The sequence below is a fragment of the Zingiber officinale genome, chromosome 5B (genome assembly GCF_018446385.1).
Source record: "Zingiber officinale cultivar Zhangliang chromosome 5B, Zo_v1.1, whole genome shotgun sequence".
NCBI classification, from domain to species: Eukaryota; Viridiplantae; Streptophyta; class Magnoliopsida; order Zingiberales; family Zingiberaceae; genus Zingiber; species Zingiber officinale.
Window position 1 is genome coordinate 92,147,235 of NC_055995.1, and position 143,791 is coordinate 92,291,025.

Here is a 143,791-nt window from a genome sequence, read left to right on the forward strand (position 1 = left end):
TTAACAAAAGATTGCTGCAAATTAGAAAATGAAAATAAAAATTTTAAAGTAATTCTAGCTAAGTCCTATCCCTTAGAAGAATTAGACAAATCAAAATTAGAAAATGAGAAATTGAAATCTGAAAATTCAAGTAGATAATTTGAAAAACCATGTATGCTCATCTAATTTTAGAAAATTTAAAAATTTGAATTGGTATTATAGATATCACCAAGGACAAATTAGGAATATCTCTAGAAAATATGTCCCTTAAGAAATTTTTAATCAATCCAGTAGGTTGGAACCTATATTGGGTTCCTAAGTCCTGTTTAAATTAAACTATTGATTAGACTTAGAGCTTTTCAGCGAGAAAATTAAACATTGAAATTCTTTATAAGGTTTTGTCTAAGGAAGTGGTTGTTGTTCCAATAACCAAGAAGGCCTAGTGCCTCACCACGACCTGGAAGCTAAAATATTGAAATAAAAATGTTTAATTAACTTTCTGATAAAAACATTAAGGTAGAAATTTAATAATGCTTTAAAAAGTCTTTTAAACATTTTTCTTTCAAATTTTTTTACTTAGAACTTCTTTTAGAAAATTTTCTTACTTAAATTTTTTTAAGTTAGATTTTTTTTCAAAAAATATCTTTTTACTTAGGAAAAAATTTCGTGTGTAAATTTTTTTTGAAAAATTCAAAATTTAAGTTAGAATTTTTTTTGCAAATTCTCTATCTTAGCCTATAAATATAGCCTTGGTTGGGGTGACCGGAACCCTCAGGGCGCCCTAACCAAGGCTATAAATATAGCCTAGATCCAGAAGTTTTTCAACAATTCAGAACTCAAGAATCCTTTCTACACTTGTGAGCTTTTTCTGTAGTTTAGCTTCTGTTGTGCGCTTCATTGCTGTAAAAGGCTTCTCCGCCTGAAGGAGATACTAGTGCTACACTTTCCTTGGATTAACAACCTCCCCGGTTGTAACCAAGTAAATCTCGGTGTGCCTTTTACTTTTCTGAGTTATTTTCTATTTATCTATTTATGCAAGTATTAGTTTAAGAGTTTGAGAAAGGTTGGTTTTTGTTTTTGTATTTACAGGGCTATCCAACCCCCCCCCCCCTTCTAGCCGGCCGCAACGACCCTACATTAACAACCACCTAGGTTGTAACCAAGTAATTCCTTTGTGACTTATTTAATTATTTATCAAATTTCTTTTTATAAGTGTGCTACTAATCTAAGTTGAACGGTCGAGAAATGTGTTGTTTTACTTTTTGACAGATAAACTCAACCCCCTCTTGTCGGCCCCGCTGCGCCAGCAGGTGGTATCAGAGCTCAACCACCTCAGAAGGACTAACTGCCGACTGAAGTACCGAAACGATGGTCGAACCGACAATCTACCCACTAAAATTCGAGGGAGAATTTACGTCATGGAAAAAACGCATGGAAGTATTTTTTAAAATCGATTTTGAGTTATTGTTAATATTAAAATATGAATTTATAGCACTGAAAGATAAAGAGGAGTGTCAATGGACCAAAAAGAAGCAAGCAAATTTCGTGGCAAATGGATGAGCCGAATTCCATCTACTAAGCGTGCTACCTCCGTGAGAAGTCAACAGAATTTGCGGCTACGAATCAACAAAGGAACTTTGGGAGAAGTTCCTAGAATTACACGAAGGTACGTCTGAAGCCAAACTCATAAGACGGGATCTGCTCTAGAACCAAATCAGCAATCTCTGAATGGAAGAAGGTGAATCGGTTGCTCAACTACATGAAAGAATCAAGGAGCTAATCAACAAACCTCGGAGAAACGGTAACCAATCGGGACACTCTAAGGTATGCTTTAAATGCATTCCCGAGAACACCAAAATGGGCATCTATAGTAGACTCTTACTATATCTCCAAAGATCTCGATGTGAGTACTTTAGAAAATCTTTTCTCCACTTTCGAATTGCATGAATCTCGATGTGCAAGAAAAGGAAAATGACAAAGTAAGAACATTGACCTAACGGCAAGAACAGGCGATCCAAACTCTGAAGAGTCAATTGATGAAGATGAAGCAGTTCTAATGGTAAGAAAATTTAGTAAATACATTAAATCTAATAAATTTAATAAGTCACAGGCAAAGAAGCACTTTCGTAGTAAAAGAAAGGTCTGATACTACTGATACTACAATTGCCAAGGGGAATGACACATCAAAGATGAGTGCCCTAAACTAAAGAAGAAGGAGAAAGACAAGGGCAACATACCAAAGCACAAGAACTTGAAGGTCACATGGGATAAATCATCATCCTCTGAGTCCGAGATCAAGGCCTTCTCCGGACTAGCCCTACTGGCGGACCACCAAAAAGAATATGAAAGTAGCTCAGAAAAAAGCATTGATGAAGGGGGAGGATCATCGTAAAAAAGTTGCGATGAAGAGAGAGCATCAGAACATGATGTAAGTAAGGTACATGCATTATCTCCCAAGTAGTCTTTTAATTTTATTAAGATACTTTTCAAAGATTTAGTAAAATTAGAAAAAGAAAATGCTAATTTAAAATTAGACTTAGCATAAATATGTCCCGTAGATTTCTTTGATAATTTAAAATTAGAAAATGATAAATTGAAAATATAAATAAAAAATTTGGAAAATGAACATGCATATTTGAAACTAAGTAATTTTCAAAATAAAAAATTAGAAATTATAGTAGGCTAAATTTGTACATTAGAAAACACTAGGGACAACTTAGAAAAATCACTAGAAGGTATATACCCCCCAAATTTTTAATTAACCCAGTAGATAGGAACCTATATCGGGTTCCAAAATCATGCTTAGTCTAAAATTCTTTTAATTTTTAAAAGGGTTAAAATGTCAGAAAAGAAAATTAAATGTTTAATTTCTTTAAGAGACTTTGTCTAGAAAGTGGTTGTTGCTCCAATAACCAAGAAGGACTAGTGTCTCGCCACAACCTGGAAGCTGATTATTGAAATAAATGTTTAATTGACAAACTGATAAGCATGTTGATATTAATTAAATAATGCTTTCAATATTTGTCAAAAAAATAATAAGAACTCAATTTTTTAGTACACTATTTTTTTGTGTGATCAAAAGGGGAGAAATAGGTACAAGTAAAGGGGAAGTTAGACTTAATGTTTTTAATCACTTTGGTATTGCAAAAAAAAAAATTCTACTCAAGTTATTATGCAATTTTTTTATTTTATTTTTACCTAACTTGAACTTAGGTTGATGCACATCAAGAAGAAGGAGATTGTTGAAATCCCGTGGTGGTTTTTGTAACGCCCAAAAATTCTCAAATTATTTTTAGAAATATTCTATGATTTTTCTGGAATTATTAGATATTTTTCCGAAATTTTCCGAGTAGCGGAAGTAGCAAAAATTATTAGAAAAGTAAAATGGCTTAAGCGGGAATCGAACCCGGGACCTCTCGGGTCCGCTAAACCTTTAGTTAGCCTTAGTAACCGGTGAACCCAGCAGGGCCGTGCTGAAAGAGAAGGGAAACATTTATATTTATATTTGAGTTGGGCCTAGTTACCCACTTAATATAAATTAAAAACTTAAGTTGGTTTGGGTTATTTTTAGTTTAGTTCGGCAACATCTCTTTCTCAAAAACCCTCACCGCCGAACACCCTCTCCTTCTTCTCTTCCTTCTCTCGGCGCCCAAACAAGCCAAAGCCAACCCTAGGGTTCCCTCCCTAGGGCCCTAAGAGCACCTTCCGGCAGCGATTCCAACACAAGAACGTTCCCCTCCGCGAGAAGGACGCGTTGGAGCGAGGAGATTATCGAAAGGATCGTCTCCACCGGAATTCTAACGATTAGATTTGTAAGAAATCTAGCACACAAGGTAAGAAACCCCTCACCTGCAGTATAAGTAGCTCCGTTTGGTTTTATACGCACTAGTTTAGCTATATGCAATTTTTATCGACGCATAGGGTGAATTTGACCCTCCTCGCAGATTTAGGGATTTAGTGAGTACTTCTAGATGGGCCGGACACGTATTCCCTCTTCAGTGGGGGGTTCCTAGACGTTGTCGAGTGTCTAGAAGTGGTCTCCCTAATAGAGGGGAGAGTTGGGGCACACTAGGTGTTCGATAAAATAGCTAGTTAAGTTAAAATGCAAATTAGGCATTTTAATAGCTCAGTTAAATGTATTAGAAGCATTTAAATCAGTAAATCAGTTTATTTTAGCTTATATGGGACTACGGTCTGATGGGTGGGCTCACACAGTCGCCTCTAGGTTCAGACAACCTAGCTCTAGGTTCAGATAACCTAGAAACAGCAAGTTAAACCAGTTAGCTATATTCAGTATTTTATTTTCAGTGGCACTGTACTGGATCAGATATCCATTGGGTTGGACTCCCACAGTCGTCCCTAGGTTTAGATAACCTAGTTAACCCTACTAAATTCGGGACTTGCAAACCCGGGTCTAGTTAGGGATGCGCGCACAGCAAGTACAGTTGCCGGGCTCAAACAGCATGATTATGTATTTTCACTTATTATGAATTAGTTTTCAAAGCTCAAATTAGTTATGTTAGTTGAGTTGGAATTCAGTATCAGTTTAGCTGCAGTTTAGCTTATTATATGTTCAATTCAGTTATCTTTATTGATTCATATGATTAGTTGCCATGTCATGATTGTATGCTTATATGTCATGCCATGTTTAGTTTATTCAGTATACTTAGCATATCTTTTCAAACAGCATGATTTAAAATCATAATTGCATCGTATGCATGTTTTAGTGAGGTAGATGGTTTCTTACTAAGCTTTTTAGCTTACAGATACTATTTTCCTTATACTGCAGATACAGGTAAAAGGAAGATGGACTAGCAGTGGAGGCTGGAGGTCAATGCAGATCGAGATGGTGTGTGTGGCAGGAACATGGAATAAAAGATCCTTAGGGGATCTAGCAAGCTTAAACAATTGAACTTTTAGTATTTCTATTTTCACGCACTTTTAATTGTTAAATGCTACGAACTAGTAAACCATGCTTTATATCCAGTTTAGAATGCTAGCTTTATGTCATTAGAATATATTCTATGGATTGTATAAGTGAAATGTGAGATTTTGGCACGAACAAGTGCTGAAATCAGAGCTTAACTGCAAAATCAGAAACCCCAATCGATCGGTGGATCGATTGGGGGGTCCCAATCGATCAGCTAATCGATCGGGCAAATTGCTCCACGAACAGTAGGTTTCTGGATCGATCAGCCAATCGATCCAGCAATTTCTGTCGCGAACAGAAGGTTCAGGGATCGATCACTGGATCGATTGGTCAGTCTGGATCGATCAGCCGATCGATCCAGAATATCGTCCCGAGCACAGTAGCGTGCTGGATCGATCACTGGATCGATCCAACCTATGTCCCGCGTACAGTAGCTGGCTGAATCGATCCCTGGATCGATCCGACGTTCCAATCGATCAATGGATCGATTGGGAGGTCGGATAACAGCTGGAAAACATTTATTTCAGTTCCTTGACCATAGGGGATGTAGTATATGCTAGGTATATTTTAGATTACACCCTTTAGCATGTATAGAATCAAGAAGTGTTAGCAGCTTAGAAAATTTCAAATTAGTACAGCTTCCGCATCTAGATTTTATGATGGTCTGGAGTAGTTAGCACAGCTTAATGTGATGATCGGCCTTACAGCCTAGTTAGTAGAAGGCGGGTCGTTACAGAGTTGTATCAGAGCAGTGTTCCATACTTCCTACACACACATCAGCATTGAACCTACAGCTTCCAAGTAAGAATACCTCTACTTTATTTATGCTTTCCGTTTCCTTGTTATAGATCATGTTTATAGATAAACTGATGCATGTTAGTATGTGATAGTATATAACATGATAGCAATAGTTATACAATTATGATTGTAATAGTTATTCATATTCTGTCCTCTATGTCTTTAGCAATGGCACGAGGACGCCCAGCTAGAAGGGCACTAGCTACTGAGCCCCAGCAAGAGGCAGGCAGTTCAGTGCCTCCTCCTGACCTTACAGCATTAGTAGCTCAGTTACAGCAGCAGCTAGCCACCTTAAAGGCTAATCAGCAGAGTACCCCCACAGTCACTCCGGAATCGAACCTGACGACTCCAGAAGTCTTAGAGGTTCCACCAGCCCAGCCTACAGCGCCAGCGACAGCACCAGTACCAGCACCAGCAGTCTCAGCAGTTGAGCCAAGAAAGGAAGCCTATCTGATCCAGTGGCAGCGAGTCAAGCCAGAGAACTTCTCAGGCACTAGTGAACCATGGGATGCACAAGCCTGGTTCAAAACACTGGAGAGCATGATGGAACTTCTGGACTGGCCAGAACACGAGAAGGTGAAGTGTGCCTCCTTCTGCCTGACAGGAGACGCACGAGAGAATCAGAACGAAGCACCCAGTGAACCAGATGTCATGGGCTGACTTCGAGAAGGAGTTCTTCGAGGAGTTCTTCCACATACGGGTTACGAACCGCCACTACGACGAGTTCACTGAGTTTCGTCAGGGCAACCTTTCAGTTGAGGAAGCCGTGATGGAATTCAACAGGTTGGCTCGTCTATGCCCAGAGCTAGTCAGCACAGAGAAGGAACGAATCCGGTTGATGCTCAAGATGCTGAGGCCAGAGATAGCAGTGAACGTGGCTGGTGGCATACATAGGCCACAAACCACAGAGGAGTTAGTGAGCAGTGCCTTGACCACAGAGCATTACCAGAACAATATAAAGCAGCAGAAGCAAGTCTCCTCAGAGTCCAAAGGCCAAGGAAACTCTCACACTCAAAAACAGCAAGGTCACAGCTCTAACTGGAAAGGGAACTCCAACAGCAAGCGCAAATCAGGGAGTGACCCAAAAGGAGGACCATCTAGCAAGCGACCCAATTATCCAAAGTGTGCTACTTGTGGGAAATTCCACCCAGGGGTTTGTCGCAAGGGCACACGAGGATGCTTTGAATGTGGACAAGAAGGGCACATGGGCAAGCAGTGCCCGAACAAAACCAGTCTTCCTCAGCCACAACAGATTCAGTATGCAAGCCAACCAGCTCAGTTATATCATATGCAGGCCGCTCTAGAAGGTCCACTTATCAGCCAGGGCAGATTAGAAGCCCCTCCAGCTACGGCGAATGCGAGGATCTACTCACTCACCAGAGAGGACGTAGCCAATGCCTCGACAGTTGTCACAGGTCAGATTAGCATTTTACAGTATAGTGCTACTGTTCTGTTTGATACTGGGGCAACCCATTCATATATAGCCAGGATGTTCTCCGAAAAATTAGAAATACCCTCAGAGGTACTCAGTGGTCAGTTTTTGACGGCACTACCTTGAGGAGAGATCATGGCATCCACGCACTGGCTCAGAGCAGTGCCGGTCATTATAGCAGACAGAGAGCTCTTTTGTGATCTGATAGTGCTAGAGATGACCGACTATGACGTTATCTTTGGAATGAACTTTCTGATCAGATACGGTGCTACCATAGAGTGCCGTAAACAGAAAGTCATCTTCCAAACTGAAGCGGCAGTGCAATTTGAATACAGTGGGGAACCAAAGAGAAAGGCCAAGAAGGTTCTCTCAGCTATGAAAGCACAGAAGCTACTGGATTCAGGATATACAGGATTCCTAGCACACATAGTCAACGCCAGCCAGGACAAGAACCAACAGCTAGCAGAGGTTCGAGTCGTATGTGACTACCCAGCAGTCTTCCCTGAAGAGTTACCAGGCTTAGCACCAGACAGGGAGATTGACTTTGAGATAGAGCTCATTCCCGGTACAAATCCTATCTCCAAAGCGCATTATCGCATGGCTCCAGCAGAACTGAAGGAACTTCAGGAGCAACCACAGGAGCTGCTTGACAAGGGTTTCATACGCCCGAGTCATTCACCATGGGGAGCGCCTGTATTGTTCGTGAAGAAGAAGGATGGAAGCATGCGACTGTGCATAGACTATAGATCACTGAACCAAGTCACGATCAAGAACAGGTATCCCCTTCCCAGAATCGATGACCTGTTCGACCATCTGAAGGGAGCAGCAGTGTTCTCTAAGATAGATCTCAGATCAGGTTATCATCAGGTAAGATTAAAGAAGGGGATATACCCAAGACAGCATTCAGAACCATATACGGACACTACGAGTTCGTAGTCATGCCCTTTGGCGTGACCAATGCTCCAGCTTCATGGATCTCATGAACAGAGTATTCAGAGAGTATTTAAATAAGTTTGTTATTGTGTTTATCGATGACATTCTTATCTACTCAAGAACTCAGGAAGAACACTCGGAGCACCTGAAACTAGTATTGCAGACCCTTCAGCAGAACCAGCTATACGCCAAGTTCACGAAATGTGAATTTTGGCTAGATCAGGTGTCCTTCCTGGGTCACATCATCTCAAAGGATGGTATTATGGTAGATCCCAGCAAGATAGAAGCAGTAAGTAACTGGAAGAGACCTAAAAACGCCAGCGAAATCAGGAGCTTTCTAGGATTAGCAGGATATTACAGAAAGTTTGTAGAGGACTTCTCCAGGATAGCCTTCCCAGCTCTTACGGAAAAGAAGCAGGAAATTTCGGTGGGGATGAGGATCGTGAGAACAATGAGCTAAAAGGAGATTGACCGGTGCTCCCATTTTGGCTCTACCGAACAACACAACTTTGACATCTATAGTGATGCCTCTAAGTTGGGACTAGGAGCAGTACTGATGCAAAACGGTAAGGTGATCGCCTATGCCTCCAGACAACTCAAGGATTATGAGAAGAATTACCCTACTCATGACCTTGAGCTTGCAGCAGTAGTGTTCGCTCTCAAAATTTGGAGACATTACTTATATGGAGCTCAGTGCAGAGTGTATACAGATCATCAGAGTCTGAAGTACTTCTTCACTCAGAAGGATCTGAACATGCGACAGCGCAGATGGCTTGAGCTGGTCAAAGACTACGATATAGACATCCTCTACCATCCAGGGAAAGCCAATAAGGTAGCCGACGCACTTAGCAGAAAATCCAGTGCTACCTTATTATCTCTTACAGCCATGTCACCGCCCCTACAGAAGGAGATCGTAGATTTCGATCTCGAACTCATCGTTGGACAGCTCTCTACTATGACCTTAGAGTCTACCTTGCTTGGTGATATTCAGTCAGCTCAGGAGCAGGACCCTGAAATTCAGAAAATCAAGCAAGGGCTAGCAGAATCAGAAAGTAGAGAATTCAGAGTGTCCGATAGCGGGGTGTTGTATTTTGGTGACAGACTCTGTGTTCCAGATCAGGAGGAGCTACGGAGACAGATTTTAGATGAGGCTCACAAGACTCCCTATGCGATACATCCAGGTTCCACCAAAATGTATCAAGACCTGAAGAACCAGTTTTGGTGGCCTGGGATGAAGCGAGACATCGCCAGATATGTTAGCATCTGCCTCACCTGTCAGAGGGTCAAGGCAGAACATCAGCGACCAGGAGAAGTCCTACAGCCTATATAGATTCCAGAATGGAAGTGGGAGGATATCTCTATGGATTTCATAGTGGGACTGCCCAGAACCACGAATGGTTTTGACGCCATCTGGGTAATAGTCGACAGGTTGACTAAATCAGCCCACTTCTTAGCTATCAAGATATCCTACTCCATGGAGAAGCTAGCTCAGTTGTATCTCCAGGAGATCGTCAGACTACATGGAGTTAGACCTGACCACGGTTCGGAACCGACGGTTCGACGATTCGACGGTTCGGAACCGCCGGTTCGATGGTTCCAGGCAGGTCGACCCTTAACCTTAACCGCCCAAGACGGTTACGGTTCACGGTTCAGAACCGCCGGTTCACGGTTCGGTTCACGGTTCGTCACGGTTCGCCACGGTTCAAGATTAATATGTTAAAAAAAAATTAAAAATTAAAAATTAAACAAAACATTAAAAATTAGAAATTAAAATTTATTGAAAAAAGGGCTTGCACTTATTTAAGTTGCCTACGTATCCCTTTAGGGGAATCAAAGCCCACGTAGTTCTTTTACATTTTTATCCTTTTACATTTTCATTCACTTCCATTTCCTGTTCCTGTCGTATTTGTTCCTTCAGTATCAAAATCTTCAACTTCGTCATCTGAAAGTTGCATTCCTTGGATTCTTTTCTCCGCTCTGGTCCAATCGTCCAGTAATGCTTGGGCTTCCAATGAGTCGGGAGACAAAGTTGATCGTCGTTCATCTAATATGTTGCCGCCAGCACTGAACGTCTGCTCCACAGCAACAGTTGACACTGGACAAGCTAAAATTTCTTTTGCGATCACGGAGAGAACGTGAAAGCTTTGAGCCTTCTGTGACCACCACTTTAAGATATCGAAGTTTTCGCTATCTGCTTCATTAAAATCAAAAGAAGATGTAAAATAATTCTCAAGTTCTGTGTGGAACTTGAGGATCCTCGGGACGTTTTGTCCGTTCTTTTAATAAGAGTTGTGCTTTTGTAAGTTTTAAATTACTACTAGTAGTTTGTTGAATTTCAGAAATATTAATTTGTGTTCCATATTTTGCATAATATTGATTATAAATATCATATAAATAAATTCTAACATTATATATAATATTAACTGGATCAGGGGAAGAAGAATCTTTAATTGGAATTAAAGCGTCATAATATAAAGTTAACATTTCTTGTAAAACTTCTAATTTAAATCTAGGATCTAAAGCAAATGCAATTAAATAAATTTCAGAAATAAATTATTTTCCCATTTAGTTTTCATAGCTAAGATGCAAGGAGATAAAGATTCATTATTAATATGTTCATTTAAAACTAATACTATATTAGAAAATTTTTCTAAAACTAATTGAGCAGTGGGATAATAAACACCGGAAAGTTGTTCGGTTACATCATTAAATACTTTTAAAATTTCACAAATACTACTACAAATATTCCATTGTTGTGAAAATAAATATATATTAGTATTAGTATTTTGTGCAAAAAATGAACATAATAATTCTTTATATTGAAATGAATCTTGTAATAATTGGTATGTTGAATTCCAACGTGTTGGTACATCACGTGAAATTTTTTAGGTCTCATTCCATTAATTTTAAAAAACCTACCCCATTGTTTCATTATAGATGGATGAGACCATAAATAAGAAATTACAATTCTAATTGGTTTAATATAACTTTCTAAAATTTTTAAACCATCTTGAACACATAAATTTAAAACATGGCATACACAACGAATATGAAAAAATAAACCTCCAATAATAGGTTGACAAACAAATTTTAGATCATCTATACAAGCGGTATTAGAACTAGCATTATCTAATGATATTGAAAATATTTTATGAGTTAAACCATATTCTTCTAAAATTAAACATAATAATTGTGCGATATTATGAGCATTATGTGATTCATCAAAAACTCTATAAGCTAATAATCTTTTTTGGAGGTTCCAAGAGTTATCGATCCAATGGCAAGTCACACCCATATACGAATGTGTTTGCCAATGATCACTCCAAATATCGGAACATAAAGAAACTTTATTATCTAATTTACTAAATTCATCAATTAAATTCTTTTTCCTTGTTTTACTAATTTTTTAATTGTACGAGTAAGTGTAGTCCTAGGAACACGTTTAGCACATGGATTAAGAGATTCTTTACAAAAATCTTCAAATGTACATTTAGATCCAAAACTAAAAGAAAGATGTTCTACGGAAACAAATTTAGCTAATGATTCTCTTAATTTATTATCCGAATATAAAAATAAACCGGAATCGGTACTACCGCTAGTTGAAGAAAATCTTGATAATTGTGTTTGAGAATGGTCGAGTCCATATTCCGTCGGGTGCTTCGTTTCTACATGTCGTTTCAACGACCCATAGCCTCCGCCGGCTTGGAATTTGTAGGAAGCATTGCAGTGCTTACATTTTGCACGCATTTCTCCTGACGGAAGAGTAACCTTCTCAAAATGTTTAGTAAAAATAGAAGACTTTAGAGGAGGAAGTTCCCGAACCTTAGAAGTAATTGCATCGGTACTTCCTTGTGTTTCGGGTGTCGAATTCGGAAGATGCTCGATCTCATCATCGGTGGATTGAATGTTGGGGTCCTCCTCCCGCGGATTCATTATTTGTTTTCCCTTCCGAGCTCGAGATGATGCACCTCCGCGACCTCCTTCCATTGTAATTGAAAATTGAAAACGAAAGCGTGTAGAGATTAGAGAATACGAAAATGAGATTAAGAGTAGAGAAGATGTGTGTGAAAAATGATGAAATGAGCTCTCTATTTATAGAGTTTTGATAGTAACGGACACTAAATCATAACCATTGATCAAAAAACGGCCAAATGATCCTAACCGTTGAAAAAAAATAACCAAAAAACCCTCCCAACGGCTATGTTACTCAATGTAACATTTTGAATCACGGTTAAAGCTATTCAAGTAAAAAATTTGTTTTGGTGAACTTCATGTCACTCTTTTATTGATATCTGAATTGATTCTGACCTGTACTCCGGCCGGTTCCAGTTTGACCCGGCGAACCGGGTCAACGGGCAACCGGCCCGTTGACCCGGTTACGGGCCCGGGCCAGACCCGGCCCGGGGTCGGGTCTACATGGAGTCCCACGAACCATCATTTCAGACAGAGATGGCAGATTCACATAACACTTCTGGGAGTGTGTACAGTCAGCGTTGGGCACTAAGTTAAAGTTCAGCACAGCATTCCATCCTCAGACAGATGGTCAGACGGAGCGAGTGAATCAGGTACTCGAAGATATGCTCCGAGCGTGTGCCCTAGACTTCAAGGAAAGTTGGTGCAAATATCTGAGCTTAGCAGAGTTTGCATACAACAACAGCTATCAGGCCACTATCGGTATGGCACATTACGAGGCTCTCTACGGGCGGAGGTGTAGATCTCCAATTTGCTGGTATGAGAGTGGTGAACAGAAGGAACTAGAGCTTCAGACAGATCTAGTAGCAGATACCACAGCAGCTATACAGCAGATCCGCCAGAGGATAGAGACAGCTCAGAGCCGCCAGAAAATCTATGCTGATACACGGCGCAGACCCTTAGAGTTTTCAGTCGGGGATACAGTGTTCCTCAGAGTAGCTCCCATGAAGGGAGTGATGCGTTTTGGGAAGAAGGGCAAACTTAGTCACAGATATGTGGGACCATACCTCATCAGCAGAAGAGTGGCCAAGGTAGCATATAAGCTAGAGCTACCCCAGGAAATGTCATCTGTCCACAACGTATTTCATGTCTCTATGCTGAAGAAACATACCCAAGATGCCACCCAGGTGATTGAGCCCCAGTCGGTAAAGATCCGCGAAGACCTCAGCTATGATAGTCGGCCTATTCAGATAATAGACCGAGCAGTTAAGAAATTGCGAAACAAGGAAGTACCATTAGTCAAAGTCATTTGGCACAGTCACACAGCAGAAGAGGCAACTTGGGAGACAGAAGTCAGCATGAGACAGAAGTACCCAGAGTTATTCTAAGTTCGAGGACGAACTTTTTATAAGGTATGGGGAGTTGTAACGCCCGAAAATTCTTAAATTATTTTTAGAAATATTCTATGATTTTTCTGTAATTATTAGATATTTTTCCGGAATTTTTCGAGTAGCGGAAGTAGCAAAAATTATTAGAAAAGTAAAATGGCTTAAGTGGGAATCGAACCCGGGACCTCTCGGGTCCGCTAAACCTTTAGTTAGCCTTAGTAACCGGTGAACCCAGCAGGGTCGTGCTGAAAGAGAAGGGAAACATTTATATTTATATTTGAGTTGGGCCTAGTTACCCACTTAATATAAATTAAAAACATAAGTTGGTTTGGGTTATTTTTAGTTTGGTTCGGCAACATCTCTTTCTCAAAAACCCTCACCGACACCAACTCCTTCTCCTCTTCCTTCTCTCGGCGCCCAAACAAGCCAAAGCCAACCCTAGGGTTCCCTCCCTAGGGCCCTAAGAGCACCTTCCGGCAGCGATTTCAACACAAGAACGTTCCCCTCCGCGAGAAGGACGCGTTGGAGCGAGGAGATTATCGAAAGGATCGTCTCCACCGGAATTCTAACGATTAGATTTGTAAGAAATCTAGCACACAAGGTAAGAAACCCCTCACCTGCAGTATAAGTAGCTCCGTTTGGTTTTATACGCACTAGTTTAGCTATATGCAGTTTTTATCGACGCATAGGGTGAATTTGACCCTCCTCGCAGATTTAGGGATTTAGTGAGTACTTCTAGATGGGCCGGACACGTATTCCCTCTTTAGTGGGGGGTTCCTAGACGTTGTCGAGTGCCTAGAAGTGGTCTCCCTAATAGAGGGGAGAGTTGGGGCACACTAGGTGTTCGATAAAATAGCTAGTTAAGTTAAAATGCAAATTAGGCATTTTAATAGCTCAGTTAAATGTATTAGAAGCATTTAAATCAGTAAATCAGTTTATTTTAGCTTATATGGGACTACGGTCTGATAGGTGGGCTCCCACAGTCGCCTCTAGGTTCAGACAACCTAGCTCTAGGTTCAGATAACCTAGAAACAGCAAGTTAAACCAGTTAGCTATATTCAGTATTTTATTTTCAGTGGTACTGTACTGGATCAAATATCCATTGGGTTGGACTCCCACAGTCGTCTCTAGGTTTAGATAACCTAGTTAACCCTACTAAATTCGGGACTTGTAAACCCGGGTCTAGTTAGGGATGCGCGCACAGCAAGTACAGTTGTCGGGCCCAAACAGCATGATTATGTATTTTCACTTATTATGAATTAGTTTTCAAAGCTCAAATTAGTTATGTTAGTTGAGTTGGAATTCAGTATCAGTTTAGCTTATTATATGTTCAGTTCAGTTATCTTTATTGATTCATATGATTAGTTGCCATGCCATGATTGTATGCTTATATGCCATGCCATATTTAGTTTATTCAGTATACTTAGCATATCTTTTCAAACAGCATGATTTAAAATCATAATTGCATCGTATGCATGTTTTAGTGAGGTAGATGGTTTCTTACTAAGCTTTTTAGCTTACAGATACTATTTTCCTTATACTGCAGATACAGGTAAAAGAAAGATGGACTAGCAGTGGAGGCTGGAGGTCAATGCAGATCGAGATGGTGTGTGTGGCAGGAACATGGAATAAAAGATCCTTAGGGGATCTAGCAAGCTTAAACAATTGAACTTTTAGTATTTCTATTTTCACGCACTTTTAATTGTTAAATGCTACGAACTAGTAAACCATGCTTTATATCCAGTTTAGAATGCTAGCTTTATGTCATTAGAATATATTCTATGGATTGTATAAGTGAAATGTGAGATTTTGGCACGAACAAGTGCTGAAATCAGAGCTTAACTGCAAAATCAGAAACCCCAATCGATCGGTGGATCGATTGGGGGGTCCCAATCGATCAGCTGATCGATCGGGCAAATTACTCCGCGAACAGTAGATTTCTGGATCGATCAGCCGATCGATCCAGCAATTTCTGTCGCGAACAGAAGGTTCGAGGATCGATCACTGGATCGATTGGTCAGTCTGGATCGATCCAACCTATGTCCCGAGTACAGTAGCCGGCTGAATCGATCCCTAGATCGATCCGACGTTCCAATCGATCAATGGATCGATTGGGAGGTCGGATATCAGCTGGAAAACATTTATTTCAGTTCCTTGACCATAGGGGATGTAGTATATGCTAGGTATACTTTAGATTACACCCTTTAGCATGTATAGAATCAAGAAGTGTTAGCAGCTTAGAAAACTTCAAATTAGTACAGCTTCCGCATCTAGATTTTATGATGGTCTGGAGTAGTTAGGACAGCTTAAAGTGATGATCGGCCTTACAGCCTAGTTAGTAGAAGGCGGGTCGTTACAGTTTTGATGTCATCAACCATGTTAAGTTTGGTCCTGTTGTGTTTGATCCTTGTGTCTAAGTGTGCAGGAGCTTAGGAACACAAGAAGTTGAGCAGAAGACGCAACTAGAGAGAAGAATGGCACACGAAAGGAACTGATGGGCTTGGTGCATCCAAGGGACGAGGTGTTGCGGAAGAGTACACCTGTGGATGAGAAAGACATGCGCGATGTTCCGAGGGACGAGAAGCCGGAGTGGAAGCTTGCTCGAGGAGAAGACAGGGAAATAGGTTCGAGTGAGCCCTATCCTGGATGGCCGCGATCACCCAGGCAATCAAAGCAGTAGAAGAGCAAAAAGAAGGCTAGAAATACTACTAGAGGCGCCTTCAAAGAGAGTTGAAGGTGCTTCCGCGCGCCTCCGCACCTTCTGTTGGTTGCTACTCGAAAAACCTAGAGGTTCCACTGTACAAAAATTTTGTACAAAGGTCTGAACCTTTTCCTAGCTACCATGTGTTCTTTTAAATTAAATTTTGGATTGCCTGCGGAACTTAACACGTTTGATCCAAAACTTAAATTATTTATTCTTTTAGGTTTTGACTTGGGTCTCCTGCGGAACTTAACACGTTCGACCCAAATCACCTTAAGTTATTAATTCCATTAAATATTAATTTCCATAATTGGTTCCCAGTACTGACGTGGCGAGGCACACGGCCTTCTTGGATATGGGAGCAACCACCACCGACTAGACAAAACCTTTTATGGAAAGCTAATATTTAATTTCCTAAAATAACTTTAGGTTAATCGAAAAGAACAATCAAATCACAAGGAAAAGAAAAACAAAAGAACACTATATCGAAAACAATTCGAAACTCTAGAATCGTATGCCTCTTGTATTTAGTATTATTTCCAAAAATAACTAGTATGATGCGGAAAGAAAAAAATACTAGTTATACCTTTTAGAAAAACCTCTTGATCTTCTACCGTATTCCTCTTCTAACCTCGGACGTTGTGTGGGCAACGATCTTCCGAGATGAGAACCACCAAGCACCTTCTTCTTCCTTGCAAGTTTCGGCCATCAAAACTTCTTCTAGGATGAAGAGGTTCGACCACCACCACCATGCTCCAAGGGATGCTAGAAACAAAGCTTTCTTTCTCTCCTTCTTCTTCTTCTTCTCTAAACTTGATCCGGCCACCATATGAGTCTCCACAAGAAGGATGAGGTTCGGCCATCAAAGAGAAGAAAGGAGGAGAGGATGGCCGGCCACACCAAGGAAGAAAAAGAGAGAGGAAAAATAATAGAGTTGTTCACCATGAAGGTACCTCTACCCTCTCTTTTATAATCCTTGGCCTTGGCAAATAAGGAAATTTAAATAAAAATTTCCTTAATTCTTTTGCCATTGATAAGGAAAATTTATTTAATTAAAAATAATTTTTTCTCATCAACAATGTGGCCGGCCACTTTAAACCAAGCAAAGGAAATTTAATTCAATCAAGAATTAAAACTTTCCTAATTTGTTTCCGGAAATTTTATAAAAAATTTCTCTAATAATTTTTCCCTTCATGATGGTCAATAAAAAGGAAATTTTATAAATTAAAATATTTCTTTTAAACATGTGGATAAAAAGAAAGTTATCTTTAAAAATTAAAATATCTTCCAATCTACAAATAAGGAAAGATATCTAATCTTTTCTTAATCTTTGTAGAAGCTTTATACTTGAGTCTTCCACTACTTCTATTATCCAAAGAAATTTAAGTCGGACATTTTTATCTTCCAAGCCCGAGTGGATGCAGTATTTTTTCGATAAAATGACCTCCTCTAATAAAGGATAGAAGTCTCACTACTTCTATCGCCGACTAGCCCATCCAGTGACCTTCCCAATCGGGTGACAAATGGAATTATCCAACCCTCTCGAGCTAAGCAAGTATCAATGGGACTCAGTCTATCTCACAACCTCCGCTCAACTATCTGGTTTGAAGTATCATATTCATAAGTTTTTGACTGAGATAATGTACATGTTTGGATTGACTCTCATCCGAGCCTGACTGCCCGACAGTTTCGATGAGAAATTCATCCTCCTGTTGTTGTTGGATCTAACTAATTCCTTTTTTTGTTTAGCAGCTAAAACTATGTTGAAGACTTTACTGAGTTTATCCACAAAGTTAGCCAATGAAGAAATGGATGCTCGTGGAGAAGCCGAGTTAGAGAGTCATGAATTGTTGTTGATCGGCCCATTCAAGGAGACGGTTGATGAAGACGAAATGAGTCAAGATGTCAGGAGTGACGAGGCCGCCGATACTAAGGAGTTGCCTCCTCCACGACCCTAATTGTTGTCGGTAGCTATACCCTCAGAGTCCACAATCTCCGTCGAACCCCTGATCCATCGTCAATGTCGTAAAAGACATTGATCGATCACACTAGTGCACTCGACCACTCCCCTTCAACAAATATCTGCCAAAGCATCAGCCACGCGAGCCCCATCTGAACAAAAGGAGAGCTCAACCTTCGCGGTTCCTATAATTACAGCTAGTCAGCATACCCCAGCTTCATCCGATCAAACACCTTCACTCTCCGAATTGTCAATTGGAGCTATCTCAACACCGTTTGTTTCCTTTTTTATGACACCTCCGATTGAACCAGTGTGCCACTTCATTCAATAATACATTCTGTCACCCTTTCCAAGTCCAAGACTAAATCTAAATCCAATTCACTAGAAACAAGCGAACAAGGCAAACCTAAGCGGGTCAGGGATACACTCAGGCTACCTTCGCATGAATGGCGTTGCACCCACCTGACCGAGTTGTGTGCCTCAGAGCATATGATAAAGATACAATGCCCTTTGGCCCAATCTTGGGAAGATTCTAGAGCTCGAGAGACGTCGAGCTTACCCGAGGAGCTAGTTGACCGTTTTAGCTAAGACATCACTGGGGTAAACTTACTTTACACTCATGCATTTGTCTTTCTCGTATGCTTCAACTAATCTTCTCTTTTTTGGAACCCCAAGGTTATTTTGATGTGATCAATAAGTTAAGTTAGGTCTTGTGATGTTTTAACCCTATGTCTAAGTGTGCAGGAATTTAAGAGCACAGGAAGTTGAGCGGAAGATGTGGCTAGTGAGAAGGACGGCACGGGGAGAGAGTCTACAGGCTCGATGCATCCGAGGGATGAGGTGTCGTGGAAGAGTACCTCGGCGGATGGGAAGGAAGCGTGTACTGGTTCCGAGGGATGAGAAGCCGGAATGGAAGATTGCTCGGGGAACAAGAGACGCAGCTAGCGAGAAGGTCGACACGGGAGAGAGTCGACGGGCTCGGTGCGACCTAGGGACGAAGAGATGCTGATGAGTACATTAGCGGACGAGAAGGAAGCACGCGACGATTCTGAGGGATGAGAAGCCGGAGTGGAAGCCTGCTCGAGAAGGCCGAAAGTTGGGTTTGGGTGAGCCCTATTCCAGATGGCCGAGATCACCCAAGCAAGCGGAACCGGAGCAGAAGACCCGGACCGAAGCGAGCTAAACCGGAGCAAGGCCCAGACCAGGAAAAGTCAACTCTGTTGACTTTCCTGGTCTAGGGCGCCCGGAACCCTTCCGGGCGCCCGGACCTGGATGATTATCCAGATCGCGATCAACGCGATCTACGCGAGTAGGGATAAAGTTTTATCCCCTCCCAGGCGCCTGGAACCCTTCCAAGCGCTCCGACCAAGGCTATAAATATAGCCTTGGTCCAAGAAGCTGATATAGACAAGTAATTAGCATTTTCAACACTTATGCACTTCATTTGTAGTTTAACTTCTTTATTTTTTGTGCTTAAATATTGTAAGAGGCTTCTCTGTCTGAAGGAGATAGTTAGTGCGCTTCAACTTCCTTGGATTAACAACCTTCCCGGTTGTAACCAAGTAAAACCACTTTGCCTCTTCTTTCCTATTTTATTTGTTTACTTTATTTATGCAAGTGTTTATTTGAAAGATCGAGAACGGTTGTTTTTTATTTTTACAAGGCTATTCAACCCCCCTTCTAGCCGACCAATGCAGTTCAACAAGTGGTATCAGAGCAAGGACGCCTCAGCAGGACTAACCGCCGACTGAAACAATGAGATGGCCGAAGCTAACATCTACCCACCTACATTCGAGGGGGAGTTCGCTTTTTGGAAGTGACGAATGTAGGTTTATTTTAAAACCGATTTTAATATGTTACTAACAATGAAATATGATTTTGAAATGCCCAAAAGCAAAGAAGGAGAAGAACTTGAGGAGCATCAGTGGACTGACTAGCAACGTAACGAGGTTATGGCAAATGGTAAGGCCGAGTCCAGTCTTTTGAGCATACTACCTGCCAAGGATCTCGACAGAATCAGACAATACAAAAGCGCAAAAGAACTTTGGGAAAAGTTCTTGAAGCTCTACAAAGAACCAGTTGAGGTCAAATCCAACTCCTTGATGGGCACCAAGTCGCCGTCAGAAGAGTCCGAGACCGAGGTAACTACCGAGGCAGCCCTAACAGTCGAATTCCATCCTGAGGGCACAGAAAGCTCATCCCAGATGAGCACCGATGAAGGGGGAGAGTCTTTAATTTGGAAAAAACAACTCAACAGGGGGAGAATCAAAAGCCGACAAGGTAAGTCAGGTATGATCTTCACCTGCTGACCAATTAATTAAGTCAATCAAAACGTTGTCGGAAGATTTTTTGCGAATTAGAAATTTTGTCGAAAGATTTTTGTAAATTAGAAATTATCTTGTCGAAAGAATTTTGTAAATTAAAATATAAAAAATTATTTACTAAGAATAGTGAGTTAAAAGAAACTCAAGCAACAGCTTGTCGATTAAAAATCTCGACAAACTAACAATAGATAATAACATGATAAAGGAAACAATACAATTTTATGCATGCTCAATATTTTCTGCTTCAAATTTGAAAAATTGTGATTTGAAAAATTATGATAGACTAAAATAGAAATTTAGATATCATAATGATATTAAAGAAATGATAATAACTTAAGAACAAATTTTGTTTAAATAAAAATAATAATAATAATAATAATAAGCTAGTATTATTATTTTTTACAAATTGTTAAACTATGAAAATTCCGTTTGAGTTATTCCTGCCTACAGAAGAATAATTTTTTTAATTTTTTGTTTGCTTATCTAAAATGCAATTTATGATAAATCTTGAAAATGCATGCTCTATTTTTCAAGATCTCAAAAATTGAATTAAAAAAGGCTATCAGAAAATTCTTTTGGTTTTTATCTTTCAAAGTATTTCATATAAATATACTTTGCTTATTTCAAAGGATTAACACTTAGATTTTTTTTGAACCCCATTTTTTATGTGATCAATGGGGGAGAAGGTAATATTAAGTTTAGGGGGAAGTAGCATCAAAATTAAAATTTTTATCATTTTACACTTTCATTGCAAAATTTAATTGCTTTTAAATTATGCTAGTTACCCTAGCTTAACTTGGATTGCTCACATCAAAAATGGGAGATTGTTGAAACCCCAAGGTTATTTTGATGTGATCAACAAGTTAAGTTAGATCATGCGGTGTTTAAACCATGTGTCTAAGTGTGCAGGAACTTAGGAGCACAGGAAGTCGAGTGAAAGACGTGGCTAGCGAGAAGGACGACACGGGGAGAGAGACGACGAGCTCGGTGCGTCCGAGGGACGAAGTGCCGCGGAAGAGTACCCCGGCGGACGAGAAGGAAGCGTGCACTGGTTCCAAGGGATGAGAAGACGAAGCAGAAGATTGCTCGGGGAGCAAGAGATGTAGCTAATGAGAAGGTCGGCACGGGAGAGAGCCAACGGACTCGGTGCGACAGAGGGATGAAGAGCTGCGGATGAGTACGCTGGCGGACGAGAAGGAAGCACACGACGATTCCGAGAGACGAGAAGCCGGAGCGGACGCCTGCTCGAGAAGGTCGGATGTTGGGTTCGGGTGAGCCCTATTCCGGATGACCGAGATCACCCAAGCAAGCGGAGCCGGAGCGGAAGACCCGGACTGAGGCGAGCTGAACCGAAGCAGAGGGCCCGGACCAGAAAAAGTCAACTCTATTGACTTTCCTGGTACGAGCGCCCGGAACCATTCCGGGCGACCGGACCAGTCCGGGGTGCCCGAACCTAGATGATTATCCAGATCACGGTCAACGCGATCTACGCGAGTAGGGATAAAGTTTTATCCCCTCCCATACACCTGGAACCCTTCCAGGCGCCCCAACCAAGGTTATAAATATAGTCTTGGTCTAAGAAACTGACATAGACAAGCAATTAGAGAGTCAATCGGAGCTACTATCTTGGATTATTTTCTGTTCTTAAATGCTATAAGAGGCTTCTCCGCCTGAAGGAGATAGTTAGTGCGCTTCAACTTTCTTGGATTAACAACCTCCCCGATTGTAACCAAGTAAAACTCCTTTGCCTCTTCTTTCCTATTTTATTTGTTTACTTTATTTATGCAAGTGTTTATTTGAAAGATCGAGAAGGGTTATTTTTTATTTTTACAGGGTTATTCAACCCCCCTTCTAGCCAGCCAACGCGATCCAACACTCTTTACTTTGATAATTTTTGATAGATGAACTAGCTCTATGCCAAAAATTGGCCAAGTTGAGACATGAGCACAAAATGCTACAAGGCTCGCCAAGGGGACCGAGCACCTCCCAAGGCTCAGCCGAGCAGTTATCAATAGAAGTGGCCTTAATGAAGAAAGAGCTAGAGAGTCAATCGGAGCTACTGTCAGGGATCGAGCAGACTCTCACAATGGAAAAAGATAAAATCCATGACCATGTTGTTCAACTCGAGAGGCTCCAAAAACAAGTGCAAACTTTTGATTCTTGCCTCCAATCGGCCAACGCTCGGAAACTTAGATCTATAGATGACTTGGACCTCAAGAACAAGGAGGCTTGAGCCCTTGCTAAGAAGCTGGAGGAGGTAGAGTCCACCCTTTTCTCCGAGTAGGCCAGCAGAACGACCAAGCAAGCTGTCAAAGAACTTAACTTGAGGAGAAACAACAGTCTCTCGATGCAAAAGAAGTTGAGCTGGAGGCTTTGAAGGCCGAGCTGGAGTCCTCGAAGGCCGAATTTGCTAGCTACAAGGAAGGGGAGCCCGATCGGCTAGAGGCTTTTAGAGTAGAGTATTTGGGCTCAAAGGACTTCAATCAAATGCTCACCGATAGGACCACCAAAATATTCGGCTATAGAGCAGAGAGAACCATCAAACAACTATGAGAGGGAGGCTACTTGATAGTAAATATTCCTAGTTCATTCGGGTTAGAAGATCATGGAAAGTATTCCGAAGGATGCTTTTCTTAATTTTGCATGATCTGCTTTGTAAAAACTTCCCCGTAGCAATTTTCTGGCTCTGTAACAGACTTGAAATCTTGTGTTGCTTTAATGTATATTTTTTTTTTTTTGCCTTAAACACTTTCTATTCTTAGCCCTTTTCCATGCCTTTCTTTTTCTTAAAATGACCTTACTTTACTAGCTTGAATCTACTACTTCCTATGGGTACAATGACGTTTAACACTTAGATATGAGAACAAGTTCACTTATAATTCAATCAAATGACTCAAGAGTCTGGGACTTGGTCATGAGAACAAGCTCATTTATAACTTAGTCATTTGGCATGAGAGTTTGGGAGTTAATTATGAGAGAAAGCTTACTTATAACTCAGCCAAACAGCTCAAGAGTTTGAGACTTAGTCATGAGAGCAAGTTCACTTATAACTCAGTCAAATGGCGTAAGAGTCTGGGACTTAGTCATGAGATCAAGCTCACTTATAACTTGGTCTATCGGCTCTAGAATCTGGGACTTAGTCGTAAGAGCAAGCTCACTTATAACTCAACCGAATAACTCAATAGTCTAGGACTTAGTCGTGAGAACAAGCTCACTTATAACTCGGTCGAATGGCTTGAGAGTCTGAGATTTAGTCGTGTGAGCAAGCTCAATTATAACTTGGTCGAATGGCTTGAGAGTCTGAGATTTAGTAGTGTGAGCAAGCTCACTTATAACTCAACCGCTCGGCACGAGAGTCTGGGATTTAGTCACGAGAGCAAGCTCACTTATAATTCAGCCGCTCAGCATGAGAGTATGAGACTTAGTCATGAGAGGAAGTTCACTTATAACTCGACCGATTGGTTCAAGAGTCTGGGACTTAGTCGTGAGAGCAGGCTCACTTATAACTCGACCGAACAACCCGAGAGTCTGAGACTTAGTCGTGAGAGCAAGCTAACTTATAACTCGATCGAACAGCTTGAGAGTCTAGGACATAGTCATGAGAGAAATTTCACTTATAACTCGACCGATCGGCTCAAGAGTCTCGAACTTAGTCGTAAGAGCAATCTTACTTATAACTCGCCCGAATGACTTGCGAGTCCGGGACTTAGCCGTGAGAGCAAGTTCACTTATAAATCGGTCGAATGGTTCGATAGTCTAGGACTTAATCGTGAGAGCAAGCTCACTTATAACTTGACCAATCAGCTTGAGAGTTTGGAACTTAGTCTTTTGAGTTGAATTTACATGCATTCATTAAGTATAAATTCTCACAATCTACACCAATTTATTACATACGTACTTTCAAGCCCGATAGGACTGTAGATGATTCACACTCCATGGCCTATCCAAGTTCTTTCCTTCTGAGTCTTGGAGATAATAAGAACCTGAGGTGAGTTTTCGTACCACCTTGTATGACCCGCCCCACTGTAGTTTTAATTTGCTAACATCACCAATCAGCTTGATCCGCTTCTAGACCAAATCACTAATTTTTTAAAAAATATGGGGATGACTCTTTGATTGTAGTTTTGCTTCATTTGTTGTCGATATGTCATTAGTCGGGCAGCTGTTTTATCTTTGATTTCATCTATAAGATCAAGCTCCATAGGTCACCGCTCAGCATTGTCTTCATCATATAATTACCTCTGATTAGACTCTATGCCAACCTCCACTGATACAACTACTTCTCCCCCGTACACCAAATGAAAAGGGGTTGTACCTGTAGCCTCTCAGGACATAGTGCAGTAAGCCCACAACACACTAGGCAATTCATCAACCCAACTTCCCTAGGATGATCAAGTCTGATTTTGACCCCCTTGATAATTTCCCTATTAGTAACCTTCGCCTGACCGTTACTTTTAGGATAAGCCACAGAGGTAAAAGCTTACAGAATGTCATAACTGGATAATTATTCCTAAATTTTCTTCCTTGGAACTGTCTTCCATTATCCGATACAAGCTTATAAGGAATGTCTAATCGATACATGATGTTTTTCCATACAAACTTGATGACCATTTGCTTGATTATCTTAGCTAGCGCTTTGGCTTTCACCCATATGGAAAAATAATCCACTGCTACTAGGAGAAACTTTCTTTGACCAAACGTTATTGGAAAGAACCCTACAATATCCATATCTCATTGGTCGAACGGGCAGAAGACAATCGAGGTCTTCAATAGTTCGATGGTTAGTGTGAAATGTTTTGGTATTTTTGACATGATAAACAAGTGTCTACTAGCCGAGCTAAGTCCTTTTGTAGAGTGGGTCAGAAATACTTGGCTAGTAAAACCTTCTGAGTGAGTGATTGATCGCCAAATGACTTCTACATGAACCTTGATACACTTCTTGTAGAATGTATTGTATGTCATCTGACCTAATACACTTAAGGAGCAGATGAGAAAAGCTCTCTTGTATAAATGATCTCTTACTAATGTGAATCGACCAGCTCGCTTCTTTATCATACGTGACTGCTCCCACTCAGACGGTAGAATTCCTTGTTGGAGAAACAAAATTAAAGGTGCTCGCCAATCACCTTGCATCTCTACTTCAGATTATTGCTCAATGTGAGCTATCAATAATGTCTGCTCGACTGGTTTATCCAGTGTCTAGGGACTCAGGGAACTAGTAACTTGGCTAGCTCATCTGCATACTGATTTTCTGATCAGGGAACTTTTTGTAGCACCACCTTTTGAAATCCTGTTTTTAACTTCTCGAATGCTTCTGCATACGACCTCAACCACTCATTATTTATTTCAAAATTTTCTATTAATTGCTGAGTTGTTAACTAAGAATCCGAGTAGATTAGGACTTAAGAAGCTCCCATATATTTTGGTTCCTGCAGATCGACTATTAGTACCTCATATTCTACTTCATTATTGGTGATCCGATACTCTAGCTGGATAGACAGTTACATTCTATCCTCGTGTAGGGATATCATAAGGATCCCAACCCCACTACCTTGCCGAATAGATGATCCACCCACATAAATTTTCCAAGTATCCTCTGGCTCGGGGCTTTGTATCTTAGTCACAAAATTAGCTAAGCTTAAACATTGATGGTCGATCGAGGTTGATATTGTATATTGTATTCACATAGTTCTATGATCCACTTTATCAATTTCCTCGATGCCTCTAAGTTGATAAGCACCCGACCTAAGTTATTATTAGTCAATACAATTATAGGATGAGAAAGAAAATAAGGGTGTAACCTCCGAGCGACTAGGACCAACCAGTACACCAACTTCTCAAGAGCAGTATAACGACATTCAACGTCTTTTAATAAATGACTTAAGAAATATACATGTTATTGTTCATTGTAGTCCTGTCGTATCAATACCGATTAGATAATACTTTAAGTGGTAGATAAGTATACCCACAGTGGCTTGCTAGCTGTGGATTTTGCAAGTACAGGTACAGAGGATAAATAATTTTTAAACTCTTCCAGCACCTTGTCATACTTGGCATCTCACTGGAATTTTGTGGCTTGGTGAAGTATTTTAAAGAATGGTAGACTCCAATTGGACAAGCTCGAGATGAAATGAGATAAACCTGTGATTTGTCCAGTCAAGTGTTGTGCTTTCTTCAAATTGCACGGTGGGAGCATGTCATGGAGAGCCTTCACCTTGCTCGAATTGGCTTCGATTCCCCGCTCTGTCATGATATAGCCGAAGAAGCATCCGTTCTTGGCCCCAAATAAATATTTGTTAGGGTTTAGCTTAAGTCTATACCTCCTCAGGATTCGGCTCATCTCCTCTATATTTGCACAAAAATCAATAGCTCGAAGAGACTTAATTAGTATATCATCCATGTATACCTTCATGTTTCTACCTTCAGAACACCTTGTATATAAGTCGTTGGTATTTTGCTCCTACATTCTTTAGTTCAAACAACATAACATTATAACAGTATGTTTCTTCGACAGTGATAAAGCTAACATTTTCCTGATTTTCTTTAGCTAAAGGGATCTGATGGTAGCCCTGATATGCATCCAGCATGCATATCACTCACAGCTAGTAGTTGAGTACCTACCACCTAATCGATGCATGGTTGTTACGCCCCGAAAGAGTACTTGTCCGATAAAAGTCGGACAACACCTCCCCCCATAACAATGATAATTGAAACTTTGATACATGGCCACATATCATACTAACCACACAGCGAAAGCATAAAAAAATAAATGTACCAATAATAGGGTAAAGGGATTCACATAATCCCACAACAAACAATATAAAACATACACAAGGGAGGAATTTATCCAATCCACTCCACAAAATACGAAAACTAACACCACTGCATACCAGTACGACTTAACCCAACCACATATATCATAACCGAATAAATACATAACAAGACGGAAAACACAATCAAGTTAATTATTGCACAACCAAGTCTAAAAGCTAGAACAAAAATAGCAATAAAAACATGGAAAACACGATCTTGAGTGTGATGTGAGACTAGTAGCAAGAACCTCTGAGTGACACAACACATCCTCTACCTGCTAACCTGGAAATAAAGAGAAAGCAAGGGTAGTAAGTACAAATTACTCAGCGGGTATAAGAAGATAGTGCATGATATTATATATACATAAGGAGATCAAGGGATGCAGTCTCAGGAGAAACACCTACCATAAAAGTAAGAATCCCCATATAATCATCTACTAAGCAAAAGCATAACTCATAATATAACATCCACTAACCTGATCAATATGGTATAACCAATAAATCAAGAGTACCTACAATATGTCCAAACTCTGCACAAACAAATACATAACTAGCAAATGACATCTTTTGACTAGTGCAACAATATGCTACCACGAATGGGTCTTGTGGATAGACAGAATATATAATTAGTCATTGTCCGTGAGAGAATACCTTACCACGGATGGTCCCTTAGACAAACAAGATAAGGTGGTTGTATAGCACCTCAACTACTGACTAATGGGAGAAAACTCTACTACAGATGGTCTTGTGGATAGTTAGGGTATATAAACAGTCATTATCTATGAGAGAACACTCTACCACAGATGATCCCGTGAGCAGACAAGATATATAAGTGGCCACTGTCTGCGGAAGAACATACTACCATGAATAGTCCCATCGATAGACATGGTATATACAGATACCAAGTCATAATGACAAATAAGCAATAATAATCCATCTAAGGATAATGCTCTTCAAGCTACCCTAATGTCTAAAATTAATAGCGGGTAAGCATGAACCTAAATAATAACCAAGGGTCTAGTAGGATACTCATTATCTTACACTACGGTATAATCTTACCAATGCGTGGGCTTGAGCCTATATAATAAACAAAGGGTCTAGTAGGATATTCAACTATTTGCTACGGTCTACATGGGATATCTCAAGATCACTATTTGATCTAATGGACAGTTTAAATACATAGATATGCATTAAATAACAAATCTAATAATGTGTCTAGGTACCACAACATGTACAATAGAAACAATCTCAATTAAGGGGATCCTAGCAATCTAGTCATAATATCTCATAGAACTCCATGGTATCATCATATATATAATAAACAACAGGATCAAGATTAAGTAGTCATAGATGGTGATCCGAAAAGAAAAACCTAGTGGAATACGCTACCCCTCTACTAGAGAGTGATTTCTATCAAGTATAGGTAGGTATGATCTCACTAACATACATGCCCTTACATAAGTATACAACTATACTACATATGATATCAATAACCTATTGGCAAGAGCCTAAGTATATAATTATACTATAATATAAATGCACAAACATAAGCCTATAACTAGACTATGGTTTGGTAATATTTAGGGGTGTAAATGAACCAAATCGCTCATGAGATATTCGAACCTCGATTCGATAAAAGCTCGTTTGAGCTCGTTTAATGAGGCTCGTTAAGATAAACAAACCAAGCTCAAGCTTCGCAATATTCGGCTCGTTAGCTCGTGAACACGTTCGTTAAGCTCATTAAGCAACTTTTAAATTAAAAAAAATAATAGTTTTGATATTTAATTTATAAATTTTACACTCTACTTATGAAAAAGATAGACAAATATATTAAATTTATTTATTAGAATAAAATTATAAATTTTAATAATATTATTATAATTTTCTCTAAATATATAATTTAGTTTTTAATGAATATTTAAATTTATTAAGCTCGTTTAGGCTCGATAAAAGCTCAAATAAGCTCGTGGGCCATGAATATATTCGTAAATAAAGTTCAAGCTCGGCTCGATTATAAACGAGTCAAGCTCAAACATTCAAGAGTTCGGCTCAATTACACCCCTAATAATATTGTGAGTATATATAATTAATCCAATCATGAATAATAAATGAGACTACATAAATATCAAATAGATCAAAATATAAGGACAAACAATAAAGTATCAAACTCAAAAGCCGATATAGAGTAGAGTTAAGGTAAGTAAATCAGTACTGCCAAATTAATAAAATAGATCATGCATTAAAGTCAAAAATATAAAGAAATACGTCAAGAAGTACTCACCTTATATGTAGGTCACCCTGAATGTCTTCTAATTTGGGCTCCTAACTTGAATCAGAAACCTACAACTGATAACACAATCAAAATCTAGATCTTCCGTAGATCAAGTAACGAAAACAAGTCCTAAATCACTTTTAGACCCTCTATTATACGTTATGATCGTTTTCAATTAATTAATTATCAATCTCAACTAATCACCTTCAAATCTAACAACCTATGTATAAAACTCCGATTATCAAGTAAAAGCTTAATTAATCATCCACTTAATCAAACCTTCCTATTAACATGTTTCAATTATCCAAACACGATATGAATTAGCAATCCAACTTTCTATAGATCTAATCATGTTGTAAATAACTCCATTTAATTGATCCCATGAATTCAACCAATCAATGAATCTACCATCCCGTTATCCCTTATCACCTTAGTTCATCAAGCATCATAAATCAAGTAACCCAAATCAAACCTCAACAACGTTCAACTAACCAAATCAACGACTATATCTAATTGGATTAAAGAGTTTGTTACCCTACACCTCCTCCGGCAGCTATTCTCTACTCCAATAGTGGCTCATGGTGACCGATGGGGTAGCTACATCACGATGAAGTTGGTTGGCCGCGGCTCAACTCCTCTAGCGATGACTAATAACGACAATCAGCTATTGATGAAGTTGTGAGGGTGTGGAACAATGAGCTCACCTCTTCTTTTCTAGTGGTCAACGGTGGCTGTGGGATGGAAGAGAGTGGCAACGATGGTGAATCCAAGCTAGGGCATAGCCAAAGGGGAGATAGAGACTCGTGGCTAGAGAGGGGCCACGACAACAACCCATGCTTGCGAAGGAAACCAGACTGGGGCAGGCAACAAGAGGCGGTGGCAGTGATGGATCAGAAAAGAGCTCGGCATCGACGAGATCAGGAGACGGCGGTAGAGACGAGATCCACGACTCTCGCAACAAACCTGCGACATCGGTGATCAGAGCTAGGGCACGACGCGGTGAAGAATGAGAGGCGATGGATCAGTTGGCTGGGAAGGGTGTAACGGTGACTCCCACATGGTCGGTGACTGTGGCGTTGTCAGAGCGCTGATGGCAATCAACGATGAAGAGGTTAGGAGGAGAAGAGGGCAGGGCACAGGTGGAGAATCGGCAAAAATGAATAGTCGAGGGAAATAAATTTAGGTTTATTTTATATATATATGTATATAGATACACACACGTAGTTTAATCTTTATAATCTTAGGTTTATTAATCTAATCAACTCCCAACTTAATTGGGATATCTAAATAAGCTTTCACTAAGCTTGATAGATTAATCCCCTTAAACCTATCATACGGATTTCGTTTAAATTATGAAAAAATTCTAAAAATTCTGAGAAAATTCTATAAGATTATTTCTCAAATAATACTTAATATTTTATTATCATATGTAACATTATCACCTACTAATAAAAATTTGGTCCCCAAATTTCTTACATATGTGTGATACTTAAACAATAGCATACTTAATCAACTCAAGTATTGAAAGAACTAGACACTCCTTAAGTAAATAGGTGTGGGTATTGAGCTTGGATCTTTTTCCTCCAGCTCCCAAGTTGCTTCCTCGTTTGTGCGATGCTGCCATCTGACCTTGACAAGTCGGATTATTTTGTTCTACAACTGGCTCTCCTTGTGCTCTAGAATTCACATAGGAACCTCTTCATAGGTTACATTTAGCCGGAGTGAGATGAACACATCCTTCAGTATGGATACATGAAACACATTATACCCCATCAAATATCGATGGTAGCGATAACCGATAAGCTACCTTGCCTACCCTCTCTAATATCGGGAAGGGTCATGATGTGGTAAGAAGTTAATTTATCTTTCAGTCCAAACTTTTTAACTCCTGCTTAGGTTACAAACTAATGCGACTCAGTTCAGCCTACCACAAACTGGTGCGACTCAGTTCGGCCTACCAAATGTCAAGCTACATATTGACGCATCAAGTGTCAAGATACAAGATCCTTAATGCCCTTCTCCACACTGTTCCCACCCATTGACAACCAAGTTCCAAAATTACTATCTAATAGCAAATATATACATCAAGACAACTCATGTCAACAAGGTTTCTTAATAGTCGACATGTAAACATGTTAACATCAGAAAATCAAAGCCAATGGTAGAGAAATACCATCATTCTTCTACTTTTGAAATTGAAAAACCCATGAGATAGCAGGAAGAAGGAACATGCATAACAAAACCCTTGGTTTATGATGTAAAAAAAATCACCTTGTTCAAAAACTTGTTTTGTGCATCTCTGATGGCTGAAAAATACCTAATTAAGAAGTATGCTTCATCGATCTCAAACAAGTGTGACTGTATTGATTAATTTTCTTTTTAGAAGAAAACGTTCCCATTGCAGTAAAGGACACCCATATATTTGAAGTGTAACAACTATAGGCCTACAGGAACCAAGTGTTGGAGCAAGGCTCAAATAAACCCAAAAGTGGGTCGGGCAACTAAAGTCATCTGTAAAGGGTTTTGCCACGTGGCCGTACAGCATAGGATCCTAGATGACTCTCCACAACCTCACCATTGGGGCTACGCCTACAACACACACTCACGAGGGTGGATGTTCCTACTGTAGGTAGAGAGGCAAACAACAAGAACCAATTGCTATGTATCAACTTACACAAATAGCTTTCCCACTGCTAGCCCTGTTTTTTCAACTAAGCATGATGACCACCTATGCAAACCCAAGCATGCCACTATCTCAAGCATAAAATTGATAACCTCCTAGCCTCATAAACTTACTTTCAATTCCAAGAAAATTCAGTGGGTAGTCAACTTCACATATTGATATTAACAGATTGAATAAACATCAAAACAAGTTCCATTCACATAAATAATGCGTCTCAAATGCTGGGAAGCCCTCACAAATCTTCTAGTTTTGACCATAACTTCTTAGGAGTCACAATCTATACAACTATCAAAGAAAGGTCTTGCATTCCTAAGAGAAGTTTTGTGATGATGGTACATAACTGAGAGGTATGGCTTATACACTATGACCAATGGTAGGCTTTCAATAGAAATCGATGGGAGATTGTCCTAATTTTTATTTGCAAACATCTAACAGAGATGCTCCAGAGCCTTGGTTACTAGACTTTCACTGAAATAAAGTATAGATGATTAAAACAACAAGATGAAATGAATCATAAAGTTACAAACCCACTAGCTAAAATTGAGGTGATCGGGTAAACGATACTGAAAATAGAAATGTAAAGCGGAGATCAATAATAATTTCATCACATGTAGCCGAACCATGAGGTGAATATCAAATAGCTCCAAAAAAGAAGTTCATGTTTACTAGTTTGACCATCCATCTACAGTTAAATCAGTAGATTGCCATAAGACTTTTGTAGTAAGGTGCGACTACCACTAGTCATCTATTTCTGTAAGTTGAATAAGACTCCATATATGATGTAGAAGATAAAGGTCACGACATGAAATATGCAATAATTCATCAATTTCACCAAGACATTAAATTTCCTACTTTGAGAAACTCAACATAACTCCTCCACTCTTGCAAATCAGAATTGTTGGCTAAGATTTGATACTTCAAAGCTTCCAAATCCAACAAGAATAGGTTTCATGAACAAGATAATACATTAAATGGCATCACTAGTCAGGAAACTCAATTTGTCTTGATCACCGTCCCTTGCCCTCTTGTTCCTAACTCCTAGAATAAGAACCAATCATCCATTCATTGATGTTCGCAAGGCGATAGAAATGCATCATCAACTTCAAACCACCAAATCTATGAATATCACACACGTGCTACTCCCCATATCACTACCAAAGCTAAATACTTAATAATAAATCATTCAGTCAAATATCTACTAATAGATCATCATAAAGCAACATATCACAAAATCTTATGCCCCAATATCTAACAATCCCAAATCATCATCAATATTTATTAAAATTGATAGTTTCTTGAAAAATGATAAAGTAAAATATAGTCATTCACCCTTCTAGGTTGTCTAACGAGGCACAAGGAATCCAAGTAAGTTGGTCCTACTAGACCAACAAGAATAAAGCAGTCATCTACTGACCGAACCGACAAGAGTAAATTGGTCCTCTGACCGAACCAACAAAAGTAAATCGGTTCTCTATTTATCGAGCACATATGAGTATATAACTCTATCTTTCACCCGGCTAGTAGTAGCCAGAGTTGGTATGGTTTATGGTATTTCCTGAGACTGTGCTCTTTGATCTCCAATAGATTATTGACGAGCCGATTCGTCAACTTGTTGCTTTCGTGGTTGTCCTCAACCATGATTATGAGGGTGCTAACTCACCAAGTGTCATCATGCTAAACCACATTAGTGAGAACCCAATAGACATTCAACTGAATTAACAATAAATTAACCATCGTAGTGAATCCAAAAGGTATAACAACAGTAGAGATATACCTTACTACCTATAGCTCAGAGATGTCTTGTCGTTGTCTGGTCCCAAAATACAAAAATCACATTGAGGAAACAAATCACAAATTTCAAAATACAAAAATAGGCTTCACAACCTAGACTCTAATACCAATAAATTGTTACACCCCAGAAGAGTACTTGTCCGACAAAAATCGAACAACACCTCCCTTATAACAATGACAATTGAAATATGGATACATAACTTAGATCATACTAACCACATAGCGGAAACATAAAAAAAAAATAAACATATGAACAATAGGGTAAAGGGATTCACACAATCCCACAACAAACAATAGAAAACATACACAAGGGAGGGATTTACCCAATCTTCTCCACAAAATATAGAAACTAACACCACTGGGTAACGGTACGACTTAACTTAACCACATATACCATAACCGAATAAATACATCACAAGACGGAAACCACAATCAAGTTAATTATTGCACAACCAAGTCTAAAAACCAAATCGAACTAGCAATAGAAACAACATGGAAAACACAATATCGAGTGTGATATTGGCAGCCAAGACCTCTAAGTGACACGACACATCCTTTACCTGCTAACTTAGAAATAAAAGGAAAGCAAGGGTAGTGAGTACAAATTACTCAGCGGGTATAAGAAAATAGTACATGATATTATATATGTTGGGGTTGCAAGGTTGCAAACATAGTTCCATATTGAAAACACATGGGAAAGATCATGGGTTTATAAGAAAAAGATATCTCCATTGGCATGAGACCCTTTTGGGTAGAGACCAAGGGTAAAACCATGAGAGTTAGGCCCAAAGTAGATAATATCATACCATTGTGAAGATATCTAGATTCTTTTTTATCCTTTAATTGGTATCAGAGTAAGGTCACTTTTCACCAGACTAATCGTCGAAAGAAGCACGAGCCAGAGCCATGATCTAAGATCGAACCATGTGGGTGAAATCTTGAACCAAGTAGGGGAGGCCTTGAGCAGATCAAGAGTGATCCGATACTTGAGGGGAGATCCTGAGCAGGTCAAGAGTGACCCGATGCTCAAGGGTGACCCAATGCATGAGAGGAGGCCCTGAGTAAGTCAAGAGTGACCCGATCCTTGAGGGGGATCCTGTGGTCCTTTGTTTGAGAGAAGATTGTTGGGATTGCAAGGTTGCAAACATAGTCCCACATTGAAAATATATGGAAAAGAACATGTGTTTATAAGAAAAAGATATCTCCATTGGCATAAGACTTTTTGGGTAGAGTCTAAGAGCAAAATCATAAGGGTTAAACCAAAAGTGGGCAATATCATACCATTGTGGAGATATCTAAATTCTTTTCGATCCTTAAGGAGATCAAGAGATATATAATCATCTGCTAAGCAAAAGCATAACTCATAATATAACATCCAGCAACTTGTTCAACATAACTAACAAATAGCAAGTCCTAACTAATGCAACAATATGAGTCATTCTCTATGAGAGAACGCTCTGCCACAGATGGTTCTATGGACGGACAGGATAAGGTGCCACAAATAGTCCTGTGAGCAGACAGGATGTGTAAGTAACCATTGTCTGCGAGAGAACACTCTACCACAAATAGTCTCATGGGAAGACAAGGTATATACAGATACCAAGTCATAATAACAAACAAGCAGTAACAATCCATTCAAGGATAATGCACTTCAAGCTATCCTACGGTCTAAAATTAATAGAGGATAGACATGAGCCTAAATAATGATCAAGGGTCTAGTAGGATACTCGTTATCCTACACTACGGTATAATCTTATCAATGTGTAGGCTTAAGCCTATATAACAAGCAAAGGGTCTAGTAGGATATTCAACTATTCGCTACGATCTACATGCGATAGCTCAAGATGACTATTTGATCTAATGGATAGTTTAAATGCATAGACATGCATTAAATAACAAGTATAATAACATGTGTCTAGGTACCACAACATAAAGTACAATAGGAATAATCCAAGGGGATTCTAGCCATCTAGTCATAATATCTCCTCGGACTCCATTGTATCATCATTATATAATAAACAACAGAATCAAAATCAAGTAGTCTTAGATGGTGATCCGAAGAGAGTGATATACTATCCCTCTACTAGAGAGTGATTTCTATCAAGTATAGGTAGGTATGATCTCACTAACATATATACTCTTACACAAATATACAACTATACTACATTTGATATCAATAACCTGTAGGCAAGAGCCTAAGTATATAATCATACTATAATATAAATGCGCAAACATAAGCGTATAACTAGACTATGGTTTGGTAATATTGTGCATATATATAACTAACACAATCATGAATAATAAATGAGACTATATAAATATCAGATAGATTAAAATATAAAAATAAACAATAAAGTATCAAACTCAAGAACTGATATAGAGTAGAGTCAAGGTAAGTAAATCAGTACTGCCAAATCATAAAATAAATCATGCACTAAAGTTAAAAATCTAAAGAAACAAGTCAAGAAGTACCCGCCTTATATGTAGGTAGCCCTGAATGTCTTCTAATTTGGGCTCCTAAATTGAATCAGAAACCTGCAACTTATAACACAATCAAAATCTAGATCTACCATAGATCAAGTAACGAAAATAAGTCCTAAATCACTTTTAGACCATCTATTATAGTTCTAATCGTTTTCAATTAATTAATTATCAATCTCAACTAATCTCCTTCAAATCCAACAACCTATGTATCAAACTTCGATTATCAAGTAAAAGCTTAATTAATCATCCACTTAATCAAACTTTCCTATTAACATGTTCCAATTATCCAAACATGTTAGGAACTAGCAATCTAACTTTATATAGATCTAATCATGTTGTAAATAACTCATTTAATTAACCCCATTGATCCTGTCCGAAAGCTGGATCAACGGAAGCTGGGCACGTGGCGCTCTCCGAGTCGCTGACGTAGATCTCCGACTGATCGTACGAAGCTCCGGTGAACCTGCACAAAAGTCGGGCCGGGAAGGAGTTCCCGGCGGCAACCCTCCGACGCTCAAGTCAGGCAAGCGAATAATGAAGAAGTGACTCTCAAAGTTGTATATCGCGTACCTTCGGCGAAGTATAAGGCTCTTTATATAGAGCAGTGAAAGAGCTCAAGCACACATACCGAGGCAAGCACGTGTTCTTAGCCCATACCTCGGTATGTGTTTGTCAGAGAGCTTACCTGACACCATACTGCTACAGTCCAAGCATGCTCTCGATGGGATAGCAGAATACCTAGTCGCCAGATTAGGAGTATGGCCTGGTCATAGGACTTGACAACTGTCATAAGATATAAATAATCCTTCTTTCCCTACCCCATGACGAGGTGTCCGTCCGGCCGGCTGGACGGGGCGTCCGGCCGGCACTCCTCTTACACCCGGCCGGACGGCACTCATATCCCGTCCGGCTCTTCGTATGCCTCGGTATGCTAGGGAGATCCTCGGTAAGGTGCTGTGGGGACTGCTAGCAGTATGTCACCTTGTCTTCGGCCTTCTGCTCGACCCTTCGCTACTGTTCAATTGAGCGCCGGAACCCCGACTTCTGTCGGGACGCCTTTTTCCGTCGGTTATTCACTGGTCGGCCGACCGGGAGGTCGGCCCATCCTTCTCCGGTCGGCCACCTGGCCCTTTAACTTCCACGTGGCATTGACCCCTCAGAATGGGGGTCCCCTGTTCTATCCGCCGGATCACTTGCCTCCCCCTCAAGTCTAGTCGAAGGAGGCGAAGTCCGACTGACTGGACTGCTGCTCTGACTGAGTAACGGCCGGTACATTAGTCCGCTCGGCCAGGCTTAGGGATGTTCATCCGTTCGGCGGTATCTTGCCCGTGCCTTGTATTCCCTTGGAATCCATGTCGAATCCTCTTCTCTACTGCCCACCACGTGCGCTGCGTGCGGTAAGGGGCGCTCATTAAATGTAACCCGTATCCTGCTGACACGTAGCGATCTTACTTTTGTCAGGGTATGGCGGTGGCGTCACCTCCGATGGGACAGCCGCCGTTTGAAATGAACGGCTAGATGATGACCTCGTTCTTCACGACCTGAATCGGACGGCTAAGGCCGTACAGGGCTAACGTTATAAATCTCGCGTCCTCGTCTCTCCGCCGCCTTCTTCTTCATCGACCTTCGACCTCCTGCTGATCTTTCTGCTCCGGTGACCTCGTGTTTTAGCTTCCCGACGAACCCGAGGCCCCTTTCGATCATCCCTTTCGCTCGTAAGCCTTCCTTTTCCTCGCTCCCTCCATCTTTTTTTTCTGTTAATTGTCCCCTTCAAGTCTACCACCTTTTCTTTCTTGTTCGAACCCTTCTTTTTGCCTCAAATTTCTTACTGCGTTTCGCCCATGACTAGCACTTCCCAATCGACCGCCGACGCTCCTGGTCTTTGATACACGACCATGGAGAGCCGGTTTGACGAGGAGGACGCGTTGCGCCTCTCTCAGACTTATGGCATCCCTTCCGACCACCACATAGTAATAGCCACCCCAGCCGATCGGCCTCATGAACCGCCGCCCGGCACCGTTCTTTTCTTCCGAGACCAATTTTTGGCCGGGCTACGCTTTCCACCCCATAAGTTTTTCTTGCAAGTTTGCAACTACTTTCGCATCCCGCTCGGCCAGCTAGTTCCGAATTCCATTAGGCTGCTGAGCTGGGTGGTAGTTTTGTTTAAACTCAATAACATCCCGTTGGATCCCAAGGTGTTCCACTACTTTTACTACCCTAAGCAGGCCGAGTGGGGTACTTTTATTTTCCAATCTAGGATAGGTTTCGTCCTTTTTGATAATATGCCGAGCTCCAACAAACACTAGAAGGAGCATTTTTTCTATATGCGCTTTCCCGAGCCACCGGCCTTCCGAATCAAGTGGCAGACGGCGATGCCAGCGCAACCAGAGCTCGGCAAGTTTAGGGGCGATCCGGCCTACCTTCATGCAGTCGATCGGCTGGTCGGCCAACGATATCACATCGACAAGTTGCTCCTTCCGAGAGTACTGCATATATTCAGCTTGTCCTCTATCCCAGCCAATCTGCCTTGCAGCATGAGTAAGTTCTCTTATCTTCCCGTTTCTTTTGTTCTAACTGATTTATTCTTTGTTTCTGCAGCCGAAGTCATGTGGCGCGCTAAGGCTACCGAGCGGCTGAAACTGCGAACCGCTGAGATCGAAGCGGCCAAGAAAAAAGAGGTCGCCGAACTGAACTTGGCCTCAGCTGATCCGGCCGGCAGAGAAGATGAGGGGCCTCAGGATACTTCCGAAGCCTTAGACGCTTCTGCCTCTCTCGATGAGGCTGCAGGCGATGTAGAGCCTTCTACTCAAGTCGGGGTAGAGGCTCGTTCGGCCGACGACGTTCCCCTGGCCACTCGGAAGCGCAGACGGCCCGAGCCCGCATCTCAACCAACTCCATCTGAGGAACCAACTCCATCTGATGAACCGCAGCCCGAGCGGGGCGACGAAGCTCCAGTGCTATCCGGGACGGTCTCTATAGAGAGTGCCCCCACACCGCGCGGCTCTCCAAGGGCTACCTCTGAAATGCCGCCCTCCAGTCCTCCCCGAACCATGCGGCGTCTCAGGCGATTGGGCGACCGTCCTTCTTCCTCCACCGGTGAGCCGTCCGGTAAGGCCGTTGCGTCGCAGGGTGACCCGAGCGGCCCGAGATTGATAAAGACTATCCTGCGTCTTCCGTCGGAGGAATACATGGCGGCTGCTGATCGGCCAGTGGTCCCCGAGCAGCAGATTACCCTTATGGGTCCTCTTGCCAAAGCCTGGGAGGATGCTCGGCTCCGAATTGCCATGATGACTCCTGGTCAGCTCGGCGACAGCAATTTACAACAGGCGACCGGGGTATGTTCTTTTGCTTTGTTGGTTATTTTGGATCGAGTTTATAACTTGTTCATATCCGTTCGCAGAACTGGGTGGAGCAGATTGCCATCAGCAATCGACTTACCGAGCTGGAGGACGAGCTGAAAAAGCTCAAAGCCGCGGGAGAAAGCAGACAATCGACGGCCGCTCTGGAGAAGGCCAAAAAGTTGCTGGAAGCCGAACGGGGTAAGTCTTCTGGCTTGACGAGCGAAGTGGCCCGCCTCGAAGCCTTGGTCAAACAGCGGGACAAGGAAATAAAAACCGCGACCACCCGGAAACTTAAAGCCATCGAAGACATGGATATGATGAAGGTAGAGAACCGGGGGTTAGAGCAGCGGGTTAAAGAATTGGAAACCTCATTATCCGCCGAACAGGAGGGTCGTTCGGCCGACCAGGCTACAGCGGAAGGGGCTTTGAAAGATCTTCAAGCTGCCTTCGATGCTTTTAAAGCTACTTTTAAAGAATATCAGGACGGGGAACCTGGCCGATCGGCGGAGGTGCGCAAAGCATTCGTCCGTTCGGATGAATTTGGCGAAAGGTTTAGCGACAAGCTATCCTTAACTTTTGAGGAGGCGATCAAAGTGGCAGTGGAATATCTGAAGACCAAAGGCCACATACCCGCCGAGCTGTCCGTCCCCCCTGAAGATCTGGCGGCTATGATGGGCTCCATCCCCGACTCTCTCTTTAACTTTGATGATAGTGAATGAGGGGTTTATGTAATTTCTCTAAGTATGCAATCTTTTGTATGTCTGCCGTTCGGGGCGAATAAATTTTGTCGGTTCTCTGTTCTGCGCAAACAAATCCTCTTCTTTTGTTATTTATTTGTTCGACCAGCATCAAATCTTCAACTTTTGCCTCGGTCCTAATTTTCTTGCGCCAAGTATATTTTATAAGGGAGCCGCTCGGCCCCACGTTTTCCTTATTCTTGTCTCATAGGCAGGCCCGAACAAAGGTCGGCCTTTACAACCGAGCAGGACCTTGCAGAAAGTTATCCGTCCGGATGATTTTAACGTCGAACTTTAGCGTCCGCGGCTGATGACCTTCCGCTCGGCGGGTTTATAGACGCCGGCTCGTCTCTCGATATTTAACGTCGGAGCTCGACGGTCTTCCGCTCGGCGGGTTTATAGACGCCGGCTCGTCTCTCGATATTTAACATCGGAGCTCGACGGTCTTCCGCTCGGAGGCTTTATAGACGCCGGCTCGTCTCTCGATATTTAACGTCGGAGCTCGACGGTCTTCCGCTCGGAGGCTTTATAGACGCCGGCTCGTCTCTCGATATTTAACGTCGGAGCTCGACGGTCTTTCGCTCGGAGGCTTTATAGACGCCGACTCGTCTCTCGATATTTAACGTCGGAGCTCGACGGTCTTCCGCTCGGAGGCTTTATAGACGTCGACTCGTCTCTCGATATTTAACGTCGGAGCTCGACGGTCTTCCGCTCGGTGGCTTTATAGACGCCGGCTTGTCTCTCGATATTTAACGTCGGAGCTCGACGGTCTTTCGCTCGGAGGCTTTATAGACGCCACCTCGTCTCTCGATATTTAACGTCGGAGCTCGACGGTCTTCCGCTCAGAGGCTTTATAGACGCCACCTCGTCTCTCGATATTTAACGTAAGAGCTCGACGGTCTTCCGCTCGGAGGCTTTATAGACGCCGGCTCGTCTCTCGATATTTAACGTCGGAGCTCGACGGTCTTCCGCTCGGAGGCTTTATAGACGTCGGCTCGTCTCTCGATATTTAACGTCGGAGCTCGACGGTCTTCCGCTCGGAGGCTTTATAGACGCCGGCTCGTCTCTCGATATTTAACGTCGGAGCTCGATGGTCTTCCGCTCGGCAAGAGGAGCCCGCTCGGTTGGAGTTTCTTTTTTCCGGGCTGCTTGGGCTTCCTCCACGTTGATGTATTCGTTGGCCCGGTGTAGCATGTGGTCGTAGTCTCGGGGCGGCTTTCGAATGAGCGATCGGAAAAAATCCCCATCCACTAGGCCTTGTGTGGAGGCATTCATCATGGTCTCCGAGGTGGCTGTTGGAATATCCATGGCCACTCGGTTGAACCGCTGGATATAAGCTCTGAGCGGCTCTCTTGGCTCTTGCTTGATGGCGAACAAGCTGACACTCGTCTTCTGATAACGCCGACTGCTTGCAAAATGATGGAGGAAGACCGTTCGGAAGTCCTTGAAGTTTGTGATGGACCCATCCGGTAGCCTCCGAAACCATCGTTGAGCCGATCCAGAGAGGGTGGTTAGAAAAACTCGACACTTCACCCCATCCGTATATTGGTGAAGGGTAGCAGTGTTGTCGAATTTACCCAGATGATCATCCAGATCGGTGGTCCCATTGTATTCGCCGATCGTCGGGGGGCACGTAATGCTTTGGCAGAGGATCCTTCAAGATGGCTTCTGAGAATTGGCGATTAATCCGCTCGGGCGATGTATCCGCTCGGGGGGCTTTCCCTTTTATGTCGTCTCGTCTTGGCCTTTCATCCGAAAAAGATCCCCGATCTCGATTAGTTGTTGTGGCTTCAGGAGTGCGGAATAGGGCCCGATGGAATGCAACGGTGGCCTGAGGTGCTTCCGGTCGGCCTCCTGATGCTGATGTTGCTTGCTGCTCTGCCCGCTCGGCTGGTGCCTTCTGTTTCTGTTCGACGAGCTTAGCGGCCCTCAACTCGATCAGAGCATCGAGTTCCTCCGTGGAAAGCGTCACCGTGTGCTGTCGTCCAGCCTCATCTATTGTTTCCGTTCGGATGCAGGAGCGATTCCCACAGACGGCGCCAAATTGATCCTGTCCGAAAGCTGGATCAACGGAAGCTGGGCACGTGGCGCTCTCCGAGTCACTGACGTAGATCTTCGACTGATCGTACGAAGCTCCGGCGAACCTGCACAGAAGTCGGGCCGGGAAGGAGTTCCCGGCGGTGACCCTCCGACGCTCAAGTCAGGCAAGCGAATAATGAAGAAGTGGCTCTCAAAGTTGTATATCGCGTACCTTCGGCGAAGTATAAGGCTCTTTATATAGAGAAGTGAAAGAACTCAAGCACACATACCGAGGCAAGCACGTGTTTTTAACCCATACCTCGGTATGTGTTTGTCAGAGAGCTTACCTGACACCATACTGCTACAGTCCAAGCACGCTCTCGATGGGATAGCAGAACACCTAGTCGTCAGATTAGGAGTATGGCCTGGTCATAGGACTTGACAACTATCATAAGATATAAATAATCCTTCTTTCCCTACCCCATGACGAGGTGTTCGTCCGGCCGGCTGGACGGGGTGTCCGGCCGGCACTCCTCGTACACCCAGCCGGACGGCACTCATATCCCGTCCGGCTCTTCGTATGCCTCGGTATGCTAGGGAGATCCTCGGTAAGGTGCTGTGGGGACTGCTAGCAGTATGTCACCTTGTCTTCGGCCTTCTGCTCGGCCCTTCGCTACTGTTCAATTGAGCGCCGGAACCCCGACTTCTGTCGGGACGCCTTTTACCGTCGGTTATTCACTGGTCGGCCGACCGGGAGGTCGACCCATCCTTCTCCGGTCGGCCACCTGGCCCTTTGACTTCCACGTGGCATTGACCCCTCAGAATGGGGGTCCCCTGTTCTATCCGCCGGATCACCCATGAATTCAACCAATCAATGAATCTACCATCCCATTATCCCTTATCACCTTAGTTCATCAAACATCATAAATCAAGTAACCCAAATCAACCTCAACAACATTCAACTAACCAAATCAACGAATAGATCTAATTGGGTTAAAGAGTTCATTACCCTACACCTCCTCTGGCAGCTGTTCTCTGCTCCAATAGTGGCTCACAGTGACCAATGGGGCAACTACATCATGGTGAAGTTGGTTGGCGACGGCTCAGCTCCTCCAGCGATGACTAACAATGACGGTTATGGATGAAGCTATGAGGGTGTAGAACAGTGAATTCGCCTCTTCTTTTCTAGTGGTCAAGGGTAGCTGTGGGACAGAAGAGAGTGGCAACGATGGTGGATCCAAGCTAGGGAATGGCCGAAGGGGAGATAGAGACTCGTGGCCAGAGAGGGGCCACGGCAACAACCCATGCTTGCAGAGGAAACCCGACTAGGGCAAGCAACAAGAGGCGGTGGTAGTGATGGATCGGAAAAGAGCTCGACATCAGCGAGATCAGGAGACGACAGTAGAGATGATATCTGTGACTCTCGTAAGGACCTGCGGTGTCGGCGATCAAAGCTAGGGCACGATGCGATGAAGAATGAGAGGTCGTGGATCGGTCAGTTGGGCTTACCATAGCTAAAGGGTGTGATGGCGGCTCCCACATGGCCGGCGACTACGGCGTTGCGGGGCAGTGATGGTTATCAGCAATGAAGAGGTCAAGAGGAGAAGAGGCAGGGCATGGGTGGAGAATCGGCAAAGATGAATAGCCGAGGGAAATAAAACTTAGGTTTCTTTTATTTGATCAACTCTTAATTTAATTGGGATATCTAAATATGCTTTCATTAAGTTTGATAGATTAATCGTCTTAAATTTATCATACAAACTCTGTTTAAATTTAATTTTTTTAAAAAAAAATCTGAGAAAATTCTATAAGATTATTTCTCAAACAATATTTAATATTTGATTGGCGTATGTAACAATGGAAGAGAGTAGTAATCCTTCGGGCATAACTTGTTTAAATTTCTAAAATTCATGCACACTCATCATTTGTTCTCGAGCTCAGACACCAACACCACATTTACTAACCATCTTGAGAATTATACTTCATGGATATGTTTAGCTTCAAGTAGTTTATCTACCTCCTCTCAGATAATTTGGTTCTACTCGGCTCCAAAATCTCTCTTCCTTTGTTTAACTGGTAGAGTGTCTAGGCGGACGTGAAGTGCATGCTCCTTTACTCTTGGCGAGATACCCGTGAGCTCTTAAAGCGTCCAAGTGAAGACGTCATTATTGAGCGTTAAGCAGGCGATCAAATTTTCTTTATTTTCCGCGCTCAAATCAGCTGCTACTTGAGTGACGGCCTTTAGTCGGCTAGGATGGATTTGCATTTCCTCCTTTTTTTTCATAAACTAAAGTCGGGTGAGCTTTTTGAATAGCATCAATCTCTACCCGCTGAGTTTTTCGTGTTGCGCAAGCTTCGACCTTCACCACCTCCACATAGCATTTCTGTGCCACTAGCTAATCTCATTTTATCTCACCGATCGAGTCATCTACCGAGAATTTGATCTTCTGGCAAAATGTGGAGACAACGACTCAAAATTTATCCAGTGATGGTCGGCCCAAAATTACATTATAGGCCGAAGGTGTATCCTGTTGGTACCCGTGGTAGTTTTGATGTGATCAACCAAGTCAGGTTAGGTCATGTTGGTGTTTAACCATATGTCTAAGTGTGCAGGAGCTTAGGAGCACAGGAAGTCGAGCAGAAGACACGACTAGCGAGAAGGACGGCACGAGAGAGAGCCGATGGGCTCGGTACGTCTGAGGGACTAGGTACTGCAGAAGAGTACATCGGCGGACAAGAAGGACTCGCGCAGTGGTCCAAGCCAGAGCGGAAGCCTGCTCGAGGAGAAGGCTGGAAAAATGATTTGGATGAGCTTTATTCCGGTTGGCCGAAATCACCCAGGTGATTGGAGAGGCAAAAGAGAATAACGTGACTGTAAGCGCTGTTGGAGGTTCCTTTGAAGGCGCCTCCGCTCCTTCTATGAACAGTACGAAGGCGTCTTCCAGCCCTATGAAAGGCGCTTTTGTTGGAGTGTATACTGAAAGCCTAAGCTTTGTAAACATTCATTATGAATAAAGAATCACATTTGGTCTAATTATCTACATTTGTTTGTAGTTGTTCATTTAATTTATATTGTAGATAACATAGTATGTGGTGTCACATACAGAAGATGATGTTATCAGTACCTTATAAATTATAAACAGTAGCTCACGACCAGAATGGAAAGGAACAAACCATTAGAAGGTCGTAGTGTAATTAGGTATTAGTTTATCTTGACTATATAATTACACTAGTACACTCAGAGTGTATTGAGTAGGACCATTTGAGGTCGTTCCTTTTATACTGACTTTATAAAGGAACAAAGACCTCAGTTATTATGGAAGTGTGTGCTCTTAATCCTAATATAATAACAAGCACATATGTTTGATATTTATTTCTTTAATTTATCAATGGGTGAGATTTAGTTCGATGAATCAATAAACTCGATAAATTGGGAAATGGTATCACTCATAGTGTGTGTTATTGATTATAGAAGGAAACCGTGTCCTAGTGATACTAGGTTGATAATGTCCTCAAGAGGAGCTCATAAAGATTGTCATGTTAAACCTGCGGTGGACTTAGTCCGACATGATAATAAGGTTGAGTGGTACTACTCTTGGACTTAGATATTAATTAAATGAGTTGTCAGTAACTCACTTAATTAGTGGACATTCGATATCTTAAACACAGGGAGACTAACACACTCATAATAAGAAGGAGCCCAAAAATGTAATTTGGGATTGGTGCGGTAGTTCAATGATAGTTCTCTAGTGGAATGAATTATCATTGATAAAGTTAAGTTGTGTGTTCGGGGCGAACATGGGATACTTAATTTTATCGGGAGACCAAAACCAATTCCTCCTCTCGGTCCCTATCGTAGCCTCTTATTTATAGAGTACTATACCCACATATACCCACCTTCTATACCCACCTAAAGGGGGCCGGCCAAGCTAGCTTGGGAACCAAGCTAGGGCCGGCCTAAGCTTGGGTTTAAGGTGGCCGGCCCTAGCTTGAACCCAAGCTAGTAGGGCCGACCATAATTAATTAAAAAGAAAATTTAATTTTAATGTTTATTATTATGTGGAAGATTTAATTTAAAAGAGAATTAAAATTAAAATATCTCTCTTGTAAAAGATTTACAAAAGATTAAAGAAAGAGATTAGATCTCTTTCCTTATTTGTAGATTGGAGAGATGTTTTATTTTCTCTTTAAAATTATTCACATGTTAATAAAATTAAAATTATAGATATTTCCTTTTATTAACCATGAAGAGATTTTAAAGAGAAATTTTATTTTTTAAAATTTCCGGAAACAAATAAGGAAAGTTTTAATTGTTGATTGAAACTTGTCCAATTTGCTTCCTATTGATTTGGACCATCATTGTTTAATTGGGGAAACATTATTTTATTTTCTCAATTAAATCATGTCAAGAAATTAAGGAAAATTTATTGTAATTAAATTTCCTAATTTACCTAGGCCAAGAATATAAAAGAAGGGTGAGGGTGCCACAAGACACAACATCTATTATTCCTCTCCCTTTTTGTTCCTTGGTGTGGCCATCATCATCTCCTTCTCTTCCTCTTGTGGTGGCGAACCTCTCCCTCTCCCCTTGGAGTTCTTGTGGTGGCGGATACTACTCGGAGAAGAAGAAGAAGAAGGAGAAAGCTAGCATCTCTTGGAGCTTGGTTAGTATTTTGGTTTTCTCCTTGGTGAAGCTTTTCTTTTGTGGCCGAACCTTGCTTGGAGGAGAAGAAGGTGGTTGGTGGTTTCTCATCTTGGAAGATCGTTGCCCACACAACGTCCGAGGTTAGAAGAGGAATACGGTAGAAGATCAAGAGGTTTTCTACAAGGTATAACTAGTAATTTCTATTTCCGCATCATGCTAGTTATTTATGGAAATAATACCAAATACAAGAGGCTTACGTTCTAGAATTTCGAATATGTTTTTCGAAGTTATGTTCTTTTGTTTCTTTCTTTTCCTTGTGATTTGATTGTACCTTTTGGTTAACCTAAAGTTATTTTAGAAAATTAAATATTGGCTTTCTATTAAAGGTTTTGTCTAGTCGGTGGTGGTTGCTCCCATATCCAAGAAGGCCATGTGCCTCGCCACGTCAGTACTGGGAACCTTTTATGGAAATTAATATTTAATGGAATTAATAACTTAAGGTGACTTGGGTCGAACGTGTTAAGTTCCGCAGGAGATCCAAGTCAAAACCTAAAAGAACAAATAGATTAAGTTTTGGATCAAACGTGTTAAGTTCCATGAGCGATCCAAAATTTAATTTAAAAGAACACATGGTAGCTAGGAAAGGTTCGGACCTTTGTACAAAATTTTTGTACAGTGGAACCTATAGGTTTTCCGAGTAGCAACCAACAATTGGTATCGAGCTAGGGTTTTGCCTCTGTGTATTTGGTATTTAGTTTAATTATGCACATGTCATACATAATTTAGGCGGGATAATAGTAGGATGTGCTAACTTTGTGGATGCGAGGATCCAACTATTATGACTTTTAATTAATTATGTGTGTGATTGGACCCTTGGACATGTCAAGGGCAATTTATATGTGTGTGCATGATTGTATTAAAATACGGGGCTGTATTTAGTTTTATTAGGATTTTATTTTTGATCTAGATACATGTACATTCCTTTTATGGAATATAGGATCAAAATGTAAAATTCTATTTATGTCATGGATCGAATCTTGCAAGCGTGGAACCTTCTAAGGACCGAGGCGCAGTGGAACTCGGAGCAAGATGGATGCGACAGTTAGACCCGATGGCGGTGGCCAAATATGGCGGCAGCTTGGATGACAACACACGGAGGACAATTAAAGATAAAAGCCATAATAGTTGAAAATTAGTTTTTCTATTTATTGCTTTTATATTGTGTGTGCATGTTAGTTTACAAGTTTAGTAGGCTAGCATAGTTAAAATTCCTCATTTATAAATAACTAAGTGGGAGAGGATTTTTTAAGTAAATCTCATGGTCTCCATTACTGGTTTGTAAGTGATGCAAACAAACTTGCGCGTTGGCTCTGAGTGCCTTCCTCCATAACGGATGAGCTTGTTTGCGGATCACTAGAACAGACTTCCATTTTTGGATGACTATAGGAAGTTAATTAAGAGCGTGTGATCTTCCCCAGCGGAAGGGGCATAATCTTATTAATGGACTTAGTGTCAAGTAATGGTGTACACTTAGACACATCTAATAGTATCCTCCCAACGGAGTCACTGCTATTATTTGTGTGACCAAATAATACCAACTATTAATTTTATTTGTCAAAAGTTAGGTTGACAAGATAATAAAATTAATGGGTTAAAACCCTCCTTTACAAATGTTGAATTTGTATCGTCCACACTAACGTGGCATACAAAATTCACGGTGTTTTAAGGTGTTGGTTAATTTAAAATAGTATTGTTTGAGGAATCAATATTATTCTAAATTTAGAGTTCGACCAAAAGTTATTTGTGATTCTTAGGATGTCTTTCAACCCATCCATCATACTTCAACAAAATAGACTTATTGGACCTAACTACATAGATTGGAAAAGAAACACGGACATTGTTCTTCTTCTTTGAAAGCTATAAATTTATCTTGTTGAGCATTGCCCTGATGCACCCTCTTGGTGAATCTACAAGAGGAGATTGAATATCATAGGAAATGGGTAAGAGAGATGAGATGGCGCGGTGTTACATTTTGGCTTCAATGTCGAATGTATTGCAACATCGACATCAAGATTTACCAACGCCTATGATATCATGAACAATCTCAAGGAACTCTTTGGTCATCGGGATAGGGCTTCTAGGCAAGAAGCCATGAGAAAGATAATGACCGCCACCATGCAGGGTACTCCTGTGAGGGATCATATTCTAAAGATGATGGCTTATCTGAAATATGAGATCCTTGGAGGAGAAATTGATGGGAAACCCGGATCGATATGATCCTCCAAACGCTACCTAGAAGTTTTGAGCGGTTCACTTTGAACTATAATATGAATAAAAGGATTTATTCATTAGGGGAACTACTGAAGCAGAAGAAGGATTATTTCGTCACAATGCTCAAATTCACTATCTTGAAAATGGTTCTACTTCTAAACCGAAAGGAAAGAAGAAGAAGAAACAAAGTGAATAAACCTCAGAGTACGGGATTTAAAGTTGGAATGAAGAAGCCGAAGGGCAAGTGCTTCATCTGCAAGCAGGCAGGACATTGGAAGGCGGACTATCCTCGTAAGAACCAAAACAAAGGTATATCTCATACTCTAGTTGTTGAAACATGTTTAGCGGTGTTATCTACCACTACCTGGTGTATAAGGAGCCATGATCATGTCTGCAATTCCTTGCGGGGGTTCCAGGAAACCCGGGAGAGATTATAGTCTACATGGGCAATGCTACTAAAGTGGCAGCTATGGGAGACGTCTACTTGTCTTTTAGTAGAAATAGAAATTTGGTTTAAGAAATTGTCTTTATGTACCCGTTTAGAAAGAATTTAATTTCAGTTTCTAAAGTTTTTAGATGGATATTCGGTTTCTTTCGATAATGATGTAGTTATTAAAAGAAATAAAGTGATTATACATTACGGTGCATTAGTTGGCAATTTGTATATTTTAAATCAATTTCTTCCACAAAGCAAAACATGGAAATTTATAACTCATCTTCTAATTCTAATAAGAGAAAAGAACCTTGAAATGAACCAAGCATATCTTTGACATCTAAGACTTGGTCATATTAATTTAAGTAGGATTCAGAGGCTTATAGCCGATGGACTTTGAGTTCATTAGAGTTGGAAAATTTTCCAACTTGTGAATCTTGCTTAGAAGGTAAAATGACCAAGAGGTCGTTCAAGGCCAAGGGTATAGAGCCAAAGAAGTGTTAGAGTTGGTTCACTCGATTTGTATGTCTGTCCGGGCAAGAGGAGGTTTTGAATATTTTGTCTCTTTCATGGGCGATTATTCAAGATATGGATACATTTATCTAATCGCAAGTCCGAATGCTTTGACAAGTTCAAATAATAAGGCTGATGTGGAGAAGCGATTAGGTAAAGTATCAAGACACTACGATCGATCGTGGTGGCGAATACCTCTTAGGAGAGTTTAGGAATTACTTATCGGAGGTGAGATCCCAATTATGCGCACTGGAACACCCCAAAGAATGGTGTAGCGAGCGAAGGAATAGGACTCTTATGGAGATGGTTAGATCGATGATGAGTTATTGAATTACAAATTCATTTTGGGGATATGCTCTGGAAGCAGTAATGTTACGAACTTAGTACCTTCTAAATCGGTTTCTTCTACTCCCATAGAATTGTAGAATGGGCGAAAACCAGTCTAAGACATATTCGGTTGGGGTAGTCCGGCACATGTCTTGAAACGAGATCTTGATAAGTTAGAATCTCGTCTGAAGTTCGCGTGTTTGTAGGATATCCCAAAGGCGAAGGTGGTTTATTTTATAGTCCTAAAGACCGGAAGGTCATTGTTAGCACCAATGCCGGTTTTAGAAGAAGACTATATAATGGATCACAAGCCCGATAGTAAAGTCGTTTTAGAAGAACTTAGAGAGGACATGTCTACTTGATTACCAGCAATGCAAGATGAAGTACCACAAGAGACGCAACACGTGTCACACATGATACACAACTGACGATGCCTCGTCGTAGTGGGAGGGTTGTGAGGCGACTGAAAGATTCATGTTTTGGGAGAGTCTTGGACTTGATCCGGGTAAACATGAACACGATCCCGATCATATAATGAAGCACTCCAAGATATAGATGCGATCTTGGCAAAAGGCAATGAATTGAAATAGAGTCCATGTACTCTAATAAGGTCAGGAGCTTGTAGAACCACTGATGGTGTAAAAGCCGTTGGATGCAAGTGGATCTACAAAGGAAAAGAGGACGGACGGGAAGGTAGAAACCTTCAAAGCTAGGCTTGTTGCGAAAGGTACACTCGGAAAGAGGGAATCGATTATGAAACCTTTTCACGGTAGCCATGCTTAAGTCTATCCGGATACTCTTATCCATTCTTTGCTCATATGGATTATGAGATTTGGCAAATGGATGTCAAGACGACCTTCCTTAATGGAAGTCTTGAAGAGAACATCCATATGAAGCAACGAAGGATTTATTGAAAAAGGCAAAGAGCATCTAGTATGCAAGCTCAATCGGTCCATTTATGGATTGAAGCAAGCTTCAAGTCTTGGAACATCCGGTTTAATGAAGTAATCGATCATATGGATTTATTCAAAGTCCGGATGAGTCTTGTGTATATAAAAATATGGAAACATGGTGGTATTTCTTGTGCTATCGTAGATGATATTTTGTTAATTGGCAACAATGTCAAGGTATTATCAGGCGTAAGGGTATGGTTGTCCAAACAATTTGATATGAAGGACTTAGGAGAATGTGCACACATTCTTGGGATCAAAGTTATAAGGGATCGCAAGAAAAGAATGTTGTGTCTATCCCAAGCTTCATATATAGATACAATCCTTGCTCGTTTTAGCATGCAAGACTCAAGAAAGGTTTCTTACCTTTTAGACATGGAGTAGCTCTATCTAAAGAGATGTCTCCAAAGACATCAAAAGAGATAGAGGACATGAAAGCGGTTCCTTATGCTTGGTGTAGGAAGCCTAATGTATGCAATGTTATATACGAGACACGATATCATTTTCGTAGGCATGGTCAGATATCGAGTAACCTGACAAGGACATTGGTGCGGTAAAGCATATATTAAAGTACGAGAAGGACTAGGGATTATATGCTAGTTTACCAGAGATGATTTGCTCCCTATGGGTTACAGGATTTTCAATCGAGATAGGGACAATAGTAAGTCTACATCGGGCTATGTGTTTACTTTAGGAGGTGGAGTCATTTCATGGAGGTGTGTTAAGCAGTCTGGGACTCAACCATGGAAGGCGAGTATGTGGCATCTGAGGCGGCTAAAGAAGCGGTATGGCTCGGGAACTTTCTAATGGACTTAGATGTGATTCTGGTTTGCCCAAGATCATCACAATTTATTGTGATAATAGCGATGTGAATTGCAAACTCGAAGGAACCACGAGCTCATAAGGCGAGTAAACATATAAGCATAAGTACCACGTTACGAGATATCGTGGAGCGAGGAGAAGTTGTCATCGCCAAGATTGCATCGGATAACTGGCAAATCCTTTCACTAAGGCCCTTTGAAAGCTTTCGATCGGCATGTGGAGGAATGGGAATCGGATGTATGGTAGAAGATATGGCGACTTAGTCATTAGTATAAGTGGGAGATTGTTGGGTGTATCTTGAAAGCCTAAGCTTTGTAAACATTCATTATGAATAAAGAATCACATTTGGTCTAATTATCTACATTTGTTTGTAGTTGTTCATTTAATTTATATTGTAGATAACATAGTATGTGGTGTCACATACAGATGATGTTATCAGTACCTTATAAATTATAAACGGTAGCTCACGACCGAATGGAAAGGAACAAACCATTAGAAGGTCGTAGTGTAATTAGGTATTAGTTTATCTTGACTATATAATTACACTAGTACACTCAGTGTGTATTGAGTAGGACCATTTGAGGTCGTTTCTTTTATCTTGACTTTATAAAGGAACAAAGACCTCGTTATTATGGAAGTGTGTGCTCTTAATCCTAATATAATAACAAGCACATATGTTTGATATTTATTTCTTTAATTTATCAATGGGTGAGATTTAGTTCGATGAATCAATAAACTCGATAAATTGGGAAATGGTATCACTCATAGTGTGTGTTGTTGATTATAGAAGAAACGTGTCCTAGTGATACTAGGTTGATAATGTCCTCAAGAGGAGCTCATAAAGATTGTCATGTTAAACCCTGCAGTGGACTTAGTCCATGATAATAAGGTTGAGTGGTACTACTCTTGGACTTAGATATTAATTAAATGAGTTGTCGGTAACTCACTTAATTAGTGGACATTCGATATCTTAAACACAGGGAGACTAACACACTCATAATAAGAAGGAGCCCAAAATGTAATTTGGGATTGGTGCGGTAGTTCAATGATAGTTCTCTAGTGGAATGAATTATCATTGATAAAGTTAAGTTGTGTGTTCGGGAACATGGGATACTTAATTTTATCGGAGACCAAAACCAATTCCTCCTCTCGGTCCCTATCATAGCCTCTTATTTATAGAGTACTATACCCACATATACCCACCTCTATACCCACCTAAAGGGGGCCGGCCAAGCTAGCTTGGGAACCAAGCTAGGGCCTAAGCTTGGGTTTAAGGTGGCCGGCCCTAGCTTGAACCCAAGCTAGTAGGGCCGACCATAATTAATTAAAAAGAAAATTTAATTTTAATGTTTATTATTATGTGGAAGATTTAATTTAAAGAGAATTAAAATTAAAATATCTCTCTTGTAAAAGATTTACAAAAGATTAAAGAAAGAGATTAGATCTCTTTCCTTATTTATAGATTGGAGAGATGTTTTATTTTCTCTTTAAAATTATTCACATGTTAATAAAATTAAAATTATAGATATTTCCTTTTATTAACCATGAAGAGATTTTAAGAGAAATTTTATTTTTAAAATTTCCGGAAACAAATAAGGAAAGTTTTAATTGTTGATTGAAACTTGTCCAATTTGCTTCCTATTGATTTGGCCGACCATCATTGTTTAATTGGAAACATTATTTTATTTTCTCAATTAAATCATGTCAAGAAATTAAGGAAAATTTATTGTAATTAAATTTCCTAATTTACCTAAAGGAATATAAAAGAAGGGGTGAGGTGCCTTCACAAGACACAACATCTATTATTCCTCTCCCTTTTTGTTCCTTGGTGTGGCCATCATCATCTCCTTCTCTTCCTCTTGTGGTGGCGAACCTCTCTCTCCCTTGGAGTTCTTGTGGTGGCGGATACTACTCGGAGAAGAAGAAGAAGAAGGAGAAAGCTAGCATCTCTTGGAGCTTGGTTAGTATTTTGGTTTTCTCCTTGGTGAAGCTTTTCTTTTGTGGCGAACCTTGCTTGGAGGAGAAGAAGGTGGTTGGTGGTTTCTCATCTTGGAAGATCGTTGCCCACACAACGTCCGAGGTTAGAAGAGGAATACGGTAGAAGATCAAGAGGTTTTTCTACAAGGTATAACTAGTAATTTCTATTTCCGCATCATGCTAGTTATTTATGGAAATAATACCAAATACAAGAGGCTTACGTTCTAGTATTTCGAATATGTTTTTCGAAGTTGTGTTCTTTTGTTTCTTTCTTTTCCTTGTGATTTGATTGTTCTCTTTGGTTAACCTAAAGTTATTTTAGGAAATTAAATATTAGCTTTCTATTAAAGGTTTTGTCTAGTCGGTGGTGGTTGCTCCCATATCCAAGAAGGTCATGTGTCTCGCCACGTCAGTACTGGGAACCTTTTATGGAAATTAATATTTAATGGAATTAATAACTTAAGGAGACTTGGGTCGAACGTGTTAAGTTCCGCAGGAGATCCAAGTCAAAACCTAAAAGAACAAATAGATTAAGTTTTGGATCAAACGTGTTAAGTTCCGCAGGCGATCCAAAATTTAATTTAAAAGAACACATGGTAGCTAGGAAAAGGTTCAGACCTTTGTACAAAATTTTTGTACAGTGGAACCTATAGGTTTTCCGAGTAGCAACCAACAGCTTTCAACCAGGCAGATTTTGTCAATGGCAGTGGATAAACTCTTATCCACTGGCGCCTTGCTGGAGCCGCCTTCCAGCCCTATGGAAGGAGCCTTTTAGCCCAAGATAAGATTTTTTAGGAGCTATAAAATGACCTCTGGACTTAGGAAATAATACAACACTTGTGATTGATCCATCTTGAGTTCTGAGTTGTAATTAAGTGTGTCAACTACTATAAGAGGCTACTCCACCTAAAGGAGAGTTTACTGAGCTTTTATCTTTCTTGGATTAATAACCTCCCCGGTTGTAATCAAGTAATTCCTTATGTCTCTTCCTTTTAGTTTATTTACTTTGTTCATGTAAGTGTTCTATTTAATTACATTATAAATTTCAAGGAAGGTTCATTTTTTATTGCAGGGCTATTTCCCCCCCCCCCCCCCCCCTTTAGCTGGCCGCTACCGGAACCAACATATCCACCACGATGAAGTTTGAACGATGAATCCTCATGAGGGGCTCATCCCCAAGAAAGATAGCCAATCAAATTTGTTCGGTTGGCTACATCTCGTTGTTAGTGAACTCATACAGAGGCGTTGTCATTAGTTGGAGCTCGCTCTTATCTATCTGAAATTGCTCGAATGCCTTCTTGAAAATGATGTTGACCAAGCTGCCTGTGTCAACAAAAGTACGATGAATGTTATAATTGACTCGACCTTAATAATTAAAGCATTATCATGGGGTATCTCCACCCCATCCAAGTCTTTGGGGTTGAAATCGATTTTTGGTTCTTGTGACTTCTCTTAACTACATCTGACTATATGAATTTTCAGTCGATAGACGTGTGACCTTCTAACTTGATTGGAATTACCGTCGGTTGGCGTTGTTATGATTTTCTTCTTCTTACGATAACTGGCGGGGTTGTTCTGCAAAGGTCCGAGCTGGTGCTCGGTTATTTCTTTGTTGAGGTCACTGTTGGTTCCGATCAACCCTCTCAAGGCTTCATCTTGGGTATGCATTCAGTTGATGATGACTTTGATGGTTGGGGGAAGGAGATCATTAGTGAAACCCCTAATCAAGCCAAGCTGAATTGAGTTTAAAATGAACTAAGTCATTGAAATAATTATTCAAACTCAGTTTGTTTGTTTTTAGTGAGCTTTAGCTTGACTTGGTTCGAGTTTGGATTAAATTTGATTTATTTAAATGCTATCAAACTCTCAATTCAAACTTGTTTGATTATTTAAATTTTTATATTTTAAACTTGTTTAGTTAGTTATTGAGTCGATAATACAAACTTGTTTGATTACTGATGCAGTGATGATGAAGGGCCCCACCCCGCTACCACGATGGAGGTCAAAGGAGGTCAAAGTCAAGGTGATCAATGCGTATGGGGCATCGGTCGATCGGGCGAAGCAGGCCCCGACCGGGGAGAAGACTCCGACCCGCCATCGTCTTCGACATGGAGAGCATTCAAATAATCGACGCTCAAAGGAGAATCGCCGAGGAACAATGGCAGAGGGTCGCCGGAGAAGGTCGCACAGGAGCAGGGGAAGGTTGCTGCCCGAGAACTCGAACTCGAAGACGAAGTGTGTGAAGGAGGCGACGCAGCGGGCTTATAAGCCTTAGGGACGGTCGAGCGGAGCCGTCCGATCTAGGTTGCAGAAACCCAAGCCAAGATCTCATCGTCGAATTTGAACCTCCAAACGTCACATCACGCCTATCACGTCAGGCGTGCGATGGCATCAGGCACGACACATGGTGCCTCGCCAGAGGTCAGCATTTAATGACGGCATGGAAGCGCGCTCAGCCTTAATACACAGAGATTTGCACGATTTCCCATAAATTAGGGTGACATCAGCATGGCTCGCTCTCGCCCAAGACAACCCAAGGAAAGATTTCAAAAGTGCAAACCTTCATCGCGCCGATCGGATCGAGGGAGCATACCTATGTCCGAACGACAAGATTCAACATGCCGATCGACGAGGATTTGTCTTATCCTAATCGAAAACCACACAGTGTCGAAGGTCGATCAGGAGGAAACCTACTCGGACAATTGTCCAGTTAGTCAGACTACAGGCTTCTTCAACTAGACTTGAGGGGGAGGCTTGTGATGCGGTGATAATGAAGGGCCCCACCTCGCTGCTAAGGTGGAGGTTAAAGGAGGTCAAAGTCAAGGCGGTCAACGCTTAGAAGCCATTTACCGATCGGACGAGCATGTCCTGATTGGGAAGAGAAAGGCTCGGCCCGACATCACCTTTGACTTGGCCATGAGTCAAGCACCCGACGCTCAAATAAGAAGACGACAAGGGAGCAAAATGTAGAAACTGAGCCGAGCGGCTCCTCCACTCAGCCTAGTAGCAGACTCGACATCAGCCGAGCACGCGGACAGTGGACTTCCGGCTGAATGGTCATCCTGCTCGGCCCAGTAACAGAGCATACGGACAGTGGACTTCCGGCAGAGCGGCTGTTCCGCTCGACCAAGCAACATACACAACAGGCTATCTTTCGACATCCTTTTGGGAGCTAGTGCCACTAACATGCGGCATGGTCAGACAGAGGATCGTACGACGGAAGCTTCCACTATCACTGCAGATATATGCTCGACCCGTTAAGGTATTGTGTCAAGGACACTTTACTAACAAGTCTTTTCAGAAAAAATTTTGATATGCGTGCTCATCTTGGGAAGTGTGCACACACGCTACCGGAGCTCTATATAAAGGGGGGTCAAAGCATCGGCGGAGGTACGCGTTACATGTGATACACTATTTTCGCTACAGTAGTCTTCTTGTTGCTCTGCTTCATCGCCGGTGACTGACTTGAGCGTCGAAGGGCCAACGCCGGGGACCCCTTCCCTGGCTCAGCACTGACGTAGTTTGTGTTGCAAGTTCGCGCGGAGTCCACCAAAGGTCAGCATGAGCGCTACATCTCCAGCATTCCGTCTCTTCGACTTTCGGACAAGATCAATTACTTTGAAAGTTTCTAGGTTTTTTAACATGATAATAGTGTTATCGATGAACATGGTTCAAGAATATTGTTCATGAATATTATTCACGAATATTATTCATGAACATTAATAAATTGAACATATATGTGTTTAAACTTATTTGTTTAGTTCAACGAGTTATTTAAGTTTGTTCGTTTAATTGATTTTATGTGTATTGAATGAACATAAACATGCTCTTATTAAGCTGAATACCAAACTTATTCATGAACATTTGATTCACTTATAATCTTACTAAATACTATGTGAGAGAGAACTCAATGTCTTTTAGGGCACCCTTTCGACTATTGAGAGATCTCCCTTTAAAAGATTGTATGATCAGGGTGATCATTTGAATTCAAATTTAGATATTGTTATTAAGGGTGTTATTTTTTAACTTCAATTATTTGTTTGAACTTTTTTGGACCTTTTGGGGTCATGTGTAGTTGCAATTATTGATAGTAAAAGGTGAAATCGTCACTTCGGCGATCCCTTCAAGGTGACCCCTCATTATTTTAAAGGGAGGTAAATTATGGGGGGCTTCGACTATCAACAGGAGCGCATGTAAGAAGGGGTTGAGACAACTAATGAGGCATTTTGCACTCACTAAAAATCGACCGTGACCTATTAATCCTTATATAAACCAACTGTACCAACTCGTGAGGTCTATGTTATTACAATCATGAATTAATTGCAAGTTACGATGGCAGATCATCGGTATGGATTTCAGATGTTTAAATTTTATTTGATTAATCACCTATCACATAAATTCGTAGCATAATTTATACACTATCTTTAGAATATTCGGCTCTATTACAATTTAAATTTTATTATTTTTATTTATTTATTTAATTTATTTTTTTAAGTGTTACCGCTTTACCACACCTCTGAGATGCCTATATTAGGGATGATAATGGAGCAAAACTAAAGTTAATTTGTTATCCTCACCATCGAGTTATATCTTCGCCCTCATCTCCAGTTATGTCTAATCAGGAAATTCTCATCCTCGATCTAAGAGGGATAAAATCATCCCATTTTTTATTTTTTCTTCGCAAAATTCCTAAAAATAGATTTAATATTTTGATCGAATTTGTTTAAACGAGAAAAAAAATATATTTTATAAAAAAAAATGAAAAATTTACATATGCTTGGAATGTGTTCCAAATAATTGTTTTATGTCTTTGAGCTCGAAGGATCCTTTGATTAGACCTCGACGAAAATCAAGTTATTGTGAGTAACATATCAAAGCCAACTCGTTTATTTCATCATGGTTAATCTCGGGATTAGTCTCCATCTCTTTTCTCACTTTAAATGTCAATTATCTATTGACTTAGCTAAAAATATTTTAATTCTTAATATAAGAATTAATGACCTATAAATACTAATATTAATTAAGTAATATATATAATAATATTAATAATTAATGATTTAATAAAAAAAAGATTAAACTCCATATTATTATGGGCAGATTCATAAATATGGATAGTATCCCCATGTCAACCCCTTTCAACTATGGATATTTAAAAAATATCTAAATCTGAATCCATATCTGAAAAAAAATTTAAATCTGTTCTAGTTTCATGTTTTCTCCAATGGCAATCTATAGGGAAAATTATCATCCCATATTTATATTGATTTTTTTTTATACATATATATATATAGATAGATAGATAGATAGATAGAAGAAAGAAAGAAGGTAATATAATAAATTGGTCGAATTCGTTGAATTAATGATAATATTCTTTTACCTTTTAAAACCATGAAGTATAGAAATTAAATAGATGTAAGGGATAAATTAATTTATCAAAATTTGTAAAATTTAAGATAAGATCATTAAAAAAAATTTCATTATACGATTGACTTCTAATAAACTTAAATAATAAAAAAATAGCACAATCAAATATTTTTAACAACAATAAAACAAAATGATCAAAGTTCAAATGAAAAAAAAAAATCTAAACAAGGGATTAAAAAAAAGTAGAAAAAAAAACAAGAACACATCACTGTGTTACATATTTTTGTTAAATTTAAAATTTTAATTGGGCCAATTTTAATTGGGCTGAGTTAATTCATTGAAAACAAATTAATTTATCATGGTGGCTCTCAAAATATTATTAAAGAACCCAAGTGATATTCAGTCCTTTTTTCCATTTATGTAATTAAAAATATAAATATTCCTTAATTTATTTTTTAAATTCATAATACTTCTGAACATATTTGCGAAAGAAAAACAAACATTCCATTTAATTTGCCTTCCCAAAGGAGATAAGTATTTGAGGAAAAAAAAAACTAAATGGATAAATTGATTAGAGTATTAAATTATTTATTCATCAATCTTATCCTATTCCTTATCCTTCCACCCATTCTTTCCCATGGAATCCTATACCTCGCGTGAGAATCCATTTGCTCAAATAATTCCATGCAATAGAATATTGATTTGGGGGAAATTACATTTTGTGACCCAAATTATCAATTTTTGCAACATGCCCTGAGATTTAGCATTGTGTAAAATATCTCTAAAATATCAAGATCGTACTTGTTTCTTCCATATTGTAGATGTTAACTACTAAATCCTTTGATGTTCTTTTTAACAAACATTATAATTAATGGATTTTTTTTGTTCATTTGTATTCATATTTATATTAATAGAAGGGGAGCTTTGATTAAAAAGAGTAAAATTGTTATAGTAGTAGAAGTCATGAGTTTGAGTTTTAAAAATAAAACTAATGAAAACTTCATGCGCTGATTTTTATTATTACTATTATTCATATTTATAAATATTTATAGCATGCTAATGAATCTGTGAATCTCCAATTGAACACGAGATTATTATTCTTTCTCACGTGTGATCTCTCCTTCACACACGTGTGGCCGCCCCTTCCCCATCCCCCGCACGTGCTTCCTCTCCGTCCGTTAAAATTAACATCGGACGGAGGTTGGTCCGCCACGTCTCGCAGCTCGTCCGCCACCCGTCGCGTCGGCTCTTCGTTGAATTGATCCCGTCCGTCCGACTAATGCTGCCTTGTACTTGTCCGATGTGGGTTCCCCTGGCCTCACTGAGCGAGGTGGAGTTACCTCGAGTGACTGCACCTCCTTCTGGTCGAGCTATAAAGCAATCTGCCTTGCTTTGTGTTGCGATCAATTCTCTTTCTTCGCCTGCCGATCTTCTAATCCTTGATTCGAAGCGAGGGGAGCAACCTCGATCGATCGATCGATCGACTCTTCTCTTCATGTTTTGCTCTCGGTAATCCGTGATTTCTTCCGGGGAATCTTAGACTCCGGCCGATCTGTGCTCTAAATGCGGTTTGTTTCGCAGGCGATCCGAGATCGAGGAGGAATCGCTGGAGATTTGCAGCTCGCCATGGCGGAAAACCCTAGGAGATTTGCCGTAGGGTACGCGCTCGCTCCTAAGAAGCAGCAGAGCTTCATCCAGCCGTCGCTCGTCGAACTTGCGCGGCAAAAGGGCATCGATCTCGTCCCCATCGATGCGAGCCGGCCCCTCGCCGACCAGGGCCCCTTCGATTGCGTGCTCCATAAGCTTTATGGCGATGACTGGAATACGCAGCTCGAGGATTTCGTCTCGAAAAACCCTGGCGTCCCCGTCGTCGATCCTCCCCTCGCGATTGAGCGCCTCCACAATCGCATCTCCATGCTGCAGGTCGTGTCTGAGCTCGAGATCCGGCAGGAGAAGGAAACCTTCGGGATTCCTAGCCAGGTCGTGATCTATGATTCTGCCGCCCTCTCCAACTCTGGCGTTGTCGGAGCTCTTCGTTTCCCCGTCATCGCCAAGCCTCTGGTGGCCGATGGCAGCGCCAAGTCCCACAAGATGGCCCTTGTTTTCCACCGTGACGGCCTATTAAAGCTTAAACCGCCGCTCGTGCTGCAGGAGTTTGTAAACCACGGAGGGGTCATATTCAAGGTGTACGTGGTGGGGGACTACGTGCAGTGCGTGAGAAGGAAGTCCCTCCCGGATGTCTCCGAAGAGAAGCTGGAGTGTTCTGAGGGGTCCGTCACCTTCTCTCAGGTGTCCAATTTGATTGCACAAGACCCGACGGAGGTAGAGTACTACAGGCATCTGGACGAGGCAGAGATGCCTCCGTTAAGCTTTATCACCGAGATAGCTAGAGGTTTGAGGCGGGCTATGGGATTACATCTTTTCAATTTTGATGTGATCAGGGATGCGAAGGTGGGAAACCGCTACCTTGTGATCGACATCAACTACTTTCCTGGATATGCCAAAATGCCCCATTATGAGAAAGCTCTGTCTGACTTCTTCTGGGACATTGTTCATGAGAAGAATGGGAAAGACTCTGGAAACGGGGCCGTCGACGAAGAAACTAAGCTTTTGGTCAGCAATCATCACAAGATAGCAGATGATGTGGCCGTGGAGAATAATGTGACCTGAGGTTCATGGATCTTTCTTCTCATAGATCTAATTTTACTTCCAACAACTTCAAAGGTACAATTTGCACTTCATTTCAAACTAAGATGTTACTCCTCTTTGCATGCCGTCATATTAGGAAAAGTTAATTCGGTTCTTGCATTAACTTTGTACATCCTACTGCGGGCATAAGCGATCACTTTGTCGGGATATTTAAGGGAGTCAGCTTGGTCTTCATTCTAAAGGGATTTTGGTCACATGGCTAGACATTATTGCTGTTTTACTCACTTGGAATCAATGCTGTGTGAATCATGGAAGCTTTGACAGCAAAATGTGAAATACTATAGAGATTGGTTGGTTATGGAAGCATAGTGCATCCCTTAATGATAGTCCATTTTATCTTGATCAGTCAAACAACTTAGTAACTAGCCACTTGACTTAGTTGATTATACTATCATGTGGACGTTATAGCCATCTAATGGCATTATGATTCCCCTGGATATTAGGTCTAATTATTCACCAATAGATGTTACTTCTACTCTTCTAGTGATTCAATGTTAGTTCTTCGAAAGAAAGCTAACCTCCATGTGCGTGAGGAGCTATTCTGCTAAAGATTATACAATTTGTTTGCTAATCTAGTAACATTTTGCTCCAGGATTCTTCATCTCAATACTGGCAGCATTTCTTCAACATGCTTCATGATTCTGAGTAAACACTGCTGTTTGGTCTGACGACTCTTACCCTTGCTTGTTTTTTTTTTAAATCTTCAGTAGAGGAACACTAAGTAAAAAAAACGTATTTAGAACTATGATGAGGTGATGATGGGATGGCAAAAAAAATTTGCTGGAGATGAGATGTTTATTTTGATCTGTAAAATCTAGTCTTTGTTGATCACACTTTACAGAGCATGATTGTAATTGCCTAAGGCATTCAGATTTGAAAAATCATTAGGGTGCCTTAGGTTGGAGGTTATCCTTAAGATTATCCATCCAAGATTATCAACGAAAATTCTGTTTGATTTAGGTAATCGATGATTCCCGAATAATATTCTATGTCCGACACGTCAGCAAAAGGGACATGCAACCCGGAATCGGAAAATCTCAAAAAATTGAAGTTTTTTTTTATTCCGAGGTTAACGAATTTTTTTTACCCAAAATATCCTCGAATAAGAGAAAAATATGATAAAAAAATAAAATGCAAAGAAAAAAATAAAATAAAAAATGTTTAAAAAATTTTAAAAATAGAAAAACCATTAAAAAATAAAAAATAGAAAAAGTATTAAAAAAATTTAAAAATGTAAAAAAACGTAAAAAATAATAAAAAATTGTAAAAAAATTAAAAAATATATAAAAGATAGAAAAAACATAAAAAATTAAAAAATAAAAACAATTAAAAAACTTTAAAAAAATTTTTAAAAATAAAAAAACAAAAAAAAAGAAAGAAATAAAAAAATAAAAAAAATGAAAAATAAAAAATAAAAATCAACGTAGAGTTTAAAAATAATAATATATATGGTTGATTTTGTAACAAAGGGTAATATAGTAAAATATTAAACTAGGTTATTCATTAAAACCTTCCAACAAATAAATTTTTATATTACCTAGATTGAACCAAACAACATTTGGTTATGTTTTATTTCACATAACCTTGTTTATGTGATTACCAAATAATCACATAATCAAAGTTATACATGATAACTTGAACCAAACGTACTATTAGGGTGTGTTTGATTGGGCCCATCTAAGGTTATCAACGAAAATTTAATTTAGGTAATCAGCAATTTCAAAGTAATGATTCATGCTCGACATGTCAACAAAAAAAAAACATACAATCCATAATCGAAAAATCTTGAAAAAGTGAGATTTTTCTTAATTTCGATGTTACGAAATTTTTTAGTCAAAAATATCCTTTGATATATAAAAGTTAAAAAAACTAAAAATCATAAAGTAAAAAAAACATAAAATTAAAAATAATAATAATAATATATTATTGATTTGGTAACGGAGAATAATACAGTAAAATATTAAAATAGATTATACATTAAAAATTTTTAATTATCTGGTATTAGATAATTAAAATTATATATGATAATTTGAATTAAATGTATCCTTAAAATTTAAAATTTACGATGCATATCATCACCTAAGGTCGCTGAGCAATCATCCTTGTTATAGAGCCAAAACTGGCTTTCTCTGAAGTCGATTAATCCAAACACTTGATGGATTTAATTCTAAGTAGTTTCGCGTAGTTTCTATCTTGTCATATTATGGATTCTAAGTTTACATTAATTGTATTACTTTCTTCCAAAATATCTCAAGTAGCAGATTATTATTTTTTTTTTTATTATGTATGATTGATTTTGTGAGAATAATATAGTAAAATATTAAATTAGATTATTTATTAAAAAATTTAAATAAATAAATTTTTATTACATTATCTAAGTTATATTTTATTCTCCATAATCACATAATTAAAATTATGTATGATAATTTAGATCAAATATTAATTATATTACTTTATTCTAAAATAACTAATTAAGTAGCAGCTTTCCATGATATTAGGGAATAATTGTTCATAGGTTTAATGAGGGATATTATAAACGGCAGCCTCATAACCTAACACACTAATTAGAATAGAACGATTGTTTATGTTTGGAAAGTTATCGATGTTTGTTCTATGACATGTCACCAGTCCCAGCTGTTTGCGATGAGGACTTCAAGTGCAATTTGCTTCTCCCACCCTGACAGCAGCTCTTTTTTTTATCTCCCTCTCAAATGCCATTTATACCTCTCTTTTATCTTTATATATTTTTTAATTTTATTTAATTTTAGTTTTTAATCAATTTTATTTATTATTTTTTCATCAATATTTATATTTTTTTAATATTATTTAATTTTTATTTAGTTTCATTTTTTAATCAATTTTATTTATTATTTTTTTCATCAATATTTATATATTTTTTAATTTTTTTAATTTTTTTTAATTTTATTTTTTAATCGATTTTGTTTATTATTTTTCATCAATTTTTTTATTTTTTATTTTATATAATTTTTAATATAGGTTAAAATCTCTTCTTCCTTTAAATTACCTTCTTAATTTGACATTTAAATTACTTCATCTAACGTTTAACATATGTCAGAACCTCTCCTCCCTTTAAATTACTTTTATCCAATCCTTTACACATGACACATGTTAGAACCTCTCACACTCTTTAAATTATCCACTCTCTAAACCTTGACACATGTCAAAACACCCTACTCCCTTTAAATTATCTCTCTTCAACGTTTGACATATGTTAAAATCTCTCATCTCTTTAAATTATCCACCCTCCAATCTTTGACATATGTCAAAACACCACTCTCCCTTTAAACTATCCCCTCTGACCCTTGACACATGTCAAAATACCACTCTCCCTTTAAACTATCCCCTCTGACCCTTGACACATGTCAAAACCTCTCATCATTTTAAATTACGCCATTTCTAACACTTGACACATGTTAAAACCTCTCACACTTCATTTTCAGACACTCTTTAGTCACACCTCCTTCCACTGCTATCTCCCTCTCAGACTCTCCTCTCTTCCTAGAAGATATTTATCTTTTTAGTCATTACTTTTCATAATTTATAGAAGAAAATTATGAATAACTATTTGAGTTTATTTTATATAGTTGGCCAATTGAGAATAATGTTTCTAGTGGAGAGAGTATCTATTTGAGTTTATTTTATATAGTTGGCCAATTGAGAATAATATTTCTAGTAGAGAGAGTATCTCTAACAACAGTCGTGATTATACAACCGAATTTACCATAGATCAGGTTAATTATTATAGTTGTTTTATGCATATTCATTATTTATTTTATAAGTAAAGAAATTATGTTAAGATTGGATAATGTCATCTTTGTTATATTTTTTTTATATAGATATTTAAAAATAAAGAAGATATGATAAATTGGGCGAAAATAGTTGGTCTGAAAAAATGGTATTATGGTGGTTATTTAAAATTCTACTAATTTGAAAAGATGACAAGCTACCAAAGTATCATCTTATGAGTGAAAGAGGTGGAAAGTACAAATCGCCGTGATATTTAGTTGATGGGCAATCCTTAAAAAAAATATTGGGACTAAAAAATGTGAATGCACATTTGAGCTGCGAGATATACTGATACATCCAAATGATGTGATGTGGGGTTTAAGGGTTGTCTATGATTTTCATAATCATCAATCAGCAGAATATATTCATGGTCATGAGTACCCGTGTAGGTTAAAACTAATAGAAAAAGAATTTGTGTTCGACATAGCCAACAGCACCACACATCGTGAAATTCTTAGTATTTTGAAAGAAAAAAGACCCGTCAAATACTACAGGGATTAAAAGCATTTATAATACCATTTTCACAAACAAATCCACTAAACGGGGCGGTCTAAATTCTATGCAGTTTGTTTTGGAGCAATTAATCAAGAAAGAATACTTCCATAATTACGGTACAAATCTAAACACCAATGAAATTACAGATATTGTTTGGGTTCATCTAAAAAGTCTAGAGCTGTTTGTCAACTTTTCGTCTATGTTGATCATTGATGTCATAAACAAGACTAATGAGTATCAGATACCACTATTGGAGGTTGTAGGTATCACATCCACAATGCGGACTTACTCACTTATGTTCACATATCTTAGTAATAAGAGGATAGAGCAACTGACATGGACATTAGGTACCTTAAGGAAGTGGATGATTGAAAAGGAGGCATCGTTGCCATTGGTATTTGTTTCAGATCGAGATTTGGCGCTTATTAATGCCATTGAAACATGTTTTCCCAATGCACATCACATCCTTTATATTTAACACACAAAACAGTGTGTAATGAAGAAATGCACTCCTATGTTTAGTCTAAAGTGGCAATATTTTTATACGTCATGGCACACACTCATTAATTCATCGACACAGTGGTCTTACCAGCAGAAGTGGGATGTCATGCGCGAGGAGTATCAACGATTCGAAAGTGTTCTAAATTACCTTTGGGAGACATGGTTATATCCTTACAAAGAACAGTTTGTTTCAGCATAGGCATCTCGAGAGGAATTAAAATCAAAGGTATAGTCACTTTATAGTTTTAGTATTTCAATTTTGTTCGTTATTGTCCTATTTTAATTCTTTTTATTATTAAAACACAAAATATTTTTTTATTATAGGACAGAGTCTACACATGCGAGACTGAAGTTATATTTAGAAGATATTATGTCATCCTTACAAACATCTTTTGAAAAAAATATATAAGATGTTGAGAATTCAATTCGGGAATATTAAGAAGTTGTTCGAGAGATCTCTCAACATTCCACACCATCAACATTTATATGATGACATTTTCAGTCAAATGAGGTGTCGGAGTTCATTATAGGGAATAGAGTTTATTTCTAATCAGCTAAAATACATTAACGAAGCATCTCACCAAGTAGCCGGCAAATACAACTGTTCTATCAAAATTGTATACAGATTGTCATGTGAGCACGATCTTGCACATTATCGTTACTTTTTCATTCCAATTCTGCTACAGAGTATCAACGCTCATTGGAGGAGATTATTTATGCACGTGCATCTATTTAATGATGAGGGAGCACAACCTAACAAGATATCCCACGTTGTTGAGATATTAGATGGGATGGATCCACATATGCGAGAGCATATGATAGACAAATTTTTCGATATGATAGATCTATCTCAAAGTACAATTTGAGCCCCTTCGTACAACACAGAACATAGAGGATGACTTATATATAGAGCTGAGCAAAGTAGACGTCGCATACCTTCTTTTGCAGATGCATCCACTTTAGTATCTAGGGTCTCTCAACCGACTGCAACATCTCGAGGGAGAGGAAGACATGGAAGGGGTCGAAGGTTCGCAATACTAAAACGGTTCATGATCACTCTCCAGTTCCACCCATCCATGATGCTTATATTGAAAATTACCTAGGCCTCTGCAACGTTATATTTCTCACACTGTTGACGTTCAACTTGACGGTCATTGTGGATTCAAGGCAATAGCTACACTAATTGGATATGGTGAAGAAGGTTAGTTTCAAGTACGATTCGAGCTTATAGAAAGGATTCGACAAAATAAGGATTTATATGATTAACTTTATCCAGATCGAAATTTAGTAGTCAATCTATTATTTTCATTGAATTGGTTCGAGTCATGGGCTCCAGAAATGTATTGAATGAACTCTATGTCTTTAGGAATTATTTCACATCAAGGTACAATCTTGTACTACATATATTTGGTGAGAATATTGAGAGTTGTTTTACTCACGTGTCATTAAGAACTCTTCCAGTTCCAAACCAAGAATGTCGAGAAATAGATATTGCCCATGTTGACAATCACTTCGTGCAAATTTTCTTACACTCTCATTACTCTGTACCACTCATTCCGACGTGGTGGTGACAATATTCATCATACGAAACTAAAGGATTGGCCACTTGTCATTTGTGGTACGAAATAATAGATACATCACCAAGCACGTCGGAAACATAATTTGTTGGTAATATTGATTAAAATTTCTATTTCCATTTTTTTATATTATTACATATATTCTTTATTTTTTAAAAAAAAATATTTGTTCGTAAACTATAAATGTGTTTATCATTAGTTGTTAATATTTCTTTAATTTTGAATATATAATTTTTATTTTGATCCATATTTTAATATTTTTTAATTTTCTATAACTAATAACTCCTAAAATCTATAACTAAAAAAAATAAACAAAATATTACAAACATATAATTAAAAAAATTATTCAAAAAGAAAAAAATTGATAAATTTTTTTAAAAAAACTGGTTAAAAAAACAAAACCAATAAAAAAATTAAACAGAACCAAATAAAAAAGGAAACGAACATAGAAGTCAGATTGCATAAGGATATAATTATCATTATCAGTATTGTCAAGTCAAAGTTGACTCGATTATATGGACTTCATTCCTCCGAATTTCAAAATCATAATTGTTTATAATACTTAAATTTATTATATTATTTTTATTACTGATCTTGTTAATAAATTTAAATAACCTATGTTTTATTATAAATATCTTCGTTTGTCCTCACCAATTTAAATCACTCTTTTATTTATCTATTTTATTCATGAATATACTATTTTGGTTTGAACAACACGCAGTTGCAAGCGTCTATCATAATTCATAAGTTGTCACACTATTTTGTTTCTACGGTTTTTCTTTCTTAAAAAAAACCATTTTGCTCGGTTCATAAAACATTACATTCTGATGGACAAATGGTTTTTATTATTAGTTATGTGGTTTTCATTTTATTTAATTAATATAACAATTTAAATTCAATATTAACGGGCCCCCATACGATGACTCCATCGGCGTAAGGGAATTCATAAGTGTTAAGTACATGCTGGGATGTACACCAATGACTATTCCCCTATCCATTACTTACCATACGTGCCAAACCTTGTTGCTTCATCGAATGCTCCTTCAACTTGTCAGGAGTTGTAATAATGAACAAAAACAAATGTTAATATCAGAAGCTATTTTGTTTTTATTTTATAGAATATAAAAATATCCATAATAATTTTTAACTATAAAATATAAAACAAAAATAAATTAAGGATTAAAATAAATTTTTTCTCTCGGTAAAAACATTTCTATAATTGAAAATACATAATCCGGAAAGTCACTAGAACTCAGGAAGTGAAATGGAAAAGAACCGATGCAATCAGACGAACAGATTCAATCAATGCACGGTCAGCAACTTGACCATGTCAGTCGGTCAAAGCAACATCAGGCATGTAAAGTAGGAAACCGGAACAAGATCAGTTGGGCGGCCACTGCTGGTGGTGAAGTTTGGGACAACTCCGACAAAGTGGGTAAAACTACTACTTCATTTCTCATTTCATTCACTGACGCAATCAAATATAAACCAATAAAATAAATATTTTCACCCGTTGCCACAGTCAATTATTGTTCACGTTTCATTCCCTTTAATTTCACAAGTCTATTATATATACATTCAAAAATATCAATACTTTTACTTACACTAATAGTTATTTAATTAATTTCTACATATAATTATAACATTAACATTGTGCATGGTCGCACATCTAAATGCTACAAAGCTTAAGAAACTTATAATTAAGAAAAAAATATTTAAAACAAACTTATCATATACATAAAAATATTAATTTATAAATCTTCCAATTTCGTAATTTTAAAAATACATGCTCTCGTGATACCGTACCAAATCATCTAGGTCATGTTTTTGCATAATCTTAATATAAAATGTTTATAGATTGTTCAATATAATAATCAAATGGTATAATAATAATAATAATAATAATAATACAATGATTAGGCGGAGCCCCATCCTGCTATCGCGTGGCGGTCAGAGTTCAGATGATGAACGAATGAGCGACCGGATGATCGATCGGACGAGTTACACACCGATCGGGAGGCTGAGCATCAACCCATCATCTTGGGTACATGGAGTAATCAGACCGACGTTCAAGGAACGTGTAGAAGTCGAGTCTCCACCCTACTGCCATGTGGAGGTCAGAGTCCAAATGGTCAACGAATGGACAACCGGATGGTTGATCGAGCGAGTTACACGTCGATCGAGAGGCTGAACACCGACCCATCATCTTGGGTACATGGAGTAATCAGACCGACGCTCAAGGGACGTGTAGAAGCCGAACCGCTATCCCGCTCGGCCCGACAGCAAACGACACGAACAGAGGACTTTCAGTCGAGTGACTCTCTCGCTCGGCGCGACAATGGACTTTCAGCCGAGCGGCTATTCCGCTCAACCAAGCAACAAGTACAGCGGGATATCCTTCAACATCCTTTTGAGAGTTAGTACCGCTGATAGGCGGCATGGTTAGACAAAGAATCGTACGGTGGAAACATCCACTGTCATTTCAGATATATGTAGAGACACTTTACTGACATGTCCCATCAGAGAAAGTTTGGGATAGCGTGCTCACTTTAAGAAGTGTACACACACGCTACAGGAGCCCTATATAAAAGGGGTACAGGCATCGACGGAGGTATGCTTTCCTCACGATTTCTACTATTGCGCTACAATTCTCTTTACTTCTTATTGTTTCGCCGGAGACTGACTTGAGCATCGGAAGGTCATCATCGGGGATTCCTTCCCTGACTCGGCACTGACGCTGCTTGTGTTACAGGCAAAAGCAAAGTCCACCGGAGGTCGGCAAGAGCATCACATCTTTAACATCCGTCTTCCTGACTTTCAGACCAATTAAAAAATAATAATAATAATAATAACTCAGTTTTCTATAAATAAGTAAATACATTTGGCAGGCCATCTAGAAGTCTAATATCATTTCATTATCCGTTTTATTTAAGAAAATATTTATATAAATATATTATAATTAGAAATCAAATTATAAATACTTAAATAATAATTTAAATATTTTATCGTACCGTAGATCCGGACAGTACGATAACTTAATAAAATAAACAAGATGTTTACTAAATCGGGCAATTTTAAAAAAAAATCAAAAGGTCACATATTTATATCAGGGCCCAACTGGCGACCTGTCTTCAAGTAACAAGGTTCATTAATGGTAATGTGGCCAGTTGTTGCCAGCTCATTTCCGGACAACAACGGCCATTTTCCATCCGCCTCGTCGCTTCCGCTGAAGACGAGCTGGGCATCTAATCTTGGGCGCACGGTAGCATCATAGAACAACCCTATCTATGACTTCTCCCTCTCTTCCTTTCTTTTTTTCTTTTTTAATACAAAAAATTAAGCTAAATCGAGGCATGCGATCGGCGAAATGAACAAAAAGCATCTACTTACAAATCTCTCAAGAAAATATCGGAATGAAAATTAAAAGAAAAATGCTATTAACAACGACGAACTGAGAACAAGTAGCATTACAAACCTTCAAGGGGAAACCGCAGCGTTCAGCTACTCCGGTTTTCGAAGTCTTAGGTTCCTGCGGGGGAGTGTGGCCCCCATTTTCCGATTCGGCAAGACCCTGCTCCTTCTTCCTCCCACCGCCTCCGCCGCCTTCAAACCCCGGTCGCTAATGACCGCCGACGCCCGCACTACCGCCGAAACCTCTGCGGCGGACCAAGAAAATGAGTCAATCCGCACATAATTCAAAAGAAAAAAAATCCTCTCTCGTTCCGGATCCCGCAATGTACCTTTGGGTTCATCTCCCAGGGCTGCGCCTCTGCCCCGGCCACTGAAAATCTCCAAATCTGCTAAAAAAAAAAAATACGCACCGTGAAAGAAAAAAAAAAAGCGCAAGGAGACTAGCGATCGGATCGCGGACTAGAACATGCCTTTTGGGGAAGGGTTGTGGGAGATGAGGTAGAGGACGAGAAGGCAGAGGAGGGTGAGCAAAGGGATGAGGTGGATGGATCTATCTGCTCGCGGGCACCATCGAATCCGCTTCTCCTGCTCGATCTCATCGCTGCCGCCTTCTCCACCGGCCGGCTGGGGCTTGGTGGCCGGCGATCCGAGGGAGTGGCGATGCATCGTCCGGCGTCGCTGTGTCGGCGCAGCGAAAGTGTGACTCGCAAGGGAGAGGAGTGCCTTTTAAAGGAAGACCTTCGACGATTAATTAACGAGTTAACCAACGTTTAATTAATTAATTAACTAATCCTTTCTCCAGCGAGAATCAGGGCAGATTGTTCTACTCGATTCCCTACCCGTGCACTCATTCGATGAGTGGTTGGCCCGGATCATTTATTTTTAGTAGTAGATTTAATTGTCATTATCCTTTAGAGATAACAAAGGCGAGTGCATTTGGATAAGAGGCTTGCGGTTGAAGAGTTCATATCAACAAATATTTCATGTTCGTCAGCATTCAATATTATATATATATATATATAGATGCATTTAAAGATTGTATTAACGGATATTAATTATTTTTAAATAATAGAAATGTAATTTTGACACCAAAACTAAATTTCAAAAATATTATATTAACTGATATCTATGATATGGCCGAATAGAAAACCACAAACTAAATTTATATTAATATATAAGTACCCATATAATTTCAATTAATTTGGTTAATAGTTTTAGTTTGAAAATTAATTTTCCATTTAAGGATAAGAATAAAAGGGCGGTCCTTATTTTTGTTATCAATTAGGGCATTCCATATTTAAAAATCCATTTTATTTTTCATTCTAATTTTTATTTATTTAAATATTATCATAATAATTTTAACTAAAATTATATTAGAATAGTTTTGATCAAGTTGAAACAGTTTTAATAAATATTAGAATAGTTTGGATTACAATTATTGTAAAAATTAATATTTTAAATTAAATAATTTATGGATAAGAATCTTTATTTGCCTTATAGTTAAAATGTCACTTTATATTATTTTTTTTAAAATATCACATCCTATCTGTCATTCTAAAATATTTTTAGTTTAGCGATGTTATAATACATTTAGCCATAATAATAATAGAGTAGTTTTAATTAACTTGGATAAATTATAATAATTTTAACTAACATTAAAGCAGTGATTAAGCAATATTAACATAATTCTGATCGAAATTATTAATGTTGTACTATTTACTAATTAATTTTAATTAATTTGATGAAGTCTAAAATTAATTAAGTTAATATCGTTTTTCTTTTAACATTGAAAAATAATGATTTATTAATAATTTTCAAAGTATTAATGAAGGATTTAGAGTTCAAGATGGTTACAATATATTATTAAAAAGATTTCTCATTAATCAATAATGGATCTAAAGGTTGAGACTCAGTTGTAACGTATGTTTTTATCAGTAATTTTTTAAATTCTCTTTATTCTTAATCTTAATATTGATGATCCTGCCCGAAAGCTGAATTAACGGACGCTGGGCACGTGGCGCTATCCGAGTCGCTGGTGTAGATCTCCGATTGGTCGTACGAAGCTCCGGCGAACCTGCACAGAAGTCGTGTCGGGACGAGGTTCCCGGCCGCGACCCTCCGACGCTCAAGTCAGGCAAGCGAATAATGAAGAAGTGGCTCCCAAAGTTGTAGAACGCGTACCTTCGGTGAAATATAAGGCTCTTTATATAGAGCAGTGAAAGAGCTCACGCACACATACCGAGGCAAACACATGTTCTTAGCCCATACCTCGGTATGTGTTTGTCAGAGAGCTTACCTGACACCATACTGCTACAGTCCAAGCACGCTCTCGATGGGACAGCAGAACACCTCGTCGCCAGATTAGGAGTATGGCCTAGTCATAGGACTTGACAGCTGTCATAAGATATAAATAGTCCTTCTTTTCCTACCCCATGACGAGGTGTCCGTCCGGTCGGCTGGACGGGGCGTCCGGCCGGACATCATCTTACACCCGGCAGGACGGCACTCACATCCCGTCCAGCTCTTCGCATGCCTCGGTATGCTGGGGAGATCCTCGGTAAGGTGCTGTGGGGACTGCTAGCAGTATGTCACCTTGTCCTCGGCCTTCCGCTCGGCCCTTCGCTACTGTTCAATCGAGCGCCGGAACCCCGACTTCTGTCGGGGTGCCTTTTGCCATAGGTTATTCACTGGTCGACCGACCGGGAGGTTGGCCCATCCTTCTCCGGTCGGCCACCTGGCCCTTTGACTTCCACGTGGCATTGACCCCTCAGAGTGGAGATTCCCTGTTCTAACCGCCGGATCACTTGCCTCCCCCTCAAGTCTAGTCGAAGGAGGCGAAGTCCGACTTACTGGACTGCTGCTCTGACTAAGTAACGGCCGGTACATTAGTCCGCTCAGCCAGGCTTAGAGATGCTCATCCGTTCGGCGGTATCTTGCCTGTGCCTTGTATTCCCTTGGAATTCATGCCGAATCCTCTTCTCTACTGCCCACCACGTGCGCTGCGTGCGATAAGGGGCGCTCATTAAATGTAACCCGTATCCTGCTGACACGTGGCGATCTTTCTTTTGTCAGGGTATGGCGGTGGCGTCACCTCCGATGGGACAGCCGCCGTTTGAAATGAACGGCTAGATGATGACCTCGTTCTTCACGACCTGAATCGGATGCTAAGGCCGTACGGGGCTAACGTTATAAATCTCGCGGCCTCCTCTTTCCGCCGCCTTCTTCTTCATCGACCTTCGACCTCCCGCTGTTCTTTCTGCTCCGGGGACCCCATGTTTCAGCTTCCCGACGAACCCGAGGCCCCTTTCGGTCATTCCCGTTGCTCGTAAACCTTCCTTTTCCTCGCTCCCTCCTTTTTTCTGTTAGTTGTCCCCTTCAAGTCTACCACCTTTTCTTTCTTGTTCGAACCCTTCTTTTTGCCTCAAATTTCTTACTGCGTTTCGCCCATGACTAGCACTTCCCAATCGACCGCCGGTGCTCCTGGTCTTTGGTACACGACCATGGAGAGCCGGTTTGACGAGGAGGACGCGCTGCGCCTCTCTCGGACTTATGACATCCCTTCCGACCACCACATAGTAATAGCCACCCCAGCCGATCGGTCTCATGAACCGCCGCCCGACAACGTTCTTTTCTTCCAAGACCAGTTTTTGGCCGGGCTACGCTTTCCACCCCATAAGTTTTTCTTGCAAGTTTGCAACTACTTTCGCATCCCGCTCGGCCAGCTAGTTCCGAATTCCATCAGGCTGCTGAGCGGGGTGGTAGTTTTGTTTAAACTGAATAACATCCCGTTGGATCCCAAGGTGTTCCACTACTTCTACTACCCTAAGCAGGCCGAGTGGGGTACTTTTGTTTTCCAATCTATGATAGGTTTCGTCCTTTTTGATAATATGTCGAGCTCCAACAAACACGGGAAGGAGCATTTTTTCTATATGCGCTTTCCCAAGCCACCGGCCTTCCGAATCAAGTGGCAGACGGCGATGCCAGCGTAACCAGAGCTCGGCAAGTTTAGGGGCGATCCGGCCTACCTTCATGCAGCCGATCGGCTGGTCGGCCAGCGATATCACATCGACAAGCTGCTCCTTCCGGGAGTACTGTATATATTCGGCTTGTCCTCTATCCCAGCCGATCTGCCTTGCAGCATGAGTAAGTTCTCTTATCTTCCCGTTTCTTTTGTTCTAACTAATTTATTCTTTGTTTCTGCAGCCGAAGTCATGTGGCGCGCCAAGGCTACCGAGCGGCTGAAACTGCGAGCCACTGAGATCGAGGCGGCCAAGAAAAAAGAGATCGCCGAGCGGAGCTTGGACACAGATGGTCCGACCAGCGAAGAGGGTGAGGGGACTCAGACTGTCCCAGAAGCCTTAGACGCTCCTGCCTCTCTTGGCGAGGATACGGGCGATCTCGAGCCTCCTACTCAAGTAGAGGTAGAGGGCCATTCGACCGACGACGTTCCCCTGGCAACTCGGAAGCGCAGACGGCCAGAGCCAGCTTCTCAACCAACTGCATCTGATGAACCGCAGTCCGAGCGGGGCGATGAAGCTCCAGTGCTATCCGGGACGGTCTCTAAAGAGAGTACCCCCACACCGCGCGGCTCTCCAAGGGCTATCTCTGAGGTGCCGCCCTCCAGTCCTCCCCGAACCCTACGGCGTCTTAAGCGGTTGGGCGACCGTCCTTCTTCCTCCATCGATGAGCCGTCCGGTAAGGCCGCTGTGCTCGCGGGTGATCCGAGCAGCCCGAGATTGATAAAAACTATCTTGCGTCTCCCGTCCGAGGAATATATGGCGGCTGCTGATCGGCCAGTAGTCCCCGAGCAGCAGATCACCCTTACGGGTCCTCTCGCCAAAGCCTGGGAGGACGCTCGGCTCCGAATTGCAATGATGACTCCCGGCCAGCTGGGCGACAGCAATCTACAACAGGCGACCGGGGTATGTTCTTTGCCATGCTTGTTATTTGGATTTAGTTTCTAACTTGCTCCTATCCGTTTGCAGAATTGGGTGGAGCAGATTGCAATCAGCAATCGCCTAGCCGAACTGGAGGACGAGCTGAAGAAGCTCAAAGTTGCAGGAGATAGCAGACAGTCAACGACCGCTCTGGAGAAGGCCAAAAAGCTGCTGGAAGCCGAACGGGGTAAGTCCTCCGGCTTGCCGAGCGAAGTGGCTCGACTCGAAGCTTTGGTCAAGCAGCGGGACAAGGAGATAAAGACCGCTACCACCCGGAAGCTTAAAGACGACATGGATATGATGAAGGTAGAGAACCGGGGATTAGAGCAGCGGGTTAAAGAATTGGAAACCTCCTTATCCGCCGAACAGGAGGGCCGTTCGCCCGACCAGGCTAGAGCGGAAGGGGCTCTAAAAGATCTTCAAGCTGCATTCGATGCTTCTAAAGCTACTTTTAAAGAATATCAGGACGGGGAACCTGGCCGGTCGGCGGAGGTGCGCAAAGCATTCGTCCGTTCGGATGAATTTGGCGAAAGGTTTAGCGACAAGCTATCTTTAGCTTTTGAGGAGGCGATCAAAGTGGCAGTGAAATATCTGAAGACCAAAGGCCACATACCCGCCGAGCTGTCCGCCCCCCCCCCCCCCCCCCGAAGATCTGGCGGCTATGATGGGCTCCATCCCCGACTCCCTCTTTAATTTCGATGATAGTGAATGAGGAGCTTATGCAATTTCTCTCAAGTGTACAATCTTTTGTATGCCTGCCGTTAGGGGCGAATATAAGTTTTGTCTGTCCGCCGCTCGGCGTAAACGGATAATCTCCTTTTGTTATTTGTTTGTTCGAACCGCGTCCAATCTTTAACTTTCGTCTCGGTCTCAGTTTTCTCGCGTCCAAGTACATTTTATAAAGGAGCCGCTCAGCCGCACGATGTCTTCCTTCTCGCCCCTAAGGCAGGCCCGATCATGGGCAGGCCGTTACAACCGAGTAAGACCTTGCAGAAAGCTATCCGTCCGGAGGATTTAGATGATCTTCCGCTCGGAGGGTTTATAGACGTCGGCTTGTCTCTCGATTTTTAGCGTCGGAGCTCGACGGTCTTACGCTCGGTGGGTTTATAGACCTCGGCTCGTCTCTCGATTTTTAACGTCGGAGATCGACGGTCTTCCGCTCGGCGGGTTTATAGACTCCGGCTCGTCTCTCGATTTTTAACGTCGGAGCTCGACGGTCTTCCGCTCGGCGGGTTTATAGACGCCGGCTCGTCTCTCGATTTTTAACGTCGGAGCTCGACGGTCTTCCGCTCGGCGGGTTTATAGACGCTGGCTCGTCTCTCGATTTTTAACGTCGGAGCTCGACGGTCTTCTACTCGGCGGGTTTATAGACGTCGGCTCGTCTCTCGATTTTTAACGTCGGAGCTCGACGGTCTTCCGCTCGGCGGGTTTATAGACGCCGGCTCGTCTCTCGATTTTTAACGTCGGAGCTCGACGGTCTTCCGCTCGGCGGGTTTATAGACGCCGGCTCATCTCTCGATATTTAACGTCGGAGCTCGACGGTCTTCCGCTCGGCGGGTTTATAGACGCCGGCTTGTCTCTCGATTTTTAACGTCGGAGCTCGACGGTCTTCCGCTCGGCGGGTTTATAGACGCCGGCTCGTCTCTCGATTTTTCGGCGGGTTTATAGACGCCGGCTCGTCTCTCGATTTTTAACGTCGGAGCTCGACGGTCTTCCGCTCGGCGGGTTTATAGACGCCGGCTCGTCTCTCGATTTTTAACGTCGGAGATCGACGGTCTTCCGCTCGGCGGGTTTATAGACGCCGGCTCGTCTCTCGATTTTTAACGTCGGAGCTTGACGTGTTGAAACCCCAAGGTTGTTTTGATGTGATCAACAAGTTAAGTTAGGTCCTGCGTTGTTTCTAACCTTGTGTCTAAGTGTGCAGGAGCTTAGGAGCACAGGTACTCGAGCGGAAGACGCAGCTAGCGAGAAGGACGGCACGCTGTGCGTCCGAGGGACGAGGTGCTGCGGAAGAGTACACCGGCGGACGAGAAGGAAGTGCGCGCGGTGGTTCCGAGGTACGAAAGCTGGAGTGGAAGATTGCTCGGGGAGCAAGAGACGCAGCTAGCGCGAAGGTCGGCATGGGGTACGACCGAGGGACGAAGTCTGCGGATGAGTACGCTGGTGGACGAGAAGGGACACGCGGTAATTCCGAGGGACGAGAAGCCGGAGGGAAGCACGCTCGAGAAGACCGGAAGATGGGTTCGGGTGAGCCCTATTCCGGATGTCAGAGATCACCCAAGCAAGCGGAGCCGGAGCAGAAAGACCCGGACCAGAGGCGAGCTGAACCAGAGAAGAGAGCACGGACCAAAAGTCAACTGGGTTGACTTTTGGCTCCGGGGCGCCCGGAAGGGACTTTTTCACAGGATCGAGCTTTGACTCGATCCAACCGTTGGGGGATAAATTTTATCCCCCCAGGGCGCCCGGAACCCATCCAGGCGCCCCGACCAAGGCTATAAATATAGCCTTGGTCTAGAAGCTTTTCAACGATTACGATCATTCTATTTCCAAACACTTGTATGCTTTAGTTGTAGTTAAGCTTCTGTTTTTCTGTGCCTAAAACGCTGTAAGAGGCTTCTCCGCCTGAAGGAGTTTTTGAGCTTAATCTTCCTTGGATTAACAACCACATCGGTTGTAACCAAGTAAACATCTGGTGCCTCGTATTTACTTTTATGCTTTTATTTATCTGCTTAATCTATTTTACAAGTGTTAGCTTAATCGTTCGAGGAAGGGTTGTTTGTTTTTTGACAGGCTATTCAACCAACCCTTCTAAGCCGGCCCAACGGTCCTACAAGTGGTATCAGAGCCGAGTACGCCTCAGAAGGACTAACCGCCGTCTGAAGCAACAAAACAATGGCCGGAGCTAGCGACTACCCACCAGCATTCGAGGGGGAGCTTGCTTCTTGGAAGCAACAAATGACGGTATTTCTTAACTCTGATATTGGTATTTCTCTAATAATGAAAACAGGTTATGAAGCACCGAAGAACACGAACGGAGAAAGACTCGATCTACGCCTCTGGAACAAGAAGCAGCGTGACGAGTCAATGGCAAACGGTCGTGCAGAGTTTCACATTCTAACCGCAATACCAAATGAAGATTTCGATAGAGTTGGCGAATACAACAGCGCAAAAGAACTTTGGGAAAAGTTCTTAAAACTCTACGAAGAACCAACTGAAGCCCAATCCGACTCTTTGATGGACACCGAGCTGCCGACAGAACAGTCTGAGATGGAAGAAATTACCGAGACAGCCCCAACAGCCGAAGTACATCCCGAGAGTGATGAAGGGGGAGAATCTTCGAATAAAAGCAACTCGACAGGGGGAGAATCAACTACCGAAAAGGTAAGTCAGGTATGGACTCGAACCTCTGATCAATTAAATGATTCAATCGAAAAATTGCCTGAAGAGTCTTTCGAATCAGAAATTGAATCATCGAAAGAATTTTTCGAATTAGAAAATCAATTGTCAAACTTGCCTTGCAAATTATTATTAAAAGAATTTTGCAAGTTAGAAATTTTGTCGAAAAACTTTTGTAAATTGCAAAATATTTTTTCGAAAGAATTATGCAAATTAGAAATGATGTCAAAAACTCTCTTCGAATATTTATTCGAATTACAAATTACTTTCTCGAAAGAGTTTTGCAATTCAGAAAATGAGTCATCGAAAAAGTGTTTCGGATTAAGAAATCTATTATTAATAAATTCCTGCAAATTAGAATTTTTATTAAAAAATTCTTGCAAATTACAAAAAATTCTTTCAAACGAATTTTGCACATTGTCGAAAGAATTTTTTATAGCGTCGAAAAATTTTATTAAGTTAGAATCTATGCTATCGAAATATTTTTGTGAACTTGAAATTCAAAAAATAATAGAAATTAACATGATACAAATTGTTGCATGTTTAATATTTTTTGCTTTAAATCTGAAAAAGTGTGACTTAAGAATTTCTAATAAATTAAAATGAAAATTTAAACCTTCTGATTAAAGCATAAAATATATAAATAAATAAATGCATAGAAAATTTCTCTTTATGTTATTAATTCTCTGAAATTTTCTTGCATAAAGCTTTCTGTTTAGAAACTTCTTAATCTTGATGTCGAATGACTTAGAAATTTGTCTTGACTTAGAAATATTTCCCTGAAAATTATTGAAATATAATTTCAAAATTTTTAATGTCAACCCTTAGATTTCGTTTGTACCCCATTTTTATTGTGATCAAAGGGGGAGAAGGGAAAGTATAAGTCTAGGGGGAGGTAGAAAAAATTGAAAATTAAAATTTGGAATGTTTGAAATTTAATTTTTTCTATCATGTTGCATGTTATTGCAATAAACTGTTTAATTTCATATCTATTGTTGACCCTAGCTTAACTTGGGTTGATCACACCAAAAAGGGGGAGATTGTTGAAACCCCAAGGTTGTTTTGATGTGATCAACAAGTTAAGTTAGGTCCTGCGTTGTTTCTAACCTTGTGTCTAAGTGTGCAGGAGCTTAGGAGCACAGGTACTCGAGCGGAAGACGCAGCTAGCGAGAAGGACGGCACGCTGTGCGTCCGAGGGACGAGGTGCTGCGGAAGAGTACACCGGCGGACGAGAAGGAAGTGCGCGCGGTGGTTCCGAGGTATGAAAGCCGGAGCGGAAGATTGCTCGGGGAGCAAGAGACGCAGCTAGCGCGAAGGTCGGCACGGGGTACGACCGAGGGACGAAGTCTGCGGATGAGTACGCTGGTGGACGAGAAGGGACACGCGGTAATTCCGAGGGACGAGAAGCCGGAGGGAAGCACGCTCGAGAAGACCGGAAGATGGGTTCGGGTGAGCCCTATTCCGGATGTCAGAGATCACCCAAGCAAGCGGAGCCGGAGCAGAAAGACCCGGACCAGAGGCGAGCTGAACCAGAGAAGAGAGCACGGATCCAAAGTCAACTGGGTTGACTTTTGGCTCCGGGGCGCCCGGAGCTGTCCGGGGCGCCCGGAACCATCCGGGGGCCCGGAAGGGACTTTTTCACAGGATCGAGCTTTGACTCGATCCAACCGTTGGGGGATAAATTTTATCCCCCCAGGGCGCCCGGAACCCATCCAGGCGCCCCGACCAAGGCTATAAATATAGCCTTGGTCCAGAAGCTTTTCAACGATTACGATCATTCTATTTCCAAACACTTGTATGCTTTAGTTGTAGTTAAGCTTCTGTTTTTCTGTGCCTAAAACGCTGTAAGAGGCTTCTCCGCCTGAAGGAGTTTTTGAGCTTAATCTTCCTTGGATTAACAACCACATCGGTTGTAACCAAGTAAACATCTGGTGCCTCGTATTTACTTTTATGCTTTTATTTATCTGCTTAATCTATTTTACAAGTGTTAGCTTAATCGTTCGAGGAAGGGTTGTTTGTTTTTTGACAGGCTATTCAACCAACCCTTCTAAGCCGGCCCAACGGTCCTACACGACGGTCTTCCGCTCGGTCGGAGGAGCTCGCTCGGTTGGAGTTTCCTTTCTTCGGGCAGCTTGGGCTTCCTCCACATTGATGTATTCGTTGGCCCGGTGCAGCATATGATCGTAGTCTCGGGGCGGCTTCCGAACGAGCGAGCGGAAGAAGTCCTTGTCCACGAGGCCTTGTGTAAATGCGTTCATCATTGTCTCTGAGGTGGCTGTTGGAATGTCCATGGCCACCCGGTTGAACCGCTGGATATAAGCTCTGAGCGGCTCTCTTGGTTCTTGTTTGATGGCGAACAAGCTGACACTCGTCTTCTGATAACGCCGGCTGCTGGCAAAGTGGTGGAGGAAGGCCGTACGGAAGTCTTTGAAGCTTGTGATGGACCCGTCCGGCAACCTCCGAAACCACCGTTGAGCCGATCCCGAGAGAGTGGTAAGAAAAACTCGACACTTCACCCCATCGGTATATTGGTGAAGGGTAGCAATGTTGTCGAATTTACCCAAATGATCGTCTAGATTGGTGGTCCCATTGTATTCGCCGATCGTCGGAGGCACATAGTGCTTGGGCAGAGGATCTCGTAGAATTGTCTCTGAGAATTGGCGGTTGATCCGCTCGGGCGATGCGTCCGCTCGGGGGGCTTTCCCTTTTCTGCTATCCCGTCTCGGCATTTCATCCGAAGATGATCCCCGATCTCTATTAGCTGCTGTGGCTTCAGGCGTGCGGAACAGGGCCCGATGGAATGCAACGGTGGCCTGAGGTGCTTCTGCTCGGCCGCCTGATGCTGATGTTGCTTGCTGCTCTGCCCGCTCAGCTTATGACTTCTGTTTTTGTTCCACAAGCTTAGCGACCCTTAACTCGATTAAAGTATCGAGTTCCTCCGTGGAAAGCATCACCGTGTGCTGTCGTCTAGCCTCGTCCATTGCTTCCGATCGGATGCAGGAGCCTTCCCACAGACGGCGCCAATTGATCCTGTCCGAAAGCTGAATCAACGGACACTGGGCACGTGGCGCTATCCGAGTCGCTGGTGTAGATCTCCGATTGGTCATACGAAGCTCCGGCGAACCTGCACAGAAGTCGTGCCGGGACGAGGTTGCCGGCCGCGACCCTCCGACGTTCAAGTCAGGCAAGCGAATAATGAAGAAGTGGCTCCCAAAGTTGTAGAACGCGTACCTTCGACGAAGTATAAGGCTCTTTATATAGAGCAGTGAAAGAGCTCACGCACACATACCGAGGCAAACACGTGTTCTTAGCCCATACATCGGTATGTGTTTGTCAGAGAGCTTACCTGACACCATACTGCTACAGTCCAAGCACGCTCTCGATGGGACAGCAGAACACCTCGTCGCCAGATTAGGAGTATGGCCTAGTCATAGGACTTGACAGCTGTCATAAGATATAAATAGTCCTTCTTTTCCTACCCCATGACAAGGTGTCGTCTGGCCGGCTGGACGGGGCGTCCGGTTGGACATCATCTTACACCCGACAGGATGGCACTCACATCCCGTCCGGCTCTTCGCATGCCTCGGTATGCTGGGGAGATCCTCAGTAAGGTGCTGTGGGGACTGCTAGCAGTATGTTATCTTGTCCTCGGCCTTCCGCTCGGCCCTTCGCTACTGTTCAATCGAGCGCCGGAACCCCGACTTCTGTCGGGGCGCCTTTTGCCATCGGTTATTCACTGATCGGCCGACCGGGAGGTCGGCCCATCATTCTCCGGTCGGCCACCTGACCCTTTGACTTCCACGTGGCATTGACCCCTCAGAGTGGGGGTCCCCTGTTCTAACCGCCGGATCAATTGATAACACAGTAAAAAAAAACTTTTATTATTTTTCTCTAATATTTAATAATTTATTTATTTATTTTCTGATAATATTATGTGAAAAATAAAGATTTATTAATAATTTTCAAAGTATTAATGAAGGATTTAGAGTTCAAGATGGTTACAGTGTATTATTAAAAATATTTCTCATTAATCAATAATGGATCTAGAGTTCGAGACTAAGTAGTTTTTATCGATAATTTTTTTAATTCTCTTTAATTTAATCTTAATATGGATAACACAGTAAAAAAAAAAAACTTTTATTATTTTTCTCTAATATTTAATAATTTATTTATTTATTTCTGATAATATTATCCTAATTGGGCTGAAGTTAATGATACTAGGTATTGAAAGCAGTGAGTTAGTGGGCCCTTTCTCTATCTGTCTTTAACTAAGTGATTAGCCCGATAAATATTTTTAGTCTTTATTAATGGAAATTAACCAAGACCCTGCTTAAACTTGGTCAAGGCTAAACCCTAATAAAAAAAGGTTATGTTAAATCCTTTAAATTTTATTAATTTGAAAAGAAAGCGGACGATAAACAAAAAGGGGTAAAAAAACTTAAAAGGGTCATCTTTATTGGAATAGAATGACATTAATTATTTATTTATTTATTTTATAAAAAAATCTATATTTAAATATTACTTCATTATTTTTACTGTACTATTCTTATTATTATTTCTAGATTATATTTTCCATCTAAATTTCAAATTGGGATACATTATAGCAGCTATAAATTCATAATACTTATAATATGAATATTATATAAGTTTTGAAAATTCATAACTGTTGATTCGGATTGAATATTAGATAAGTTTTGAGAGCCCATAACTAAATAAATGGGGGCTAATTTTTCCATTTGATTGACTTGGGCTACTTGACTCACTTTAGTCGGCCGTTTGATTATTTTAAAAAAAAGGTTTTTTTTTAAAAAAATTATTAAGTAAAACGATAACATTTTTATCAAAACGATATCGTTTTACTAAAATAAGAAAAAGGAGGTTGAGTTGCGTCATTAACTCAACTTTAATTTCTTCTTCGGTAATCTTGCTGTCAGAGAATGAGCTGTGCGACCTGTGTTATAGGTTGGAGGAGCCTGAAGCCTCCCTCAACTTCTTAAGTGCATCCGTCTCGATTTGTAACGGTCTAGTCTTAGATTCAAAAAATATTATTTAAATTTTTCTTCAAAGATTCCAAAAAATTTTAGTCTCTTTCATTAAAGTTATTTTTTATATTGTAGGAATAATAAAATTATAACTGTTACAATTAAAAATTACAATGGTTATAGTTGTACGTAATTGTTATAATATGTGTATTAGTTACAGTTTTATAATTACTATAATATATTCGAATATTTCAGGATTTAAATAGGATAATAATGAGAATAGTATTGAAAGATAATTTTATGATTTTACATGGGATGAAATGTTTTTTTTAATAAAAAAATAAAAGTGTGACACTTTAACAATTTAGCAAAAAAAAAGAGGACGTCTTTGATTTTCTCACAAAAATATATATATATATATATATAATAATAATAAAACAATAGAAGTGTCATTTTTGTAGTTGTCTGAGGAAAGAAATTTTTCAGGAATTAACTTTATTTACATTTGAAAGGTTTGACAACAACAACTCCACTGCAAAACTTGACTGTTCACAGATTGCAGGAGCATCAACCGTGAAGACAACTCAGCTAAATGCACTGGATGAAGATGGAACATGAACATATTTAATTTCCAAACAAATAAATATTTGAAGAAGAAAATGGAAATAAGAAAAAGTATTACGTTTCTTCCTTTCAGTTTATGGTCAAAAATCCCCCGCCCGTGACTGATATTGACGGCCGGGGGCAGAGAATCACAAGCCAAACAATAAAATAATAATAAAAATAATAATAACCTAGATTTTATCAAAAAGTTCAAAAAAAAAAAAAAGAAATGTAAAAATTGTGATTAGATTGTCTTAATTGTGCTTATGCTCCAGACTAATTTGTTTTACATCCTAATCATCTTTTGCTTTTGGGAATGGTCTTGCCTCCCCACTCCACAAGGTCTAGTACAGACAAGATGACCCCATGTTATGTCCCAACAAAGTGAAAAAAATTATGCTCCCACGAGCGCGTCGTACATTAATCAAACTTTGAATTTCAAATATAATAAATATATTAAAGATTGCCGTCTATATTTAAAATTAATCGGATGTGAAACTTGAACACCTGAATTAAAGAAAAATAAAAGAATATATTAATTTGATGGAAAGAAAAAAAATTAGGACCCCCTCTTAAAATTCACTTACTTTTCGCCTAACATGAAATATCTAAGTTTGGACATTGTTGGAGCCTAAACATTATATTCCCAAATGATTAGCTTATACTCATCTAAGCGCGACTAATGAGCACGACAAACTATCGTGCCTAGCCCAACTCGATCGACCGAGCGAAAGCCAAACCCATCGACATCTCTACCATCCATTCCTAATTACGTTTTGCTTGCAGCACTCCTCTGTCATAAACCCCCCTGGAGGCCCCCCTTAAACACAAATTAATTATGAAACTAATCATCCCTTTTTTTGCTTGGAAAGAGTGATTAATTAGTTGGCTGATGTGATCAAAAAGTCTTAAGAAAAGAGAACCACTTACCTAAACCATGTTCATCGTTCATCATTGCTCCTGCTGACAAATCACTGCCCAGCCAAAAAGGCCTCCAAACCTTAACAAAGGATCTCTGTTCCATCACTAATGAAACTAAACCCAGATAGCTTACACCATAATTAAGGGCAAAAAAGGGACACAAAACTACTGTCTGCAATAATCAAGGACCACAAAATCTAAATCTTTGTTCACTCGGACTTTCCGATCATGACGTGTCTCCTCGGTTCATATCAACTTAACATCTTAATTAGTCCCTTTTACCAACTAAAGCTAATAGACTTTGTTCATTGACTCCTATAATCTTATTAATTAATACTAATTCACTACAGTTAAACGCGCATTGCCGACAGTACCAATACTACTTATCGATTTAACTGACCAGTCTGATACGGTTTCGATAAAAAGTAGTGATCATACAATGTTTTTAGATGATCTTCATGGTACCTGTAGTTTGGTAGAAGAAAGTGTTTTATTATTATTATTATTATTAGTGTTGTCATCGTCGTTGTTGTTGGACCACTACTCACTGATCGACTCATCTATATTTATATAAACCCTAATATGGATCCCTGGTTAATTAATTTGCTTTGCAGCTAGCTGCTTAATTTTAATTGAGGAGGACCGGAAGAGTTCGATCGACATGGGACGAGCACCGTGCTGTGAGAAGGTGGGGCTTAACAAGGGAACGTGGACTGAAGAAGAAGACCTGAAGCTGATTTCCTACATTCACAAGCATGGCCACCCTAATTGGCGAGCTCTCCCTAAACTTGCAGGTTCGGCGTCCGTAGTACTGTCTGTTTTTAGCTACTAGCTAGAGACTGCTGTGTTTCGAGCTTTGAGATGTGTCTTTAATTCGAACGAGAAGGTCTGCTTCGATGCGGGAAGAGCTGTCGCTTGAGGTGGATCAACTACCTTCGTCCCGATATAAAGCGCGGGAACTTCACCGAGGAAGAAGAAGAAACCATCATCAAGTTGCATTCCGTTCTAGGAAACAAGTACGTACTACTGTTTATTTTGTTATGTATATATATATATATATACACACACACATAGAGCTCAATGGAGTTGCGACTGGTTTGATGAATGATCAGGTGGTCGAAGATCGCGTCTTGCTTGCCGGGGAGGACGGACAACGAGATCAAGAACGTGTGGAACACACACCTGAAGAAGCGAGTGGAGGAGGGGCGGCGGAGGAGGGAAGAGGTGACGACGACGAGCACTACCGCCGCCGCCACCACCTCCTCCTCCAGCGATTCGTGCCTGCTGGAGATAAACCTGCCGGAGGACGCCGTGCCTGAGGAGGAGATGTGGCTGCTCTTAGAAAATGGTGGCGGCGGCTGCACGGAGCTAGCTCCCGGGGGAGTGGAGAAAGAAGAAGCGAGGGGGAGGGAGGAATTAGAGACGAGCAGAGAATGGCTGGACTACTTGGAGAAGGAGCTCGGCATTGGAAGTGATCATGGCAATGGCAATGGCATTGAGCTAGTTGGTTCATGGGATGAGATCGTGGAGGGAGATCCAGTGTCGAGTTACTTTGACTTTTCTACGATAGATCCTGTTGACTTTATGTCGTAAGGCAATTAGATGGTAAGTTTCGTGCTTAGTATTTGGACTGTGTGATCGATTGAATTGTTGTATTTGGAGAGTTCGATATATTGGATTCGAGCATAGGCATGTATATCTTCCTTCTACCTTTGACTCAGTCGGGTGGTCAACTCCGACATGTAAAAAATATATTTATAGTTTTTAATATATTTTAATGACATCCATCCTCCGCTGCCTTCTTATCTCTTCCTCGACCCGTCGCCGATGGCCGCGGCGCATTTTTCTCTTCTCTCCGTCTGTTCGCATACCCTCCCCGAAGCCCTAGGAATCCCACGGCGGCATGCTACTTCCCTTATTTCCGATCGCCGCCCCTTCGGTCTGGATCCCACCAGGCTGCTCTCGTCATCGCCTATCCTCCCCAAAAGAAACGAGGTCTTGGGGCGGCTCCGGTCGGTTTCTGGCGGACCTATCTCTGAGGCTCTAGTTGAATCGAGAAGCTATGAGGTCTGTACTAGTAATTTGATTATCAATTTTGCTTCTACAGAGTACCGAGTGTGTTTGCTGTTCCTTTTTGTCAGTTGATCAGTCGATGGGATCTGTTTGCTTTATCCGGAGAGTGAGAGTTACTAATCAGCTCATTGCACATAAAAAGAAAAAAAAAACGCTTCTTTTCAGGCATATTGTAGATTACATGGTAGAGCGTACATTGCTGATGCACTTTTCCTTTTCTTTTTCTTTTCTTTTTTTAAAAGAAACAATGAAAATTACTTCAGGTGTGATGTAGGACAGAGTTTAACATATTAAAAAAATGACGCTGAATAATAAAGCTTCAATGCATATTTATTTTCTAAAGGGCGATAACCTACTCTAAATTCCTTCAAGTCATTTACGAGGAAGATCTCTAACTTGTATGTTATATGCAAAAGACAAAATTATTATCACTTGCATATTACTTCAGAACTTCTGTTATGTGTATTAGAACATTTACCAGAGAGCAAGGGCATACTCAATACTCTAGACTGCACACCTTCAAAAGAGTGGGGAAATAACAACTTTGTGACATGTTCAGTAAATCTTGTTGTGGTAGTCGTAGCACCATTACCTGAGACACCTTAGAATAGAAGCCTTCGTGAACCCTGGTATGTTGTTTAAGGAATTCAAAATATTTAACTCTGATGTGCTTATCTCCTCGCTGCTTTCTATTTTGATTTACCATTTGGTGGAGTCACTACTACCTGCTGGGATACCAGTTTCCGCCATGCTGTGCAATATGATGAACAGCAATCGATAAGCACCTGATAGAGTCTGATACTGAACTCTCGAAATTATTGAGGACAAAAATATTTTCTTATACGTGGATTACAGATTTCTGCAGGTATTCAAGAGATGAACAGTTACTTTCGTTAATGATTTCTTTCTGGTTTAAGAATGTAACTTGCTATCTTTAACAAAAAAAAACTGCCTTCTTAGCTTTTTTGTGACTTGTGAATGAGTATTCTGTTTGATTATATTTAACCATGTGGTTATTGCTTTTATGGCTTTCTACGATGAAGTGTCACTACATCTGTATTCTCATTCTTCTGTTTAGCTTATTGGATGCATATAAGTAAACATTTTAAAATATCTGATATGACTGCCATGTAATTGCATCTATTTTACTTTCTGCAGTTTTATGATACTACTGCGGAGGTAGAACTGAAACTCGATATTGGAAAATTGGATGTCACAAAGTCCAGTGATATTTTTGTGGATGTTGATGAATCATCACTATTAGTTAGAGTAAAAGCTTCTGGGACTCTCATAACTCTTATGGAGACAAACTGTTTGTTTGAGAGGATAAAGCCTTCTGAGACTATATGGTTGGTAGACAGTGCAGCTGCTGAAAGTCTAGAATATATTTTTTTAATAAACACCTTATGTATTATTTCGCCAAAATATTTTCTTATCAGGTATATAGATGAGGACCAATTAGTTATTAGTCTAAAAAAATATGATACTGAATTGAAATGGCCTGATTTGGCGGAATCATGGGAATCTCTGACAAAAGGAATACTGCAATTGCTCAAAGGAACTTCAATCTTCATTGTTGGAGATTCTACAGAGATAAATGAAACAGTTGCCGATGTACTTGCAAGTGGCATTGGGTATGCTTCACTTTCTTTGTTCTTTTTCAGTATTTTATAGTTTGGTTAGCCATATACAAATATATCTTACGGCAATCAGTTGTAACCGTTCTTGCCTCATCATATAACTATGGCTGTATACATAATATTATGCAAATAAGTAAGTTTTACTCGCTTTAATTAAAAAAAATTGAGATGCAAGGAGACTCGCACCGTGCAATTATCATCCTGTGTTGTTACAAATGCTATCATAGTTATGGCAGCCTTGTTCATAAATTGCACTTGGAAACTCATTTTAGGTTCTGTCCAAGAGATGTGAATGAAAATTATGATTGATAATGAACTACAAGAACATTATGATGCAAATAAAATAGGCCCATTTCAAATAAAACAAGTCTAGTTAAAGAAATTGTTCCCAGGTCCTAATTTGATTTTATTTTTTTCTTAAGGATCTAAAGTTTTATTTATACTTCGTACTTTTGTAATCAGAGTCTAATTTACTCCGATCTTAATGAGACTGTGGTGTTAAAGGGCAACCCAATGAATGAAACTCCTGCTAATACGGGTTCTGGGTAAGGGTCGGACCACAGTGGTCTATCGTACGTAGCTTTACCTTGCACTGTAAGAGACCGAGGTGTTATAGAAGCTTATTTAATGGTCCTCACTCCATTGGTTCATTCATTCAATCAACAATACAACAAATATACTTTGGAGATTTCATTTTCATGCCTTAGATAGGCACTCAAATCCTTGAGATTGTTGACTAAGATGCACAAAATCATCCTCGTCCTGCTTCAAGTGTTGTAAGATCGTTGGCTAAGGTACACAAATCTTGTCATAGTGATCAAGCAGTCTTATAGCCTAATGTCGTTCTAATAATTGATGAGTTCTTATTATTATCATTATTGAATATTTATAAAGTAACACAATATTTCATTTGCCTTTTTTCTAATTTTCTTTTGATTAATAGTGTTTATTTTTCATGTTCTATGTGAAATGCTTACGATATCATTTTGTGCCACATGAAACAAAGGTTGTTCGTAGCAATCATTTCTTATATTTATGTTCCCAACTCCTAAAACCCTAGGATGATTTTGCAGATACATTCCTCTTTATACAAGTGATTTGCTGGAGAGATATGCTCAACAACCCATTCAGTCATGTAAGTATTCACTAATAACAATAATAAAAATCTAGTATTCGTTGATGCTTAAAAGTAATTAGAAGAGACAATAAGATTCAACCATGCCATCCTTTTTTGTTGTCACTGTAGAAGTGCACATATTGAGTGAAGAATAAGTGCCAACTAATAAAGAGAAGGAAGAAGAAAGGAGAGGGGTAAAGGAACACTTGTTTCTTGTAGTTACCCTTTATTCACCACACTACATAAGTACTCTTAACACTCCCCTCAAGCTAAAACATATATTATAGCTTTGCTTGCTACAGATATTATCAAGAATCGGAAAGTAATTTGGTGAATAAATTGGCTAATTTGGTGAATAATATAGAGATAACATTATTGTCAACTTCTCTTGGACAAAGTGACAATCTGCTTCAGTATGATTATCTCTTATGCAAGATTTAACTTGATGAGATATGCAAAGTGACTTAATTCTCATACAAATATGTTTTAGTGTAACAAATGCTAATAGATAATGATGCCTCTTAGCCAAGTAGTGACTTTTTTTTCAGAAGGATGATTTATTTTTCTCTAGTATTTATTATCTTTTCAATTTTAACTAAAATATTTTCACTAGATAAAGTCTTTTCGTCAACCAAACACCCCAAAATCTGATATCCCTGAAAAATCTTTTTCAATGAAACATACTGTTGGTCCCTTGGTGATTGGCTAGAGGGAGGATGAATAGCCTGCACAATAAAACGAAAAGACCTTCCTCGACTTATAGCTTTATCAAGATAAACACTTGCATAAAAAGTATTAAAAGACAAAAAAAAATGAAGAGGCTTAGTAAGAGTTACTTGGTTATAACCGGGGAGGTTATTAATCCAAGAAAAAAAAAGAGGTTGTTAATCCAAGGAAAATGAAAAACTCAGTAAAAATCTCCTCTGGGCAGAGAAGCCTCTTACAGCAATTAAATCTTACAACTAGAAAGCTAAACTCAAATGGAATCGATTACCAGTGTTGTATTTAGCTTCTGGAACCAGAGCTGTATTTATAGCGTTGGTTGGGCCGCCTGGAAGGGTTCTAGGTGCCTGGAGGGGGATAAAATTTTATCCTCGTCGTAACGGATCGCGTTTGACGCGTTCCAGATAAAAATCTTGGTCCGGGCACTCGGACCAAGAAAGTCAACATCTTGTTGACTTTCGGTCCCGCCCTTCCGCTTCGGTTCCGTTGGCCTTGGTCCGGGTCTTTCGCTCCGGCTCTGCTCGCTTGAGTGATCTCGGCCATCGGGAATAGGGCTCACCCGAACCCGACTTCCGACCTTCGAGCAATCTTTCGCTTCGGCTTCTCGTCCCTCGGAAACGCCACGCGCCTTCTTCTCGTCCGCCCGCATACTCTTCCACAGCACCTCGTCCCTCAGACGCACCGAGCCTGTTGGCTGTCTTCCGTGTCGTTCTTCTTGCTAGTTGTGTCTTTTGCTCAACTTCCTGTGCTCCTAAATTCCTGTACACTTAGACACAGGGGTTAAAAATCAACAGGATCTAACCTGACTTGGTTGATCACATCAAAACTATCTTGGGGTATTAATAATCTCCCCCTTTTTGGTGTGATCAAGCCCAAGTTAAGTTAGGGCAAACAAACATAAAAATGAAATAACAAGGTAATAAATTTGTAATTCAATAATGTGCAAAAAATTAAATTACCCTCCCCCTAGACTTAATCTTCCCTTCTCCCCCTTTGATCACATTAAATAGGGTACTTGAAAATGACTTTAGAAAATCTAAATTTAAAGTCCAAGGGAAAAAAAAAGTATGAAAGGTTAAGTTTTTTTGAAAAAAAAAACTCTGGTTTTATAAAAGAAAACTCTTTTATTTGTTGAAAATTTTAATAAGGGTTGAACAGGAAAATAAAAATTTGCACAAAAAGTTTAATTTTAAGCAAAATAAAAAAAAAAAAGCATTTTGATAGAAAATTTTCTAATGGAAAAAAGTTTCAAAAAATTATTTAGATAAAGTTTTACAAAAAAATTTGCTAAAATAACTCTAACAAATATAATTTTTGCTAAATAAATTTTAACAATCAGAATTTTTCTATCAGAAATTTGACAAACAAATTAAAGCATTAGTCAAATGCTTTATAGTCAATTAAATATTTATTTCAATAATTGACTTCCAGACTGTGACGAGACACTAGGCCTTCTTAATTATTGGAATAATAACCACTTTGTAGACAAAGTCTTTTAAAGCAATTAAATATTTATTTTTTTCTCTAAAAAGCCCTAAGTCCAAAAATCAGTCTAAATATGATTTTGGCATTCAATATAGATTCCTTTCTACAGAATTAATCAAGAATTTTTTAAGAATATAATTATATGATATTTTCCTAATTTGACCCTTATGATTTTTGAGATAACAGTTAAGTCCTGAATAATTTCTAAAATTAGAAGGAATAAACCTTGAGCATGCATGACTTTTCAAATTTTCTATTTCCTTTTTCAGTTTTTTATTTTCGAATTTTACTTTGTCGAAATCTTCTAATCGACAAGAACCTCTCAATGCTCATTTCGGACGAGCTTGCTTCGTCTTTGTCTTCTTGGTGACTTGCTACTAGCGCAAGTTCGGCGAGGGCTTCTATCTCTGATTCGGATGACGTGTCATCTCATGTCGCCTTTAGATTATACTTGGGTCGGACTGACTTCTTGTTCTTTTCCTTGTCCTTGTCCTTGCCCTTGCTCTTCAACTTTGGACAGTTATCTTTGACATGCCCTTCTTCATTGTAGTGGTAGCATCTTATCTTCCTTTTTCTTTTTTACCCTGCATTTGATTAAATTTATTATATTTAATTTTTTTTTTTTATTTTCTTACCATGTGCATTGTTTCATCGTCATCGAGAGACGATTCAGAATCTCGTTCATCCATCTTTGCCTTCAAGGCAATGTTGTGCTTTGGCTGCTCCTTCAGATCTGCACATTTTGTTTCATAGACTTCAAATGTTAAAAATAATTCTTCTAAAGTAGTTAATTCTAGATCCTTAGATATATAATAAGTATCTACTAATGATGCCTATTCAGTATTTATAGAGAATGTGTTAAACGCGTACCTTAACGAATCTCGGTTGCTTACCTTTTCTCCGAGATTCGTGAGTCCGGTGATGAGTTCCTTGATCCTTGAGTGAATGTGTGCAACGATTTCACCTACTTCTAGTTTGATGTTGCTAATCTGGTTTCTGTCTGCTCGCGAGTTTCGCCTCCGAGGTTCCTTCATATAATTCCAATAATTTCTCCCAGAGCTCCTTGGCAGACTCGTAGGCTCCGATCCGGTTGACTTCTTGTGGCGGTAAGACACTTAGCAGATGGAACTCTGCTTTGCCATTTGCCACGAAGTCGGCTTGCTCCTTCTTAGTCCATTGGTATTTTTCTTTGCCTTCCGGTGTTACAAAACCACATTCCATTATTAAGAGTAAATCAAAATCTATCTTAAAAAATACCTCTATCCTTTTCTTCCAACTCATGAATTTCTCCTCAAACTTTAGTGGGAAGATGCTCGTTCCGGCCATCTCGAGTGCTTCGTTCAGCGGTTGGTCCTCCTGAAGCGGTTGGGCTCTGACACCACTTGTTGGTCTCTTGGCGACCGGCTAGAGGGAGGATGAATAGCCTGCACAATAAAACAAAAAGACCTTTTTCGACTTATAACTTTATCAAGATAAACACTTGCATAAAAAGTATTAAAAGACAAAAAAAAAAGAGGCTCAGTAAGAGTTTCTTGGTTACAACCAGGGTTAATCCAAGGAAGATGAAAAACTCGGTAAAAATCTCTTCTGGGCGGAGAAGCCTTTTACAACAATTAAATCTCACAACTAGAAAGCTAAACTCAAACAGAATCGATTACAAGTGTTGTATTTAACTTCTGGGACAAGGGCTGTATTTATAGCCCTGGTCGGGGCACCTGGAGGGGGATAAAATTTTATCTCCGTTGCAACGGATCGCGTTTGACGCATTCCGGATAAAAATCCTGGTTCGGGCGCCCGGACCAAGAAACTCAACATCCTGTTGACTTTCAGTCCCAGTCTTCCACTCCGATTCCGCTCGCCTTGGTCCGGGTCTTCCGCTCCGGTTCCGTTCGCTTAGATGATCTTGGCCATCTGGAATAGGGCTCATCCGAACCCAACTTCCAACCTTCGAGCAATCTTCTGCTCCGGCTTCTCGTCCCTCCGAAACGTCATACGTCTCCTTCTCGTCCGCTCGCGTACTCTTCCGCAACACCTCGTCCTTCAGACGCACTGAGTCCGTCGGCTCTCTTCCGTGTCGTCCTTCTCGCTAGCTGCATCTTTTGTTTGACTTCCTATGCTCCTAAGTTCCTGCACACTTAGACACAGGGGTTAAAAATCAAAAGGACCTAACCTGACTTAGTTAATCACATCAAAATTACCTTGGGGTACTAACACATACATGGCCAAAGATTGAAGGGAGTGCATGATTGTTCCTAATGGAGGTGTTATGCTAAAATTTAATTGTTCAATTAGATGACGAATAGTAGAATTCAATTACATCCTACATATCCTATAGTGTATGGGATTTATCTCAACTATATTTTTTGGGTCTTTGTACCTCATCAATTACATGCTAAGATTTGAGTCAATTTGGTTATTATTGTCATTGTTATATTTATTTGATGTTATGCATTGTAGGGGTTATTTCAGAAGGAGCAGATTCCGTTGCTCAAGCTGAAGGTGCTGTAATTGAAAGTCTTAGTAGGTAAAGTTGGTAATTCATCCCTTTTAGCGTTCTTACAATACATGTTGAAGTGTGACAGAGCGATCAAAATTTCAAATACTTTCAGTCATGCTCGATCTGTTGTTGCAACACTAGGAGGGCAACATGGAGCTGCTAGAAGACATGATAAATGGAGGCATCTTCACGCAGGATTCACTGTATGGTTGTCAATATCTGAAGCACAAGGCAAGGTCTTTTTTCTATTATAATTGCTATTGTCTTATCATTTTTATCTTAATTCTCTTCATTTTTACGGACATGCACATACAATAGGCATATTGTCCTATCAATCATTGAGTGATGGCTAGTGCCTAGTAGCTACTTTCCATATAATTGTTCTTCTGAATTCAGAGAACTTATAGTTTTGGTAAAGTAAATGAATAAATAGTTGAGAAAAGCGAATTGCAATTTAAAGTTCCTTGATCAAGATATAGAATCTAATATTTCACTTTACTTTGTCTCACTATCTGTGACCCCTTTGTGGACTATAGGGAAAAAAAAGAAGCTTTTAGCTTATCTATGATTAACTATCTTTGTTGCTCTCTCTTGTACATCATTTTATTTGTATGTTGTATTCAAACAATAAACTCGCCTGTTAATAATCTTAGGAGATAATCTAACTCCTGGGGTAACAGAACAATTTTAATACTTCAATTATCTGATAATCGCACGATGGTAGATATGATTTTGTCAATGCAGATGAAGCGTCTGCTAAGGAGGAGACCAGAAGGCACATACAAGATGGAAGTTTGGCTTACTCAAATGCTGATGTAGTCATGAAGCTTGGTGGATGGGACTCAGATCGAGCTCGAGTTGTTGCACAGGCTTGTTTAAGTGCTCTAAAACAACTTACCTTGTCAGACAAACAACTTACAGGTGTGTTTAAATCCACTTCAGTTCTAAAATGCAACAAATCGCACGTATAGCTTGGTATTTGCCCTAAACCACTTAGATTTCGTGTAAATGATGTTCTTCAAAGAATTCAGATTATGTATTTATGTTGAGTTAGCTTCTTGAGCTCGTTCCAATTTTACGGTTTTATAGTCTTATTGCTATGCATTTTATTACTATAACTGGAATCATTTTGCAGGCAAAAAATCTCTCTATGTCAGATTAGGTTGTCGCGGCGATTGGCCTGACATTGCGCCTCCTGGTTGGGATCCATCGAGTGCAGTAAACCCCGACTCCTAAAGAAGTATCGATAGCATTTTTCCACTATCATACTAAAAGAGGTTAATGAAGGTCAATTGGGTAGGGAAGGTACATTGTTGTTCTTCAAAATTTACTCGATGTTTGATATCTGTCTATCCATATGAAATCAAGTTCATTGCACTTATCGTAGCCTTTTCATAACTTGCTTGATCGATGTAACTCTGTGTCTCTTTTGCAAGTAGCACAACTCTCAAGTATCTTAGATCATTCGAATAGTATTCCTGTCAAGCTTCATCAGTCGAAAAGAGCAAAGTATGCCGCCTTTCGACATCATGAATGAAAGAATTTAGCTTTTGTTTTGGAAGAAGCTGCGTGAGAACCTTCGGAGTTGCAAGTGGGTTTTCATGTCGATCCACATTCTACTCTGTTTCTTAAACTTGTTTCATTATAATAATTTTCTAATTATTCATGTTGATTTTTCTTGTATACATTAACTTTTTATTATGCTTTGAAGATTAATTTTATGCATAAAACACACGTAATGTTTGCCTTTCGATGATTAGCATTAATAATCTTATGTCAACGTTAAAATAATTTATATTTAGATCTTGCTTATTTTTATTTTCCATCATTTAAAATCCTTGCATGATAAACTTATTTTCTATTTCTCATTTTAGTAATAAAAACAATAATAATATTGAATTTCTCGTTTAAGTTAATGAAAATAATAAACTTAGTTCATTCATAATTTTATTAATCATTTATGAAGTAAGTGGATAATACCAAAAGCTTTTGTGATAATGAAAGGACTCCCATTATTTTAAGATAACTTTAAATCTTAGCAATAAAATATTGCTCAAGATTAATTAAACTAACTATGGAACTTTACTGACTAGATTTTAACTTTGGTCTTATTATTTATTAAAGCATTTTGTTTATTTCATTTCCCTCCGACTTTTAATATTTATGTATGGATAAACACAAATTTTGTGATGTAAATCTCTAAATCTAAATGGATTAGTACCAAATCATTATGATTAATCTAATCCTAATCTCAAGTTTGTTTGTGCTTGCACATGAAGGCAAATGATGAAATATCATATCCATGGGAATCGACCATCACATTTGTCTCCTTTATATTATTATTGTTATAATTATTAATGGCAAGTGGTTATCATAGGGGATTTTTTACTGTTGGAGCATTTATTTATTCGGACTATGATTAATCAAGTTTGATAATATTGAATTTAGGAGGATCGATCTAATTTTATAAAAATTTTATAATTATCTATTAGAATAAATTCAAAAACATATACGACGATCCGGAAGTTCAGTATCTTTTAGTTATAAGTTAAAGATAATTGAGTATTTTTATTATTATATTATAGCTTCTAGGACTATTTGATAGATAAAAAATAAAAAGTTATAAGATAGATTAAAATAACTTAAAGAGATTATTGAGTAAAAGTGATTACATGTTTAAAATTTTCATAGTTTCATATTAAATTTTTTAAAGACATGTTTAATTAGTTTGTAATTTTTTTAAAAAAAATTACTTATAGAAAAAAGAATAAATTAATTATTTTGCAATCATTTTCCTTACTTTTTACAAAGGTTATTCCCCTAAAATAAAAAATAACAAAAAATGAAAGAGAATCAATTCCCACTCAGCTAGCGAAGAAAAAAAATGCTGAAGCCTGTCCACGAGAAGACACCGAATCAGGTGAGTCCCGCCGAGAAATGATGTCAGATGAGGATAACGATGTGCACTAGTTAATTAGATTAGTTAATTATTCTATCTAATTGATCTAACTATTTAAATTAAAATATTCAAATATTTCTTCAAACTTATCGGCACGTATATTTTTTTATTTTATAAATTCTAAAAAGACAATAAATAAAATGTTCTTAAATTAAATAATGAGCTTAGTAATCCCGGCTGTATTTTGATAATCTTAAAGTGTGAAGATTATTTTGAAAAGCGAGTGAATTATAGGGTGTGAAATGTAATATTCTTAATAATATTTGCTCCCCATTTGTTGCTCGCTTATAAGGATGGCAAGACAACTACAGGTGCTTCGATCTCCAGATCTTTTCGCTCTCCTTGTCTCATTGTCAGGAGCGTTTTCCTCCGGGCGGCGAAGGTGAGCTATCTTTCGATCTCTCCTTGTCTGTTGTTCAGTTGATTGTGATGGATCTTGTGCTCAAGTCCTCTCTTCCGATCTCTCTTTCTTGAGTGTGGAGGAGGCCTGATGAAATCTGGCGAGCTGGCCTTCTGGGGTTGATTTGATCTTTAATCGACACCGACACTCGGAACTACTCGCGCTTTTCTTTCGTCGGCTTTGATTTCACTTTGGTGTTTTTGTTGTTACACTTATGTTTGTATCTAGCTAGTTTCGGCGATAAAATTAAACATGTTGATGGGAAACGTATATGTAGTTTTGAGTGCGTAATTGTGAGCTGGGTCAGGTTGAGGGAATGTTCGAGGTTGGGGGAAAGAGCATTGATCTTATGCTTTTGGCGTTGTGTTTATGATTCCATTCTGTTCTGATGCTAAAGGAAAGAATAAGAATAACTCAACTGATCTGTCCTGCTTTATTAGTTAATAATGTTAATATTGTGTTTCGAGAGTTGATTCCTTTTTTTGTTCTGTGAAATCTTGCATCAGATATCTGAAAGAAATTTAGCTATTGAGATCGAAATCATTAGCTCGTAGGCTTAGGTTCCCGCAAAAGCAGATATCTCCAAGAGGATGTGATGAACCATGAGCCTTGTTTTTTTTTTTAATAAAAAAAAAATAGTTGATTTCTATAGAGACTGCACATTTGTGAAGATCATTTGTAATGAATAAAAAGATGGTGTTTCATATTGTGAATTACATATTGATATTATGTCAGTTTTTTAGCGATTGAGATTCATTTATGTGAGGCTTGTTTACTTGGAGATGCTTTGCCACAATGCTTTGTTTTCAATAGACAAATAGCCTAATGACTGCATTTCTGATGACAGGAATCATGCAGGGAGCAATGCACGCACTTCGTTTGCACGGGAATGTTCTTAAGCGAGCTGTTCTCCAACACATGCGGGTGAATGCAGCAATGCTACCTACTGTGTTTCCACGCTTTGAGTCAGTTTCGTCGTCGTCGCCGTTGGAAGAGCATGGATTTGAAAGCACAACTATCCTGGATATTCTTACAGATAAAGGGAAGAGTGCTGATGGCTCCTGGCTGTGGTGCACAACTGATGACAGTGTTTATGATGCAGTGAAATCTGTATGCTGCTATTTTTATGTGCTAATACTTGTTAATATTCTGGAACATCATATAATCTGAGTCCTATATTATAGGCATAGAAATGGCCATTGCACCTATACCCTTGGGGATTACCATCTGCTTTGAATGATCTTATAAAAATTGATGGCTATGCTCTATTTTTTCTAGATGACACAGCACAATGTTGGAGCTTTAGTGGTGGTGAAACCAGGAGAGGAGAAGGCAATTGCTGGAATTGTTACTGAAAGAGGTAATTGTCTGTCAAAACTTATTTTTGCTGGCTGTAAAATGGTGCGGTTAATCGAGCTCATGGTTGCATGGATGAAGCTAAACATTGATGTTAAACTATAAGATGTGAAGTGACTTGAAGCCACTCCTACAGATACAATGAGACAGATGATCTCAGAGATTAATTAATATAGTTGTAGTACAAATCAGTTTGTTCAAGATTATGGATAACTTAATAGTTTCTCTGGCAATTAAAATTGTTATTATTGTGCTGTTTACAGAAAGCTGTTCTGGTCTATTGTTATTTGTCCCGTAAATGCACAGTTTTAAAATTTCATCAACTTTAAATTTTCTCAGTATTACAAAAGTTATTATTTTCACATATCTTTTACACATATATATGTTTCAGAGAAATAAGTTTCCACAAGAACAATTGATTAGCAGATACAGTTCTTCACTTGAGAACATCTTTTAGAAAACTAAGAACAAATTTTGATAATGATTCTTTTAATTCTGTTATACATGCCAATACAAATTGCTGTGTTGATAATGGTTTCTTTCCTTGTTCTTTAGATTATCTTCGGAAGATCATTGTTCAAGGAAGATCTTCCAAGTCAACTAAAGTTGGTGACATCATGACTGAAGAGGTAAAAGTTAGAGCAAGTATTTTAGATTAAGCATCTTGGTTAGTAAATGTTACACTTTTTCTACAAGGCAATCCGCATTGAGAGGAATATTGTACTACACTAGGCTCCCTTTTTCGCCTTAATTCTATCTACGTACGTAATTCATCGATACCATAAATTTTGTATAGGTGGAAGTATTGTCTTCGAATTTTGTGCTTCTACTTCCATCTCATGCCTGCTCTTGTTCTTATATCCAGAATAAACTGATCACAGTGACTCCAAATACGAAGGTTCTGCTGGCAATGCAGCTGATGACAGGTTTGGTATATCTTCTCGGAGCAAGATTTTGTTAACAGGGTGTCTAAGTCTCTGAGACATTGCATTGATATCTACTGTATCGTAGAGAATCGTATTAGGCACATCCCAGTGGTAGACGAGAAAGGAATGGTGGGCATGGTCTCAATTGGTGATGTCGTTCGAGCTGTCGTGAGCGAGCATCGTGAGGAGCTGAAGCGCCTCAATGCTTTCATACAAGGGGGGTATTAGAGCAAGTAATTTTCAAGCCTAATAATGGTAGTTGATGATGGCGATAAACTTAGTTTGCTTTGCTTTGAGCAGACCACAACCCATGTACAGAGTTCCTTGTTTCTGGCTACTTGCAAAAGTTTATGAATAAATAATCTCTTTGGACATGTTGTGGTTGATCGAGTATTATGCAATTTGGACAATCAAAAATATTATCCAAAACTCATGTTTATTTTATTTTTTTTTGAAGCCTGATATAATCATTAGAATTCTTTCCTTTTTAATGGCCAGTACAAAACAGATAAACGCTATTATATTTGATTACGTCTGCCTTACCTTTTGCGCTCCTACCAATCAATGAATGTTGTATACAACACTATATGTTAAAAATCAAAATTAACACCATATTAATGTTATTATTTTTGAAATTTAATAATTGATTGGAGAGATAAAAAGAAAAAATAAATATGTCATCCTAAGAAATTTGATTATGATATAAGCGGAGACGCCCCTACAGTCACACCAACTTTCCCAACGAACGGTCTCTTTCAAGAACAAAAACATGTCCCCTGCTTGGCTGCTTCAATCATTCTCTTTTCCTTTCATGCTCACGTCACTGTCTGTGCGAAGATGGGCAATGCCCGGCACCTCTTCGACTGCGTAGCTGCACTCCATGTCTCTGGTCACGCACTCAGAATGGCTTTTTCTCTCTCGTCGCCATTCCTGAGCGAATTGAATGAATAGCCAGGATGACCAGTACGGCCATAGTAAAGAACAGAATTATTCTGAATCATGTGCATCAAAAGCAGTGCAGTGCAGTGCTGCGTATCGTTGTGCGAATTGATCTTGTCTTTTACAGCAGCTGGACGGACGATCATCCAGAGCCCACAGTACTTGCTTCAATCCTAGTCGGCAGAATAAATGAATAAATTCACCGATCCAATCCACCGTCTTTGATTAAATCTGTGGAGAGAATCTGCCATGGCCATGGAGAGAATCCGCCATGGATCCTTGTCCTCCGCCTCCGTGAGGCGCTTTCGGTGGGTGTTGGTGAAGGCGGCCGGGGACGGGAAGAGGAAAGAGGAAGGCAAGGTCGTGCCGGCTGACGTCGACGAAGTGATATTTGCCGTCTCGAGCGCCTGCGACGACGGTGACCGCGAGGGGACGGAGGAAGAGGGGCGGAGGAAGAAGGCGGCGCCTGCTGGGTCTTCCTCCTCCTCCGTCTCCTCGTGGTTCCGAGCCGCGGTGGCCGGCTGGCTACGACCGTCGGGCTTGGGCCCCCGCGTGACCGGGACGCTCTTCGGGCGCCGGCGTGGCGGCGGCCACGTGCACGTCGCCTTCCAGGCCGACCCCCGCGCCTGCCCAGCCGTCCTCATCGAGCTGGCAACGCCGACGAGCACGCTGGTGCGCGAGATGGCGTCGGGACTGGTGCGCATCGCGCTCGAGTGCGACCGCCGCCGCCGTCCAAGCGGCGGCAGCAAGAAGCAGCAGCAGCTGGTGGAGGAGCCGCTGTGGCGCGCCTACTGCAACGGAAAGAGGTGCGGGTACGCGGTGCGGCGCGAGTGTGGCCCATCCGACTGGCGGGTGCTGCGGGCAGTAGAGCCGGTGTCGACGGGCGCCGGCGTCCTCCCGGCATCCAGCTCCGCCGGCGAAGCAGGGGAGACGATGTACCTAAGGGCCAAGTTCGAGAGGGTGGTGGGGTCCAGGGACTCCGAAGCCTTCTACATGATGAATCCCGACAACGACACCGGTCCGGAGCTGAGCATCTACTTTCTCAGACTCTGACACGTGTCTTCATTTAATAATTGCTTTGTGTTGGCTGATTAAGTGCATTTTCTTCTCATAATCTCCTTATTAATGGCTTCATCTTCTCTGTTATCATAATTAAATCCCATGATTTACCAAATAATCTGGGACGGATTATTACGAGAAATAAGAGGTGAACGTAATCATCTTTTTTGCAATAATAAAATTCCTCACCCTCTAACCACGACGTACTGCAAGGGACGATCAAGATAAGGGTGGTTTCAGGGTGGTTTCCACTAAAACATAAGTTGTATGGATGCCCACAAATAAATACCAATTAGAAATTAATAGATTAAAAATAGACATGATCAAATTTAATACTCAATTTAGAAATTAATGAATAAAAAAAACATACCAAGCATCAAGTAATACCAATTAGAGCATGATAGTTAACACACTTTTACAATTATGGGTATTAAAAAGTGCTCTTCTTTTTTTTTATTAAGAAGAAAATAGTTATTCATATGAACCAAAGTAACAGTGAAAGCAACAAGTTCCCAATACATTTCACCTGAAAGTGTTTCAAAAAGCAGGAGGAGAATTGCAACAAGCAATAGCATAACAAGATATGTTCCTCATAATTTTGGATAGTGAATAAGAACCACACCCGATAAAGCTCTTTGTAGAGTCTAGTAGCGTATCTCCCACACTCTGATGGCTCCATCTGTGTATCCAGTGAATAGTGTGCTGCCGTCGGCGCTCCAAGTCAAGCTCGTGCAGTAGAGCATCTGGAGAGACGATCAAGGAAAAAATATTCGATCAGAACTTACCGAAAAGTTGGAACACAATGTAAGTATTGATATCTTGTCTGAAGACAAAACCACAATATAATGATTAGTTTTGGCTAGGATTATCAGTGTGGGAAGGAACAATTCTAGTTCAAAAAACATACAATGAGAATTTGCAATTCTAAGTGTTAAAACAAATGATATCAACCAGAATAAATATTTTGATCTAGACCTAGCACTGTGATCTTATCATGCTAAACTAATCACAAATCTAGGCGCGGTTCTGAATTCTGATGTTAAGCTTCTATCTGAACAAACTGTGTGATGACAATTTCACATTGATGAAGAATCCAACAAGAAAAACAACTAGTCAAACAAGTCCAATCATGATGGGATTAAAACAACTAGAGTTTAGAATAATATATTTTAATAAGAGGGATTTTTTTGGTAAAAACATATCTTGTATTTATCATGAATAATTTCCCTTGACGTTAACACTAGTTGTTTGCTCATCCACTCTTGCATTTTATTTTTTCCTTATAGAGGAAAGAAAATGTCTAGGTGTTTCACAATATACAAATAATATACACGATATATACAGATGAGCCTACACTGCTACTGCTACACGCATCAAAGAAAAAAGAAATAAACAGATTAACTGAGAATTGAGACTGACTCTCCAACTGCATATGCGCGCGCACACAAAAACACAGATGCAGCAAAAGAAGAAATCAAGAATGATTTCAGTAATGTGGTTTAAAATGAGAACAAGACTTCAGTGACAGTAATTGGAATCAGGATAATATTCACAGCTTCTGAAATCAAATTTAATCCTAGATGACAATGCTATGGACAAATTGTAGTTTAAATTCTTGATTCAGTTGTTTTTCCAGAACCAGTTGCATGTAAAATTTAAGAAACTGAGCAAAATCAAGAGACATCATAACCAATCTATTTCGACAAAAATACTATATGGATGCTATTATAGACTTATTACTATTAAGCTATATTTAGAGTTGGTGGAACAAAAGTGTAATATGAATCAGAAACAATCAATAATAAATTTAATGATATCTCCAAGAAATTAGAATCATTCCACTTGAAGTCAAAAAAGGTTTAAAAAAAGTGAAAAAAAAAAATGTAGGAGAATATATATATAATTGTCTCAAGGAGAAAGTTGTTCAAAAAGGCAAAACTAAAGTTGAACCAATTAATTTGACTTTTGTCCAAAATTGGGCCTTCTTCGATCTTGTGAGGTATGTTGAAAAGTCAACTCTTGGGGGCCATATGTTGGATCCATCCAATTGTAATGTCAAAAAGAGTTAGAAGGATGGAGGTTTATCAGATAAGGATTCCACAATCTCCTCAGGTTGATGGATAGCTACCAAGAATTTCTAGCATGCAGGGAGTTACACTAATAATCATCTAACTTCTTTTGCCTGTCATTCATAGTTAAGTTTAGGCTACTATCACTATCTGATTAGGGTGGCAATCTAGTCACATAACTTTTCTCTTTCAATCCATTCCTAGGCATGTCCCTCCAACATTTGTTTAGCTAACATTTCTGTTCCTCTATCATTTATTTGCTGAACACCTACATACTTTATGAGTTGGCATCCCCCATGGTCAGTTCAGCAAGGATGGATGGGTTCTTTCCAATGATACAGTTGCTATTCGTCGAAGAATAGGTGAGATCTGGTGAATCCGGCATGAGCCAACATAATACAGATTGATTTGATTTGGGGGCGGAAGCTGACTCAACTATGGAGCAATGCAAGTGTAGATGCATTGAATGGGCATGCAGATACTGTCCCATCAGGCAGCAAGGCAACAAAACAAGTTTGCAGCTTGCAGTTTGGGCAGTTCACAGGAGGCCATGCGTGGGCAATGACAAAATTTGTTGGAGTTGAAATGGACAACAACAAGAAGCAGAAGCGGTGAGAGCCAAGCAAACTCACAGTAAGTGTGGAGGGGCTATGCAAAGAGGGAAGGTGCTGCTTTAGAGAGATAGAATAGAGAACCAATTACAAAGAGAGAAGAGGGCAGGGATAGAAAACAGCTGAGAGCAAAGAGAGGAGGAATAGAGATATAGCTTATTTTGCTTGGGTTTTTTGTTCCATCAACATCATCAAAGTAGTTTGCTATGGAGACTATTTCCTCCTTTTGGCTTAGTTCGTTAATAGTTCCATCACCAGTTCATTGAAGATAAGGATTGTAACATATACGTTCTGATACAATTTTTTAACTTATAGTCAATGCTCGAGAAGCCATGCATTGACACTGAACAAAGAAGAGGTAACTGAAGAATATAATTCAGTTACATTTTAGCCCATGTTTAATAATTACAGAAAATGTACAACAGAAAACGTGTTGTGATCAATGCAAGTAAACAACTCAATGCAATATAAATACTTGATAAGGATGTTCTACAATAGCAACAAAAACTAAGCATGATTCAATCTTCTATTCTTGCAACAATTAAAGTCATAAAAATTTCTTGATCGTCTCTACAATAGGAATATATACGAGGCTAGTTTTACAAATTGATTTAGTAAACAATAAAGATGCAAGTTGCATGATTAGAATATGCAATCTAAAATATATATTAAAGTATAAATAAAGAGATATGGAATAAGAATCAAGTACCTGGTTCTTGGTGGCAGTTGCCTCAGGTTTAAGATCCTGCACAACGGACTTGCTCTCGAGGTCCCAGATCTTGACGCTCTCCTGTGTGGCAGCGCAAAGCCAATACCGACTGGGGCTGAAGCAGAGGGCGTGAATGATGGCCCCTGCGTCAAGGGAATAAAGGCGCTTCCCTTCAGCAAGGTCCCAGAGCAACGTGACTCCATCCTTGCCACCACTAGCACAGAGGGATCCATCAGGGCTAACAGCAACCGTGTTAACGTAGCCAGAATGTCCAGCAAGAGTGGATCGCAGCTTGCAGTTGGTCAAGTTCCAGACTTTAACAGTGCGATCCCAGGAGCCAGAAATGATGTTGGGTGATAAAGCGTTAGGACTGAACCGAACGCAGCTAACCCAGTTGGTGTGCGCATCGGCATCCTGAATGGTGTACTTGCATTCTCCGAGGGTATTCCAGAGCTTGATTGTGCGATCGCGGGATGCCGACACGATCTGGCGGTTGTCGACGGAAAAAGCGACGGAAAGGACGTCCTTGGTGTGACCAGTGAAGCGGCGGGTAGTGACTCCAGTGGAGAGGTCCCAGAGCCGGAGATCACCATCCCAAGAGCCGGAGAGCGCGAACTGCCCATCGGAGGAGAGAACCACGTCCTGCACAAAGTGGGAGTGACCGGTGAGGCGACGGCGAGGCACACCGTAGGAAGATCCCCCTCCGGATCCATCGACCGCGGCGGCGGGGGCGTCCTTGGTGAGCTGCCAGACCAGGACGGATTTGTCGCGGGACGAGGAGACGATCATATCGGAGTTATCGATGGGGGCAGCGATGGCCGTGACCACATCGAAATGGCCGCGCATCGTGCCGCGCAGGACCAGGGTGTCGGCCATCTTGCTGTGAGGAGAGAAAGGCGACGGCTCGGTGGCGGAGGCAGTTGCTGGCCGAGAAGGGGAAGTCTGCGATGAGACTTTTATAGGAAGGACGGGGCGAGCCAATCGACTTGGGATTAGGGTTTCCTTCAGATCCAGGCACACATCAGGTCGGATCCGATTCGTCAGATTTGATTCGGATCCAAAAAGAAGCAGACCGGAATCCGATACAAATAGAATGCTTTATTTTACTAATCTAATTTTTCATAAGGTTAAACGATAGCATTTCCATCTGTAGAACTCTACTGATGCCTCGTGTTTTAATTCTCGAACAAAAAGACTTACAAAATGCTTTAGAAACTTTACTCGTAGAAAATTCAATATTAATTTTATATAAATTTTTTAACTATTTTAAAAATAAATTTAATTAATTCAATGTTAACTAATATAATTTATTTTAAATTTAATTTAATTAATTTAATTTTAATAAAATTTTAATTCGATTCAATTAACAATTAACCAACGTACAATGGAATAATCTCACTCCGACTCAAAACATATGAAACCACTAGCCACTTTACTAAAACACACTTCTTTGCAAAGCATAAAAATAACAAACGACTTTTGCATTCATTTATATGATGATAATCTTGCCAATAGCTCAATGTAGCAAAGTTTGATGACCTCTTTGTTTATTCAAGGGAAGAAGGAACACAACATCAGGTGTAAAAACAAGCATCCTGCCTCAATAAATCCCGTGATTTATTGTTCGAAATACTTAAACCAGTCGATCTCAATGCCTAGTTCTTCACGGTGGTGACGTGCTTCAGAAGCATTTGAGCCACATCGTGAGAAATATTTTCTGCTTGTGAGTTGAGGTGCTGGATCTTCTCATCAGTTTCTTGTTCGAGTCGCTTAACATTAGCACCGGAATCTCCACTGCTCTGTTTTATTACTAGCAAGTTGTCAAATAAGGTGTGTGATAAGTAATAATATTTACTTGGTCATTTGAACGCAAACCTGAGCAAGCTTCCTCTGGAATTCAGCTTCCATTTGTGCACGGTATGCAGCGACCTCCTTCTCTGCCTCTTCTTTAGCCTGCTTCAGCCTGGCAAGTTTAGCTGTGCACAAGAAAACATAAATCACATTTTATCATGCTCAAATGCTGAAGCCCCTTAGTATATTTTGTAAACATGGGAATTCCCCTTGAACTTTTTTTTTTAAAAAAAAAAAACTGAATCAGTTTAAGATAAACATGCACAAGCAACCCAACCTATTTAAGGTTCATCAATTCTGTATGCTAAACATTAGATGTTGATCATGACATTAAAATTTCAGAGTCATAGTAGATCCGGTCAGCAGGGTGAGAGTATATTGTAGATTGATTATTTTAAAGAAGTATAACCAAATAATTGAATGTTCTTTGGTGATCAAGGCCTTCTAGATATTTCGTTAACATCTCTTTGTATGAAAATGAGACAAAGATGAATCTGTGCACTTCATTGTACTAGCACTGAGTTTGCAGCTAGACAAAAAATAGAGCAATTTTATCACTTTTTTTAAGAAGATAAAGCAAAATATATGTGAATAAGAAAAACAATGTAACAACCATATGGCCCAACCATTTTAATTTGGGTATGTGGTCTTAAGCTGCGACTGAGCTCTATGTTAAGGAATATTATTAATAATACCACATAATTAGTTCAAAGTTTTTATATTGGCCTTCCTTTGCCCCTCCCACCTCTGAATAGGTGAGTAAAGATAAGCAGAATTCTAAATTTTTTCGTAGTTCCATATGCATTCACATCGGATTCCGCCAATGTTGCATCTTTACTAACAAGAGGATAGGCTATTGCAAACAGATGCGTTCTTTAGTTGCATCTTAAACATTAAATCTAAATAGTAGAAATTCCTTTTTTAGATTATATTTGGTATATCATTGTCTCCTGGCTACCCTCCTAAATTTCTTTCCATGTTTATATATGTGAATTCTTATCTGTTGTTCAGAAAATAGACCTTTAGAAGAGCTTAGTAATATAATCAAATCATTCTAAATTATAAAGATATATTAACTACTCATAATATGACCTTGCATACTAATCAAGATATATTCTATATATTGTGCTGACTCTAACTAGTTAGGAGGGTATTTGAAAAAGTTCAAAGAAATCTAAATGACTGAGATATTAGTGCTAAATAGGAACAACCAACTCAAGCGTATAAAATTAATGATGCAGACCAGAATAGCTTGGAAGTCTAGAAGAGTTCAGGAAGATAACTAAGAGATTTAAGTGATTGACCTTTCACAGAACTAAATGGGATAAGATCCATGTAAATGACACCAAAAATGTTGAGATTTATGTAGCCAACAGCTAAATGATAAAAATTTCTTATAAAAAAATCAAGGAACATATAAAATAAACTCCAGACATATTTTTATGCATCTGAGACTGAAAAATCATAAAATAAGGAACTAACCATTTCTAGCCTCATTGACAATGTGTTGTGCTTCCTGCTCTGCAGCCAACAATTGTTGAATTCCACTTTGACGCCTGCTAGAATCCATCTTCAATCTTCTGTGAAGAAAAGAAAACAAGGAGCAACTTCATATGTATTTGATAGAGGTATATAAAGGGGGGGAAATATAAAAGTCAATGAAAATAAAGTTCAAAAGATAACGCCTGATCATTATAACAGAAAATCATCCCGAAGTCATGTTTATCCCAACTATTCTGGATCCGCATGAATTGTGTGTCTCCAATGAACTTTATGCAAGGGTGTATTGCTGGCAATGTTCAAATTAATTAAATTATTGTCAAGTATTCAATCCAATGGTCATTTTTAAACACGTTCATACTATCTCAATCTATTTTATCATCAATTAAGCAAAACTTAATTGCTTTCATATATAGTATTTAATTATCATTTTTATTTCCTCCACGCATCCATCTAACTAGTTTCATCCGTGTTATACAAACTTTTTGTACGTATTGCTACATAACATCCCAACACTCAGATACAAAAAGTCTGAGTGAGAATCAACACTTACGCAAAAACATTTGACAATGCAAAACAGAAAAATTGATTGATAGTTTAAAATAAATGTTTAACAACCATAAATTGCTTGTGATAAAATATATAATGTCTTAACAGCTGGTTTGCAAGCCTAATCAACACTTCTTTTACATAATTTCAGATTCCTGAAAGGGTTCAGGAATTATTTTACAGGTTTCCAAATGCATAACAATCGACTCAATAATAGATCCCAAGAACAATATAAATGCCTGCAATCATATACAAATATGATCACAAACCAATAAAGTATAACCAAGATAAACTAGCCAACACATCACAAATCAATAAAGTATTACCAAGATGGATTGGCAACACATTCTGATAAAGGATTAACATTACAAGTATGTCGACAGTAAAATTTGTCTTTGGATTGTACTCATTAGCTTAAATTATCAATAAAAAGGTAAATGCAATAATGGTGTTCGGTAACATGTGTAAAAATAATGTTCTATTTATCATTTGTGTATACTGAATTGGGTAAGTAGCTTACCCTACAGAAAAAAAGAGAGGAAAGAACAGTCTTAATAAAGGCCTTGAAATTAACCATCTGATCTTGAACCATCTTATAATTTATATTTTTGTTAAACAAAAATGGAACAAAATACCACTATGAGGTAACCATAGAACAGATAAGTTTATAGCTGATAGCCAGTTCAAGTCTTGTCAAAACTTGTGACATCAAATGAGACTGAAAGATTGTGAATCATGATCCAACTGGCTTCAGCTCATTCATAAGGTTAAGATTGGTTTAGAATTTATACGACCAAGTTCAACTTAAAATGCAACTGTTGTACAAAAAGCACAAAGCAGTAGCTTACTTTGACCATTCATGCACACAAGTGGATATCAGAATAAGAGTGTTTCATACAGCACGGAGAGATGTAAGACAAACTAATAAGATTGATTTATTTGTTTGCTTAGTTATCATTGACGGATCCTCTATCTCTTATTCCTTTGACAAATAAACAGGGTTCTTATTCCGTTGACAAATAAAGAGGGGAGACAAGATATTTGAAGTGATAAATCTAGACATCCAGCCTCCCTAGCTCATCTGCTCAAAATCAGATTGAAAACAAATTAACACTTAATGTCCTCTTCTTTTACATCCGTTCGAGGAGACATTTTGAAGGATACATAATTTTTTTCCCATTTCTCTCCATCTTTTTCATTTATTCTATCTACCTTTCAATTTATCATCCCTCTGAGAAAACAAGGCCTTAATCTTCGAGAGCTAACAAATTGGTAAAAAGGCATAATTTTAACATATGAGCTAACGTGATCTACCACAGGAAAGCTTCCTTGCAAAATAGATACAGGTTGGACCTAACCCCGATCTAACAAAAAAAGTCAACCTTTGCAAGGTAAAGAACGAAAACACGCAAAGCCCTTGAGCGACCGGTGCTCCTCCATGAAATTCTTTGTTCGAATGCTAAAAAGAAAACGGCAATCGTGCTTTCAATCTCGCAGATCCAACAAACTACCGTAGGCACGAAAACATTAAGTAAAATCAAAAGAAAATTTGCCGATCATTAGCCGACGAAGAAAAAAAATACGAGAAGGGACTATGATCTACCTCCGACGGCGAATGCGACGCCGAGTTGTGCGGCCCTAATTTCTGGGGTTCCACGCGCGTTATGTGTATCGCGAAGTTGCGTCCAATAAACGAAGAAGGCCAATTCATATCGTTGGCTTGCAAATTTGCAGTTTGGTGCTAGAGTTTCTCATATTTTTATAATATTCCAGTTCTCCTATTTCTTTTTATATTATATAAAATTATTTTCTAAACAGCATCATAAATATTATATCACTTGTATAATTTTATTATTAATATAAATAACACAATTCAGAAAATTAATATGTTTGAGTTGATATGGTAACTTGAATAATCTGAGACATCCTCTAAACCCACTTAGTGTCATCCTCTCAACATCCTCCAAACCTGTGCTAGTTTATGGCTCCACAAATGTCGCTAAACGATCGTCAAGTATCGTTCCAACTCAAGCAAAGATGACCGCAACAAAAGCTCCAACTCTCTTCAACCATGAAGCAATGGGTGATGTGGTCGAAGTTCAGATAGTGTACTCAAGAATGCTGTAAAATGTTCAACACTGAAGCACAAGTACATGTAAGATTTTGAAGTTAGGGCATCAACAAAATATTGAACACTGTCCATCAAAGGGAACCCTATGACATACCTTCTTAGGTTCATCCTAGGGAATACGATCAAGACATAGGCAAAAGAAATGGACATTTGTGTATGGTACAAGAACTTTTGAACTCAAGAACACATCAAAATGTTCTTCAGGCTCTCTAGATTATGGCAAACTTGTAAGAAGTTTAAGCTTTAAACTGCCATTCTCTGCGGCACATTGGACAGTGTGGTTGAGGTGTCTGTGAGTTAACCCATTTGAGTATGCAATGAAGATGGAAAGCATGGTTACAGGCACCCCAAATCAACGAGCAGTCGTCGCCAGGAAATTTGCAGTCCGGACAACAGCCATCGAAAGCCATTCTACAGATCCCACACGTTTCGTCCTGAGCATCCCAGGTCCATGAAGCCACAGCATGCCACTTCAGAAATTTTTATCTTCATGGTCTTTACAGAGAAATAAAACCTGGTCAGTGGGCAGTGACTTAAACAGCTAATGCATGAAATAAGGAAATGTTAAGTTTTCTCTCTCTCTCTCTCACACACACACACAAAAGAAATCTAAAATGATTTGTAACAATGAGATAAACAAAGTGAAGGATCAATTGCCATCGTTGTATCTGAATAGCACATCAAACAGAGAGACAAAAGAATGTACAAGATTGAGGATGAATCAACCACATTAGCATATCAAAAGCATATCCGTTTATCTACAGGAAGAATGCACAAGATTAAGGATGAACGAGGAGACAGAACCCTTGCACTAATCAACAACATAAGAATGTTAGGTAGTCAATTGAAGCTCCATACTTGCCATAAAGAGGGGAAGAAGTCTCATATTGCATTGGCAATACATTGAAAGGCAAGAAGTTGTTATGGTTTTGCATAAACTATGAAAGACAGAGACGAAATAGATGGACTGCAACTAATGGGCTTAGGGTATCAGTATACAAATATAAAATGTCTTGAAAATATGAGTAATCGACACATCTCATAAATGGTTGACAGAAGGAATTAGTAATATTGAACTAATAATTTAAAATAAATGTCCAATAACGATAAATTGCTTGGCTTGTGATAATCTACACACAACAAAAATGTTTGACAATGAGAATTAGTAATGTTGAACTACGAGTTTAAAATAAATGTCTAATAAAATATATAATGTCATATCAGCCAACTCGAAAGCTTTAATACTTTTTTTGTGCACAAATTCATATCGAGGTTTAGTTTACAGGTTTCAAAAGAATAATACTTTACTAAATGTATATCCTAAGAAAAGTAAAAACAATTTAAATGCTTGAGATCATATAAAAAATATGATACCAGATTAATAAGATATAACCAGGATGGATTGGCAGCACATTCAAAGAAAAGGGTTGCATTAAAAGTGTGTACACAGAAAAAAAAAATGCAACTTTGGGTTGTAGTTTTTATTCTACATTGTGTTTCCAGAGCTAGCGCAACTTGAAAATAGATACATATATAAACAATACAAGGAAATTACCAACAAAAAGCTAAATAGTAACAATGGCGTTGAGTAAACTGTGTATCGGAATCATCTATTTCTCATTGCGTATACCGAATCGTGTAAATAGTCTACGTGCAGAAAAAAAAAATGGGAAAGAAAAACCAGTCGAGCTTTCGAGCTTGCAACTTCAACCTAGAAATATTCAGGACGAAAATTCAATGGAAATAGAAAAAAAAATTGAAAACGAACAAGAGAAGCAAGTCAATGACAGACCACGATCTAAACCATGTATAGAGAGGCGACGATTAATAGATGAAAAAAAGTAAGAGAAAGAGACGGATCTACCTTCCTCCTGGAAAAGAGGGGTCTGGGCGGAAACAACGCCGAACTGCGTGACCTAGATTCTCCGCTTCCACCCGGCGATGTTTTAGTAGCTGACTGCCTGACTCGGCGTTGGGATATTTTTAGTTTAACCCTAGGATTTCCAAATCTTTTATAATATTTACAGAGTTTTATCCAAATGGTTCTTGCGTTGTATTCGAGTAGGGTACCATCGTATGAGGAAGGGTGATAATGTGAGGGTGTGTATGTGGGTCAGTATCATTTAGATTAACAAATCTAAGTGTACATTGTGCTTTAGATTTACTAGGTAAGTGAGTAACGGAAAATCATCGATTAATCGGTCGAACACGTGAATTATAATAAAAAAAATAATCATGGATTCGAATAGGGACATTAGGAGACATCTCTGCTGCTGCTGCTGCTAATTATAAATAGAAAAATGATATATTTTGAAAAAAAATTAAAAAAAAATATTAAAGAATAGACATATGATGAAAATCATAAAAAATAAAATAAGCAAATTACTTTCCCCCTCAATGCACACCTCCTCCACCTCCCCTCTCTCCTTCGCCAAAAGACGCATGTAACTTCCTGTTTATTTTTTTATTTTTTTTTATTTTTTAATTTTTTTAATTCATACTTATGTATTCATACTTACATATTTTTAATTTTTAATTTTAAATTAATTTAAATTTTTTATTTTTAATTAATTTTATTTTTATTTTTTTTATTCATACTTATATATTTTTAAATTTTTATTTAGTTTTATTTTTAAAATTAATTTTATTTTAAATTTTTTTCATTCATACTTATATATTTTTAAATTTTTATTTAGTTTTATTTTTAAAATTAATTTTATTTTAAATTTTTTTCATTCATACTTATATATTTTAAAATTTTTATTTAGTTTAAAGTTTTAATCAATTTTATTTATTATTTTTCATTAATACTTATATATATTTTTAATTTTATTTAATTTTATTTAGTTTTATTTAGTTTTATTTTTTAATTAATTTTGTTTATTATTTTTTCATTAATACTTATATTTTTTAAATTTTTTTAAATTTTTATTTAGTTTTATTTTTAATTAATTTTAATTATTATTTTTTAATTTTTTAATATTTATTTAGTTTTATTTCTTTAATCAATTTTGTTTATTATTTTTTTATCAAATTTTTTAATTTTTTTTATTTTATATAATTTTTAAATTACTCCCTTCTTTTAAATTACATTCCTAATTTGACACTTAAATTACCCGCATCCAACTATTAACACATGTCATAATCTTCTCTCCCTTTAAATGGGTCACTCGTTACGGGACACGCGCTTATTTGTGGTACGAAGTAATAGGTGCGTCACCACCAAACGCATCGGAAGCAGAATTTGGAGGTAATATTGATTAAGATTTCTATTTTTATATGTTTTTATACTTTTTTTGTATTATTACATGTACTCTTCATTTGAAAAAAATATGTTTATTTCTAAGTTATGAATGTGTTCATTATTAATTGATAGTATTTTTTTTTAGTTTTAAATATAAACTAAAAATAAATAAAAGATTATAAACATATAAAAAAATTATTGAAAAAAATAAAACTCACAAAAATTTGATAAAGAAATTGATTAAAAAAATTAATAAAAAATAAAATTTAAATAAATCAATTGAAAAAATATAAGTATTATGAAAAAAATAATTAATTAAATTAATTAAAAAATAAAAACTAAATAAAATTAAACTAAATAAAATTAAAAATATAATTATATGAGAATTATTTTTAAATAAAATTAATTAAAAAATTAAAGCTAAATCAGAATTAAATGAAATAAAAAAAATTAAAAAAAAAGATAGAGAAGGCTACATGCGTCTTTTGGCAGGGAGAGAGGGGAAGGTGGAGGAGGTGTGCGTTGACCCGGGAGGGGGGAAAAGCAGCTCTCTTTAGGTAATAAGTTTATGTATCTATCTAGGGCGGTAAATAAGTCAAGCCGAGCCGAGTCGAGCCGAGTCGAGCTTTGGGATGTTCAAATTTGTTTGATAAGATAACCAAGTCGAGCTTAAAATGAATCAAGTTTTTGAAATGAGTGTTCAAATTTGGCTTGGTTTATTTTTTATGAGCTTGAGCTTGTTTGAAATTTGGCTTGAGCTTGGTTTATTTAGATGGTATCAAGCTCTCAATTCAAGCTTGCCTTGAGATTGGTTTGAGCTTGGTTCATTTAGATGTTATCAAGCTCTCAATTCAAGCTTATTTAATTGTTTGAAATTTTTAGTTATTTGATTGATTATTGAGCTTGATAATTTAAATTTATTTATTTTATTTTATTGTTTATTTAGCATATTGAAAAGAGTTTTATTAATGAATATAATTTGTGAACATTATTCATGAACATTGTTCACGAATGTTGTTCACGAACATTAACGAGCTGAACACATATATATTCAAATTTGTTTGTTTAGTTAAACGAGTTGTTCAAGTTTATTTGTTTAATTAATCTTATATATATTGACAAACATAAACAAGCTCTTACCAAGTCGAACACTAAACTTATTCACGAACGTTTGGTTCATTTATAGCCCTATATATCTATCCTTAAAAAATATTTTAAGATTTTTTGTTGTACGTATAATTATCTTTTTAGATATTAGATATTGTCAATGACAGTTTATATATTTGATTAAATATCTTATTCTCTGTTTTAAGTATTTTCTTAAAAGATAAATTTGTGTAATATTATTTTATATGGTAAATGGTGAAGTTAATCCCTTCAGAACAGCCCCATCGATTCTGAGATGGAATACATTATCTATCGAAGTATCAACTTAGCTATATTTGCGAGGGCGTGTAATATTAATTTATCTATTTTTTTAATAAGGTATTCGTTCTTCAAATTAATTATGTAGGTGATCGGTTTTACTCTATTAAAATTAGTTTTAGTCCATTAAAATTTTTTATCTATCACTAAGGTAAATTGAAAAATATCTACAGATATCCATCCAAACGGTTAATATTTGTAGAGTTATTGTTCCACTGGAGAAAAATTCTTATAGTATACTACAACTAAGATTCTAACGTTAAATACGGTTGACGATAGAATTCATACACTTTATTAATAATAATATGTGGTATATAAATACCATTATAAAGTGAAAAAATAGGGAAAAAATAAAATAACAAAACATATAAAATACTATAAAATAAATAAGTATTTCTTAATAATAATTATTCTATAATAATTAGGAAACAATAAGTGTAGGACTGTTGCGCCCGGCTACAAGGGGGGTTGAATAGCCCTGAAAAAATAAAAACAAAAACACTCTTCTCGAACTTTCAACAAAACACTTGCATAAAATAAATTGAACAGAAACTAAAGAAAGAGACACAGGATATTTTTACTTGGTTACAACCAAGAAAGTTGTTAATCCAAGGAATGTCGTACTAGTATCTCCTTCAGACGGAGAAATCTCTTACAACAGTGAAAGCGCAAAACAAAGAAGCAAATCTAAAACTGAAGCGTACAAGCATTGGAAATGAATTGCTCTGAATTGTTGAAAAGTTTTTGGACCAAGGCTATATTTATAGCCTTGGTCGGGGCGCCCTGAGGGTTCCGGGCACCCTGGGGGGGATAAATTTTATCCTCCAACGTTTAGATCGAGTCAAAGCTCTATCCTGGGAAAAAGAGAGGGGTCCGGGCGCCCCCGTACGTTCCAAGCGCCCCGGTCAGCTCCGGGCACCCGAACCCAAAAGTCAACTCTGGTTGACTTTTTCGATCCGAGTCCTCTGCTCCGACTCTGGTCGCCTCGGTCCAGGTCTTCAACTCCGGATCCGCTCGCTTGGGTAATCTCAGCCATCCGGAAAAGGGCTCACCCGAACCCAACTTCTAGTCTTCTCGAGTGGGCTTCCGCTCCGGCTTCTTGTCCCTCGGGATCGCCGCGTGTTTCCTTCTCGTCCGCCGGCGTACTCATCCGCAGTCTTCGTCCCTCGGACGCACCGCGTGTCGTCCTTCTCGCTAGCTGCGTCTCTTACTCCTCGAACAGTCTTCCGCTCCGGCTTTCATCCCTCGGAACCACTGCACGCTTCCTTCTCGTCTGTCGGTGTACTCTTCCGCAGAGTCTCGTCCCTTGGACGCACCGCATGTCGTCCTTCTCGCTAGCTGCGTCTTCCACTCGACTACCTGTGCTCCTAAGCTCTTGCACACTTAGACACAAGGTTATAAACACACATGACCTAACTTAACTTGTTGATCACACCAAAACAACTTTGGGGTTCCAACAATCTCCCCCTTTTTGGTGTGAGCAACCCAAGTTAAGCTAGGGTAAAAAATAGACATAATATAAACTTAACTAAATTTGTAATTAAGTACAAAAATAAAACAAGTTAAATTTTGGCCTACCTCCCCCTAGACTTATACTTTTCCTTCTCCCCCTTTGATCACATAAAAAATGGGGTTCTAGGAAAAAATCTAAGGGTAAAAACTTAGAAAATTTTGAGGTCCTTAAAAAATTTGCAATAATAAGCAGTCTATGTAAAACAAATTTTTAAGTAAAATTTTAAGTATATTTTCTAAGTAAAATTATAAAAAAAAAAATCTAACTTAGACAGCTTTGCAAAAATATTTTTTGAAAATTTTTCGAAAAACTTAAGCAGAAATTTTCAATTTCAGAACAACTTTTAACTTAGGTAAAAAAATATCTTCTGAAAATTGTTCTAAGTATAAAAGAGAATTTTTCTAAGGAAAAAAATATTTTGAAAAAAAATGTTTGAAAAATTTTAAAAGCATTAATTAATTCTAATTTTAATGCTTTGACAGAAAGTTAATTAAATATTTATTTCAATATTTTGGCATCCAGGTCGTGGCGATGCACTAGACCTTCTTGGTTATTGGAGCAACAACCACTTCCTTAGACAAAGCCTTATAAAGAAATTCAATGTCTAATTTTCTCACTGAAAGCGCTAATTTCGTTTAAAATTTAGAGTAAGCAAGATTTAGGAACCCAATATAGGTTCCAACCTACTGGATAAACTAAATATTTCTTAGGTACATATTTCTTGAAATATTCCTAATTTGTCCCTGGTGATATCTATAATACCAATTTAAATTTTTTAATTTTCTAAAATTAGATGAGCATGCATGGTTTTTCAAATTATCTACTTGAATTTTCAGATCTTTATTTTCTGATTTCAATTTCTCATTTTCTAATTTTGATTTATCTAATTCTTCTAAGGGACAAGATTTAGCCAAAATTATTTTTAAATTTTTAATCTCCTTTTTCTAATTTGCAACAGTCTTTTGTTAATAGTTTAACAAACTTAAACAGTTTATCGGGAGGACGTGATCGTACCTCACTTACCTTGTCGATCTCGTTGTCCGTTTCTCCCCCTGAACTGCTACTTTTTTCCGACGTGACTCCCCCTTCATCGATGCTCTCGATGCTCATTTCAGAAGAGCTTGACTCGCAGTCGTCGTCTTGATGGATAGACTCCCCCTTCTTCCTGAACTGCTACTTTCTTCCGGAGAATGCCTCGACTTCCAACTCCGACGACGTATCGTCCCACGTCGCCTTTAGGGCCTTTCGCTTTTGGATAGGCTTCTTATCCTTCTCCTTGTCCTTATTCTTCAGCTTGGGGCAGTTGTCCTTGACGTGCCCTTCTTTGTCGCAGTGGTAGCAGCGGATCGTCCTTTTCTTTTTCCCCTGCGGATGGTTAATAGATCTAGATTTACAAAGTTTCTTGAATCTTCTTACCATCATTACCATTTTTTCGTCATCGAGAGAAGATTCCAACTTAGGTTCGTCTCTCGAAGCTTTGAGGGCGACGTTGTTCTTGGGCTCCTTCGAACCTGCACATCTTGATTCGTGCACTTCAAAGGCCGAGAAAAATTCTTCTAATGAAATTTTTTCTAAGTCTTCTGAAATGTAAAAGGTGTCTACTAGTGATGCCCATTTTGAATTTCTCGGAAACGAATTTAATGCGCACCTTAGCGAATCTCGGTTACTTACCTTTTCTCCGAGATTCGACAATCCGGTGATGATCTCTTTGATTCTTGAGTGCAGATGCGCAACTGTCTCGTCTTCCCCAAGTCGCAGGCTGGTGAGCTAATTACGAAGTAGATCTCTTCTGGCGAGATTGGCTTCGGATGTTCCTTCGTGCAGCTCGAGGAACTTCTCCCAAAGTTCTTTTGCCGAGTCGTAGTTCCCGATTCGATTGACTTCTTGTGACGGAAAAACGCTTAACAGATGATATTCTGCTTTGTCGTTCGCCACAAAATCAGCCTACTCCTTTTTCGTCCATTGATTTTTTTTCTTTACCCTCTGGAGATACAAATCCAAGTTCCATTGTCAAAATTAAATCAAAATCTGTTGTGAAAAATAACTGCATCAGTTTTTTCCAGGAAGCGAAATCCCCTTCGTATTTCAGCGAGTGGATGCTTGGTCCGGCCATTATGTTTGCTTCGATTGGCGGTTAGTCCTCTTGAAGCGCCTTGGCTCTGATACCATTTGTAGGACCGTTACGACTGGCTAGAAGGGGGGTTGAATAGTCCTGAAAAAATAAAAACAAAAACACCCTTCTCGAACTTTCAACAAAACACTTGCATTAAATAAATTGAACAGAAACTAAAGAAAGAGGCACAAGATATTTTTACTTGGTTACAGCCAAAGAGGTTATTAATCCAAGGAATGTCGCACTAGTATCTCCTTCAGGCGGAGAAGCCTCTTACAGCAGTGAAAGCGCAAAACAAAGAAGCTAATCTAAAATTGAAGCGTACAAGCATTGGATATGAATTGCTCTGAGTTATTGAAAAGCTTCTGGACTAAGGCTATATTTATAGCCTTGGTCGGGGCGCCCTGAGGGTTTCAGGCGCCCTGGGGGGGATAAATTTTATCCCCCAACATTCAGATCGAGTCAAAGCTCGATCCTAGGAAAAAGTCAACTCCAACCACCCCGGTACGTTCCGGGCGCCCCAGAGGGGTCAGGGCGCCCCGATCAGCTCCGGGCGCCCCGAACCCAAAAGTTAACTCTAGTTGACTTTTTCGATCCGGATCCTCTGCTCCGACTCTGGTCGCCTCGATCCGGGTCTTCAACTCCGGATCCGCTCGCTTGGGTGATCTCGGCCATCCGGAAAAGGGCTCACCCGAACCCAACTTCCGATCTTCTCGAGTGGGCTTCCACTCCGGCTTCTCGCCCGTCGGAATCACCGCGTGTTTCCTTCTCATCAGTCGGCGTACTCATCCGCAGTCTTCGTCCCTCGGACGCACTGTGTGTCATCCTTCTCGCTAGCTGCGTCTCTTGCTCCTCGAGCAGTCTTTCTCTCCGGCTTTCGTCCCTCGGAACCACCGCATGCTTCCTTCTCTTCCGCCGGCCAACTCTTCCGCAACGCCTCGTCTCTCAGACGCACCACGTGCCGTCCTTCTCGATGGTTGCGCCTTCCACTCGACTACCTATACTCTTAAGCTCCTGCATACTTAGACACAAGGTTAGAAACACACGGGACCTAACTTAACTTGTTGATCATACCAAAATAACGTTGGGGTTCCAACAATAAGTATTTCCTAATAATAATTATAAACAAATAATTATTTACTACTAATAATTATTTCCTAATACGCCCTTCAAGATGGTGCCCCAGAAATGATACCAATTTTGCTGCAAATAGCAAACAACCGAGGTCGAGAAAGTGACTTGATAAGTGCATCAGCCAGCTGATCCTCAGCAAAAATATGAGTAACTCGTAGTTCGGAGGTATGCACCAGATCAAGAACAAAGTGATAGTCAATAGCCAGATGCTTTATCCAAGAGTGAAAAACAGGATTAGCTGAAAGATAGGTGACACCCAAATTATCAGTGAAGAGCACAACAGACATGGTAACCGGAAGAAACAGGTCTGTCAAAAGTGACTTAATCCATTAAATCTCAGATGTCACAGAGGCAATAACGCGATATTTAGCCTCAGTCAAAGAGTGTGCAACCATGCGCTGTTTGGTAGATTTCCAGAAAACTGGATTAACACTCAGAAAAATAATAAATGTACCTTTAGAACATTGATCATCTTGATCTCCTGCCCAGTTCGTATCGGAGAAACCATGAAGAGTAAGAGGTGTATCCACAAGAAAACGAATGTCAAGATCCCTAGTACCATTGAGATATTGAAGTAGACACTTCACAATGCCCCAATGCGTCTATGAAAGAGCATGCATAAACTGTGAGAGCTTATTGACCATAAAGGAAATATCAGGACGAGTCATATGGAGATGTTGTAAGCTCCCAACCACTTGTCGGAACTTAGTTGCATCAAAAAATGAAGACTCATCATGTAAAGTAAGATGAGAGTCAGCAGTAATATGAGTGGAAACCGACTTGGAGTCAAGTATGTGGTGTTTGGAGAAAAGATCAATGACATACTTTTGCTAAGACAAGAGAAGACCATTTGAGGCTGGGTGAACCTCAACACCATAGAAGAGGGAAAGAACCCCAAGATTCTTAATCACAAATTTTGCATGAAGTTTACATACTATGACGTCAATAGAAGAAGCATCACTCCTTGTAATGATTAGATCATCAACATATACAAGGAAATAGATAAGAGTATCATCCTGAAAATAAACAAATAAGGAGGTGTCAGCTCGAGATGTGACCAAGCCAAGAGAGACCAAGAAAGGGCGAAACTCCAAATACCAACGCGCGGAGCCTGCTTCAGGCCATAAAGCGCCTTATACAAACGACACATATGATCCGAAAACTCAGCACTGCACATTGCACCATATAAACCTCCTCTTCAAGACGATCATTAAGAAACACATTGTTGACATCAAGTTGGCAAAGACACCACCCCCTGATTCATAGTCAGACTAAGAACAATGCACATTTTTACTGGATTAATAACATGGTTGAATGTATCATGAAAGTTGACACCAAAACACTGATGAAAACCCTTGGCAATAAGATGAGTCTTATACCGATTAATTGAGCAATCAGAATTACGCTTAATGCGAAACACCCATCTGTTACCCATAAGATTTTGGTCTGGCGAAGGCGGGACAAGAGTCCAAGTCTGATTACGGAGAAGAGCATTATACTCTTCGTGCATGGCCTGTACCCAATTTGAATCTTTGAGCGTCTACGTAACAGAGTGTTGGTTGCTACTCGGAAAGCCTAGAGGTTCCACTGTACAAAAATTTTGTACAAAGGTCTGAACCTTTTCCTAGCTACCATGTGTTCTTTTAAATTAAATTTTGGATCGCCTGCGGAACTTAACACGTTTGATCCAAAACTTAATCTATTTGTTCTTTTAGGTTTTGACTTGGATCTCCTGCGGAACTTAACACGTTCGACCCAAGTCTCCTTAAGTTATTAATTCCATTAAATATTAATTTCCATAAAAGGTTCCCAGTACTGACGTGGCGAGGCACATGACCTTCTTGGATATGGGAGCAACCACCACCGACTAGACAAAACCTTTAATAGAAAGCTAATATTTAATTTCCTAAAATAACTTTAGGTTAACCAAAGAGAACAATCAAATCACAAGGAAAAGAAAGAAACAAAAGAACACAACTTCGAAAAACATATTCGAAATTCTAGAATCGTAAGCCTCTTGTATTTGGTATTATTTCCATAAATAACTAGTATGATGCGGAAAAGGAAAAACTACTAGTTATACCTTCTAGAAAGACCTCTTGATCTTCTACCGTATTCCTCTTCTAACCTCGGACGTTGTGTGGGCAACGATCTACCAAGATGAGAAATCACCAACCACCTTCTTCTCCTCCTAGCTAGGTTCGGCCACAACAAGGAAGCTTCACCAAGGAAGAAAATCAAAACACCAACCAAGCTCCAAGAGATGCTAGCTTCCTCTCCTTCTTCTTCTTCTTCTCCAAGTAGTATCCGGCCACCACAAGAGCTCCAAGCAAGATATAAGTTTCGGCCACCACAAAGAGGAAGAAAAGAAGAAGATGGCCGGCCAAAATAACTTTCTTCAAGCATGAAGAATTTCGGCCACCACCAGTGCTCCAAGGGATGCTAGAGACGAGACTTGCTTTCTCTCCTTCTTCTCCTTCCTTGATCCGGCCACCAACAAAAGCTCCACCAAGAAGATAGGTTTCGGCCATCAAGAAGAGGAGAGGAAAAGGGAGCCACCACACCAAGGAAAAGGAGGAGAATAATAATAATGGTTTACCCATGAAGGCACCCTCACCCCTTCTTTTATATTCCTTGGCCTAGGCAAATTAGGAAATTTAATTACAATAAAATTTCCTTAATTTCCTTGACATGATTTAATTGAGAAAAAAATAAATAAAATTTCCCAATTTAATCTCTAATGGCCGGCCACTTCTAGAGGAAATAAATTAGACAAGTTTTAATCAACAAATTAAAACTTCCTAATTTGTTCCGGAAATTTTAAAATAAAATTTCTCTTTAAAAATCTCTTCATGGTTGATAAAGGAAATTTCTATAATTTTAATTTTATCAACATGTGGATAATTTTTAAAAAGAAAATAAAATAACTCATCAATCTACAAATAAGGAAAGAGATCTAATCTCTTTCTTTAATCTTTTGTAGATCTTTTACAAGAGAGATATTTTAATTTTAATTCTCTTTAAAAAATTATTTCTTCCACATAATAAAAACTAAAATTAAAATCCCTTTTTAATTTAATTTGGCCGGCCCCACTAGCTTGGATTCAAGCTAGGGCCGGCCACCCAATAATATACCTAGGCCGGCCCTAGCTTGGCCGGCCCCTTATTGGTGGGTATAAAAGGTGGGTATAGGTGGGTATAGAACTCTATAAATAAGAGGCTACGATAGGGACCGAGAGGAGGAATTGGTTTTGGTCTCCCGATAAAATTAAGCATCCCGTGTTCGCCCCGAACACACAACTTAATTTTATCAATGATAATTCATTCCACTAGAGAACTATCATTGAACTACCGCACCAATCCCAAATTACATTTTTGGGCTCCTTCTTATTATGAGTGTGTTAGTCTCCCTGTGTTTAAGATATCGAATGTCCACTAATTAAGTGAGTTACTGACAACTCATTTAATTAATGTCCAAGTCCAAGAGTAGTACCACTCAACCTTATCGTCATGTCGGACTAAGTCCACCTGCAGGGTTTAACATGACAATCCTTATGAGCTCCTCTTGGGGACATTATCAACCTAGTATCTCTAGGACACAGTTTCCTTCTATAATCAACAACACACACTATAAGTGATACCATTTCCCAACTTATCGGGTTTATTGATTCAACGAACTAAATCTCACCCATTGATAAATTAAAGAAATAAATATCAAATATATGTGCTTGTTATTACATTAGGATTAAGAGCACACACTTCCATAATAACCGAGGTCTTTGTTTCTTTATAAAGTCAGTATAAAAGAACCCTCAAATGGTCCTACTCAATACACTCTAAGTGTACTAGTGTAATTATATAGTCAAGATAAACTAATACCTAATTACACTACGACCTTCCAATGGTTTGTTCCTTTCCATCATGGTCGTGAGCTCTGTTTATAATTTTTAAGGTCCTGATAACATGATCTTGTGTGTGACACCACACACCATGTCATCTACAATATAAATTAATTGAACAACTACATTTATCATAAATGTAGACATTTGACCAATGTGATTCTTATTTCTAGATAAATGTTTATACAAAAGCTAGGCTTTTAGTATACACTCAACAATCTCCCACTTATACTAAGACTGTTATATCTGCTGCCATACATCCGATTCCTAACCCTTCAACATGCCCATCAAAAGCTCTTGCCTTAAGGACCTCAGTGGAAGGATCAATAGGTCATCACCGATGCAATCTAGGCGGCAACAACTTCTCCTCGTTTCGTATTGGGTGGTACTTGCGCTCTATTGTGCTTACTTGCCTTATAGACTTATGGTTTCTTCGAGTTTGCTACTGCACCAACATTATTACAATAAATTGTAATAATCTTTGGACAAACCAGAAATCATATCTAAGTCTATCTTGAGGTTATTGAGTCATACAGCTTTTATGGCTACCTCGGAGGCTTTCCATATACTAAGCTTCTATGGTGGAGTCGAAAAACACCTATGCTTATCACTCTTCCATAGTTATGACTTTACCTCCTAAAATAAACACAAAACCACGAGGTTGACTTATTATTGTCCCTATCCGATTGGAGGTCAAAATCCATACAACCCATAGGAACCAAATTAATCGCCTTGTAAGCTAGCATATAATCTTTAGTGCCTCTAGGTACTTTAATATATGCTTTCTGGCCAATGTCCTTGTCTAGGGTTACTTTAATATCTGCTAACTATGCTCTTGGCAAAACAGATTTCTGATCTCGTGCATAGCATACATTAGGTTGTCTAACTGCCGAAGCATAAAGAACTGCCTACATGTCCTCAATCTCCTTTAATGTCATCGGAGACATCTCTTTAGATAAAGACACTCCATGCTTAAAAGGTAAGAAACCTTTTGAGGAGTTTTGCATGCTTAAAACGAGCAAGGATTTTTCCGATGTATCAAGCTTGGAATAAATATATTTTTTCTTGTGATCCCTTATTACTTTGATCTTAAAAAAAAATATATACATTCTCCCAAGTCCTTTATATCGAATTATTTGGACAACCATACCCCTACTTCTGACAACATTTTGATATTGTTTCCAACTACCAAAAATGTTATCTACGTATAGTACAAGAAATACCACCACGTTTCCATCACATCTTTTGTATACACAAAACTTTATCCGTTTACTCAATAAATCCATAGGTGTGGATTACTTTGATAAACTAGATGTTCCAAGACCTTGAAGCTTTGTATCAGTCCATAGACTGATTGAGCTTGCACACAAGATGCTCTTAGGACTTTGCAATGAACCCTTCTGGTTGCTTTATATGGATGCTTTCTTCAAGACTTCCATTAAGGAATGCTGTCTTGACATCCACTTGCCAAATAGATAAAAGAATCCGGATAGACTTAAGCATGGCTACCAGTGAAAAAAGTTTCCTTTTTCATCAAGCCTTGCTTTGAAGGTTTCTACCTTCCTGTCTATCCCTCTTTTTCTATTATAGACCTTTTACACCCAAAGGCTTTTACACCACTTGGTGGTTCTACAAGCTTCCAGATTTTATATATATTCTAATTCTATTATTCATTACTCTTTGCCAAGATGCTTCATATTTATCTTGGAGTGCTTCGTCATATGTCCGGAGATCAGGTTCATATCCTTCAGGGATCGAGTTCAAAAACTCTCCCAAAACATGAATCTTTTAAGGTTGCTTAACAACCCTCCCATTACGACAAGGCATTTTCTGCAATTGTGTATCATTTGTGATACGTGTTGCAGTTTTCTTGTGGTATCTCATCTTGTACAGTTGGTACTAGATTAGACATGTCTTTTATTATTTTCTTAAGAACAAATTTACTTATGAGCACGTGGTTCATTATATAGTCCTTTTCTAAAAATCAGTCATTGATGTTATCAATGACCTTCTGATTTTTAAGACTATAAACCTACTTTTGTTTATCTAGGATAACTTACAAACAAGTGAACTCCTATCCAACTTATCATTATCTCTCTTTAACATATATGCTGGATTACCTGAATCCGAATATGCTTCAAAATAGGCTTACGCCTATTCAACAATTCTATATGAGTAGAGAGTTATGACTTGGAAGGCACTATGTTCACTTTCATTTTCAGAGTTTATCCTTAGAACAAATTTGGTAATTTTCTGAATAACTCATCATCTATCTAATTATTCCATAAGAGTTCTTTTACCTTCTTTCTACTACACCATTCTGTTGGGGTGTACCAGATGCAGTTAGTTGGGATCAACTTCTGATAAGTGACTCCTAAAATCTCTCAAGAGGTACTTGCCACTACGATCTTCCATAGTGACTTTTTACTTTATTTCTCCACATCAACCTTGTACTCTTTGAACTAATCAAAGTACTTAGTCTTGCGGTACATTAAGTAAATTTATTTGTATCTTGAATAGTTGTCTATAAATTAGACAAAATATTCAATACTACCTCTTGTCTGGATAGTCATAGGATCACACAAATCAGAATGAACCGATTTCAACATATCTTTGACTCTATACCCCTTGGACTTAAAAGCTTCTTGGTTATTTTTTCTTCCAAGTAAGACTCACAGGTTGGAAAGATTTCCACTACCAATGAACCCAAAAGTTCATCAGCTACCAATGAATCCTACTCAAGTTAATATAACCTAGCCTTAGATGTCAAAGATATTAATGGTTCATTTCCGAAGGTTGCTTTCTCTTAAAATTAGAAGATGTGTTACTAATTTCCATTTATTGCATCGTGGGAGTTATTGGATTATAAATTGTCAACCATCATACCAGAATAGATAACTTTCCTATTTTTCTTGATAACAACTTTGTTATCAAAATAGACACAATATCTATAATAGTTTAGAAACTGAAATCAGGTTCTTTCTAAACTTGGTACGTAAAGACAATTACTTAAAATCCATATTTTATTCTTATCAAAGGATAAACATCTCCCACTGCAACAGCTACAGTAGTGCCCATGTGGACGGTGATTTACCTTTCATTTAGTTGTCGGGTTTCCTGGAACCCTGCAATGAATTGCAGACATGATTAATGGCATCTTGTATCTACACTCCAGGTTCTAGTAGATAATACCACTGGACATGTTTCAACTAATGAATTAAATACATCTAAATTGTTCTTAGTTCTAAGAAGACAGTCTACCTTAATGTCCAAGTCCTATTTCCAATCATTACAATTGGGACTAATAAGTTTTTTTCTATAGTATGACTACTAGGGATTGACAAACATCCTAAGAATCACAAAAATATTTGGTCAAGATCAACTCCTTAAAATCTCCATGAATTTTGTGTATACAAAATCGAAGAGGAGATTTTATTCATTAATTTTATTATCTCGTCAACTTTACTTTATGAATAAAATTAATAGTTGATCTGTCTTTGATCAAATATTTGGTCAAAACTCTTTGAATTTAAAATAAAATATTGATTCCTCAAACAATATTATTTAAATTCACCAACACCTCAAACACCGTGAATTTTGCATGCCACGTTAGTGTGGACGTATACAAATTCAACATTTGTAAAGGAGGTTTTACCCATTAACTATCTTGTCAACGTATCTTTATGACAAATAAAATTATCTCAAACACCGTTAATTTTGTATGCCACGTTAATGTGGACGTATACAAAATCAATCATTTGTAAGAGGGGTTTTAACCCTTTAATTTTATTATCTTGTCAACCTAGTTTTATGACAAATTAATAGTTGGTTTCATTTGGTCACACAAATAATAGCAGTGACTCCGATGGGGAGGATACTATTAGATGTGTCTAAGTGTATACCATTACTTGACACTAAGTCCATTAATAAGATTATGCCCCTTCCGTTGGGGAAGATCACACGCTCTTAATTAACTTCCTATAGTCATCCAAAAATGGAAGTCTGTTCTAGTGATCCACAAACAAGCTCATCCGTTATGGAGGAAGGCACTCAGAGCCAACGCGCAAGCTTGTTTGCATCACTTACAAACCAGTAATGGAGACCATGGGATTTATTTAAAAATCCCTCTCCCACTTAGTTATTTATAAATGAGGAATTTTAACTATGCTAGTCTACTAGTCATGTATACTAACATGCACACACAGCACAATATAAAAGCAATAAATAGAAAATCTAATTTTCAACTATTATGGCTTTTATCTCTAGTTGTCCTCCGTGTGTTGTCATCCCAAGCTGCTGCCATATTTGGCCATCGCCACCGGGTCTAGCTGTCGCATCCATCTTGCTACTAGTTCCGCTGCGCCTCTGGTCCTTAGAAGGTTCCACGCTTTGCAAGATTCGATCCGCGACATAAATAGAATTTTACATTTTTGATCCTATATTCCATAAAAGGAATGTACATGTATCTAGATCAAAAATAAAATCCTAATAAAACTAAATACAGCTCCTGCTGTATTTTAATACAATCATGCACACACATATAAATTGCCCTTGACATGTCCAAGGGTCCAATCACACACATAATTAACTAAAAGCCATAATAGTTGGATCCTGCATCCACAAAGTTAGCACATCCTACTATTATCCTGCCTAAATTATGTATGACATGTGCATAATTAAACTAAATACCAAATACACAGAGGCAAAACCCTAGCTCTGATACCAATTGTTGGTTGCTACTCGGAAGCCTATAGGTTCCACTGTACAAAAATTTTGTACAAAGATCTGAACCTTTTCCTAGCTACCATGTGTTCTTTTAAATTAAATTTTGGATCGCCTGCGGAACTTAACACGTTTGATCCAAAACTTAATCTATTTGTTCTTTTAGGTTTTGACTTGGATCTCCTGCGGAACTTAACACGTTCGACCCAAGTCTCCTTAAGTTATTAATTCCATTAAATATTAATTTCCATAAAAGGTTCCCAGTACTGACGTGGCGAGGCACATGGCCTTCTTGGATATGGGAGCAACCACCACCGACTAGACAAAACCTTTAATAGAAAGCTAATATTTAATTTCCTAAAATAACTTTAGGTTAACCAAAGAGAACAATCAAATCACAAGGAAAAGAAAGAAACAAAAGAACACAACTTCGAAAAAACATATTCGAAATTCTAGAATCGTAAGCCTCTTGTATTTGGTATTATTTCCATAAATAACTAGTATGATGCGGAAAAGGAAAAACTACTAGTTATACCTTCTAGAAAGACCTCTTGATCTTCTACCGTATTCCTCTTCTAACCTCGGACGTTGTGTGGGCAACGATCTACCAAGATGAGCAACCACCAACCACCTTCTTCTCCTCCTAGCTAGGTTCGGCCACAACAAGGAAGCTTCACCAAGGAAGAAAATCAAAACACCAACCAAGCTCCAAGAGATGCTAGCTTCCTCTCCTTCTTCTTCTTCTTCTCCAAGTAGTATCCGACCACAAAAGAGCTCCAAGCAAGATATAAGTTTCGGCCACCACAAAGAGGAAGAAAAGAAGAAGATGGCCGGCCAAAATAACTTTCTTCAAGCATGAAGAATTTCGGCCACCACCAGTGCTCCAAGGGATGCTAGAGACGAGACTTGCTTTCTCTCCTTCTTCTCCTTCCTTGATCCGGCCACCAACAAAAGCTCCACCAAGAAGATAGGTTTCGGCCATCAAGAGGAGAGGAGAGAAAGAGAAGAGCCGGCCACCATACCAAGGAAAAAGGAGGGAGAATAATAATAATGGTTTACCCATGAAGGCACCCTCACCCCTTCTTTTATATTCCTTGGCCTAGGCAAATTAGGAAATTTAATTACAATAAAATTTCCTTAATTTCCTTGACATGATTTAATTGAGAAAAAATAAATAAAATTTCCCAATTTAATCTCTAATGGCCGGCCACTTCTAGAGGAAATAAATTAGACAAGTTTTAATCAACAAATTAAAACTTCCTAATTTGTTTCCGGAAATTTTTTAAAAATAAAATTTCTCTTTAAAAATCTCTTCATGGTTGATAAAGGAAATTTCTATAATTTTAATTTTATCAACATGTGGATAATTTTTAAAGAGAAAATAAAATAACTCATCAATCTACAAATAAGGAAAGAGATCTAATCTCTTTCTTTAATCTTTTGTAGATCTTTTACAAGAGAGATATTTTAATTTTAATTCTCTTTAATAAATTATTTCTTCCACATAATAAAAACTAAAATTAAAATCCCTTTTTAATTTAATTTGGCCGGCCCCACTAGCTTGGGTTCAAGCTAGGGCCGACCACCCAATCTTATACCTAGGCCGGCCCTAGCTTGTTCCCAAGCTAGCTTTGCCGGCCCCTATTGGGTGGGTATAAAAGGTGGGTATAGGTGGGTATAGAACTCTATAAATAAGAGGCTACGATAGGGACCGAGAGGAGGAATTGGTTTTGGTCTCCCGATAAAATTAAGCATCCCGTGTTCGCCCCGAACACACAACTTAATTTTATCAATGATAATTCATTCCACTAGAGAACTATCATTGAACTACCGCACCAATCCCAAATTACATTTTTGGGCTCCTTCTTATTATGAGTGTGTTAGTCTCCCTGTGTTTAAGATATCGAATGTCCACTAATTAAGTGAGTTACTGACAACTCATTTAATTAATGTCTAAGTCCAAGAGTAGTACCACTCAACCTTATCGTCATGTCGGACTAAGTCCACCTGCAAGGTTTAACATGACAATCCTTATGAGCTCCTCTTGGGGACATTATCAACCTAGTATCTCTAGGACACAGTTTCCTTCTATAATCAACAACACACACTATAATTGATACCATTTCCCAACTTATCGGGTTTATTGATTCAACGAACTAAATCTCACCCATTGATAAATTAAAGAAATAAATATCAAATATATGTGCTTGTTATTACATTAGGATTAAGAGCACACACTTCCATAATAACCGAGGTCTTTGTTTCTTTATAAAGTCAGTATAAAAGAAACGACCTCAAATGGTCCTACTCAATACACTCTGAGTGTACTAGTGTAATTATATAGTCAAGATAAACTAATACCTAATTACACTACGACCTTCCAATGGTTTGTTCCTTTCCATCATGGTCGTGAGCTACTGTTTATAATTTTTAAGGTACTGATAACATGATCTTCTGTGTGTGACACCACACACCATGTCATCTACAATATAAATTAATTGAACAACTACATTTATCATAAATGTAGACATTTGACCAATGTGATTCTTATTTCTAGATAAATGTTTATACCAAAAGCTAGACTTTTAGTATACACTCCAACACAGAGAGGGTTCACAGAGTTGTGGAAGATTAGTATGAAGAAGATACTTTGGATTGGGTTTGTAGATGACATTTTTGGACTGAATTTACATGAGATGTTGGTTTTGAGAAGCGAGATGGGGATAGAGAGGCGGTGGGCTAGAGGGTCGGTCGCCACCAGGCAGCGTGGATGACCCGACAACAAGAGGCGGTGATGGCGACGATGATGACAGCAGTGAAGAAGTCGGTTGCGGGTAGCTACAGTTAGTGGCAGGTTGCGAAATCTGTGCCGGAGGATTCCACGAGAGGACTGATGCAACAGAGAGCTCAGAATCAATGTCTATTACTGTGGAATCCAAGTAGGAGGTGATGGCAAATGGAAAACATGTTCCACAAACTTAACATGATGAGATACAAAAACTCTTTTGAGAGTGACATCATAGCACAGAAAGACACTCTGGGTGAGAGAATAGCTAAGGAAGACACAAAAGGTTGACTTGGGATCAAGCTTGTGGTGAGAGTAGGGGCACATCCACGGAAAGAATAGACACTCGAAAACTCGAAACTTAGAAAGATCAAGAATAGTGGTGAACAATTTTTCAAAAGAGGGCATGTGGGAAAGACCGACCTTAGACATACGATTAATCAAATAGACTATCGCAGTAAAGGCATAAGACCAGAAAGTGAGTGGAATAGATGCTTTGTGCAATAAAGTGTTACCAGTTTCGACAATATGACGATGACGACATTCAGAGTATCCATTGTGTTCAGGAGTGTGTGGAGGAGTGGTAAGGTGATTGATACCATGAGTAGTAAGAAAGGAGCGAAGAGCTAAAAATTCACCTCCATTGTCGGTGAAGAGTGTTTTGATAGTCATCGAGAATCGATTTTCAACAAGAGTTTTGAATGTAATAAAAGTAGAGTATACATCTGATTTTTTACGTAAGGGATAAAACCATATATACTTTGTAAAATGATCAACAAAGATAACATAATACTTGCGTCCATCAAATGATGATATAGGAGATGTCCAAATATCAGAAAATATAATATCCAAAGGAGCAAGAGACGAAATACTAGATTTATGAAAGGGTAATTTATGACTCTTATTAATATTGCACGAAGTGCATGAAAAATTAGACAGTATCCACAGGAAACGAAACCCAAGGATAACAATAAATGTTGCAAAACATCTAATAATGAATGACCTAAACAACTATGCCATAAGGAAATAGATGACGAGATATCCACAGAAAAGGCAGAAAGGGATGATAGCGAAAACATAAATTTTGGCCAGTAATAGACACCATCTCTATGGACCCCGCTGACCAGTGTCGCTCCCGTACGACGATCCAACACCTGAAAATAGGAATCAAAGAAAAGAAATGTAATAGGATTAGTAGCACAAAGTGTAACGACATAAATCAAATTTTTTGATATAGATGACACAAATAAAATATTAGAGAAAACTAAAGGGAAAGATGGAGTGAAAAAAGAGAAAGAACAGTGTGTGTAATGGGTAGTCTAGAATCATCACCAATGACGATACTATCATTCCCAGAGTAAAACTCATGCAACGAGAGAGTAGTGAAATCAGTGGTGACATAAATGAGAGGCGCTAGAGTTGACCACCCATTCCCAAGAATCAGACAGAGCTGTAAAATGAACAGCAGTGTGCACAAACAGTGCACTATACACTAGACGTGGAGCACGCGGAGGAGTCGACGGAAGCAGAGCAAGCATCGAGGCAGTCATATGACCACACTAGCGAACAGAGTGACCTTGAACACCACAGATTTGACAGCGCCCAAGATAACGATTGAGACTAGACACAGCTGGATGTGTAGGAGGATGCACAGACAGTCCAGGAGTAGATAGGCGCGGCTAATGGGACATCGATGGAACCTACTGGCGACCACCACGATAGTTTGAATACCGATTACAAGAATTCTCTGTTGGAGCCACAAGAGTAGTCATTGGCGTCAAAGATGGAGATGGCGTCGAGACTTTTAATTGGGCTTCATAGCTGATGAGCTGTTCGAATAGCTCATCAAAGGTAATAGGGACGTCACAAACTTACAGATCATGTGAGATATTGCAATAATCATGGCTAAGACCATTCAGGACACGAATGGAGAGCTCATCAAAATTAACTTTGACATTCATAAGCGCAAGACGTCAATATTTCTTTTGATGTCTTGCATATAATCAGTGATAGATCTGTTACTCTGTTGAGGGCTAGCAAGATTTTGACGATGAGTCATAATCCTGCACGTGAGGGAGCAGCATAAGTTCTCTCCGGCGTCTGCCATACGTCTCTAGATGAAGTTGATGAAGAAATAAACTGCATAATAGTAGGAGACATCGAACCTATAATAGCATTGAGGAGAAGTTGATCCTGACGGAGCCAGAGAATATGATCAGGATTCCCCTGAGATAGTGTGGCATCTGTAGGCATGATCTGCGCAGGGGGACAAGGACGTGAGCCATCAACAAAACTTAATAAGTCATATCCGAATAGAAGAGACGTGAATTGCAAGTGCCAGGTAAAGTAATTAGAGGTGGTGAGTTTCAACGATGCTTGAGCATTGACGTTGAGAACCACAAGAGCGGAGGGTGAATCAGGAGTATTTGTGAGAAATAGCCGACGAGTGATGTTGTCGACGACATCCATTGTAGAAGGCGACTGGTGGATATTGTAGAGAAAAGGAAAAAAATTACTGTTAAGCTTAATCCCCTGATACCATGTTAACAATAGAATTTATACACTTTATTGATGATAATATGTAGTATATAAATACCATTACAAAATATAAAAAATAGGAAAACAAATAAAATAGGAAAACATATAAAATAATATAAAATAAATAAGTATTTCCTAATAATAATTATTCTATAATAATTAGAAAACAAATAAGTATTTTTTAATAATAATTATTCTTTAATAACTGAGAAACAAATAAGTATTTACTAATAATAATTATTTCCTAATAAATACTTGATTAACCCCTTAACAAGTCTATTGCCCTAGAAGCAAATATTAAATTTTAATCTAGTTTTTAACTCTTAGCTAATGAACTCATGCTTTTTCTATTCAATTTTATTAATTAATATCAGATATTTAACTTCTCAAACTTAGTTTTAGGGATGATTAAGATTAATTTAATCTTATGAACAATTTTCATCTATCAATAAAATAAATCAAAAAATTCTTAAAAAGATTCATTCAAACGATCAATATTGTTACATCCACTTCTCACAGAAAAAAAAACAAAAAGGGAAAAAAATTCTACTAAAATTCAAACCTCACCTGACCATTGCATCATTTGCCCGGGGCCAATTTTTCTATTCATCGATTTAGATAGTTGGGACAAATTCGATTATGAGAACGAAGATATTGATTCATTATTTTTCATACACACTAAAGAAAAGTTTAAAAAAATACTACCTTGCGCGTGACTCTCACGTGATGAAAGAGTGCTATGCTGCGCTAGCCTTCGGCGACCCCCGGAAAGCCTACGTGTCAGCCGACGACTCACTGCTGGCAGTTCTTCACTATTCTAAAACCCAAGGTTCTACATTTTGAGTCACCCGGTGGATTAATCCGACGTGGTCCTGTTTAAGCCTCATGTATGTTTTTGAGTTAGTAATCGAGGAGCGTGTTTGAAGGTTCTTGGAAATTCCCAATAACGCCCTCGCTGGTAATTAATCTCGCTCTCTTCCTCTTTTATTCGTCTCTTTCTCTCTTATTTTGTTATTATTTCTTTTTTCCACCGGCGGTGACTCCAACCGTCGCCGTCTCCACTCCGCCTTTCCTCACCTTCTATTTCTCCCTTGGGAGATCGGATCCCGTCACCAACCGGTCGAGCGCTGGGATTCTTGACCCATGGCGACCGCTCAGGACCCACCGCGCGGCGAGCTCGAGCCCAATCTCCGCCACCGCCTCCCCCTCCCGAGATGGGGCGACCGGCGAACAACCCGCCGCGCCCCTGCCGAACGAAGCGGCGGAGATGGAACCCCGACCGCGGGGCAGCTCGGCTGCGGGAGATTCCCTCTGGCGCAGGACGGAGTCGGTGGGGGCGAGGACGGAGGGCTGGAAGAGCTGAGGGCGAAGCTGATGGGCCATCTCCGGGTGGCTGCCGACCGGATGAAGATTGCGACGCCGGAGGCGGCCCCGGAGGCCTCGAGGCCGTGGAACCTGAGGACCAGGAAGACCCCAAACGGGAACACGGGGTGCGCGATCGCCGGGGCCACCGCCGCCCCGGCTGCGGCGGCGGGATCCGCGGCGGAGGAGGAGAGGAAGATAGGCCTGTCGGTGACGCTTACGGCGGAGGAGATCGAGGAGGACATCTACTCCGTGACGGGATCACGGCCTCGCCGGCGGCCAAAAAAGCGGCCAAGGGTTGTACAACGGCAGATTGACGTAAGCAGTCGCCTCCCCACCTTTTCTTTTTTCTTTTTAAAAAATAATTTTCTCTTCGGAAAATTAAGCAGATTACTGATATGCCCCTACAACATTGTCATAATTACATATACTTGCCACCTTGGCATTGTCTCGCTATCACGTTTTGCGTGTGCATGCGCATAATCCAGGATTTATTACTGGAAATGTATAACTGGAAAATGAATACGTACAACTCACGCAGGTCGATATCACACACTGCACGTCTTTTGTTTCCTTTCACAGTTAATGAAGAATTCTTTTAGTATCATCAAGCTATTCATCCTTTAATTTGGGACTTTTCTCAGTTATCCGAAATTTCCTTCTTGAGAGATGAGCAATCTGGAAAGATAGCTGTTAACAAGTAATTATCCGCTGCATTAGGAGGAATCAAGACTGCTGAAATGTTCTCGTACTAGAGAATGGCATTTGAAAATCAATTATAAAACATATTTCTCTATTTTACTTATCCACCTATTATACTTGCACTTTGCGTAAGATAGTTATTTGATTCGCCAATTGCTACATGATGTTTGCATATTTCAATGTCGGTCAAGTTTTAGGTATCACACAATTATGAGAAGAACCACTCAACCCATATGCAAGATTTGGGGCTGCCTATATTGATCATATCCCTCTTTTGAGTTTTTTATGTACATTATATATCTATCTATCATAACTAATTAAATTTACGAAGGTATTTCCTATTTGAGCCTTTACAACCAAACTCACCCCTATATCGTCAACGTGTTCCTATTTTCTTACCTAAACCTATTCAAATCCTTGTAACATGTACGGATATACCTAAACCACATTAAACGGATAAAGTATATAAGAGTACATCATATGCAACTAGATTCTTGAGCCTAGGAATCAAGATGTCGGTACTCGATACAGTAGTGGTAAGACATGTGAACATAGATGTCAAGGGAGTGAAGCTATGGGTAAAACCCAAATAGGTGTAGTGCTGGTGTGAGTGGATCTACATAATTGATAAGTGTTGTAAATAGGGCGGTCAGTGACCACCTACCGTTTCGGCTGCCTAGGCAGTGCCTACGCTATTGGATTTTTATTAAGGTTCCTACAATACAATAAGCTTCCTATATGACCATTTTTTTATTATGTTTATGCATAAATCAGCTTCTTACAAACTAATACCATTGATATAAGATTTTATACAATATATATTAACTAAAAATAAAAAATTAATCTATATTTTTAAAAATTTTTAATATATATTAAATTAATAGGATAATTTTATTAAGTTTTAATAAAGCCTAATAAAATTATCTCAAACATAACTAGGAATTGATTAAAATTATTAATTTAAAGTATTTGATTAAACCTAAGTTAAAAAAAGTAAAAAATCAAATTTTTGGCATTTTAGCTTCGGGCTTCAGAGGCGTCGCGCGATGGACGGCTCGCCGAACCCAAGCGTCACGTGACGGACACCTTGCTGAGCTCGGGCGACGAGTCTGAACGCGTTGTTGAGCTAGGGCAACGCGTCCAAACGAATTGCCGAGTTGGGGCGACGCGTTTGAAGGCATCATCGAGTCAGGGCGACGCGTCCGAACGCGCCGCCGAGCTGGGGCGACGCATCTGAACTCATTGTTGGGTTTGAGCGACGCGTCCAAACACGTTGTTAGGTTCAAGCGACGCGTCCGGGCTCGCGTGACAGGTCCGGACCCGTCGTCGGACCCACGTGATTGGTCCGGACTCATCGTTGGGCTTAAGCGAAGAACCCGAACGTGTCACAGCCCACCAACGCCTTGCGTATACCACTTGTCCGGGTGAAACATAGCAAAATATATAAAAGCCTTATGACGACAATGGTGGCGGGCGGCGACAACGGTGGTGGAGGTGGAGGCGGAATTGGAAGGAGGTGAGTTTTTTTTTTAACTTACATTGTTTGACCACCTTAAACGACTGCCTCCAACAAAAGCGGGGCCGGTGAGGTTCGCCTCCCACCTAGGCAGCTACCTCAAGCGCCATTTAGAACACTGGAATTGATCAGCAAAGCAATAACAATAATAGAAAACAGCTAGTAAGAGAGGCATAGCCACATGGACGAGACGGGGTGCGACTGCCCCCGCACATTTTGTTAAAATATTAATATTATATATTTGAAAGTCTTCATCATCACTTTGATGGGCTAATTCATTACTGTTTGTTGTCGGAAACTGAAATTAATCACATATTTGAAAAGCCCATGACCTAAACTATCTATTGGTACCACTTTTATTAAGAAATATTGCGACTTGAAATATTAAGTATTGAATTTTAAAAATAAAATATATAATAATAAATGGATAAACTAAATTGTAGGACACGAAGTGAGGGCGCTAAATTAAAATTGAATTGGATTCGAACTAACTCCAACGGGTAGGTGTAGAGATAAGGATTATATTGGTTCAAACTGAAATTGATTTAGAGTTGATTTGATTAAGTTATGATCGAACCAAATTTAAGGTTTAAACAGGTTCACTCGATTTAAAACAAATTAGGATATTTTTTAGTAAACTTTCTATTTCATTTTTTTCTCTCCCTTTTCTCTGTAAGCATGTTGCAACCCCACCATACCATATGTCACCCCTTCGCCCATTCCTTTCTTTTATTTTTCTCTTCCTCTTCTGCCCCATTTGCTTCCTCTCCAATCGTAGTAAACCTATTATTTTTTCCTCTCCTTTCCTCAAGAACAAGAGCTCTCTTTTCTTATCCTTTCTCTTCTCCAGTAAGCAAGAAAAGCAACTGATCCCTCTTTCAGCAACAAGAGCAACTCTTAGCCCTCGCATCTTCTTCCTCTTCTCATGTTTTTTAGGATTTTATTGGCACCACAAGAATAGTCATGTTTTGTCTTGCCTTGCTCTCTGAGTTGTTGCCGAACTCACGAAAACTAGTCAAATTTGCTAATAAAGATGGTAAAGTTCTCCTCTTTTGCTTCTTCCTTCCTATCTTCTCTTCTATTTTTTTCTCAAAAGCAAGGATATTCGAAGAAGAGCAAATTATTCCTTTCTTCTTTTAATGTTTCATTAATTGAAGGAGAGTTGTAAAGTAGAAACTTTATTTTATTAAGTTGCTAATTAAGATGATTATTTAGATCGCAATGAAGGTCTTAGGAATGCTAAATATTATTATTATTATTATTATTATTATTATTATTTTGAGAGCGAGAGTATTACAGAAGTAGAATGGAACAAAATAATAGAATTGACTTAAGATTTTATAGTATTAATAACTAACACTTACAAGTTAACACAACAAAACCTTAATTTAGAAAAGTATTTCTTCTATAGGAAGAGAAAAAACACAATAAGCACCCCTTTTATTTGAGGAGAACCAGTGAAAGTAATAGTTAAGATTTTTATTTGATTTGTTCAAGTCAAACAAGTTCAAACAGAGCACAGATTTTCTTGATGAGTTTCTGCATATGCAGGCTGTATACTGCCGGGTCCTATATATGAAGTGGACCATTTACGTAAGATTACAAATGCTATATGGAATATCACCTCCTATCACATATGCACAACGGTCGCATGTGAACCACTTTTCGAAACACTGATTATTCTATCATACGGCTGGGAGTATTAGTAACTACAGAGAGATGGTTGGTGTACTTGTAGGCAAGTAGGGTTTTAAGCAAGGCATTTATGGCTTGAGTTTTGTAGTGGGAGGATAAATAACTAGGTGACTTTGCACGCTAATTGAACTTTGGGTAGAAAACTCTTTAAGATTTTCAAAATAAAAACACATGATTGAGTTTCCTTGTGTAACATTAAATGATCCTATCAAATGTAAATTGTATTTAATATTGTCCTTGTGTGTAACCTTTAATTTCCTACGGCAAATTGTTTTCAAATAAACTTGTTTTAGCAATATATTTAGCAGATATAAGAGTATTGAAGTTGTTATTTGAGTTATCTCTTTTTGTACAGTTAGTTTGTGAAGTACCTGTGCCACCATATATTAAGGCCGTTAACTCAGTGAATAATACTATCATGAGATTATAATTGTTGTATGAAAATCAGAGTCCTTCAATGAAGGAGAAACTACATGAACTTCGATCAAGTCAGTTTAATTCTGCCAGAAGTTGTTCAATTACTGTCACATGGAGAACTTTAAACCAGGACGTGTTGAATAACGTAATTCATCAGTGGCTGAAACTGCCCCTTCAGTACCTTGTAGCGCTTGTACAGCCTTTGAGCATCATGATTTTCAGCTTAAATAGGCCTGGTTTGGTCTAGACTGATCTGGTTTGCACAGGGGATGATAGAGAACTTGGTATGCAAACTACTCATAAATTCTTCATACATGTCTTTCTCTTGTTTTCCGCTTGGCTATAACCATAAAGTATGTTTTCTTGTCATGTATAAGTTGAATGCCTTTATTTACTAAGCATCTCAGTCTCAATTTCCCTGCTTCATGTAGTCGCTCTTCCCTGGGCTGTGGCTGTCTGACATCACAGTAGAGGCTTACAAAGTGGACGATGACTAAACCCATGCTCGCGTAGCCTTGGTCGTTCCCATCTCAAAGTTCATGCCCTCCTTTCTTCACCCTCAAATGTTACAGTTAGTCCGCTGCTGCAGTGAAATCTTGTTTGGTTTCTTAAATGTATAGTGCTTTACAAAAAGAAATTGGATCCTGTAAATGCTTTTCCCTCTGTCAGATAGCAGAGCATAGCAGAAACTCGAACCCTCTTTTGCCTTGCTCACAGCATATATGGAAGCTGCTATTTGAGTTTTGTGAAGTAGCTAAACTAGCAATGCAAAGAAGTCTTTTAGTGCAAAATTCTAAATTGTTACTTGTGACAATGGTTTCTGCTTTGTGAATTTCACATCCCTATAAATTATAGATTCTTATACTTTATTGAGTATTTTATTTTTATAGACTTATCTTGCTAATTCGCCTAGCTCACTTGGTTGATTTGGTCTATAAGTTTGATTTGATTTGCTTTGTTTACTTGGTTTTCTAGTTGTATTGCTCTAGTTTGCA

General features: G+C 39.2%; 10 protein-coding genes across 22 annotated transcripts; 6 read left to right on the plus strand and 4 right to left on the minus strand.

The window, feature by feature from the left end:
- Positions 1-27,270: 27,270 nt before the first annotated feature.
- On the minus strand, positions 27,271-73,016 carry LOC121985007. Of its 4 annotated transcripts, none has more exons than XM_042538237.1 (4): positions 72,769-73,016; positions 72,628-72,684; positions 72,363-72,543; positions 27,271-27,452 (listed from the first exon to the last, which is right to left on the minus strand). In XM_042538237.1, the coding sequence occupies exons 1-3, from the start codon at positions 72,962-72,964 to the stop codon at positions 72,389-72,391; spliced, it is 408 nt and encodes a 135-aa protein (XP_042394171.1). In that variant the 5' UTR covers positions 72,965-73,016; the 3' UTR covers positions 27,271-27,452; positions 72,363-72,388. The 4 variants fall into 4 exon arrangements, with proteins under 4 accessions (XP_042394171.1, XP_042394170.1, XP_042394172.1 ...); XM_042538236.1 differs by lacking the exon at positions 27,271-27,452 and adding an exon at positions 71,161-71,697; XM_042538238.1 differs by lacking the exon at positions 27,271-27,452 and adding an exon at positions 71,161-71,701.
- On the plus strand, positions 61,165-63,373 carry LOC121985004 (inositol-tetrakisphosphate 1-kinase 1-like). 2 transcript variants are annotated; one of them, XM_042538234.1, is made up of 2 exons: positions 61,165-61,307; positions 61,380-63,340. In XM_042538234.1, exon 2 carries the CDS (start codon positions 61,425-61,427, stop codon positions 62,466-62,468), a length of 1,044 nt encoding a protein of 347 aa, XP_042394168.1. In that variant the 5' UTR covers positions 61,165-61,307; positions 61,380-61,424; the 3' UTR covers positions 62,469-63,340. The 2 variants fall into 2 exon arrangements, with proteins under 2 accessions (XP_042394168.1, XP_042394167.1); XM_042538233.1 differs by lacking the exon at positions 61,165-61,307 and having other exon boundaries at positions 61,362-62,522; positions 63,100-63,373.
- A 14,727-nt stretch (positions 73,017-87,743) lies between the features above and the next one.
- Positions 87,744-88,924, plus strand: LOC121985009 (myb-related protein Zm1-like). Its single transcript, XM_042538242.1, has 3 exons — positions 87,744-87,931; positions 88,024-88,153; positions 88,250-88,924. The coding sequence occupies exons 1-3, from the start codon at positions 87,799-87,801 to the stop codon at positions 88,728-88,730; spliced, it is 744 nt and encodes a 247-aa protein (XP_042394176.1). The 5' UTR covers positions 87,744-87,798; the 3' UTR covers positions 88,731-88,924.
- Positions 88,908-98,411, plus strand: LOC121985008 (probable inactive shikimate kinase like 2, chloroplastic). 6 transcript variants are annotated; one of them, XR_006113049.1, is made up of 9 exons: positions 88,910-89,204; positions 90,369-90,559; positions 90,650-90,844; positions 91,924-91,985; positions 96,633-96,699; positions 96,785-96,903; positions 97,417-97,593; positions 97,808-97,977; positions 98,109-98,411. XR_006113049.1 is itself a non-coding variant. In XM_042538240.1 (8 exons), exons 1-8 carry the CDS (start codon positions 88,965-88,967, stop codon positions 97,906-97,908), a joined length of 1,152 nt encoding a protein of 383 aa, XP_042394174.1. In that variant the 5' UTR covers positions 88,910-88,964; the 3' UTR covers positions 97,909-98,411. The 6 variants fall into 6 exon arrangements, 2 of the variants coding, with proteins under 2 accessions (XP_042394175.1, XP_042394174.1); XR_006113050.1 differs by having other exon boundaries at positions 98,112-98,411; XR_006113052.1 differs by having other exon boundaries at positions 88,908-89,204; positions 96,785-96,908; positions 97,808-98,411.
- Positions 98,412-99,896: 1,485 nt separating this feature from the next.
- Positions 99,897-102,687, plus strand: LOC121985010 (CBS domain-containing protein CBSX3, mitochondrial-like). Its single transcript, XM_042538243.1, has 6 exons — positions 99,897-100,013; positions 100,879-101,141; positions 101,310-101,391; positions 101,943-102,016; positions 102,253-102,313; positions 102,399-102,687. The coding sequence occupies exons 2-6, from the start codon at positions 100,884-100,886 to the stop codon at positions 102,539-102,541; spliced, it is 618 nt and encodes a 205-aa protein (XP_042394177.1). The 5' UTR covers positions 99,897-100,013; positions 100,879-100,883; the 3' UTR covers positions 102,542-102,687.
- A 647-nt stretch (positions 102,688-103,334) lies between these two features.
- On the plus strand, positions 103,335-104,404 carry LOC121985012 (protein MIZU-KUSSEI 1-like). 2 transcript variants are annotated; one of them, XM_042538246.1, is made up of 2 exons: positions 103,335-103,626; positions 103,741-104,404. In XM_042538246.1, the coding sequence occupies exons 1-2, from the start codon at positions 103,502-103,504 to the stop codon at positions 104,303-104,305; spliced, it is 690 nt and encodes a 229-aa protein (XP_042394180.1). In that variant the 5' UTR covers positions 103,335-103,501; the 3' UTR covers positions 104,306-104,404. The 2 variants fall into 2 exon arrangements, with proteins under 2 accessions (XP_042394180.1, XP_042394179.1); XM_042538245.1 differs by having other exon boundaries at positions 103,337-104,404.
- Positions 104,405-104,739: 335 nt separating this feature from the next.
- Positions 104,740-108,655, minus strand: LOC121985011 (guanine nucleotide-binding protein subunit beta-like protein). The gene is made up of 2 exons (XM_042538244.1): positions 107,701-108,655; positions 104,740-105,054 (listed from the first exon to the last, which is right to left on the minus strand). The coding sequence occupies exons 1-2, from the start codon at positions 108,574-108,576 to the stop codon at positions 104,956-104,958; spliced, it is 975 nt and encodes a 324-aa protein (XP_042394178.1). The 5' UTR covers positions 108,577-108,655; the 3' UTR covers positions 104,740-104,955.
- A 511-nt stretch (positions 108,656-109,166) lies between these two features.
- On the minus strand, positions 109,167-113,352 carry LOC121985014 (V-type proton ATPase subunit G 1-like). Of its 2 annotated transcripts, none has more exons than XM_042538247.1 (4): positions 113,204-113,352; positions 111,034-111,131; positions 109,576-109,676; positions 109,167-109,499 (listed from the first exon to the last, which is right to left on the minus strand). In XM_042538247.1, the coding sequence occupies exons 2-4, from the start codon at positions 111,119-111,121 to the stop codon at positions 109,356-109,358; spliced, it is 333 nt and encodes a 110-aa protein (XP_042394181.1). In that variant the 5' UTR covers positions 111,122-111,131; positions 113,204-113,352; the 3' UTR covers positions 109,167-109,355. The 2 variants fall into 2 exon arrangements, with proteins under 2 accessions (XP_042394181.1, XP_042394182.1); XM_042538248.1 differs by having other exon boundaries at positions 111,034-111,128; positions 113,204-113,332.
- A 71-nt stretch (positions 113,353-113,423) lies between these two features.
- LOC121985015 (anaphase-promoting complex subunit 11-like) lies at positions 113,424-114,213 on the minus strand (the record flags this gene model as incomplete). Its single annotated transcript, XM_042538250.1, has 1 exon — positions 113,424-114,213. A coding segment is annotated over one exon (246 nt), but the record flags the coding sequence as incomplete, so codon positions are not given.
- A 23,887-nt stretch (positions 114,214-138,100) lies between these two features.
- On the plus strand, positions 138,101-143,660 carry LOC121985016. Of its 2 annotated transcripts, XM_042538251.1 has the most exons (3): positions 138,101-138,784; positions 142,828-143,080; positions 143,228-143,660. In XM_042538251.1, the coding sequence occupies exons 1-2, from the start codon at positions 138,248-138,250 to the stop codon at positions 143,041-143,043; spliced, it is 753 nt and encodes a 250-aa protein (XP_042394185.1). In that variant the 5' UTR covers positions 138,101-138,247; the 3' UTR covers positions 143,044-143,080; positions 143,228-143,660. The 2 variants fall into 2 exon arrangements, with proteins under 2 accessions (XP_042394185.1, XP_042394186.1); XM_042538252.1 differs by lacking the exon at positions 142,828-143,080.
- The last annotated feature ends 131 nt before the right edge of the window (positions 143,661-143,791 follow it).

Excerpts from the sequence above, each read along its gene's own strand:
- LOC121985004 (XM_042538233.1), top strand. The coding sequence starts at position 61,362 with ATGCGGTTTGTTTCGCAGGCGATCCGAGATCGAGGAGGAATCGCTGGA.
- LOC121985007 (XM_042538237.1), bottom strand. The coding sequence starts at position 72,964 with ATGCATCGCCACTCCCTCGGATCGCCGGCCACCAAGCCCCAGCCGGCC. Across the intron at positions 72,685-72,768 it reads CCACAACCCTTCCCCAAAAG|ATTTGGAGATTTTCAGTGGC; the intron begins GCATGTTCTAGT and ends TTTTTTTAGCAG. Across the intron at positions 72,544-72,627 it reads CCTGGGAGATGAACCCAAAG|AGGTTTCGGCGGTAGTGCGG; the intron begins GTACATTGCGGG and ends GGTCCGCCGCAG.
- LOC121985009 (XM_042538242.1), top strand. The coding sequence starts at position 87,799 with ATGGGACGAGCACCGTGCTGTGAGAAGGTGGGGCTTAACAAGGGAACG. Across the intron at positions 87,932-88,023 it reads AGCTCTCCCTAAACTTGCAG|GTCTGCTTCGATGCGGGAAG; the intron begins GTTCGGCGTCCG and ends TCGAACGAGAAG. Across the intron at positions 88,154-88,249 it reads CATTCCGTTCTAGGAAACAA|GTGGTCGAAGATCGCGTCTT; the intron begins GTACGTACTACT and ends ATGAATGATCAG.
- LOC121985008 (XM_042538240.1), top strand. The coding sequence starts at position 88,965 with ATGGCCGCGGCGCATTTTTCTCTTCTCTCCGTCTGTTCGCATACCCTC. Across the intron at positions 91,986-96,632 it reads TCAACAACCCATTCAGTCAT|GGGTTATTTCAGAAGGAGCA; the intron begins GTAAGTATTCAC and ends TATGCATTGTAG. Across the intron at positions 97,594-97,807 it reads GTCAGACAAACAACTTACAG|GCAAAAAATCTCTCTATGTC; the intron begins GTGTGTTTAAAT and ends ATCATTTTGCAG.
- LOC121985010 (XM_042538243.1), top strand. The coding sequence starts at position 100,884 with ATGCAGGGAGCAATGCACGCACTTCGTTTGCACGGGAATGTTCTTAAG. Across the intron at positions 101,142-101,309 it reads TTTATGATGCAGTGAAATCT|ATGACACAGCACAATGTTGG; the intron begins GTATGCTGCTAT and ends TATTTTTTCTAG. Across the intron at positions 102,314-102,398 it reads GGCAATGCAGCTGATGACAG|AGAATCGTATTAGGCACATC; the intron begins GTTTGGTATATC and ends ACTGTATCGTAG.
- LOC121985012 (XM_042538245.1), top strand. The coding sequence starts at position 103,502 with ATGGCCATGGAGAGAATCCGCCATGGATCCTTGTCCTCCGCCTCCGTG.
- LOC121985011 (XM_042538244.1), bottom strand. The coding sequence starts at position 108,576 with ATGGCCGACACCCTGGTCCTGCGCGGCACGATGCGCGGCCATTTCGAT. Across the intron at positions 105,055-107,700 it reads CAACTGCCACCAAGAACCAG|ATGCTCTACTGCACGAGCTT; the intron begins GTACTTGATTCT and ends TCGTCTCTCCAG.
- LOC121985014 (XM_042538247.1), bottom strand. The coding sequence starts at position 111,121 with ATGGATTCTAGCAGGCGTCAAAGTGGAATTCAACAATTGTTGGCTGCA. Across the intron at positions 109,677-111,033 it reads TGTCAATGAGGCTAGAAATG|CTAAACTTGCCAGGCTGAAG; the intron begins GTTAGTTCCTTA and ends TCTTGTGCACAG. Across the intron at positions 109,500-109,575 it reads TCCAGAGGAAGCTTGCTCAG|AGCAGTGGAGATTCCGGTGC; the intron begins GTTTGCGTTCAA and ends GTAATAAAACAG.
- LOC121985016 (XM_042538251.1), top strand. The coding sequence starts at position 138,248 with ATGGCGACCGCTCAGGACCCACCGCGCGGCGAGCTCGAGCCCAATCTC. Across the intron at positions 138,785-142,827 it reads TTGTACAACGGCAGATTGAC|AGTCCTTCAATGAAGGAGAA; the intron begins GTAAGCAGTCGC and ends TATGAAAATCAG.